This window comes from Pinus tabuliformis, chromosome 3_1, assembly GCF_031772625.1.
Source record: "Pinus tabuliformis cultivar Carrire ecotype Pingquan chromosome 3_1, CPIR1, whole genome shotgun sequence".
In the NCBI taxonomy this organism is placed as follows: domain Eukaryota; kingdom Viridiplantae; phylum Streptophyta; class Pinopsida; order Pinales; family Pinaceae; genus Pinus; species Pinus tabuliformis.
Window position 1 is genome coordinate 972,712,830 of NC_142301.1, and position 144,179 is coordinate 972,857,008.

At 35.7% G+C, this 144,179-nt stretch overlaps 2 protein-coding genes and 1 long non-coding RNA gene across 3 annotated transcripts; 2 read left to right on the top strand and 1 right to left on the bottom strand.

Moving 5' to 3' along the window:
* Window positions 1-6,016: 6,016 nt before the first annotated feature.
* LOC149191076 (uncharacterized) lies at window positions 6,017-6,325 on the top strand. Its single transcript, XM_089410659.1, has one exon. The coding sequence runs from the start codon at window positions 6,017-6,019 to the stop codon at window positions 6,323-6,325; it is 309 nt and encodes a 102-aa protein (XP_089266785.1).
* Window positions 6,326-22,241: 15,916 nt separating this feature from the next.
* LOC149191077 (uncharacterized) lies at window positions 22,242-92,161 on the top strand. The gene is made up of 2 exons (XR_016255626.1): window positions 22,242-22,630; window positions 92,110-92,161. It is a non-coding gene; the product is annotated as an uncharacterized LOC149191077 (long non-coding RNA).
* On the bottom strand, window positions 23,368-31,147 carry LOC149191078 (MLO protein homolog 1-like). Its single transcript, XM_089412399.1, has 11 exons — window positions 30,947-31,147; window positions 30,695-30,811; window positions 30,512-30,572; window positions 24,904-24,992; window positions 24,717-24,791; window positions 24,510-24,601; window positions 24,302-24,351; window positions 24,157-24,197; window positions 23,870-24,043; window positions 23,726-23,761; window positions 23,368-23,633 (listed from the first exon to the last, which is right to left on the bottom strand). Exons 1-11 carry the CDS (start codon window positions 31,145-31,147, stop codon window positions 23,562-23,564), a joined length of 1,008 nt encoding a protein of 335 aa, XP_089268525.1. The 3' UTR covers window positions 23,368-23,561.
* Window positions 92,162-144,179: the final 52,018 nt, after the last annotated feature.

A 144,179-nucleotide genomic window follows, 5' to 3' on the forward strand; every position in this document is an offset into this window, starting at 1 on the left:
ACAACTTGTGCTATCTTATCTCCTGACGCTTCTAGTCTGCGCACTAATTTGGGAGTCCACACTATTGGTTTGTTGAGCCTACACCTTCCCTGGCTGTCTGCTAACTTCGCGATCCACTCATATAGCTCAAAAGGAAAGGACACAAAGAAGATTTCATGGATTTCCGTATACAAGTAGCACTCCAACCATTGTTCCTTAAATACTTGTGGATTTCTGTTTTCCTGTGCCGCAAACTCATGAATCTTCTTGTCCAAACACTCTTCAATTTATTTCTTTGTTGGATTCTAGTGGCACGACATCAGACATCCCTTACGCAGATCCCGGTCCTAGCAACGGAACCATTTGTTGGCTTGTATGGGCCTGACCCAAGTTCAGAGGTGATTTAGCCAAGCAAACCCTGGTACTACTGGTCCTTTTGGAAACAGTCCGCGGAGCACGAACTAAGGTCTCACTCGAAGTAGTATGGGAGGGTGATAGAACCAGGTTTCCTCACCTTGGGGATGTCAGATGAGCTTCTAGAGGTCCACGGTTTGACCCTGCGCACACATCGCTACATGCACTTGCTATTCCTTCACAACCTGAGATGCTACTTCTACGCAGCCCGTATACTACCCAAGTTCCTTGCTTATTCAATCTGTTATTACCCGATTACTTAGCTTCTATGTGTAAGACTAATGATTAAGATAGCATATTCAGCAATCATATCTGTGTGTGCGATAAATAAAACAGTATAAATGTAAAGAAGGAAATGCACAACCAGATACATAGAAATAGGAATCAACTTCTCTTTATTATTCTTCGTTCAATATCACAAACTCGACATCGACCTGTGCACTCAGCTGCAGGGTTTCGCGCACTTACTAGGCCTTTGCGCACTCAGCTGCAGAGCCAATTCCTATTACTATGACCCAATACACTTAGACTCCTACTCTATGCTCGAAGCATTCGTATTCTTATCTCTAATTCCCTATCTTTACAACTTAGAGCCTCACTCTATTTATACAATCCCATGGTCCGCGAACCATGGGTAGGCCGACATGACTTTACATTACATTACAATACTTTAGGGTGTACAGCCCTATGACTTAACCTATACTTCACGCTCCGCGCCCGTAATTCCCAGAGTCTTACAAAACCTTTGACCAAAACTTGGGCTTTAAACCCCAAAACATGCTGTGGGGGGATTCCATGCCCAACACATAATTCATTTTTAACTCAAAAATAATTCTTTTTACATTGTTTGAAATCCCAAGAAGGGTCTCATAAAATATACAGTGATTATATTGACTCTTTATTAATCCTAGGAGTCCACATTGGGGTTTTTGACTAATAAAATGATGACCCAAGAATGAAACCCATGCTTTAATAAGTCATTGTAACAATAATAAAATTCTTTTGACAAATACATTTTATGTAGACTAAACCTAGTTACATTTTTCAACATATGGAAGCACATGGCGAGGAGACCATGAATATTTTTCAACTTTGTAGTATATGATATAAGAGCATTCAACCTCAAAGTAAAATACATTTGACTAGAGGAGAAGTTTTTTTTAATTTTGTGTATATATATTCATTAATAGAGGAAACACTCTGCTTTAAGCATTGAATGTGAGAAATTGAGCCTATGTACATTACTATGGATTTTTTATTATAATCGATTGTAGTCATATGTAATGAAAAATGAATGAAATTAAGCTCAAGAGGGATTTGAGCATGCAAGACACACATAAGAGTACACAAAGATCACATATATTGTGAATAACAAAAATCTTCCTTGAACAAAGCTATAGTTTGTAGAGGAGCATGGAGACTATAGAGGGCTAAAAGGAAGCCATAGAGAGGAGTGCATTGAAGTTTGGAGTGATTCCTATGTAGGAGTAGTGCAGTAGTGGCCAAGTGCATAAAAAATAAAGTAGTAGAAGACTTGGTCTTTTTAATATGGACGAGAGTACGTCAAATGACGAGTGCTAGGAAACAAACTCAAAGTTTACTCGAAACAAGTTCATAAAGAGATAGACGATGTCGAGGTGATATATACCAAGAGGTTATCCCCATAATAACAAATCAGAAGCACCTAAAGGAGCATCAAGATGATTAAATTCCATGTAGATGTGGAAATACGTTGACATGTAAAGCATCAAGATGATTTGGAACCATTCTATTGGATAACACGATGAAAAAGGATCCATGATGAGTAATAAATTCCCCCAGAAGCACAAGCCTTTACACACTAATGAAAAGAGCGAGATAACATGGAGGAAAACCAACGTGTCAAACGTCAAGGTGAGATGAATGTTTTTTAGACACCCAATTATCAAGTGACACGTGACGGCATTGACTCCTCCTAGAAGGTGAACACAATGAAGAGGTGAAAGGTTAGTGACAGTATTTATCAGAGATCAAGAGTGGTTGATGATAGAAAATATTCTTGTTTCTCAAGTTTTGTCTCCTTGGGAGGTTCAAAAAGTGTGTAACAAGAAGTGTCACGGTAACTCAATGCTGGGATGATGTGTAAAGGCTGGAAAATATAGAAAGTGCTAGGGTGACATGAAATCGATATACATGGAAGGGATGGAGTAAAGTGGAACCATCGAGTCACTGACTCTTCCAAGAGGAAAAAAGGACTTACACGCATTATTTAAAAAGTTTCAAGGATGACAATAGATGGAGGTTGTGGGAACAACCACTGATGGGAATAATTCTTTTTCCCTAGAGTTTATCTCTCGAAGGATTTGATTTCATGTACTATTGGATGGGCTTGGATGACGTGAGTCTAAGAAACATGTCCAGGGAAGATTAAGAGTTGTTCGCCAGAGTTGAAAAGGTAAGACTAGGTCATGAGACTCAGTCACATTGGGTGAAGCGAGAGGAAAGCTTAAGTGCCATGAGCTAATAAAGTGGTCACACCTATATGTGATGTATGATCATCTTTGTCTCTATTGGGTATTACTACAAGGAGTTCTTAGATCTAGTGGTTTTATAAAAAGGGTTTGGACTATATCCTTATGGCTCCTCCCACTTTGTTTTAAATGAAAATTAAAGGGGAATTATTTACCCTTAGTTGGGTTGAAGGAAGCATCTTTTCGGCTTAAGTTGGAACTTGTGGGATTTTTAAGTTAACATATTGGCACAACCAGTATTAGAAAAGCATGAAAAACAATTAATAAATTCATCTACGTTAGACATGTTCCACTCATTCTCCTCCTTTTGGAGTCTGTGATATTGATTTAAAACACACATGTCCTAACAATACTAAAATTGTACCTCGTATCTACATTACCAACTCCGTACACCATCAAAATCACAAGGTCAATACACATATCAATGTAAAATCCATGCCTATGGTTCCTCAACTATGACCATTATAATTTATTCATGACGTCAGCCGGCTACCCCATGTAGGGATCAAAATTTTAACCTAACATCATGTCCAGTAGAATTCCATAAAAATAGTTTTTCAAAAAAAAATAAAAAAATAAAAAACATACACCTAATGTTAACTCGACACCCCCACCCAAAAAAAATTGTATACGATAAGATAATATCGCAAAATGCATCATAGATGTCCCCTAGGGACAAAATAAAATAACCAAAGGATTTTACCCTTTTTCCCATCAATAAAAAATTCTAAAACATTGAATGGTGGTAGACCTATTGGTTTGAGATGGGGTTTAACTAGCACATTTTCTCTTGTACAAGAAAACATGGTACGTACCCATTGTTGTTGTGTAGGCGTTAACTTATTATTTCAGGTTGGCATTATTAATGACGCATAAGGATTGCAAAAATTGACTATTGTGCTTGAAGAAGCATGCACTCTTGTGTTTTTTGCAAATGCAAGAAGGTGTAAAAATTCGATCTGGAAGATTGAGGATGGTAATGGGGGTTTCTTTTACTCGCAGCATGACATATCGGTGGAGGCCACAAGATTCTTTCAGAATCAATACCAGCGACGGCGGAGTGAGATAAATGATATTTTCTAGGCGGTTGACCTGGTGCATGTTATGTTTGACGAAGATGCAAATGCAAAGTTTTTCAAGCCTATTACGGAAGAAGAACTACATGATGCTATCAAGAAATTCAAAAAGGACAAAATTCCTGGGCCAGATGGCTGGCCGATTGAGTTCTTTTCTCACTTGTATGATATGCTCAAAGAGGATTTGTTGGGGATGGTGGATGCTACCCGTATATCTGGGAATATAAATAACGCCCTCACTGCTACTTTCTTAGCTCTTATCCCCAAAAAGGATCATTCAGAATCGTTAGCGGATTACAGGCCTATTGCATTATGCAACATTCTTTCCAAAATCATCTCTAAAATTATAGCGGAGAGGATGAAACCTGTTCTCAATTCCTTCATATCCAGGGACCAGCATGCATTTTTAAAAGACAGGAACATTCTCGATGCAGTCGCCATGACACAAGAATGCTTATTTTTCAGTTTTATCAAAAAACATTGATGCGGCTATTCTAAAGATAGACCTGGAAAAGGCCTACGACTGTGTCGATTGGGGTTTCCTCAAAATCCTATTGGCCAAAATCGGCTTGAGGTCTCAAGGAATAAACTGGGTGATGGCATGTGTTGAAAATGTTAAATATTCAGTTATCATCAACGGTATCCCTTCATCTTTCTTTCAGGCGGAGAGAGGACTGCATCAGGGCTGTCCTCTCTCCCCTCTCCTCTTTATTCTTGTCATGAATACTCTCAGCACCCAGATCAATAAAGCAGTGGTCGATCAACGATGCATGCCGATCAAGATTTGCAAGAATATATACCTTTCTCATAATCTGTTTGTCGATGACATTCTTATCTTCGCTATGCTATGCAAATCAAGTTGGCTCTGCCTCAATGAGATCTTTCAAAAGTTTCAATCAGCTTCGGGCTTGGTCATAAACAGGATCAAATCCATGTTGTATCACAACGACTCTAATCAGGAGTTGGCTCAATGGATTGCCGCGTTGTTTGGCATCAATCTGGCAACAATAAAGGAAGGCTTTAAATACTTGTGTTTCTTTCTCAAAGCAAAAGGGAACCGTAAACAGGACTAGTTATGGCTGATTGATCGTTTCTATAACAAAATTTCAAGATGGGAGATGCGTTTCCTATCTCTGGGAGGCAGATTTATCCTGTTTCAGATTGTTCTATCACAACTTGCGGTCTATTGGGCCCATCTTTATTTTCTTCCCGCCTCTATTATTAGCAAAATGGTCTCTTTAGCTGCTAATTTTCTATGGGGAGGAAGATCTTATCATTCCAAGATCCACTTAGTTAAGATGGATTACATCTCAAGATCGAAGAAGGTGGCTGGATGGGGCCTTTTACATATGAGGTATTTTGGCAAGGCCCTCCTTTGCAAATCCCTCTATAGAGGTATCTTCGGTGAGGGCAAGTTGGAGCAACATTATCAACCAAAAATATCTGAAAGGAAGGAGCTTGGTGTATTGGCACAGGAGGAAAACTCTGGGTACAAAAAGGGGGTCAGCCATCTAGCTAAGCTTCAGAAAGATTCAGGCTTTCTTCTTGGGATTCTTAAGATGGTGAATCTCTACTGGCTCTAGCATCTATTTTGGTATTGATCCAACTGTGCACGGATTGGAATCGCTGCTCACTCCCGAATTGATTTTCTTCTTGCACTCAAAAGGTCTCTTCACTTGGAGCAAACTGATAAAATCCTAGTCCTCGTCTTCTCCAATATGGAAGGACGGAGATGATTTATGTCTGCCTCTTTCTCTTTGTCCCATTTGGTGTTCTGTTGTTAATATTCTTGCAGGTAAAGGTATCAAGCAAACAGGTACAAAAGATGAGCTGGTATGGTCTATGCGGAATTCAACTCAGCCTGTTCGCGTCAAGGATCTATATGCTGCTTGTTCTACTAGCCTTTCTCCGCTTCCCGCTCCCATCTTTCCTTCCAAATTCTGGAAAGCGTCGTGTCCACTCAAGACGATTTGATTTTCATGGTTAATCTTCACCAACAGGAACCTCACATGGGAGGTTCTTCAAAGGAAGGGATGGATGGGTCCGGGAAGATGCCCCATGTGTTGTCAGGCATCCGAAACAAATGCTCACATGTTCTTTCAGTGTGCTGCATCGTCTCAAATATGGTATGATCTGTCATTATCTCATGGTTTTCCTCATCGGGTTTTCACATCTGTACAGGAGGGCTTCAAATGGAGTGAACAGCGCCCAGCATGGCGATCGTTATTCATCCTCACATGCTGGTTTCTGTGGAAATGGAGGAATGCTCGCATCTTTCAGGAGTCCAAGACGCCCATTGCCACTGTTCTGGTCCATATATCTGCTATGCTCGAACCTGCTGGTTAACCTCCAGTCATGGTTTTGTCTATATTTCTCTTATCGTTTCCATTTTGGTGGATCCTTTTTCACATATGATCTTCCTCTCTATTTTTGGATGGTTTTTAAATATTGACTTATCAGGATATATCTGTAGATATCTGGACAGTTATTTTTGTTAGAGCTCAGAATTTTTTGTAGTATCACTCCTATCTGTTTTATCTCCAGTAGGAGATGGCCATATTATGTATCAGATCTTTATATTCTCTTAATATAATCCATGATGCTTTTCTCTCTGAAGGAATGGATTTATTGACCGATTTTCATCTTAGTTGTTAACTCTAAATTATGCACAGATGCTTCAAGTTAGGCACACCATTTTCGATTGGGGATAGAGGTAGATCCATTGGTGAAATATGAGGTGTACCTACCATATTTGTTTTTCCAATTTCAGTATAAATCACTAACTTTAAGTTTACCATTATTTTCCCTTTGACAGGGATAAGCTTCAACATGTTTTAAAGTATTTAGTATGGATTAATTGATTTGCAATTTTATCTTTTATTATCATGATAGGATTTTTGTATGGCCCAATATGAGAAAGATGTATAATTTTTCTTGTATAATTTTTAATGGATATTTTGAATTGGTAAATGGGCTTTGTTATAATATCATGGGCCAATGCCATGACTTCAATGTCAACTACTTATGAAATAAATATCAACCTTTAATCAGTGATTAATACTAAAAATATTCTATAATATTCCATAAAGGTTAATCATTACCATCCACCTTGTAATAATTCATAATTAAATTAAAATTACAAAAACCCTATTAAGTTTTATCCACAAACTATTTCACTAAAATTATTTTCACAAATTTCAATAGAAATTTTATTTCAATTTCCAATTAACACAAACCAAATAATAATTATAAATTTATTAAACACTATTTAAAATTATACATCTCCTTTATACTAAATATTAATCTTTAAAAATATTTCAAATATATTGTTTATATTAAATAATATATAATTAAATTATTTTAAATATACATGAATGCTTAACTTAAATAATATGTTTTGAATATAGAAAAATATTTGTCTTTAATATTTGGTATTCATCCACACAATCATATTAGAAATATAGAACATAGAACGATTTTTCACAACACAAATCTCATACTGTAATATTATTCATTTCAACAATTACGTATATAGGAAATTACAAACTAACTTTGACACCTCTAGATAATGACTCTAACTCATTACATATGAATCAACAGTTCCTAGAATGACACGTAGGAACTCATAATGAAAACTACACATGACATGGGAGCTTTACTTCCAACACCCTCCATTAATGCTTAAGTGGACAACATTGAAAACACATATTACAACAACAAAGGTAATATTTATTTGACTGGTCTTCATCAACACTCACATCTACTCTCAAATCTCGCAAAATCTGCTCTTTCACCACCACATCTTTGAGCTTCCACTTGACCTCCATTTAAACATAAACACCTCTGACCATCGTTGATGAACTTTCAAATATCAACAATATGGACACCTTAGCTTGTCAGGGCTTCCGCAATAAGAACCATCAATTAATGAACCATCCTATGGACCAACCACCATCTTTTGTAAGATGGAGGTCTGGATACTGAATGTGTTCAAAAATTGATTAAACAACTTGACCTTACAAGAATTGATGTTTCAGACACATGGGATTCCAATTTAAGAACCACCAAGCCTCTAAAAAAGAACACAACACCAAAACAATCTCACACTTTTTCTTTCTTTTAAAAATAAATAAGGCACGAAGATTACCCTTTACAAAGATGGTCACACTAGCACATTATTAGACTTCTAATTACCTTTTAGATATAAGGCTACACACTTTTGAACAATGTTGTTGGATCCCGCCATTAAAAATAATTTGTTCCGTACCCGACATAAAGTTGATCTGAAGCTCCAAACAACATTCTTTTAAGAGGGACAACAACAAACTCTGCAACCTATGATGAGAGCTGCACTCTGTAGCATTAAAGCTCATATTCCATTGAAGCACACAAATCTCTCACTCGAAGGATTAGGCCACAATTTGTCGTTCTGGAAGAATATAAATTCGTCTGTTAAAACGTCGCCTAATAGGTTGTTGACTTTTCTCTAATCATAAAGTTTGCTCGCTCGCCGAGATCTTCGTTACCAATGGCACCCCTATCTTTTCTCTGTAGATCAATGTGACTCGCAGCTCTCCAATGGCACCTCTGCACTAGACGATGGCTCCCTACGTAACATAGATCAGCAGGGGCATTGAAATTGAGCTTCGTTTCACAACAATCATGGTTGTTGAGTTTCTTGCAGTGCATTTACTCACATAGGCATCGCCACCAATACCAATATCCATTTGCGATGGAGAGTCATTTGATTGAATTCTTGGCCTGTGGTTCTCCCGTGACTTATCCCGCAAGAGCAAAACTGATTTTGAACCCTATTTCCCTCTTTATCGGCTCCATCATGGCCTGACGCTCTTCTGCTACGAATCCAGGTACAGAGGCAGGCCTAAAACCGTAATAACTTGCAGAGGCACAAATCATGGCGTATTTTCTTCCTACACGAATCCCTCCATTCGATCTGGCCATATGATTTCACAAATTTATTGGCCTCAGCATAATGACCCTCAACGACCGAGAATCCTTCCATGTGGCCACTGATCCTTAGACAGAGTTGAGGAGCGTATCTAAATAGCTCAATCTTCCTTGACTAAAGTCGTTGAAGAGAAGAGTACAAAGGGATAAATGGAAACCGAATCCAACAGTTTGAACATCATTGTCCTGAGCCGAAATCGTTGCAATTGAAAGGAAAATAGGTTTCTCTTTGTTTCTATGTTAAAACCGATCCAATCACATTGAAAATGACGATTGTCTTCTTGCAAGGAATTTTTTTCGTGAAATTGGCGACCCCTACAAATGAAAGCACAGAACGAATAGGTCTACAAACAAAAATAAAATTTACTCACATAAGATAATATATCTCACACTCTCTTACACTATCTATTTACATAGAAATAATCTCAAGGCCTTCTCACATTTTTCTGGGGCCTCCTATGAAGGAGTTAAGCGAGTACATATTCTGATACCATAGTATAAAAAATAGAACAGAAAGTGATTTTTGACAACACAAATCTCATAGTGTAATATTATTACATATATAGAAAATTACACTCTCATATTGTAATATTATTACATATATAGAGAATTACACACTGACTTCGACCCCTCTAGATAATGACTTTAATTCATTACATAAGAATCAATAGTTTCTATAATGACGCGTAAGGACTCACAATGACAACTACACATGACATGGAAGCATTACTTCCAACAAATAATTGCACCTTTCACCTTCCACATCTAAAACTCATTACCTAAGAATCAACAGTTTCTATAATAACGACTCGTAGGGACTCATGATGACAACTACACATGACATGGAAGCAGTGCTTCCAACAAATAATTACACCTTCCACATCCAAAAGAGAGATTGAGAAATGACATAACAAAACAAATAAAACTTGTTGAATATTATTAAATTGCTAATGCCTACATTAAGAATAGATAAGAGCATATATTATTGTTTCGTCAGCTCAAAACCACTGAGTTATATACCTAAAAATTTAAATCAAAATATTTTCCTTAAAATAGATATTGAAATATTCGTTAATATTTTTTATTTTATTCTTTCTTTACCTATTAAAATCAATATAAATTATTTTAAGTTAATATAAAATAACGAATATTTTTTATTTTATTTTTTCTTTACCTATTAAAATCAATATAAATTATTTTAAGTTAATATAAAATTAATTTAATTAAAGTAGATATTAAAATAGTTTATTATGACCCTTATTAAATTATTATTATTATAAAAATAAAAATAAAGTATTATCTCTATTCTATTATGGAAATTATTCATGTAAAAAATATTTATATGAATAATTTAACTATTTTAATGTTTTGAATCAGATGATACAATTTTTTGTTAGATTGTAATTTTTTATTATTTAAATTACAGTTTTAAATACATAAAATCAATTTAATTTCCTAAAAACCTTAAAGCATTAGAATTATATACACTACACATTAAAAAGTATATAAATATATATATATATATATATATATAACAATTAAACTATAGTTTATCACGGGGGCTTCACTCAATGAACCTCCAACATATCACGTGAGTTCGTGGCACATTAAACAATGCCCATAATTTGACTACATATTGGAAAATATCTCTAAAAATCACATTATTTAACCCCCTACCAATATGAACCCAATTTATCTTTCCAATTTAAAATACCTCTATTTTCACTAGATATTGTAAGTATCCATCTTTCCATTAACAATTTTTATACCCCTTTATATTTTTTCTTTAACTTTGAGCTTCATTCTTTATACTTGCCAATATAAAAACCCTTTATATCCTAATATTCTCAACATATTATGTCTTTTTTCCCTAATATATATTCCCCAATATAAATGCACGCGATACGTTATTGCTTCCCAAATAAAACTCCTAAATACTTTATTAATACATTGAAGAACTTTTGGCTTTATATTTATATAAAAAATGAATTTAATTTTTTTTGTTGTTTATAATTGATATCGAGATATATATGTATATTATTATTGTAAATCCATATTAAATGTGTTTACTTCTCAGTTTAAAGCTTGGGCGGTGCGGGTATCTGACGTTGATTTGGAACTTCACTTTTATTCTCGCAGGAGTTGTGTGACGTTGATATGGGTAAGGAAACGAGAGAGGACAAAGTCCTGATCTCATTAGCCCACAATAGAACAGGACATTATAATAAATTACCAAAGAAAAGAGTTCACATAGGTATGCATGATATACGTTTAAGGTATATTTTCTTCACAAACGTAAGTTCTTATATGAAAAATATTTTTATATCAGTTGCGTTTCATATACACTTTTATGTTAATTGCAGATTCATATTTTCAAGGGATATGGAGCACATTTTTATTAAAATTATATAATAAAATTAAGTCAATTGCAGATTCATATTTTTAATGAATATGAAGCAAAGTTGATTAAAAATGGCTAATATTTTTAATTTTACTCTTTTGATTTAATAAACTATTTGTAATTTATATAAATTCATATATTAATTGTATTTGTCCATTACGATGAGTGGCGATAGTTTGATATGGAATTGGTTTCTACCATATCACTTGGTTTATTTCTTTGGGTTTTTCATCCGTTTTTACAACAACCGGAATTTTGGATTGTGTTAATCATTTATATAGCTTAGGCATTCCAAATGTATTGAAGCTTCTGTGGTTAATAAGATTCCGCCTTACTCTTATTGTATTGTAATATTAATGTAATTTGTATGGAATGAGATATTTTTCTAAGAAGACGTCTCGGGAGATTAAGTGAGTTAGAGAAATATTGAGATAAGATCGATTTCTTGTGAGGATTTTGTGGATCTATAAGATTTTAAGGAGTTTATTAGCTGAGTGAATTGTGGATCTGAAGTGTTTCTAGTTCAAGATAGATCCCTTCATATATTGTAAGCACAAATCCATTAGAGAAATCGCAGAGAGCCAACACAAAGAGGAGAGAGAGGAGAGAGGATTAGAGGCTAAGTGTGGGAATGAAGCCAATAAGGGCCAATAGAATGTAAATTTAGCGAGAGGGGGGCTTTTTTAAATTATGTGTATATATATTCATTAATAGAGGAAGCACTCTACTTTGAGCATTGAATGTGTGAAATTGGGCCTATGTACATTACTATGAATGTTTTCCTGTAATCGATGTTAATAATATGTCATTCAAATTGAATGCAATTCAACTCATGAGGGGTTTGATCATGCAAGAAACACATAAGAGTATATAGAGATCAGAAATGTTGTGAAGAATAAAAATCTTCCTTGAACAAAGCTAGAGTTCACATAGGAACGACACAGAGGAAGCATGGAAGCTATAGAGGGATGAAAGGAAGCCATAGAGAAGAACGCATTGAAGTTTGGAGCGATTCCTATGGAGGAGTAGCATAGTAGTGGCCACGTGCATAAAGAGGAAAGGAGTTGAAGACTTGGTCTTTTTAATATGGATGAGAGTACGTCAAATGACGGGTGTCAGGGAAAAAAATCAAAGTTTGTCGAAACAAATACATAAAGAGACGATGTCGGGGTGACATGTCCCAAGAGGTCATCGTCAGAGGAACAAATGAGAAGCACATAGAGGAGCATCGGGATGATTAGATTGCAGGCATACGTGGAAGTACCTTGATGTGCAAAGCGTCGAGATGATTTGGAACCATTAAATTGGATAGCACGATGAACAAGAACCCATGATGAGTGCTAACTTCTCTAGAAGCACAAGCCTTTGTGCACCAATGAAAAGAGTGGGATAACCTTGAGGACAACCAATGTGTCAAATATTGCAGTGGCACAAAGGTTTTTTTAGACATGCAATTGTCAAGTGGGATGTGAGGGCATTGAATCCTCTTGGAATGTCAACATAATGAAAGAGGTCAAAGGTCAAGTACAGTATTTAATAGAGGTCAAGATTGATTGATGATAGAAAATATCCTTGTTTCTCAAGTTTTGTCTCCTTGAGAGGTTCAAAAAGTGTTCAACAAGAAGTGTCAGGGTGACTCAACGCTAGGATAACGTGTAAAGGCTAGCTAATACAGAAAATTTTAGGGTGACATTAAAGCCAAATACATGGAAGGGATGGAGTAAAGTGGTATCATTGAGTCACCGACTCTTCCAAGAGGAAAAAGGGACTTATGCACATTATTTAAAAAGTGACAAGGATGATAATAGATTGAGGTCAGGGGAACAATAACTTATGAGAATAATTCTTGTTCCCTATATTTTGTCTCTCGAAGGATTTGATTTCATGTACTATTAGATGTGCTCGAATGACGTAATGCTAAGAAACCTGTCCCAGGGATATTAAGAGTTGCTCACCAGAGTTTAAAAGGCAGGACCAGGTCACAAGACAATCACATTGCGTGAAGCGGGAGGAAAGATTAAGCCCTACGAGTTATTAAAGTGGCCACACCTATATCTGATATATGAACATCTTTGGCTCTATTGGCTATTTCTACAAGGAGTTCCTCGATCTAGTGGTTTTATAAAAAGGGTTCGGACTATACCCTTATGGCTCCTCCCACTTGGCTTTAAATGAAAATTAAAGGGGAATTATTATTTACCCTTAGATGGGTTGAAGGAAGCGCCTTTTTGACTTAAGTTGGACCTTGTGGGATTTTTAAGCTGACATATTGGCATAGTTGGTATTAGACAGACATAAAAAATAATGAATACATTCATCTATGTTACATATGCCTAACTCATTCTCCTCCTTATGGAGTGTGTGATATTGATTTAACACACATGTCCTAGTGATGCCAACACCGTACCTTGTATGTACATTACCAACACCATACACCATCAAAATCACAAGGTCAATGCACATATCAATGTAAAATCCATACCCACAGTTCATCACTTGTGACTATTATACTTTATTCATGACATGAGTCAACTACATTGAATATAAAGCTCAAACTTTTAACATAACATCATGTATAATAAATTTCCATAAAAATATTTTATTTAAAAATAAAATAAAATAAAAAGTTATAAATAAATAAAATCAATCTTACCTTAGAGTTAACTCAAATCCAAAAAAATAAAAAAACTATCTACAGTAAGATAATAGTGCAAAATCGATGATAGATGTCCCCAAAGAACATAATAAAATAACCAAAGGATTTTACCCTTTTTACTATCAATAAAAATTTCTAAAGCAATGGACGGTGATAGACCTTATTGGTTTGAGATGAGGTTCAACTAGCAAAGTTTATCTTGTACAACTAAATGTGGTAGTTACCGATTGTTGTTGAGTAGATCTTAACTTATTATTTCAGATTCGCATCATCAATTACGGCATAAGATTGTAAACATGGCCTATTGTGTTTGAAGAAGCATGTACTCTTGTGATTGAGGGGATGGATTTATTCACCGATTGTCGTATTAGTGGTGAACTCTAAATTGTGAACAAATGCTTCCAATTAGGCACACCACTTTCGATCCGGAATAGAGGTAGATGCATCGGTCCAAGATGAGGTGTAGCTATCATATTTCGTTTTTCAATTTTAGTATAAATCACTTACTTTAAGTTTACCATTCTTTCCTTTTTTGAGAGGGATAAGTTTCAACTTGTTTTCTAGTATTTAGTGGGGATTAATTGCTTTGCAATTATATTTGGGATTAATTATATTTATTATATTTGTAGGGATTAATTGGTTTGTAATTATATTTATTTTATTTTTTTATTATTATGAAAGGACTGTTATATGATTTAATATGTGCAAGAATATAATTTCTGAGTTTTTCTGTATAATTTTTAATGGAGATTTAATTTGGTAAATAAGTTTTGTAATTATATTTATTATATATTTTATTATTATTAGAGGAATGTTGTATGATCTAATATGAAAAAGATGTATAATTTCTGAGTTTTTCTGTATAATTTTTAATGGAAATTTTAAATTGGTAAATAAGTTTTGTAATAATATCATGGGCCAATGCCATAACTTCAATGTCAACTACTTATCAAATAAATATCAAACTTTAATATGTGACTGCTAAAAATAATCTATAATATTTCATAAAAATTAAATCAATATCATTCACCTTATAATGATTCATAATTAAATTAAAATTATAAAAAACCTTTTTAAATTTTATCCACAAATTATTTGACTAAAATTATTTTCACAAATTTTAATTAAAAAAAATCATTTAAATATCAAATTAAAACAAATCAAATAATAATTCTAAATTTATTAAACATTATTTAAAATTATACATCTCCTTTATAATCTTTAAAAATATTTTAAATATATATTTTATATTAAATAATATATAATTAAAATAAAATTATGCATTTCTTTTATACTAAATATTAATCTTTACAAATATTTTAAATATCTACTTTTATATTAAATAAAGAGTGCCTAACATAAATAATATGTTTTTAATAAAAAAAAAAAATAATTTCCTTCCTTTAATATGTCGAAGTCATCCACACACAATCAATACATTAAGACGTGTTGAAAATTGTTAAGTTGCTGATGGTTACATTAAGAAAATATCTTCTTTATATTAAATAATAAGTGTCTAACTTATATAATATGTTTTTAATATAAAAAATTTATTTTCCTTTAATATGTCGCAGTCATCCACACACAATTAAGACGTGTTGAAGATTGTTAAATTGCTAATGGTGACATTAAGAATCGATAGGAGTATATATTCTTGCCTCGTCCGCTCAAAACCACCCAGTTTTATACTGAAAAATTAAATTGAAATATTTTCCTTAAAATAGATGTTCAAATATTTTTTTATATTGATATATTTGTATATTATTAATATTGCCTAAAATGTTATAGGCCTGTTACACATTGTAATTTTCATTGAAACATTTTATTATTATTATTTTTATTTTAAAATTAAAAATATAATATTAGTTTTATTTGGTTTTGAACATTATTTACATATATATATAGATATATAATTTAATTATTTTAATGTTTTAATACTTTTCATGAAAATCACAAAATATATTTTTTGCTAAATTATAATTTTTCAGTTTTTAAATTATATTTTATACCTCTAAAATTTTGAAACATTAGAATTATATACTTTACACATTAAAAATATAAAAAAAAAAAACCAAAATCTAAAATTAATAGACTATACCTTATTAATATACCAAGAAATTTTTAACTTTCTATTTATATAGAAATTGAAATTAAAATATTTTATTTATAATTGATATTATATTATATATTTAACAATAAATTATTCTCATTTTAAGAATGATACGTGCAAATTTATATTAAAGGAAGAACAACTACATTTCATTCCCACAGTGAATTGTTAAAAGCATATAAATAAATTGAGTGTCATGTTAATGTCACCTACCAACTTCACTAAAAATGGAAAGCAGAACACATCATCATCATAATAAATTATTTTAAAAATCATTAAAATAAAAATTCCATTATCTAAATTTCTATTGATAATCTAATAAGCGTAGTTTTGGGCCTGGAGTATGCCCTAAAACTGCTTCTGCTTGGCTAAGAGTTCGTCTTCCTCGGACGTAAGGAAACAGGGTAACGGCCCAAGACCCAGAGGCATCTGGCAGGAGTGAAAGCCTGCTCCCTTATGGACCACCAGCGGGTTATTTCAGATGGCGTGGTTTTCCTTGATAACAGTGATGTGCCAACTGACATTCGCGGATAGCAGCCAGAGATAGCTGTCCTCACTGTTGGTTTGACAAACTGAATTTGATAGGTTTTTTCACCTTTTGAAGAAAAAAAAAAAAATAATAAATAAATAAAAATAAGCGTGGTCCGGTTTTTCGTGGCTGTCGTTTGTTTACTCCCAACTTCTGGTTTCATGACTTGCGGTCCTCCATTCGGTGGTTTCATGACTTGCGGTCCTCCATTCGGTACTTGTCATGTGTTTACTTCTGACTTTAAACCTTAGGCGGTACGGTTATCTGACGTTGAATTGGAACTTCACTTTTATTCTCGGAGGAGTTGTGTGGTGTTGAAATGGATAAGGAAAAGAGAGAGGACAAAGTCGTGGTCTCATTACCGCAAAACAATAGAACATCCCATTAGTATGAATGATCAAACAAAAGAGTTCACATAGGTATGCATGATATACATTTAAGGTATATTTTCTGCACAAGCATAAGTTATTATATAAATTTATTCTTATATCAGTTGCGTTCATATACACTTTTATGTGAATTGAAGATTCATATTTTCAATGGATATGGAGCAAAGTTTTATTAAGTATCAATTTTACTTATTTTATTCATATATTTATTTTTAATGAATATGAAGCAAAGTTTTTTAAAAAATAGTAAGTATCAATTTTATTTATTTTATTCACACATATATATATTTTTTAGTTAATAAAATTAAAGATTCATTTTATTTTGTTGATTTAATATAAAATTTTGTAATTGATATAAATTTATAATTTATATATTAATTGTATTTATTTATTATGATGAATGGAAATAATTTAATATAGAATTGTTTTAAATAAATGGTGATGGTGTGTTCTGTTAAAGTACTCTCTTTGATGTGAAGTTATCAACCAATTCTCTACCAGATTTAAATAATAGGTTGGACATGATAATAATATAATTCCATAGAAATTTACAGAAAAAATTAATATATAATTATTTTCTATCTATCACTTTGTTTCTTCATGTGAGACTCTCATCCCTTTTTACACCAAAATTTAAGGGAATTTTGGATTGTGTATATATCTTAGGCACTCCCGATTTATTGAGGCCTCCTGCTTAACAGTATTCCGCCTCACCCCTTTCACAGAAGGAAGCAAGAAGCGGTATATTAGTCAGGGATGGAGCTAGCTAATTTTCTTGATGTGGAACCAAACCAGGGAAAGGGCACCTTCATTTAGGTAACTCTGATAACTTGTTTATTTTTCTTCTGCTCTTTGAGGGGAAACAATATAAGGAGGGGAGAACCTAACCAACCTTCCTTGACAACTTATCTGGAAATCTGGAAGTATGCGTAAAGCATGGCTCGATCAAAGGGAAAGACTCGTGACATTAACGTCAAGAGTTTCAAGAATTTCTGGTTATTCCAAACAAAATACAGTGGAAAAATCCTATGTTTCCACTGTTGAAAATTTTCTGATAAATTCCGAAACAAAAAAATATGAACAGAGAGCAATACTTTGTTTTCTGATAATTCAAAAACACAAGAACAGAGCATAAAATAATACTCTACTTTGCCTCAGGATCAAAAACTGATCAAAATAATACTCTGTTTTTGACACAGAAAAATACTCTGTTTTTAACTCAGAAAAACAGAAAAATTTGTTCTCTGGAAATGTTGTTGCAGCAACACAGTTTTTTTTCAGTTGCTGTAACTTGTGTTGTAGCAACGCTGTTCGTGGTGTTGCAGCAACGTAAATTTTTGACGTCAAGTATTTTTTGAGTTACGGTGTAACAACAACAGGGATTTTTGACGTCAAGTATTTTTCGACTTACGGTGTAACAGCAACAGGCAAAAAGAAACTTCTATTTATGAACGATAAACTAACTGATAAAATAAGTCTTCCTCACGTAGAGGGATCTTCACAAAATATTATGCTAAAGAGCATCTTCCTCTTGACAGAGGGATTACAACAGGAACGCTTCAGTTCCACAAAACAACTATCTCAGAAAATTTCAGCACTGCTGTGCAATACAAAAAAAAACTCTCTTGTTCTACACTGCTGTGTGTTACAAAAGGACTTTCAATCTATGTCTGCATTCATTTAGCACATACGCGCTGCTGCGTATTGCCTTTGTTTTCTCAACAGAACAACTGCAAAACTTCACGCTGCTGCGTGCTCCCCTTTGCTCTCTATCTCTCTGTTTTCTACACTGCTGTGTCTACACATATATATAGTGCAGGAAGCGGTCATAACTTATCCATCAACCGCCTCAACTCTCTGACAGAGTCTCTGCTGCACATAATGAACAAATCTGATTTTTTGACATTCTGCTGTGCTTCTTGAGTTGGTTATGTGGAAACCCAAGACTGATAAATGCTGCGGCTGGCTCGAGGCTGGTATTTTCCTTCTCGGCCATGCTTCTTCTTTAATGCTATAGGTGAGAAGTTATTGCGCAGAGCCCGGATCTGATCTTCCTTCTCCTTTGGGAATACAAACAGGTAAAGGGTGAAAAGACACTTATGGCGGTGGCGTGAATAAGCCGAAACAAATAATACCCGTTGGAATAAAGACAGATGGACTGCTGGGATTGTTTGCTGGTGAAAATGTGATTTCTTTTCAACTGTTGCTGCAGTTGAAATTACATTCCAACACTCCCCTTTAATTTCAACTGCTGGGTTATCAGTCATACCCAGACACTTCATCAAAAATTCGAAATTTTTCTGATCCAATGGTTTGGTCAGAATATCAGTGACCTGCTCCTTCTGTGTTGTCATGGGAGATTTAATTCCATATCTCTTCCCTATAGGAAGATTCATATGATAGAGTTCTTCCAGGGTCATCATCAAATCTTCAATCTCTTCCTTTGTCATATTAACAAGGGTTTTGGCAGTGAAGCCCATCTCAGCCATCTTGGCAAGAGTTACATATCCAACTCCATATTCTTTAAATAGATCTTCAAGGAACTTCAATTCCTTTCTCCCATTCATAGGTTCTGTCCATTTCCTATCTTGAACTCCATCTTCTAAATAAACAAGGTCATCAACATGACTAGATAAAGCAAACAAAGAAGTTGTACCTTCATTTGTTGCTTCTTGTGGTGTGCTTGGAGAAGCACATTCATTTCTCCTCAAGGGTGTGACTTGCTGCCCTTGTGTTGGCGCCGTTATTTGGGGATGTACTTCAGCCATCTCCTCATCATCATCATGAGACAAACAGTTTTTAACATTAACTGTTTTCTCTTTGCTTTTATCACAAGCTTTCTCCTCAATGAATTGAGGTTTTGCTGTCTTCACTTTCTCCATGCCTTGATAGGCTGTCTTGAGAGTTTGCCATGCTTCTTTGGATGTCTTGGCTGCTGCTATCCGTGGAAAAACACTTTCATTCACTGCTCGATACAAGAAGTAGAGGGCCAAAGCATCTTTCTTCTTATAGTTCTTCAACAACTCTTTCTCTGCTTGAGTTAAGCTATTAAACTCATTTTCATTTGCTGGTTCTTCAAAACCATCTTCAACAAATTCCCATAAATCTTCTGAGAAAAGAAAAGCTCTCATAACTATTGCCCAATAGTCATAGTTTTTCCCATTGAACTGTGGGAGCTGGGTATTAAACATACACACGCTGGTGCTGGCCATTCTTTCAGTACTTGACTGTGTAAAAAAAATCACTGACTGTCTTCAACAGTAACACAGAAAAATTCTTGAGAAATACCTTAGATTCTTTCTTGGCTGAGTCTTCACGCTGCTGGAGAAGTTGCTACAGCGATGAATCCTTCCTTCAGCTTCTTTGATGTCTTCAAAGAGCCTGGACAAGCTCTGATACCATGTCGAGAATTTCTGGTTATTCCAAACAAAATACAGTGGAAAAATCCTCTGTTTCCACTGTTGAGAATTTTCTGATAAATTCCGAAACAAAAAAATATGAACAGAGAGCAATACTCTGTTTTCTGATAATTCAAAAACACAAGAACAGAGCATAAAATAATACTCTACTTTGCCTCAGGATCAAAAACTGATCAAAATAATACTTTGTTTTTGACACAGAAAAATACTCTGTTTTTAACTCAGAAAAACAGAAAAATTCGTTCTCTGGAAACGGTGTTGCAGCAACACAGTTTTTTTTCAGTTGTTGTAACTTGTGTTGCAGCAACGCTGTTCGTGGTGTTACAACAACGTAAATTTTTGATGTCAAGTACTTTTTGAGTTACGGTGTAACAACAACAGGGATTTTTGACGTCAAGTATTTTTCGACTTACGGTGTAACAGCAACAGGCAAAAAGAAACTTCTATTTATGAACGATAAACTAACTGATAAAATAGGTCTTCCTCACGTAGAGGGATCTTCACAAAATATTATGCTAAAGAGCATCTTCCTCTTGACAGAGGGATTACAACAGGAACGCTTCAGTTCCACAAAACAACTATCTCAGAAGATTTCAGCACTGCTGTGCAATACAAAAAAAAACTCTCTTGTTCTACACTGCTGTGTGTTACAAAAGGACTTTCAATCTATGTCTGCATTCATTTAGCACATACGCGCTGCTGCGTATTGCCTTTGTTTTCTCAACAGAACAACTGCAAAACTTCACGCTGCTGCGTGCTCCCCTTTGCTCTCTATCTCTCTGTTTTCTACATCGCTGTGTCTACACATATATATAGTGCAGAAAGCGGTCATAACTTATCCATCAACCGCCTCAACTCTCTGACAGAGTCTCTGCTGCACATAATGAACAAATCTGATCTTTTGACATTCTGCTGTGCTTCTTGAGTCGGTTATGTGGAAACCCAAGACTGATAAATGCTGCGGCTGGCTCGAGGCTGGTACTTTCCTTCTCGGCCATGCTTCTTCTTTAATGCTGTAGGTGAGCAGTTATTGCGCAGAGCCCGGATCTGATCTTCCTCCTCCTTTGGGAACACAAACAGGTAAAGGGTGAAAGGACACTTATGGCGGTGGCGTGAATAAGCCGAAACAAATAATACCCGTTGGAATAAAGACAGATGGACTGCTGGGATTGTTTGCTGGTGAAAATGCGATTTCTTTTCAACTGTTGCTGTAGTTGAAATTACATTCCAACAAAGAGGCACGAGGTGAGTAGGCCGGTGGGATAGAGGTCTAGAAGTTCTAGGGATTAAAAACTACTGAGCCCTGGGCTTCGTAAATGTGTTCTAAAATGTTAGTACAACGTTAAAAAAATTCTAAGTAAAACATATATTACATTTTTTATTATTGTCTTTAAGGACAGGCAAGAGAAAGTTCCCTACACTGTTTGAATATGCTTTCTAAGATGCAATATTCAAATATAAAATGTTTACCAATTCCAATTATGAATAAAACGACCAGAGAGTTTTTTACCCACTTTGAGTATGCTTTCTGAGATAAAATATTTAAATATAAAATGTTTACCAATTCCAATTATGAATAAAACGACCAATTCATAATATTCATGAAATACAAATTTAAGTAAATTGCTTCGAGAAGACATTGCTGAATGAATATCTAATACATTCTCTTATATTCATTCGGAAGGAAAATATTGAAAGAAAGTAACGGTTTGTTCTTTACCCACTTTGAATATGCTCTCTGAGATACAATATTTAAATATAAGATGTTTACCAATTCCAATTATGAATAAAACAATCAATTGATAATAGTCATGCAATACAAATTTAAGCAATTTGCTTCGGGAAGAACTTACTGAATAATGAATATCTAATACATTCTCTTATATTTATTCAGAAGGAAAATATTGGAAGAAAGTAACCGTTTGCGCAGTTTACAGGTCGTCCTCATTAAAGATCACACTGGTCAGCCGATAACTATGACTTGATATGAAACACACAATTAAGACATGACAAAGGAAAATCCATCTCTGCTATTTATGTTTATGTTCACATCTTCTGAAGTAGGTGGCTCTTTTGTATCCTCTTTGACACCCCAGGTTTCAGAAATCGAAGCAGTTCTAATAGGCTGCGGAACATATGAAGAAGATGCAACCATTTCGAGATTTGAGCTTTCTACTTGGTCTGAAATGGGATTTTGTGCTGTAACTTCTGAGTACTCGGGGGATTCGGTTGCTTCATAATCTGAGAGGTAATATCTTGGAGAGATGTCCGGAGTCTCAATGTCACCCATAGTACTATATCTGCGCATTAAGTGCAATGGAGAAGATCCATGGCTTGGAGTTGTTTCTACACTTGGAGTCCCCAGTCTGCTAGAAAATCCAGACTCTGAAAATGTGTAGTTTGAATTTCTTGGTTTCATATTTTTCTCAGCTCTCTGATGCCATTTTCTCAAGCCATTAGCTACCCCTTCTTCAAGGATTGTGTTCTGTGATGAATTTCTTTTTTTGATATTTTTCTTAGCTCTTTCATGCCATCTTATCAAGTAACTAACTACTTGTTCGTCAAATATTGTGTTCTTCATGTGAGAACCCATCTGCATAGAATATGTGTTAGTTTTGAACCAAAATAAAATCCCTATACTCAGGCTTTAAAGGACCACAGTTATCTGTACCCTTTGCAGAAATATTTACCCACAATTTACTGAACAGTAAGAATAGTGACGTTCAAAAAATGCAGATATTTTCCAATTTTCTATTAAGATAATGCAGTACGTTTAGAGAAGTTCAAATTCTCTTTCAAAATGGAAGTCCTTTTATTTTAAATGAAGCATAAAAAATTTCACCTGTGTGACAAGTGCGTAAAGCGGAAGTGTGACATAGCTACATATAAACTGCACAACTATCCTGGATAGAACCACAAACAAATCAATTCAGTTATGGTTTAAGTCAAAGCATAATCATGTTCAATGTTTTCATTATATTACAATTTACCAGCATATATCTATTTATATTAAAATATTTTATTCATAATCTGTATTAAATATTTTACAACTAACATAAAAAAATCTCTTCCAAAGCATTTGTTTAAATTAACCAAACAAAAGATCTGTTTTACAGGTATGTGCTTCGCAATATGATCGTATAAAGAGTATCGTGGAAACAGGAGTTCAAACCAAATTGCCACTGCAATAATTGTGAACGTATTGTTAACTGTGTAAATTCAATATCTCTGCTGATATTATAATTTATTATAATTACTAATGAAAATGGCCTACGCATGTCCACGACAGGAAGGCAAGCTGGAAAGCATTCTGCAGGAACCATCAAGGCTTTATGTCATTGTCATAAATATAATAATGAAATGAATATAATAGCCACAGTTAAAGGAAGTAAAATTTACAATGCAATTATTTCGATACCTGGAATAAAGTGAAATGGATCAGGAATAGAATAAGATCAGGGCGATTGAACCAAAATAACTTATCGGTTGGCTGCACCACTGGTATTCCTCTAACCACATCATGTCTCCCTTGAATTCCTAACGCCATCTCTAATAGTATAAGTTGCAGCTTCATTCCGACTATCAAAACAATCTGCACAAGTAACAGAGTAGCAATAAACACGCAGAAGTCAATAGCAGACAACTTTCCTAGATCATTAACTTATATCATCAATAATTCTAGTTCGAATATTTCCAGGGACTTACAGCTAAGGGAAGGAAAGAGAACCAAAAGTATGAATTCCACTCTGTTCACAAAGTAACACAGCCAATCCAAGAGAGAACGTCAGACTCGCTAGCAACGGAAATTAAACAAAACTTCGGAGTAAGACAGAGAGTTGTGAAGACTTACTATGCAAATTGATAAGTAAAAATCCCATGGCAAAAGCCCACAGGGGAAAACTGCAGATAACATAATAAATGTTCTAGTGTTAGGTGAAAAGCAGGGGTAGGTTTCCCAGACAAACAAAACCAATGCAGGACTGAGAAGCGTTGCAAGAGGGAAATCTACTATTATTGATAAACACCAAAGTTTTTACGCACAGAAAGTTGTTACGAACCTGCTTCCTATCACCCTCTTGAAGTCGTCATCCAATGATCTCTTTATATATTTATGAAAATTAAACTTCTTGTTATTCGCAGAGAAATGGGCCTATACGGTACCAAGAAATAAAATTTCAACACAAATCAGTTAAATCACGTGAATGAAATGGTTGTTTAAACAAAGACGAAATGGAAACGGGAGATTTGAATTAATGGAGACGTACCATGATGAAGCCATGGCGCAAGGTTAGGTAATCAACTTTCCTTATTGACCGAAAGAATTGTCTAAAGAAGCAAACCTGCAAATCTACATAGTGTTAAATTCTAAACCAGAAATTAATATTACTATTACATGTAAAATGGATTCAAGTACCATAAATCTCTAGAATATTTGGAGTATGAATTACTTACCACCCATTTAAGAATGGGTGTTCTGCTCCATAAATTCATATGACGCCTCACAAATGTAGTTTGTTCGGTTAATCTGAACCTTGAAGGATCTGCATGAAACAAAGAGCAAGCACGTAGCTGCTTGTACTTAGAAACTGTTGGAATATTAATTCCAACTGATGTGCAGTAGCAGCGAGCCGCAATAGAGGACTTATGAAGGAGTCGACTTATTCACGCCACCGCCATAAGTGTCTTTTCACCGTTTGCCTGTTTGTGTTCCCAAAGCAGGAAGAAGATCAAATCTGGGCTCTGCGTCATAACTGCTCACCAAAAGAGGAAGCATGGCTGAGAAGGAAAGTACCAGCCTCGAGCCAGCCGCAGCATTTATTAGTCTTGGGTTTCCACATAACCGACTCAAGCAGCACAACAGAATGTCAAAAGATCAGATCTGTTCATTATGAGCGGCAGATTGCAACAGAGTCTCTGTCAGCAAGTTGAGGCGGTTGATGGATAAGTTATGACCGCCTCCTGCACTATATATGTGTAGAGCCACAGCAGTGTTAATAACTCTGTAATGTAGCGCAACAGCGCTCAAATGTAATTTCTGTGTTTTTAAGAAAGAATGTGCAGCAGCATGAGCTCACATGAATGAAGCCCTTTTTGCACAGCAGTGCAGGGATTGAAAAGGTTAAAAGCAACAGCAGCAGCTGAAGAATCACACAGAGCAGAAGAAAGCACGCAGCAGCGTGAAGAGGAAGAAGAATAATTTCAGAATAGTGAAATGCACAGCAGTGCAGAAATTTGAATGTAATTTGTTTTTATGTTCATCTGTGTGGAACAGAATCATTCCTTAGTGAATTTCTGAAGTAGATGTTCAGCAATAGAAGTTTTGAAATTCCCTCTGTATGAGGAAGACAAATCTGTAACAGTTAGTTTATTTTGATAAATACAAGTTAAATTTTTCCTGTTGCTGTTACACCGTCACCGTTGCTGAAACACCTCGTAACTCAAAAATTACTTGACGTCAAAAGTTTACGTTGCTGAAACACGACGATCAGCGTTGCTGAAACACCTGTTTCAGCAACTGAAAAAAAACTGTGTTGCTGAAACACCGTTTCCAGCAAGCGAATTTTTCTGTTTTTCTGTGTAAAAACAGAGTGCAATTTTTGTCTGTTTGTTATGGGATTTATCAGAAAATTCCAACATGGTATCGGAGCTAGTCCAGGCTCTTTGAAGTGTCAAAGAAGCTGAAGGAAGATTTCTTGCAGCAGCAACTTCTCTAGCAGTGTGAAGACTCAGCCAAGAAAGAATCCAGGTATTTCTCAGATTAATTTTCTGTGTTGTTGTTGAAGAAACAGTCAGTGATTTTAAAAACACAGTCAGAGATTTTAAAGCCTAGATAAGAATGGCAAGGTCAAAGAAGAAAGCCTCCAGGGCTGTTAAAAATGTGTCTCCCCCCTCTACTAAACTAGAAGGCAACCCATTAGAATACATTCTATTTGAAGTTCCAAAGTTTGATGGAAACTTTGATGTATGGGAAATAAAGATGAGGGCTTTCCTAATGTTTGAAGGGATTGAAGTCTGGGAGTCAGTGATTGATGACAACAATATGGATAAAGAATCCATGGAGTATGATGCACAAGCAGCAAAGACTATCTTGGATGGTCTCCCTGATTCAGTGAAGAAGAATCTTGGAAAATATTCATCAGCAAAGGATATATGGGACAGATTGCATGACCTTCATGCAAAGGGAGCACTAACCATGACAATGAGTCAAGAAGAACCCATCATAGAAGCTGAGAATGAAAAGCTTGACCTCATCAAGCTTCAAGTAAAAAAAAGGGATGAAGAGTTAGCCAAGCTCAAGAAGGAGCTTGACCAATGCAAGAGGAAACATCATGAAGAAGTCATATCCATGACAAATCAGCTGAATGAAGTAAAGAAGCAGGCAGATGTCTTGTCAAGTCAACTTGAACAAAGACACAAGAAAGTGAACAAACTTGTAGAAGAGATTGGACAGTGCAAGGCAGAGGTCTCCTCCCTTAAGTCCGAACTACAAGAAGCAAGGAAGCAGGCAAAAGGAGCTGAAAAGAAAATGGAGAGCAGTCAAGCAGAAACCTCCAAAATGAAGTCTGATATTATCTCCTTTAAAATAGTAGCAGCTGAAGCTACTCGTAGCAAGGAAGATACTGAGGGACAGCTAGCAAAGAAAAATAATGAATGTGAAAAGTTAGAAGAAGAGATTGTCCTCCTCAGGAAGAAGGTTGAAGGGATGAACAAGATCATGAAGAGCTCTCAAGCCTTGGATGATATGCTCAGCTATCACAGATCTCCATATGATAAATCAGGACTTGGGTATGTAGGTGAACCCTCAAACAAGTATGAGGATGCCTTAAGCAAAGGAGATGTGAAGAAGCCAGAAAGAGAAGGTGATGCTCCCAGTTCCAGCAAAGGCAAGGAGAAAAATGAAGGCAGCAATAGAAGAAATCCTGCTCCAAGCATAAAACCAGCTCCAAGAAGAAATGTAGCTGATGGCAAAGAGGCAAGATGCAATGGTTGTCATCAAAGAATTTCAAGGCAGCAAGGCTTCAGAAGTGCATCAAGGAAACCTCCATCTCACAGGTACCAAAGTTCATTTTATGGTTATTGTTATGCCTGCTCAAACTTTGGTCATATGGCAAAAGATTGTAGAGCATTTCATGGAGATAGATGTTGTGGTCTACGACAACCTCCAAGAAACAATTTTAGAAGAAATCATGAAATGTTATTCATAAACAACGTTGAATGTTTCAAGTGTCATAACATTGGGCATATGGCACGTGACTGTAACTTAACATGGGATCTTACACAAGCTAGACCCATGCAAAAGAAGAAAGTTACACAAGTATGGAGAAGGAAGGAAAGGCAATCTGAAAACCCCTTGAACTCCCCAGTGGATCTAAATTTGTTTTGAGAAGAGTCTGCTAAAAAAAAGACAAGCACACATTAAAGGGGAGCTTGTAATTTTTTATTTGCTGAACTGTATTAACAGTCATTTGTTGATGATGGATGTATTGCAGCACAGCAGTTGCAAATGAAATCTTTGTTAATCCCTCTGAAAGGTAATATGCAGTAGTGATGAAATCAGCAATGTTTTTGCTTTGTTTTTATGCAATATGCACAGAAATGCATAAAGAAGAAAAGGAAGCAGCGCAATAAGATGTATGCAAGGCAAGGAAACCCTCACAGCAGTGGGAAGACAGAATACAAAACAGCAGTTTGGAAATTTTTTTATGGAGCACATGCAAAGAAATGCATAAAGAAAAACAGGGACAACAAATTTTTAATGCACACTGGATGTATAAGAATGTGTGTGGCAGCAGAAAGCCAAAGGAATTGCACAGTAGTGCATTGTGTAAAAAAAAATGAAGATTAAGATTGTGTGAAGCAAGGGTGCATGAGAAAAGGCAGCAGCCTGTGTTATTTTTTTTTGTGGAGAATGAAGTGCCAAGAGTATGGGCACACAGCAGTATGATGAAACAAAAGGCAGTGTCAATGCAAATTGCAGAGGCAATGCAGCAGCAAGAAGTTATGGACAGCAGCATGATGGCAAAAAGGAGAAGCACACAGCAATGCAAATGTGAAAAATGCAGCAGCAAGAAGTTTTGAACAGCAGCAATTGCAAAAGAAATTTTCCTTACAGCAGTAAAGGTAAATGTAATGAATTTGTTGTTCATTGAATTGATATGCAATATATGCAACAGCAGTGAGTGCAAGAAATGTTTACACACAACAGTGTAAATTTGTAAGTGGGGACAGTGTAATTGTTCCAGAAAAGACATAGTATTTGTCTTTGAAAAGTGCAGAAGCAGTGCAAGTATAGACACAGCAGTGTGGGATAGACACAGTAAAGAAGATGGCACAACAGTGCAGCAGAGAATATGCAGCAGCATAAAAGAACAATGTAATGAGTTTGCACACACAACAGTGCAATGATTGTTTGTTTTTGAAACTGCATGTAAAGCAGTGTCTGTTTGTAATCCCTCTGTTAATGAGGAAGGTGCTTTTCAGCACAGTCATTTGGTGAAGCCCTCTATGAAAGAGGAAGATGCTTTTCAGCATAGTGTGGTAAATCCCTCTATCAAGAGGATGATGCTTTTCAGCATAGTCACAGGTGAATCCCTCTGTCAAGAGGAAGGTGCTCTTCAGCACATTGTTATGGTGAATCCCTCTGTCATGAGGAAGGTGCTCTTAAGCACAGTTTCAGGTTAATCCCTCTATTAAGAGGAAGACAACTTTGTTGTTTGTGGAACTGCATCAGAAGCAGTTGGTGAATTCCTCTATGAGAGGAAATGTTTGGGTACGACAGAATGCCCAGCAGTTGAAATTAAGGGGGTGTGTTGGAATATTAATTCCAACTGCCGTGCAGTAGCAGCGAGCCGCAATAGAGGACTTACGAAGGAGTCGACTTATTCACGCCACCGCCATAAGTGTCTTTTCACCGTTTGCCTATTTGTGTTCCCAAAGCAGGAAGAAGATCAAATCTGGGCTCTGCGTCATAACTGCTCACCAAAAGAGGAAGCATGGCTGAGAAGGAAAGTACCAGCCTCGAGCCAGCCGCAGCATTTATTAGTCTTGGGTTTCCACATAACCAACTCAAGCAGCACAACAGAATGTCAAAAGATCAGATCTGTTCATTATGAGCGGCAGATTGCAACAGAGTCTCTGTCAGCAAATTGAGGCGGTTGATGGATAAGTTATGACCGCCTCCTGCACTATATATGTGTAGAGCCACAGCAGTGTTAATAACTCTGTAATGTAGCGCAGCAGCGCTCAAATGTAATTTCTGTGCTTTTAAGAAAGAATGTGCAACAGCATGAGCTCACATGAATGAAGCCCTTTTTGCACAGCAGTGCAGGGATTGAAAAGGTTAGAAGCAATAGCAACAGCTGAAGAATCACACAGAGCAGAAGAAAGCACACAGCAGCGTGAAGAGGAAGAAGAATAATTTCAGAACAGTGAAATGCACAGCAGTGCAGAAATTTGAATGTAATTTGTTTTTATGTTCATCTGTGTGGAACAGAATCATTCCTTAGTGAATTTCTGAAGTAGATGTTCAGCAATAGAAGTTTTGAAATTCCCTCTGTATGAGGAAGACAAATCTGTAACAGTTAGTTTATTTTGATAAATACAAGTTAAATTTTTCCTGTTGCTGTTACACCGTCACCGTTGCTGAAACACCTCGTAACTCAAAAATTACTTGACGTCAAAAGTTTACGTTGCTGAAACACGACGATCAGCGTTGCTGAAACACCTGTTTCAGCAACTGAAAAAAAACTGTTGCTGAAACACTGTTTCCAGCAAGCGAATTTTTCTGTTTTTCTGTGTAAAAACAGAGTGCGATTTTTGTCTGTTTGTTATGGGATTTATCAGAAAATTCCAACAGAAACAGCCTTTCTAACATTCCTCAAAACGTTATCCAATCCTAAATTTTCTTGATGTGCCCTTTTAATGTTTGAATTCAAAATCATATTACGGGGTGTCCCCGTTGAAATTTCCAGGTTCGTAGCTTGGTTTAGGTTGTCAATTTTCAAACATGACAGACTGCCAGACGAGGCCATTTAGAGAAAAAAAAATGAAAATACCTCACCATGTGAAAACTGATAATCCATTGTTACTATCTCCTTTTCCCATGCTTTCCAACGCCTCATCTAGGCACCAAAATGACTTGTATTTTCAGTTGAAGATGTTTCGAATGCTTAAAGATATGAAAGCAAATTCAAACAGAGAAAAAATTTAAACTGAATGATAGTTTGATTCCCGTTGCACTTACTTTTGCTCTTGCTAGGGCGATTGTTAGGACACTATATAACACATGGACTGTTGCCAACGTGAAGACGAGGTAGTGGAGCTGGTTCATGCCATTGAGGGAGACTAGAGGATACTTACCCTTGAATCAAGAGGGAAAGAATATTTATCAAACTATCATAAATATCTTGATTGATATCAAATGGACTAACACGATTTGAGTAACCTCTAATTGCATCGGGAAATTCGAATACGCAAGATAGAGTATGCTGTCTACCTGTTTGGAACAATGATCGGTACCAGCAGCAATCGATTCTTCCTTTTGACAGGGAAGCATACTATAAGCTATTCCTTCTGGTATACAAATCTTAGAAATGGGCTTCTGAAAAATGGTCAGTAGAAACGAGATGAAGCCCATAAGCATCAGTTCTGCATCCAAGAATGCCAATTTAAGATGTATTATATCGGTCGATGTCATGCGATGAATTCTCATTCAGAAGTTCTCAGAGCTACTAAAAATAGACTTGCAGCAACCATTTGTTTATTTTAAACTCTTACTTTGAAACCCAATTTAGAATTTTCAAATCAAGCCGCAATACAATCAAAGAGAGCAATTTAAAATGTTGAATGGTCAGATGTGTTGGAATATTAATTCCAACTGCAGGCAGTGTTGGCGGACGCGGACGTGGACAGCGACGGCAGCCAGTCAGTTGCCGACTCAGCCAGCACGCAGTAGGAAAAACCGCCTCAGCAAAACCTCTGACACATATCGGACCGCCACATATCGGATCGCCTTTTGCTGTGAAGCAGTTTTCGTACAAACTGATCCGATACAATAAGTTTTTGCAGCGCGTCCACCGTACCTTTCATCAAACCACCCTTCTATCTGAACATAACGTTCAGTCATGTAAGGCCTCCCGAAATCGCCGTCAACCGTCCGATTGAACGCAGTCTTGTCCACTGTTGATCAACGCCGAAGCTGCGTACAGGTCTGCAGGGTATGAACATTGCGTGAAGTTTCAGTTTGACCGCCGGTTCTGTCAACAAGGCCGACTAAATTAATTGACCGCCATGCTGAGAATTAAATGGCATTCGTAAATGGTTGGTGAAGATTTAATTTTAATATTTTGTATTTGTTTACGGAAGTATGGGCGTAGAAATGTATGTAAGTTTTTATTTGAATGCATATGAATTGTTTTCGATATGTTTTTATTATGGGTTGACTTTTGTAAAGAAATGGTGGAAAATATACAGCTTGTGCAAACAAAAATTGGACAGAGTCTATGGTTATTGAAGATGCACAGCAGTGTATAGATGATGCGTTGACTTTTGTAATAAAAAAAAGACAGTGAAACGCAGCAGCGTAGGAAGAATCCAAGGTTTTGGTATTGTGTGTGAGGTAAAGTATATAAGGCACAGCAGTGCGAGAAGAGAGGAACAGAGGGAGCACAGCAGTCCGAAGGCAGAACTTAGAAGAACAGGGGCAGCCTGAAAATTTTCGGTTGACTCAGTGAAATGAGATGTATTTACGCACATTAGTGCAGTGAATGCTTTGTTAGAACATGAAGAGCAAGAGAGGTACAGCAGCCCGACAGTGAAGGAGATTTTTTTTGTAATGAAATGTAAGGAATTACATTTACAGCCGTAAATGTAAGTAAATGTTTTTTTTATTACAACAGTATATGTAAAATTCTATTTTTACAGCAGTAAATGTAAATGAAATTTTTATACACAGCAGTGTAAAATCTCAGAAGAAAACAGAGTAAATTCTTGTTGGTTGAAATGTGTTTTTGGTGAATCTCTCTGTTAAAGAGGAAGGTGCTTTTCAGCACAGTCACTTGGTGAATCCCTCTGTTAAAGAGGAAGGTGCTCTTCAGCATAGTCTCTTTCGTGAATCCCTCTGTTAAGAGGAAGATGCTTTTCAGCATAGACTGGTGAATCCCTCGAGGAAGATGCTCTTCAGCATAATCTCTGGTGAATCCTTCTATGTGAGGAAGACTCTTTTATTGTTTGTGGAACTGCATCTGAAGCAGTGTTGGTGAATCCCTCTATGTGAGGAAGATATTCTTGTAACAGCAGTTGGAGAATCCCTCTCTCTGAGGAAGACCTTTATGTAACAGCAGTTTTGTAATCCCTCTGTTAAGAGGAAGACTTTTTTTTGTAACAGGCAGTCATATTGATGAATGCAAAGTTTTTTTTGGTGTGAAAAATTTCTGTTCTGAGAAAACAAATTAGCTTCCCTGTGCAAAAGATCCTGTGTCAAAGAAACGGAGCACTGTCTCTGTGTGGAGTTTATTTTGTTTGTTTTTGGGATTTTACCAGAAAGATCCCCACAGTAGTACCAGAGCATTGTTCTGCTCTGTTGAATTTTGTTCGGAATCATCAGAAATTCCCAACATGTTTTAGCAAATCTCAAAATTTTTGAATGAGATTTCATTACATTACATCGTTTGACATAATACATCTTAAATTGGCATTCTTGGATTGCTGAATTGATGCTTATGGGCTTCATTTCGTTTCTACTGACCGTTGGAGAGAAGTCCATTTCTAATATTTGTATACCAGAAGGAATAGCTTATAGCATGCTTCCATGTCAAAAGGAAGAATCAATGGCTGCTGGTAGCGATCATTGTTCCGAACAGATAGAAACCATACTCTATCTTGCGTATTCGTATTTCCCTATACAATTAGAGGTTACTTAGACCGCGTTAGTCCATTTGATATAAGTTTGATAAATGTTCTTTCCCTCTTGATTCAAGGGTAAGTTTCCTCTGGTCTCCCTCACTGACATGAACCAGCTCCACTACTTCATCTTACGTTGACATGAACCAGCTCCACTACTTCATCTTTACGTTGGCAACTCTGCATGTGTTATATAGTGTCATAACAATCGCACTAGCAAGAGCAAAAGTAAGTGCAACGGGAAATACATGACCACCTCACATTTCGTTCAGTTTAAATATTATCTCTGTTTGAATTTGCTTTCATATCTTCATGCATTCGAAACATCTTTAACTGAAAATACAAGTCCTTTTCGTGCCTAGATGAGCGTTGGAAAGGATGGGAAAAGGAGATAGTAACAATGGATTATCAATTTTCACATGGTGAGTTCTTTTCATTTTTCTTCTCTAAATGGTCTCGTCCAGAAGTCTCATGTTTGAAAAATGACGACCTAAACGAATGCATCCGAAAGTTTATGAATCTGAAAGTTTCAACTGGGACGCATTTAAACAAATAAGGATAACAGAGGATTCATCAAATGAGACATATTAATTCAGACACGTGTTTGCTCATATACAAATGCTTAACAATGTTCCATTATATAGTGATGGGATTAATTGACTCCAGAGACCTAACAACCCAGATGATAGGGATTCTAACTCAGCTACAACTCATATAGATAGGACAACAACAAATTCTGAAATAACACCTGGAAACTCACATAAAATTTAGAACATTCATTTCTATATTATCTCCAAATGACGCCTGTAAAATGGTCTCAAGTTAAAAACAATAAAATAGAACATCAAGAATATTTAGGATTAGATAACGTTTTTGAGTAATGTTAGAAAGGTTGTTTTTAAGTACAAGCAACTACGTGCTTGCTGTTTGTTTCATGCAGGTCCTTCGAGGTTCAGATTAGCCCAACAAACTACATTTGTAAGGAGTCATATGAATTTATGGAGCAGAACACCCATTATTAAATTGGTTGTAAGTAATTCATACTCCAAATTTTCCTTGATATTTATCTTCATATTCATCTTACCTGAATTCCATTTACATGTAATGGTAGTAATGGTAATATTCGTGTAGCATTTAACAGTGGTAGATGTGCTGGTTTGCTTCTTTAGACAATTCTTTGGGTCAATAAGGAAAGTTGATTACTTAACCTTGCGCCATGGCTTCATCATTGTACGTCTCCATTAATTCAAATCTTTCGTTTCCATTTCGTCTTTGTTTAAACAACCATTTCATTCACGTGATTTAACTTATTTGTGTTGAAATTTTCTTTCTTGGTACCGGATAGGACCATTTCTCTGCAAATAACAAGAAGTTTGATTTTCATGATGACTTCAAGAGGGTGATTGGAATCAGGTTCGTAATAACTTTGCGTAAAGACTTTGGTGTCTTGCCATAATAATGGATTTTCTTCCTGCAGCGCTTAGCAGTCCTCCTCCTGTTTTGTTTCTCTTGGAAAGCTCCCCTTCCTTTTTACGTAACGCTCCAGCAGTTGTTGCGTTATCTGCAGTGTTCCCTTGTGGATTTTTGCCATGGGTCTTTTGCTTATCGATTTGCATTGTAAGTCTTCACAACTCTTAGTCTTACTCCAAAGTTTAGTTTGGTTTCCGTTGCTATCGAATCTGACGTTCTCTCTCTGATTGGGTGTATTACTGTTTGAGCAGACTGGAATACATACTTTTGGATCTCTTTCGTCCCCTTAGCTGTGAATCCCTAGAAATGTTCGGAAGAAGAACTATTGATGATATAAGTTAACCATCTAGAAAAGTTGTTCACTATTGACATCTGCGTGTTTGTTGGCACTCCATTACTTTCACCTGCAGATAGTTTTGACAGTTGGATTGAAGCTGCAACTTATAATACTAGAGATGGCCTTAGAAATTCAAGGGAAACATGCTGTAGTTAAAGGAATTCCAGTGGTGCAGTCAACCGATAAGTTGTTTTGGTTGGATCGTCCTCAACTTATTATATTCTTGATCCATTTTACGTTGTTCCAGGTATCCAAATAATTGCACTGTAAAATTTAATTCCTTAATTGTGGCTATTATATTTATGACAATCACATAAAGCTTGATGGTTCCAGCAGAATGCTTTCCAGCTTGCTTTCCTTTTGTGGACATGCGTGAGCCATTTATATTAGTAATTATAATAAATTATAATATCAGCATGGGCATTGAATTTACAAACAATTGGATCACAATGATTGCAGTGGCAATTTGGTTTAAAGTCCTGTTTCCACGATAGGCTTTATACGATCATATTGCGGATCGCCATTGGGTAAGTGTGTAGATCATTATATAAAAGCACATTCCCATCAAACAGATCTTCCGTTCTGTTCATTTTAGTAATTGCCTTGTCAGAGGTTATTTTTTTTATTAATTGCCAAATCTGTGTATCTCATTGATACAGATCAAAATAAACTATAAACTGATAACTTTGTTTCATGTGAGTTGACTGTTAGAATTTATAATCAACGTAAAGATTAAATTCTAATGTGATGAGAGTATTGAACATAACTATGGTTTGAATTGAACAATAAATGAATTGACTTATTTGTGGTTATATCCAGGGTGGTTGTGCAGTTTATATGTAGCTATGTCACGCTTCCACTTTACGCACTTGTGACACAGGTAAATTTTTTGATCCTTCCTTTAAAATAAAAGGACTTGCTATTTTCATAGAGAATTTGAAATTATCCAAACGTACTGAATTATCTTCGTAGAAAATTGGAAAGTATCAGCGTGTTTTTAATGTTACTCCATTCTTATAAATCGTGGGTAAATATTTTCGGCTAATTGTACAAATAGCTTTAGACGTAGAGAATTTTGCTATCAAGACTAATACATATATTATGTAGATGGGTTCTCAAGTGAAGACCACAATATTTGATGAACTGATAGTTAGTTCCTTGAGAAGATGGCATCAAAGAGATAAGGGAAATATTGAAAGAAGAAATTCAACCCAAAACACAATACTTGAAAAACCGATAGCTACTGGCTTGAGAAGATGGCAGTAGAGAGCTTAAAAAAAATATGAAAAAAAAAAATTCAAACTATGTATTTGCAAACAGAGTCATAATTTCAGAGTCCGGATTTTTAAACAAAGAGAAAGTCCAAGTGCGGAAACAACTCCAAGCCAAGGATCTTCTCCATTACACTTAATGAGCAGGTTTACTACTATCTGAGACATTGAGACTCCAGACATCTCTCCAATATATTATCCCTCGTATTAGAGCTATGTTCTGCATATGTTCTGCAGCCTATCAGAACTATTTCGATATCTGAAACATGGGGTGTTAAAGAGGTCACGGAAGAGCAACCTATTTGAGAAGAAATAAATATAAATAGCAAAATATTTTTCCTTTGTCATGTCTTAATTGTATGTTTAATATCAAATCATAGATCTAAGTGTGATCTTAAATAGGATGACGATATAAAGTGCACATATATTTTCCTTGCTACTGAATATAAAAGAATGAATTTCCTATCAAATCATTGATCTAAGTGTGATCTTAAATAGGATGACGATATAAAGTGCACATATATTTTCCTTGCTACTTAATATAAAAGAATGAATTGGAAATTCATCTGTAATTTCATATTTTCTAATGTATTAGAAATTCAGTAACAATTTTATATTTTTCTTGAGAATGAATAGAATATATTTTCCTTCCTCATGAATATAAAACAATGTATTGGAAATTTATTAGTAATTTCATATTTTTTTTCCAAAATGAATATAAGAAAATATATTAGAAATTTATTCTATATTTTTTTCTCAAAATAAATAATTTAAATTGGAATTATGAGATCTAAATGAGTTACTTAAAGAAAATAATTAAATTAATAAAATAGGAGTTCTTAAAATGAATAGAAACCAATGTATTGGAAATTTATTAGTAATTTCATATTTTCTTTTAACATGAATAGAAGAGTATGTATTAGAAATTCTTTCTATAATTTCTTCTCAAAATAAATTATTTAAATTGGAATTATGAAATCTAAAATGACCCATTTAAAGAAAATAATTAAATTAATCAAATTAATAAAATAAGAGATGAATTTTTTATGAGAAAAAAAAAACTATTTAGTTTATTGCATTTTATGTTTATCTTTTTATAATTTTACTCAAATGTCAACTCAAATTAACCATTTTGCATATTTTGAATTAGATCCACATAGGAAAAAATGAAAAATGTGTTATTTAACATATTATTTTCATGCATTTTCATTTTTTTTATTGAAGATCTAAAAAATAATGCAACTGGAAAAAAAAATATCTACTACTTAGTTACCTTAAATAAATAATCTTAAATATTATTGTTCAATAAATAATCTTAAATATTATTGTTCTTTTAAAATATTTTATTAGATTTTTTTTTTCCTTAAAACTTATTTTTATCTCAAAATTTATAATTCAATTCATAATTTAAATGAAAAAACATTTTATATTTAAATATTATTTTGAATACAAAATATTATATCTCAAAAAATATTTTTTATCTCAAAATTTATAATTCAATTCATAACTTAAATGAAAAATATTTTATATTTAAATATTATTTTGAATATAAAATATTATATCAAAAATATATTCAAATATGGTAAACACCTTTCTCTAATCTCTTATTAAACACCTTTCTTTAATCTAAAAAATATAATATATATTTTAATCAGATTTTTTTCATAATATACTAGTATTTTCTAACAAAATTATGAGCTCCAAGGCTCAACCTTGTTGTATAAAGGAATGAGGGTTAGCCAATTCCAAATCAAACTATATACACTATCTATATTGCACAAATACAATCAATATACAAATTATTAATTTATATTGATTATTAATTTTTAAATAGAATAAAATAACATTCAATTTTAATTTTATTATTTTTTAATAAAACTTTGCTTCATATTCATTGAAAATATAAAACTACACTGAAGTAAAAGTAAGTAAAATTGATCTTTAGATTTACTATATATTTTTAAAGAAATTTTCCATCATATCTATTGAGCCTATGAATTTGCAACTGATGTAAAAATATTTTTATATAAATAACTTTTTGCTTCCGCACAATATATATATATAATTTTTCTCATTCATACCAATGGCATATTTTATCGTTAATGAGGTGAGGACTTTGTCCTCTTTCGTTCCCTCACCCATATCAAGATCACACAAGTCTCGTGAGGCGAGAATGAAAGTGAAGTGCCTAGTCAACGTGACGTGAGATACCTATACAGCCCAAGGGTTAAACTAAGTAAACACGTGACAACTCCCAAATGAAGGACCCGAGGGCTTGAAACCAGAAGTTGGAAAATAAACACATGAACAAAAGGGAGTGCCACACTTATTATGTCCCTACATGACATTTAGGATCAATTATGTGTGATTAGTCTTGATGATACATATATTTTTTTTACAAAAAATTTTGCGCCTACAAAATCAACTATAGGTTTAATTTTGGTGAGACGCTTACGTCAACGACACATCTGTTGGGCCGGTGCATTAGGGCTACAAAGCTCGAAACATTGGCATAATAGGTGTACAAGAGGTTAGGAAAACATTATAGTTGTGTACAACAATGTACAATTGCACAGTGGATTAAGGTTGCAGAAATAGTTCCAACTACCTATAGTGTTGGAGCAGTCAGCGCAGCTAAACAAAATATAAGCAATAGCAGAGCACAAACATCACAAAAAAGAGACACAGGGTTTAACGTGGTTCACCCAACCATTCTGGGCTACGTCCACCAAACATAGGCATCGGCAATCTTATTATCAAAATAGGAGATTACAAGAGAATTAATTTCCTCTCAAACGCTCACACTATCCACCCAATCCGTCTGGACACCTGTTTTATAGCTAAGAGGATCTAACTGCCTCATAAATCCTCCTACAACAAATATAGGATGCATTAACTCACTCCCAACAACCTGGAGCTAATCTAGCAACAAATTCCTATTGTTGTCACACATTAGAGATTTTTGCCTACTTTGTGAAACAGAAAAAATCTCAACAATCTCCACCTTGACAACAATTAGCCTGATACCCTGTTTGTTTATTATTTTTATCTTTTCTGCAAGCCAAGAGAAGCCAAACACCAACGCAGCTTCTCCAACAAAACTGGTTTCGTGAACATGTCTACATAGTTTTCCTTTGTATGCACCTTTTCAAGAGAGACTCCCCTTTCAGTGATTACCTGTCTTACAAAATGGTACTTAATTGGAATATGCTTTGATTTACTATGATAGGCCGGATTCTTAGCCAAATGTATTGCACTTTTACTATCACAAAGTAACCTCATGTTGTCTTGTAACCTACCAAACTCACCAAGCAAACCTTTCAACCAAACTGCCTCTTTGCAAGCATGCGAAGCAGCAATGTATTCTGCTTCAGTAGTGGATAAAGCAACAATGTTTTGTAGCTTTGACATCCAGCTAATAGCTCCACCTGCAAGAGTAAAGACGTACCCTGAAGTTGACCTTCTTCTATCCAAATCACCTGCAAAATCAAAATCAACATACCCGCAAACAGATTCACTATTCTTATTGTAAGTAATACAATAACTACTTGTGCCTCTCAAATACCGAAGCACCCATTTCACTGCTGACCAGTGTTCTTTACCCGGATTTGCCATATACCTGCTGACAACCCCAACTGCATGTGAAACATCTGGTCGCGTACAAACCATCGCATACATCAAACATCCTACTACATTGGCATATGGAATTTGAGACATAAAATCCTTTTCTTCATCTGTATTAGGACATAAACTGGAAGAAAGCTTAAAATGGGAAGCTAAAGGGACTAACACAGGCTTCACATTGTTCATACCAAACCTCACAAGTATTTTCTCAATATACTTTTGTTGTGATAGCCACAACTTAGCATTGCTCCTGTCTCTGAAAATCTCCATGCCCAAAATCTGTCTTGTTGCTCCTAGATCTTTCATATCAAATGTCCTTGCCATCTGAGTCTTCAACCTGTTGATTTCTTCAATGCTTTTGCTTGCTAAAAGCATATCGTCAACATACAACACTAAGATAATGAACATGCCATTACTTAACTGCTTAAAGTAAACACAATGATCATATTCACTTCTTATATATTTTTTACTCAACATGAAAGAATCAAATTTCTTGTACCACTGTCGAGGCGACTGCTTCAGACCATACAATGACTTCTTGAGCCTGCAGACAAATTTCTTATTGCGATGTTGAACAAACCCTTCCGGTTGTTCCATATAAATTTCCTCATCTAAATCACCATGTAAAAACGCAGTCTTAACATCTAGTTGCTGTAATTCTAAATCAAGCAAAGCAACTAATGCTAACACAATTCTAATTGAAACAATTTTAACAACTGGTGAAAATATCTCATGAAAGTCTATGCCAGCTTTCTGAGAAAATCCTTTTGCAACCAGCCTTGCTTTGTATCTGTCCTCTGAATCATTCACACCCCGTTTCACCTTGAAAACCCATTTACATCCCACAGTTTTCCTGCCTTTGGGAAGTTCAACCAGATCCCATGTGCCATTCTTACCTAAGGCCATCATTTCTTCCTTCATGGCTGCTTTCCATTTGTCACTCTTTGAACCTTCTACAGCTTCCTGATAACACAAAGGTTCATCATCGTTAGCGGTCAAAGCAACTGAAGTAACATAATCATCATACCTTCTCGGAGGACATTTGATCCTTATAGACCTCCTTAAGGATGTTTTTAGTGCTTCCACAATTGGCTGTCTACCATCTGTAGGAACTTCTTCATGATCGCCATATGAGACCTGTTCATGACCTCCATTTGAACATTGTTCATAATCTGACTCTGAAACCTGTTCATGACTAGAATCTGAACTATGGTCATCATGACTATCATCAGAAGTGCTGTCAAACTGAATGTGCTGAAAATCAGATACATCATCCTGTTTCAATTTATTATCTACATCTAACTGTACAAGAGAGGATTCATCAAACTTTACATCTCTGTTGATGATGATTTTGCGGGTAGTAGGATCCCACAATCTAAATCCCTTTGTTCCATCACCATACCCAACAAAGACATACCTTTTCGATTTCGGATCTAATTTAGTTCGCTGATGTTTAGGCACTAGAGCATATGCATCACAACCAAACACTCTGAGTTTAGAATAATCACAAGGGTGTCCTTTCCATACCTCTTGAGGAATCTTGCAACCTATCACTGTCGATGGCGATCGATTTATCACATAACGAGCTGTAGCCACCACTTCTGTCCACAACTCCTTCTGCAAACCAGCGTTACTCAGCATACTCCTTGCTCTCTCCAAAAGAGTCCTGTTCATGCGTTCAACAACTCCATTTTGTTGAGGAGTATACACAGTAGTATTATGTCTCTCGATCCCTGCATCCTTGCAATAGTTGTCAAACTCCTTGGAAGTAAACTCACGACCATTGTTAGTTCTTAAACATTTTATAGTTCTACCAGTGATGTTTTCTACCAATGCTCTAAACTGCTTGAAAACTGTAAAAACATCAGACTTCCTTTTCAACATGTAGACCCACACTTTCCTAGAAAAGTCTTCAATAAACGAGACAAAATACGATGAGCCACCATACGAGGTTGTAGATGCTGGACCCCAAACATCTGAATGGATATAATCAAGTATTCCTTTACTAGTATGTTTTCCTGTTTTAAACTTTTGTTTACTTTGTTTGCCAAACAGACAATGTTTACAGAAATCTAACTTTCCAGACCTTAGATTAGGAAGTAACTTGCGATTAGCCAAAATCTTTAACCCTCTTTCGCTCAGATGGCCCAACCTCTGATGCCATAGGCAAATGGAACTACTGTCATGTTCAGACACGGTAGACACATGAACTAACCCTGTTCTTCCTTCTAACTGAAACATATTTCCTACTTTCTTAGCTTTCATTACTAGTAAAATACCTTTGTAGATTTTTCTGACTCCACCTTGATTGACAGTTTTATATCCATTTGTATCAAGTGCCCCCAGTGAAATTAGATTTTTTCTTAAATCTGGTACATGTCTTACATCAATTAACATTTTGGTTGTCCCATCAAACATTTGCAGCTGTATACTCCCTATTCCCACGATATTAGATGTGACATCATTACCCATGTACATGACTCCATCATTAACTGATCTATATGTCTTAAACCAGTCTCTATGAATACACATGTGGTTTGATGCACCGGAATCTAACAACCAATGTTGTTCATGATTTGACAAATTAACTGATAAGACTTCGTTGCTCATACCTGAACTAGATGCTGAACCTGTATCAGTTGTGTTTGCTTCCTTCTTTTCTGTCGATGAAGCTTCTTTAGAAGTTTGTTGTCGCTTCCAGCAATCCTTCTTCAAATGCCCTGATTTGCCACAGAACCAGCACTTTACTTTACTCTTCTTCCCCTTGGACTTTGAACGCGAATCGTTGCGCTTACCAGAGCGTCTTTCTCTAGAACGACCTCTAGCCATCATTTCCTCCGATGTAGAGGTGTCAGCATTCAACCGCTTCCTGGTCTCCTCGGACAACAAAGCTTCGACGACATCATCAAATTCAATGGTTTTGGATGAACTAAGACTTATAGACGTCACAAAATGATCCCACGACTCAGGAAACGAGCACAATAAAGTTATGGCTTTATCCTCGGCTTCAATTTTTACTTCTATGCTTTCTAATTGCACCATTAAAGTATTAAAAACATTTAAATGATCAGTAATGGAAGTACCTTACTTCATTCGCAAACTGTATAGCTTTCGCTTCAGGAGAATCTGATTTGTCAAAGATTTCGTCATATACAACTTCTCCAACTTCGTCCACAAACCAGCCGCAGTCTTCTCTGACACGATGTTAAATAAAACATCATCAACCAAACACAATCGAATTCTGCTCAAGGCTCTTCCATCCAATTCATTCCACTCATCATCTGTCATGGGGTAAGGCAGTTTGGATCTGCCCAACAACGCCTTTGCCACGCCCTGCTGTACCAGCAGATCATGCATCTTTACCTTCCAGATCTCGAAATTATTTTTGCCATTAAATTTCTCGATTTCAAATCGGGCACTCTGAGTTTTCGCCATCTCGTCTAAAACAAAGAATCTCCAATTTCAAAGAAGTTAATAAATAACACACTGCCTATGCCTTATTGTACAATTGCCTTTGCTGTTTGTATTTCAAATTACAATTGACACACAGTGTAATCGGACTGGCGCGCAACAAAAAACATAAAATAAACTTGGCGCTTGTAGATCAACTGACGATCCGCGCCAATAAAAAATCGGTGTAAGGCAAAAAACTTGGCGCGATTTTCACCTTCGGATCCGCGCTAATGATGAAATGGGCGCATTGGCGCACTTAATAAATTCGTTTCCGCGCCATGTCAGTTGGTTGGCGCTACTGTTTTGGAATAACCCGCGCCAATTAAAAAAACTTCGAACAAAAAAATAAAACGCACTCATCAATTTTTCGGCGCGTTCTGTGCATTACACGTATCCGCAGCAGTACTCAATCAATACGCAGCTGCACCCAATCAATATGCAGCTGCAGCTGTTCGGTATAGGTTAGAATTAGTCCATTGAAATCCACTGCGAAATTCGAACAGTGCTGACAGTGTAGAGATGTATAGTGCGAACAGAGATCGATATTTGATATGGACTACACGTGATGAAAAAATTGAATTCATCAATGGGCATTGCCTTTTCTTATATTATATCTACAATACAAGCAGCCCAACAATTTCAGATGGTACACCCCATAGCCACGCATACGCAGCCATACGCATATTAATTGCAGGCTCCACGCAGGTAATACCAGCTCAAACACACGATCCACCAGCAGCGATCCTCTCCACGCAACTTCTCTGGTCAGCGCATGATATGTAATACCTCCACGCAGCAATACCAATACGCAGGTTCACACAGCTCTGATATGTTACACCTCCACGCAGGCTCAATCACGCATCAGCATTAACACGCACTAGCAGCTAACATGTACCAGCAGCCAATTAACCAGCGATACGCACCACCAGCAAACAGTCAATATGCATCTGCGCCACCCCTACAACTGCGCCGCTCCTCCAACATGCTCTGATACCAACTGTTGGAGCACCCAATGTAGCTAAACAAAATATAAGCAACAGTAGAGCACAAACATCACAAAAAAGAGACACAGGGTTTAACATGGTTCACCCAACCATTCTGGGCTACGTCCACCAAACATAGGCATCGGCAATCTTATTATCAAAATAGGAGATTACAAGAGAATTAATTTCCTCTCAAACGCTCACACTATGCACCCAATCCGTCTGGACACCTATTTTATAGCTAAGAGGATCTAACTGCCTCATAAATCCTCCTATAGCAAATATAGGATGCATTAACTCACTCCCAACAACCTGGAGCTAATCTAGCAACAAATTCCTATTGTTGTCACACATTAGAGATTTTTGCCTACTTTGTGAAACAGAAAAAATCTCAACATATAGGTGATAAAGAAGCTCAACCCATCCAATGTAGCTCAAGGGTTTGTGAGGGCTTCATTGCATTGATTTCAATGTGATTATTGAGGAGGTGTGGTGGTTCTATATCCATTATGCTTTGAATTCCCACCTAATTCCTTTCCAGATTTTCACCTACTCACTACATTCGAATCCTATATTGGTTGAGATAAAAATAGGATGTCATATTTGAAGGTATTTACTCTGTGCCTAGAAAATTCTTTTGTATTGAGCAAAGGTGATTTTAAAGAAGCTTACAGTTTTCTTGTAATTTGTTTTGCTAAAAGTAGTTATTGATTCGGTGGCTTTCTTGTTTGGTTTTGTTGATTTCATAGGTGTGTCTATTGTACTTAGATAAATATGATGTAAATCTTTATCGATTTTGTAATCTTTAGCTTATTATTAGATTTAATTTGACAGATTGCACGTTGTTTTGTCTTGATAGTAACCAATAGTTATCTTCAATGTGCTCTAATTTAAAGTTAGGAATTTTCTTCTTCTTTCTTAGCAGACCCATACTATCTTTGTCTAACAACAACAATAAGATCTAAATTGAAAGTGATGAGAATTTAATTTATATGTTTTCGTTTATAATATTAATGGTTTTTGTAGATGTGCGACATTTTGAGTAGTTCATAGTTACATGGTTTTAAAATGAACTAGAATTATGTTAATTGAGTTGTGGATGTGCATGATCTAGATCTGTCTATGAATTTTAGTGTTATTATGTACATGTTTTTTATCTTTGAAAAACTCATTTATACGACATTATGAACTCAGGGAATTGACAAGTATTTTTTTTATAACCTCACAAGCTGTAATGTCATTGATTCCCTCTATTTCTTAATCCTTTTGTTGTCTCTCTTGACTCAACATCTTCTTATCTTTGTTTTATCAACCATGAAGCTCATATAGCGTATGATTATTGTAATTCCAAATACCCGAATAAGTTCATATTCAAGGTTTAACTAGTCACACCCATTTAAAGGCTAACGTATCGATTCTTTCTTTTTGGGCACCTAGCAAGTGTATCTGTTATGCCTAAAAAATAAAACATCTTAGCTAATTTCTTCTCTACCGTTATCTATGTGGGGTCCTTTTGTTACCATAATGGTCATTGTAATAGCAAGCACTATTCAAATGTCTAGTAACTTGAGATGTAGTGGGCATTATTTTTGCATATGGCGATTGGGTGATTTTGTTTTCATAGCTCCAACTTTGTTGATAGTTCAGGCCAAAATTGTATGAACTATACATTTGATTATAGTGACAAATTAGCATTTCGGAAATATTTTGGGCACCATATTTTTGGTAGTTGCAACTTAAGGGTGATTTAAGTGATGATAATTTCTATATAAATCTTAATGCAATAGGAAAATTGTTATGTTAGCCAAAAATGCTTTCAAATTGAATGATTAGGACATTTTATTTTTATGCATTATTAAAATACCTTTGACATTTTTAATTATTTGAGATGATTTATACACTAGAAATATTTTGGATTATTTGTTAGTATATTTGTACTTTGGCAATGAACAAAAATGTGTTGTAAGATTACTATTAAGGTGGGTTTTACTTTTCGGTTATCTAACATGAAGTCCTTCACCATTTTGCATTAGTTTTTTATTTATGAATCTTTAAGGATATAAGTCATCTATTGTATATAGCTTGCTAATAAATATTAATTTTAGTTGAATTTTTATTCTTGTAGTTGGGATTGTTTTGAAATGTTTTATTACTTTTCATATAACCTTTTGTTAATCCCATTTATGCATGGAAAACATTCAATCTACCTACCATTTATATACCTATGGACTACAATGTGTGACCTCTTGACACCATATACAACAATTTCATAGATGCTCTTCTTATCGTAAGTATTGTTACTCATAGACTATATCAATTATTGCATGTATTTTCTCCTTTTTAGGTTCGCTACTACTAAAAAAAAAGAAGGGTTTGATTCACCTTCCACCTGTGAAGTCTATGTAAAGACAATTAGCAACTTTCTCCCAAAATTTAGTCCTATATGATAGGAACATGTATTTTTATACCCCATCCTTATATTGGGATGCGTTCATGTGATTTAGATTAAGATACAGTTAGATATTGCATACAATGTATGCTTTGAATACTCATGTGGTGCATCTATTTAAAACCCATCTTATGCCAAGAATGATTATCTCTATTACATGAACATCTAAGTTATTGTCTCTTAACTTCTAGCAACTAATGTCATTTTGGTAATTTTTTTGGATTATTCTCACTCAATCAATTCATACGTATTATTATCCTATAGCAGTAAATACAATAATTATGAGTTACTTTCTAATCTCCTTTCATGGGTGGATTATTTTACTAGGCTAACCTACTGGTAGGACAAATTATAGCTCTTATGGTTACCCATGGCACAATGCCAAATAGACTAACATGGGTAGCTTTAAGTAACATTAGGGAACTTCAGGTCTTTTTACCTTCTTGTGGGTTGGGATAATGCAGGTTCTTTTGGTTTTGATTCCTTTGGTGGCAACTTCCATTGCAGCACATACTTAGAATGGAGATTCTTGTAGTGACTCTTAGCATTGTGTTGCTACATTTTTTTCTTGGGGGATTTTAATTGACATGATACTTAATTTGGTAATAGGATCTTAACTTCTATTTCCTTAAAAATAACCAATTGAAAAATTGTTGCGCTAAACTTGAATCCTTTTGTGTGAGAGCTATATATAGACAAAAGATTGAAATTTTTTTGTTTTTATTTTTATTTTTAAATATATTTTAAATATTTTGCCAATGGTTTGTGTAAAATAAAAAATAAAAAAATCTTAGGCCAAGAATACCTCTAATTTTGTATGTATCCTATAGGCAACGTTTTAAAAAAAGAAATTAAGAAATCTCATTTCAATGATTTTTTTAATGTATCTATACTCATTATGTCTAAAAAAAATAGGCTTTACTTTTGTATAATTATTGTTGTCCTATAGCATGAGAGTGTCTTACAGGTAAAGTTTTTAAAAACATTATGGAAAATTTTAATAAATTTTTTCTCATTATAATTTCCTAATTAAAAAAAATAAAAGGATAAGTTATCTTCTCATTATTCCATTTCAATGATTGTGATTCTTGTATCTATAGTGCTTATATCTAAAAATACAGGCTTCTTTTTTTGTATAGGCTATATTTTATATCAAAGTGCCTTATAGACAGTTTTTAAAAAAAAATAGGGAATCTTGTTTCAATAATTTTTGTACCTATAGTCCATAAGTTTTAAAAATTAGGATTTACTTTTGTATAATTATTGTATTCCTCTAGTATTAGAGTGTTTTATATGCAACCAAAAGCCAATTTGTTGTGCCAAATTTGAAATTTAAATCTTTTTTGTGTAAGAGTTATATATAGACACAAAAGCTTCACAAAGTATCTCAGGGATTAGGATCTTGAATTGTGAATATCACAAGTGGATTTGTTGGTAAATGTAAGCATTTCCCTATAAAACATCAAATTAGGCTTTATTTTTGTAGTAGATTGTCTTATAAATAGTTTTTAAAAATAATTAGTTAAAATTTTGATAGTTTTTTTAATTATAATTTCTTCATTAAAAATAAAAATAGAAACAAGAGTTATTTTCTCTTTATTTTTATTTTCTTTTTTAAATTATATTTTAAATCTTTTTCCAACTGTTTGTGTAAATAAAGGAAAATTCTCATACAAAAAATAATTATATTTATTGTTTTCCTCCAAATTGTGAGTGTTTTTATGAAAGTGTATTAACTTATTCATTTCAAGCTTTTGTGGATGGTCCTTATGTGTGAAAATGCTAGGCTTTATTTTTGTATGAGTATATGATAGGAAAAGTTTAAAAAAAACCTAGCGAATCTTATTTCAATTATTTTGATTAATGTATTTATTTTGACCAAGAACCCAAAGGGATCAAACCTCTTGAAGTGAAAATCTTTCCTCAAGTTCAGTCTTTAAACCTCTTTTTTGAATGAAAAACTTGAGGAATGGTTTTCACCTCTAGAGATTTGATCCCTCTAGTTCTATTATCAATTTTCAATCATTTATCCACCATTGTTACTTGAAACTCTAATTATTTGTTTAATAAATTTTCACATTAAAAAAACATAACTCATAGCTAAAAGATAGATCAGGTATGCAATGTGGGATCCATTTACTAATTGTGTCTCATTATATGGCAAAAGCAAAAAAGTACTGAAATGAAAAAAGATAAAATAATAATATAAAAATATCAATTAAATAAGTTGAGTTTCATACTTGTTAATTATAAAAAATAAATGCTAAATTTGTAACAAAGTTAACTCACAATAAATTTTAGTGAAAGCTATAGTGAACCTATTTAATGGGTTTAGAAAATATAAATAATGTTATAAAAAGTAAATACTAAATTTGCAAATAAGTCAACTGATAGTAAATATTAGTAAAAACTATGGTTAATCACTCACAAAATATAAATAACTTTATCTAAAGTTAAATGAAATGCTAAAACTCTTTAACAATATATATAAAGATAGAATTAGAATTTATAAACAAATAATTTTATATATTATATTTTGAAAAATATAAAATATGTTATTATAATCATAATTAAAAATTTTATTATAAAAAATTTAAAATATATTTTAAAAATTTTCAAAAAATAATTTTAACACTTTTCTATATGTTATTTTAAAATTTCTATTAAAAAAAATTGATTTTATAAACTTGAAAGGGTAGTTTCTTGGGTTGTGGTTTTATATATACAAAAAGATGATCTTTTTTACTAGTATTTTAATAATAATTAAAAAATATGCTTACTTTTTATTTTTAAATTTGTTTAGCAATCTTCAGAATGTTTACAACACATCTCTTAAAGAAATTGGAATTGAAAAACATAAATCAATTGAGAAATGGGGGGTCGCAGTTTTTTCACTACTTAAAAATTTATGTAAAATATTAATGATATCTTTTAAAGAAAATGAATAAATTAGATAAAAATATATATATTAAATTTTAGAAAAAATATGACATGAAATTGAATTTAAATTGACATGTTTTTTCTTCTTTTACCACCACCTAATTTTTGATGATTTTGTAAATTTAAGAGTAAACTTTCCAACTCCATTTATTTTTATAAAACTTCTTTGCCACAAAAAGGGAAAAGTGATACACATTAACATGATTTTACCCAATAACCATAACCATTATCGTGACCGTCGGATTGTAAGTTACAAAAGTACATGGTAAAGAAACACACTCTACGTAACTCTACACTAGACCAAGTTATACTTAACTATTTCCTATGTGTCGGAATATCCTAACACCAAAAGCATTGGAAATGATCATAAAAGCATGGGTTATGCGAAACATGTTAAATAAGAAAAAAATACACACACGCACACACACATATTTATATAAGGATAAACATAATAGTTGTTTTAGCAAATGTTTTAGAACTTGTTCCTGCATCAATTATTCGAATTCTCCATGCAATTGTTTGTACTTTTCTTCTTCTTATAATTAGGTAATTTTTTTCTTACCTCTCCATTTTTGTTTATCTCTCCCCCTTTGACATCAATGGAAAATAAAAAAGACATGCTCCCCCTACAACCAATCCCCCCTGTCTTGCTGATTCCACAGAGCAACTTCATTTTCATATGTTGAGTGCTTGTTTTTCGCCTTTCTTCCTCTTAGGGAAGATTTAGCGGAGAGAGGTATGAGGAACTACTCCCAATATTTTCCTTAAGTATTAAAATTCATCTCTTGGGAGATGTTTGGTGAGTATATTAGCTACTTAATCTTCGGTAGATACATACTCCAACTTTACACTTTGAGTTGCTACTTGATCTCATAGGAAATGGTACTTAATTCCAATATGAGTGAAAAATAGGGTTCTTGGACATGATGATTGCACTTGTGTTATTACAACTGATTAGTATTAGCTTATCATATATTAATTTCACATATTGTAAATTTTTCTTCATCCATAGTAGTTGAGTAAAACAAGAAGTTGTTTTTATATATTTTACTTCAATAGTAGAGAGAGATATTGAACCTTTTTTCTTGCTCAACAATCAGAAACAAGACATTTTCCAAGAAAGAAAGAACCACCACTAGTTCCTTTTTATTTATCTACATCACCTACCCGTAACCCAATCAACATTAGTAAAAATAGTTAGTGAAATTTTTTTACCTTTTAGGGTACCAAAGTCTGTAGGCCATTGTCGCTCTTAAATATGCAAGAATCCTTTTGGTTGCTAGGACATGACTCTATTTTTGTGCTACTTGATATCTTCCAACAATACCAGTTTCCTACATAATGTTTGGTCTAGATGATGTCCATTATAAGAGGCTTATAATAACATATCTATATAAGCATTGATCCACCTCTGGTGTTTCATCAGTCTTCTTGAGTTTGCAACCTGTACCATTGGAGTGGTTACCAAATAAAATTCATCCATGTTGAATTTCTTCAAAACTTCCTTGAGATATTTTCTTTGTGAGATAAAATTTCTGTTTGATGATTGTGTACTCTACAAACCAAGGAAATAAGAAAGTTCTCCAAGCATAGAAATCTCAAATTTTTCCTTCATATTAGCTGCCAACTGACAAGTTAGATGAACTGAATCACTTGAAAAAATAATATCATGAACATAGACAATCAATACTAATAATTTGTCATCATTTGATTTCACATACAAATTACTATCAGTTGCACCACTTTTAAGACCAGACATCAACAAATAACTATCAAAATTGGAGTTCCAAGCCCTTTGGGTTTGCTTAAAACCTTATAAGGCCTCTTTCAACCTACAAACATAATCAGTTTTATTTGACAATTAATAATCATCAGGTTTCTCAATGTAGACATTCCAGCAATTCTCCATTTAAAATGGCATATTTGACATCCATATGATATATTTTAAATTTATTCAAACTAACAAAAGCCAAGAACATGTGACCTACTTCTAATCGTGCAACAAGAGAAAAAATCGCATCAAAATACAAACCTTCAATTTGTGCATAACCTTTGCAGACTAACCTTGCTTTGTTTCTTACCACATCACCATTTTCATTCAATTTATTTTTGAAGACCCACTTCATGCTAATATATTTCTAATTTGTTTGTCTTGGATCAAGCTCACATGTCTAATTTTTATTGATCTTATCAAGCTCTTCATTCATGGCCTTTAACTAATTTTCATCCTGGCTAGCCTAAGAAAAATCCATTTTTTTCATCGTATATAATAGAGCTACATACACATGACTAGGGGGATTAATTAGCCTTCTTCTTTTATAAATACATGCATTGAAGTCACCATTAATTTGGTCAGCTTGGTGGTTTTTTTAAACACACCTTGTAGATTATTTAGATTGTGGACTAAAGGTTTCTTCAGTTCCTTCATCTATAAATGGCTCGTCAACCTTCTCATCATTGTTGACTTGATCATTAGTATTAACATTTTCTAGATTTTTGTCTTCAAAATCAATGTGTTTGTCAACTTTAACATCAATGATTATTTTTCTTATATTTTTATTATAGCATCTATAACCCTTTCTATTCTAAGAGTACCCAAGAAAAATACCTTCATCATCTCTTGCAGCGAACTTGTCAAGCTTCTCATCATTATTCTTGATATAACACTTGCTTCTAAATACTCTTAAATGCTTGAATGTAGTAGCTCCACCATACTAGAGCTCATATGGATTTTTATCATTGTTTGGTTAAGAATAAAGCCTTGTTTAAGATTACCATTTTTTTGTGAATGGATTCATCTCAAAATATCTGTAGTATACTTCTTTCCCCCATCATGGCTCTAGCCAACTATTGGATAGATCTGTTAGCTCTCTTTGCTACTCCATTCTACAATGAAGTCTTTGGTATGGTAAACTATATTTTGATGCCTTATTCCTTGCAAAAATCATCAAACTATACGGTGGTAAACTAACCACCATTATCAGACCTTATGCATTTTATTTTACAATATGTTTCATTCTCAGCCATGGCCTTAAAGGTTTTGAAGTTTTCAAATGCCTCTATTTTTTCTCCTAAAACTGTCACCCAAGTCATTCTGCTAGAATCATTAATGATAATAATGAAGAACAATTTTACAAAGGGTTTCTGAGTTTTTTAAGGACCAAAGAATTCCATATGTACCAATTTCAATGGTCTGGTTATTGATTTCTTCTTGGATTTGAATGGTACTCACACTTGTTTTATAATATGACAAGACTTTCAAATAGTGTTCTTTGGTTTTGAAATCTTTGGAAGATCTCTAATAGTATTCTTGTTGGCCAATTTGATGATTTGATCAAGGTTAACATGTCTTATCCTTCGATGCAACAATTATCTCTCATTAATCCTTGTCGAACAACACTTCTGTGTCTTCTCTTTTAAAACATATACATTATTGTATGTTCTAACAACTTCAACTACTATCTCTCTTATGCCTACAAACATGATTTGATAAATTTTAGATTTCAACAACACATCATAGCCTTGGTCACATATATGAGACACACTATGTAAGTTGTGCTTCAGGAAATCAACAAACAACATATCCTTGGCCTTACCTCTGCCATTTCCCAAACTAACTATTCCTTTACCCATAATCTTACTAGGTACATTATTTCTTAAGGTTAGATTTCCTTTGATGACATGTTCTCATGAAAGAAACATGTTTTTGTCTCCTTACATGTACTTGGAGAAACCACTGTCCACATACCAATAAATAACACCAATCTAATCATATAAAACCAAATTGTAGTTTTCTTCATTTGCATTTTTCTTCTATACATTGGTTTGTTGGATTAATTGTTTAAATTAAGGAGTCGGCCCCTTATTTGAGTTTATAAACAACTTATATGTGACCATAATAATGACAAATATAACATTGTATAAAATTATTCAAATGATAGAATCAATTGTTGAGACTAGTTTTTCTTCTCCTCTATTTGGCAAATTGATCATTAGACATATAATTTCTTCTTTGCGGAGATTTTTTCTTGAACATTAGTTTAGCCCTAAAATATGCATCCTTATGCCCATAATTAGTAAAATTAATGTAATAACATGGTAATATATCCTCATACTTGGGAGAAAAATGATTTTTGAAGGGTTGAGTTACTCTTTGTGGCAGTTGTATTTTTCTAGAGAAAAAGGTTACTTTTCTCAGGAATATGATTGGGATTATTCATGTTATTTACAACTTGCTAGGTCGAATACACTTTTCTTTTATTATCTTGGAATGGATGATTTTCATGAGAGTTTCATCTGCTAGTTGCTTTGTTCAAAGTTTGAACAAAGGCAATAACCTTCTCACCTTTCACATCAGTTACTGAGCTTGAATCAACCTCATATCCAAGACCTTTTCAGTCATTACATACTTTTTGTTTTAAGAAGTTCATTTAAACTTTTAGTCCCTTTTCCAAAATTTTCATTAAATATCAACTAGGTTTTAGCCTTTTCAAGTTATTTCCTTAAAGAAATAATTACTACTTTAAGCCTTTCACATGGTTCATTTTTATTATTGAGTTGTTGATTCAAAGATTATTGGATCCCTTTACCTTCTTCAATTTGAAAGAGCATAGTTTCAATAGGTTCAATTCCTTTTGTGTTTTATTTTTATTTGTCATTCTTTGAATTTCCTCAAGATCACTAATAAACTCTCCTTATAAGCCAACTTCAGCCTCTTCTCCATCAGAATCAACAACTTCTACTTTCATATTTTCTATGGCCATGAGAATAAATTATTTTAAGATTTCATAAGCTTTGACCTCATTTGAAGATTCATTTTATTCACTTTCATCAGAATTAGAGTCTTTGGTGTAGAATATTTTCTTATTAGACTTACTTTTGTCTTTTTGCATTTTTCTAAACTTCTCTCTAGGGTCATATTCATTCTTCTTCTTTTCTAGACATTTAGAAGCATAATGACCTACTTTACCACAATTAAAGCACTTAAAAGGTAGCTTACATTTGTAATTATATGAGCCTCTCTTAAGCTTTCTCACGAACATAACATCTTTTTCATCTAATTCACAACATGAGTCATTATGTTCTTCCTTGGGCTTCTTATCTACTTTGAAGGCTAACTCCTTTGTTGTAGACTTGCCATTAGAAATCCTCATCTCTTAGGTAGTAAGAGTGCAAAGTAATTGATCCAATGTGAGAAACTTGAGATCATGCATCTCCTCAATGGCTGAATTTTTTGGATTAAATCACTAATATAAATATTTTAGCACCTTTTTAACTACTTCTCGCTCTTTTAGATCTTCATCAAGGCCTCTTATTGTATTCAAAACTTCATAAACTATAAGAAAGTATTTAGAAATATATTCACCATCATGAATCTTGTTAGACTCAAATTTCATTCTAAAACCCTAAAGCTTGGTTTTCTTTACCTTGCTCTCACCTTTATACTAGTTTCTCATCATGTGTCATATTTCTTTTGCAGTAGTGAAATCCATGACCTTGACTAGTTCTGATTCAAGTAGACTAGCAAGTAGAGAATTCATAGCCTTGTAATTACATGTAAATTCTATCTTCTAGTCTCTAGTAATCATGGTTGGAGGACTTTGATATTCTACTTCCACTGTGTCCCATACATCAACACCAAGATATTGAATATAGGTTTTCATCCTCACCTTCCAAAAAAAAAAGTTTGTTTCATTGAACATAGGTGCCCTATTGATGAATGATCCTTCCTGGTTTCCCATAGTCCATGACCTTTCTTCCAGAAGTTAAACAAATCTTGAAGTAACCTTGTGCTCTGATACCAATTGTTAGAAACCAAGACAATACTTGCGGGGGGTGAATCAATATTGTGAGAATTTCAAACTTTATTTGACAAATTAAAGAATACTACAACGCCAACAATCTCTTTAACAACAATTCAAGTAACCATAAACACAAGAAACATATATGTAACATAGAAATAAATTAATATTCTTCTCGATTGCTTTTACATAGGCAAGCTTCAACATGGTGTTGCATCAATTTGTAGGCTTCAACCTACACGATATCTACAATCCTCAATCTATTTGTTTCTGAGTCTCCAACCTAAAGGAAGTTACTACTCCTTATTCTATCATTTTCTACTAAAAAGATTTACAACCCATGATTTTATCAACTGCCATTGAAAGGAGATGCTACCCCTAATTTTATCAGCTACCACTGAAAGGAGCTACTATCCTTGAGTTATCAGCTACTACTAAAAGGAGATCCAAACCCTGATTGTTTACCAACCACTACTGGAAGGAGATCCAACCCTTGAAATGCAAGATCCAAATTTCTATCCATGTTAATCCATCTTTCATACAATTTTCAAACTTAGATCAATATAAATTTTACATATAATAATACCACTTCATCTCTTCTTGCAAATCAATGCCTACCTTTCATATATAAGTTCTTTTCTTTCTCTCTTAACCACCTTGCTGCTTGCATATCTCAACCACCTCAAATGGCCAATATCACCATTGAAACACCTTCAACAGTTCCTTTGATCTATGATCCTCTTATCAATTCAACCACAACAACATCAACAACAACCATCTTTTCTTTCCAATTCAATTATGCTTATAAATAATTTGAGTCGATATTTTTAGGATTTATCTTTAGTTATTTTCAATTAATAACATACACTTATGTGAGGTTTGATCTTGACTTATTCTTACCTTTACACTTCATTTAAGTCATATTTATGTGTAGTGATAGTCTTCAATATCCAATCCGTTGCCCCAATCTGAAACTTTGAGTTAATCTGCTTATTATCACAATTTTGGAACTTTACAGGATTTAATAAAGGTTTTGTTTATAGTTCTAATTTTGGAGAACTATTATACTTGGTCAAAATGCCAAATATGCAACTAAATATGTCCATGCCACCAAATAGCTTCCAACTCATTAATGCGTGTTATTTCAACTTTAGCACACTACTAGTTTAGTGGACTAGCACCAAATATGGCACATAGCGTCAAAGATGCCGACCCTTTCATATCAATTAATCTTATACATGTGCTCTCAGTCATATGAAACCACACGTACAACTGATTCTTAGAAAATCTTTATCCCCTAGCATTTTAATCAAGACTATAGATTGGCCTAGCCCTCGGTTATAAAACCTTACATACATTGTGTCCTAGAGCACACATTTAGCTCCCAACATTTTTTAGTGGAGCACATTCATTAATTGTCAGGATGCAGATGTTGGAGTTATGTGTCAAGGTGGGACCACCTTCTGATTGGTCTGTCACTCCACATCATTTACTAGCTTATACATCAGCTCCTCCTCACACGTTGTCACCCCAAAGTTTCAAACTCGAACTCCAAAGGAAACTTTGAGCAATTAATCCTCGGGGTGATGTGTCCCTATTGGACCACCTTCTGCAATCATGGGCCAATAACAAAAACTTATGGGATGTTAAACACAGATTTCATGCTAACATCCTATGATGCTATGTGGCATCTCAGGATTACTCCACATGTCACTTGTAAATGGTCCATTTGGTCACTTGAAGCCTCTGGAAATGTGTTCCAGGTGTCTTTTGCTCAGTTAGCTTCCCGTGTTGTCCTCCATGTTAGCTGCAATTATCTCCTACTTCACGCACGTTAGCCAATCCACATGCACCTTTTGTCTTCCATTTGTCCTCTTTGTTGGCTCACACTATCTGCTATAGCCACTTCATAATACCATATCGCCCTTTGGATGTTGGAAACTTGTTAAGCCCTGTGAATGTTTGTCACTTGAATTGATCCTTGTCATCAATTCAATTCATCCTCAATCATTGGATCCCTTAGGGTGCAATAGAATGCATTAACCATCATGCAATTATCCACCCAATAACCATTGATATATTATTTTTTGTACGATGTGCCTATGGACTAGGCCACCATTTAACTATCGACCTTTGCCAACAAGTCCTCCAATCTTGGCAGAATGCCAAAACATCACCATGTCTAGAGATAGATAACCCCACGACCAGATTTGGTTATGCATCTTTGAATTTTAACTTGTAACGTTGATTGGCCATATCTTTTGATCCAAAAAGCATTTCTTAGACTTCGATGTACCATTGGAAATCTCTTTCCAATCACCATCCATCTATGCCATTTCCATGTGCATCTGATCTAATCTGCTATACTAAAAATGGATCTAAAGTATCAGCTCCAAAACGCTTGTTTACAACTGATCTTGATCCATACATGACTTCCTTTGACTTCCTTTGACATTAAAAACATTTCCTTTGACATCAATGGCAATATATTTCTAACACCTCTCTGATGCATATCTCTCTAACCCAACATCTTCTTTTGATGTTGGTTCTCTTTTTGTAACCATTCTATGTCTTCTAACTATTTTTATCCTCATCCCGTGGGTTCACTCCATCTTTCATTGCATTCCAATTTTTCATTTCCTTCCTCACTATGTCCCTAATCCCAAATCTTTTTGCATGTCACTCTTACCATATTATTTTCTATTGATTTTTATACATTCTTGACATACCATGCCTCTTCCCCTTTCCCTTCATAACCTCTGTTGTGGGGGTTTTACATTGCCATCTTGTAGGCATCCATGTGCATTATCCCTTTCTCAACAAACAATATCTTTGATCAAATTAAGTGGAATTTTTTCCAACAATCTTCCTCTTGGGCATAACTCAAATTCTCATTCACCACTACTAAAAGATTCACTACATTTAATGGCAAAATTTAACCACATATAGGTTTTTAATTCTTTGAAAGTAGAAGTCGATTGATCTTGTGTACGGTTTTCAACCTAGTCGTGCCTTCTTCCTCCTACTAGTTCACGAGCTCACTAGACAATATTAATTTATGTTGCTCTATTTATCCACTCACTCAATACACAAGGAAAATCAACAAAGAAAATTCCACACACATTTGAGTAAATATATTTGCTTCCATCTTTCTAGGTTGAACTATAAACTTTTTGTATCATGTTGTGCAAACTATTCTTCTTTCTCTAATATCTAGTCCTCTACTATTTTCATCATGTCCCGATAAACTAATTCAATTGATGAATTTTAATTTACACTATAAATGTAAAGCATTTTACTTTTATTTTATATGAATTTATTTAGTTATTTACACAATAAAAATTTTATATAAAATTTTTTAATATTAATTATATTTATTTTAAATAGATTTTGGAACATCTAATTTAAAAAAAATAGATTTTAAAAAATATTGATTAATTTTTTTTATTAAAATCAATTAAGAATTTTTAAATTTTCCTTATTCATAAATATCTATTTAAATGATCATTGAAGCAAAAAATTGTAATTATTTAATAATATTATATTAAAATTTTAAAATTTTTATTAACTATATATATATAAAAATAATAAATTCATAATAATATTCCATATTTTATATAAGAAAATAAAAAATTTATATAAATACAAAATGATAAATAAATGAAATTCTCTTTAATGAGAAAGAATAAAATTACATTATAATATTTAAATGAACATAAAAAAGTTAAGTAGGCAACCATACATCGCATAGCACATTTCTTAGTTAACCAGTTAAATTCGAATTTTATTTTAATTTATTTATGTATAAATTAAGTGTTTTTTTGTTTTGTTGGCATATGCAATTTTGCCTGCCCTCTTTATTTGTTTATACATAATCAAACATGTCTTTCTAATTATTCAACTTACTATGTTTATAGTCTTTAAAGTGATGTTTTTTTAAAATTCTATAATTAATAAATTTATAATAATAAAATTGAAATTTTCTCTCTAATAAAAGAACAAAATTATATTATAATGTGTAGATGAAGATAAAAAAGTTACATAGACACCAACACATCCCATAACACATTTTTTAACTATCAAGTTTGCTTAGTAAAGTTTGAATTTTATAATACATTTCTTAACTATCATGATTACTTAGTAAAATTTGAATTTTCTTAAATATATTTATACGTATAAATTAAACACTGTTTTGTTGGCATATGCAATTTTACTTTTTTCTTTATTTGTTTATGCAAAATCAAATACTTCTATCTCATTGTTCAACCTAACCTACTACATAGGAACCTAACCTACTACATAGGTTTATGGTATTTAAAGTGTATATTTTTATTTTAAAATATTTAATAAAATAATTTTTCACCGCAAAATTATTAAAAAAATAAAATAAAAAATTTAATTTAATATTTTTTAGAAAACTATTCATCTGGTTTATTTTTCTTTTAGAATATAAACCAAAAATAGTATCTATCTGAAAGTAAAGAACCTTGTTCCAAAGAGAGATAATTCTCAAAACGATAGAACACTTTGCACAAAATTTTAAAAATAATAACTATTCATTAAAAAAAATGTCAAGTTACCATGTTGAATTGAGCTCACACACGTTCCGTGTTTGAATGAACGAGATTTGAACCAAAAGAAAAGAGGCCCAAATTCCAGTCTTTGTGTAATTTAATCCAATTTTACGGTGCACTTTGCACAAAATTTTAGCAAAAATAGTAATTATTCATTAAAAAAAATTCAACGTCACATGTTGAATTCATTACACACGTTTCATGTTTGAATAAGAAAAGAGGTGTAATTTAAGGAGTTGTGTGTCATATTTTGGATTTTTTGGTATGGGAATTTGGTGGAAATTTTTGAGGTGAAATTTTGATTTGTGTTATTTAAACTGGTTTCCTAACTGTATATTTAGATTGAACCTCTAGGAAACCCTTGGACACTTTGATTGTGTAGAGATTATCCATCAAGCTTGTGATTTCAATAAATTGCAACCAAATTTTAGATTTCAATCAATTGTTACCAAATTTTGAAGAAATTTAACTTAAAAAAGTTCCCAAAAAATCTCACTAAAACAACTCCTTAATTTAATATTAATTTTACGGAAAAAACTTAACAATTCAAATGGTTCTTCCTTGGTGACGCCAGTGCGAAAGTTTCGCTGTCTTGGAAACGTAACTCGCTGTTTGTTCATCGAATGGCTAAATTTTCGGATTATGTACATTGACTTTGTAACTGGGTCCTGTAGTGTCCCCACTCTCCAACTGGACAAAACGTTCGTAGTAATACGAAGTTCACACGGTGAACTGTAAATATTTGTACGCAGAATTGCATATAACTGGTCCTTCAAGGTGGGGACTCCACAATTGGAATAAGAGTTTCACCAACTACTGTACGCAGAATTGACTCTGTTCCTGGTTATCAAGGTACGGACTCCACAATTGGAATAAGCGTTTAAGCAATTACTATTAATAAGAGTTTTTTGCAGGGTAGAAATAGATTGAAACCAAAAAAAAAGACAATTTAGGTGCTTAAAATGTTTACAGTTGTAATTTAAATTTTTCAAAATTTTTACTAAATTTTAACAAATATTATGTGGAAATTTCTTTGTTAATTTGTGAACTCATCAGGTTATTTTAATAAAAAATTATCACTTTACAACTGAGGGTTAGAAAGCAAATAATTTAAGTATATTGCATGAGACTAAGGAATTTCTCTCAACGAAAGATTACATGCTCATCCAATGAATCGGAAGTGATTGGATATAGCGATTCAGATTTTGCTGGATGCATCGATATTAGAAAATCGACTGTTGGTTACCTGTTTATGTTTGCTCAAGGTGCCATATCATGGAAAAGTGCGAAACAGACTATCGTTGCTTCATCCACTATGGAGGCAGAATTTGTGGCATATTTTGAAGCCACAATTCATGCATTATGGTTGCGGAACTTTATTTCAGGACTTGCGGTTGTCGACACCATTAGCAAGCCGCTGAAAATTTATTGTGATAACTCTGCAGCAGTATTTTTCTCAAAGAACGACAAGTACTCTAAAGGTGCCAAACATATGGAACTGAAGTATCTTGTTGTGAAATATGAGGTTCAGAAACAAAGAATGTCAATCATGCACATCAGGACAGAACTTATGATTACAGACCCTTTGACGAAAGGGTTACAACCAAGACAATTTAAGGAACATGTTCAAAGAATGGGTCTTGGTTGTATTAATGATAATTGATGTGTGACATTCTGAGCTCTTTTATGTGTTTCTGATATACAATCATGTGTTTCTTGTTTTAATGTAGTAATACGTATTTTATGTAATTTTAAACAAGAAAGAGTCTTATAAAGATATTATGTTTAATCATTATGATATAAGACATTATGTGGACCATTATGCTGTTTTATATAAATTATGAGTATGAATTGATGGATTGCTGGTATTGTAGTATATGGAAGGGAATGCATTGAATTAATAGTGCACAACCGCCATAACTCTCAGCAATTTATCATAGTATGATGTTCAACACTTAATATTATGAATAGTCGGGTCAAGTGGGAGAATGTTAGAAACTGCTATTAGAAACAGCAAAAGGCTCATTGCTTTTTAACGTTAAAGCAGTTTCTAATCTTAATGTGACCCGATCTAATCTTAAAGCATTTAGATTTTATCCTAAAGCAGTTTCTAATCTAAAGCATTAGATCTTAAGCGTTGAATTGGTATATGATGGACGTACCAGATTAGAGTTAAATAATATATAAAGGATTGGGTCCTCTCTCTCCCACACACAAGAGTTGCATTCTTCTCCATCAAGAAGCACATAAAGAAAGTGAGGGCAAGAGGAGAGAAACCGAATTCTGAAGAAGAGGAACAGTCAGGAGTCAGATAAAAGTAGATGGCAGCCATTACATCTTCCGCTGTTGATCAAGGTATGTCATCTCATATAAAGTTCTATTTGTGAAATATTCGGTATTGAAGTTCTTAACTTACAGCCCAAAGATCATCAATACCGAATATTTCACAAACAGAACTTTATATGAGATGACATACCTTGATCAACAGCGGAAGATGTAATGGCTGCCATCTACTTTGATCTGACTCCTGACTGTTCCTCTTGATCTGACTCCTGACTGTTCCTCTTCTTCAGAATTCGGTTTCTCTCCTCTTGCCCTCACTTCCTTTATGTGCTTCTTGATGGAGAAGAATGCAACTCTTGTGTGTGGGAGAGAGAGGACCCAATCCTTTATATATATCATTTAACTCTTAATCTGGTACGTCCATCATATACCAATTCAACGCTTTAATGCTTTAATGCATGCTTTAATGCTTTAATGCTTTTAACGCTTTAATGCTTCAATTATAGAATGATTTATTTATGACTTAATTAATCGGGTCACATTAAGATTTAGAAACTACAGATTTCTAACATTCTCCCACTCGACCCGACTATTCATAATATTAAGCGTTGAACATCATACTATGATAAATTGCTGAGAGTTATGGCGGTTGTGCACTATTAATTCAGTGCATTCCCTTCCATATACTACAATACCAGCAATCCATCAATTCATATTCATAATTTATATAAAACAGCATAATGGTCCACATAATGTCTTATATCATAATGATTAAACATAATATCTTTATAAGATTATTTCTTGTTTAAAATTACATAAAATACGTATTACTACATTAAAACAAGAAACACATGATTGTATATCAGAAACACATAAGAGAGCTCAGAATGTCACACATCAATTATCATTAATACAACCAAGACCCATTCTTTGAACATGTTCCTTAAATTGTCTTGGTTGTAACCCTTTCGTCAAAGGGTCTGTAATCATAAGTTCTGTCCTGATGTGCATGATTGACATTCTTTGTTTCTGAACCTCATCTTTCACAACAAGATACTTCAGTTCCATATGTTTGGCACCTTTAGAGTACTTGTCGTTCTTTGAGAAAAATACTGCTGCAGAGTTATCACAATAAATTTTCAGCGGCTTGCTAATGGTGTCGACAACCGCAAGTCCTGAAATAAAGTTCCGCAACCATAATGCATGAATTGTGGCTTCAAAACATGCCACAAATTCTGCCTCCATAGTGGATGAAGCAACGATAGTCTGTTTCGCACTTTTCCATGATATGGCACCTTGAGCAAACATAAACAGGTAACCAAAAGTCGATTTTCTAGTATCGATGCATCCAGCAAAATCTGAATCGCTATATCCAATCACTTCCGATTCATTGGATGAGCATGTAATCTTTCGTTGAGAGAAATTCCTTAGTCTCATGCAATATACTTAAATTATTTGCAGCAAGCAAGACGTCATCAACATAAAGGACCAGATAAATAAACTTGCTCCCACTGATCTTTCGGTATATACAGTGATCAACCGTATTTTCCTTAAAACCAAAAGATGTAATAATGGTATTGAACTTAATATACCACTGTCGGGATGCTTGTTTAAGCCCATATATTGACTTCTTAAGTTTACACACCAATTGTTCTTTACTTTCTACAGAAAAACCCTCAGGTTGATCCATATAAACATCCTCATCAAGATCTCCATTCAGAAAAGCTGTTTTCACATCCATTTGATGCAACTCCAAATCATAATGAGCTACTAATGTCATTATTATTCTTAGTGAGTCCTTTTTCGAAATAGGAGAAAATGTCTCCTTGTAATCAACACCATCTTTCTGAGTGTAACCCTTAGCAACAAGTCTAGCTTTATACCGTTCGATATTACCACTAGAGTCGTGTTTGGTTTTAAAATCCCATTTGCTTCCGACTCTTTTACAGCCATGTGGTAACTCAACGAGATCCCAAACTTCATTTTGTTGCATGGATTTCAGTTCTTCTTTCATGGCATTAATCCATTCCTTTGACTCTTTACTTTCTACAGCATGTGAAAACGAAACTGGATCCTTATCGATTCCAATATCATAATCTGATTCTTGCATATAAACCACATAATCATTAGAAATAACTGACCTACGATTTCTTTGAGGTCTTCTTAATGCTACTTGTTGTGGTTCATGCATATCAGCATTATGTAAGTCATTTCCTTCAGGAAGTACTTCTTCATTTATATGTTGTTCATTATCATCATGCTGTTATACAACAGCTGGAACAACATTTGGAGTAATAGTAGATGGAGGAACTGTTCTAGGTAATGTAACATTTACCCTTGTTTCCTTTATTTCTACTATTTCTCTTCTAGTACTCCCACTGACTTCACCATTCTCAATGAATCTTGCATTACCAGTTTCTAATTGCCTCTCAACTTCATTTACAAACGTCTCAAGGACATTCACAAATATCAGTGTGTATTAGTTCAAGAAGCTGGCTGCTTCTAGTGGCTCCTTTCTTATTATGTTATTATGTTTGGTTTGTTTACCTTTAATACAATCTACACATGATTCTAGATCACTAAGGTCCAAATTTGACAAAATTTCATTACTTACTAATCTCATCATTCTTTCTTTGGATATATGACCTAGTCGTTTATGCCACAAGAAAGCAAAATTTTCATTCAACATGCTACGTTTTCATCCAACATTATTTACTACATTCAACAAGGAATTCGCATAAGTGTCATTCAGTTTCAATTTATATAAACTATCAATTAGAATACCAGAACCAACATTATCAACATTCTTATATAAATCAAAACAACCAGATCCAATCATACATCTAAAACTAGAAATATCCAATTTACTTGCGGAAATAAGGTTTCTAGATAATGAAGGTACATAAAGGGTACTGTATAAGTTTAATACATATCCACTTTCTAGAATTAGATGATAAGTCTCTTTTTACAGATACGACATTGAACACTCTTTAGTTCCTTCTTTTCCTCATCCTGCCCATTCTTAGCAGGTGCCTTTTTCTTCTTGAAATGACTTGATTTTCCTTTCTTTTCTTCACCAGCTTTATTACTCACAAAACTTACTGAGTGATTCACTTGATTTTTCAAACGTCCTTCTTCCTGAACAAGACTACTGGCCAATTCATTAACATTCCACTTATCCTTTATAGTGTTATAGTTAATCTGAAAAGGTCCATATTCAGAAGGTAGCGAGTTCAGGATGAACTGGACAAGAAAAGAATCCTCTACTATAAGTCCCAGGGAGTTTAACCTTGCTGCAATATTAGTCATCTCTATAATGTGCTCTTGCATAGTTCGCGACCCATCAAACTTCATGGTCGTGAGTTCTGCCATAAGAGTACCAGCGAGTGACTTATCAGCTGAACGAAAACGCTCTTCCACAGACTGCATATATTCCTTAGCACTTTCTGTTTCTGGAATTGTTGACTTGGTGTTGTTAGCAACAGTCATCTTAATAAACATAAGGCTCAATCTGTTACTGCGTTCCCATGCTTTATGGTGTGATTTTTCTGCCTCAGTACTATCTCTTGTAAGAGCAGCAGGCTTATCCACAAGGAGTGTCAAGTCAAGATCCTGTATACCTAAATGGAAATTGACTTGTTCTTTCCATTCAGAAAAATTAGCACCAGTGAACAATGTAACAGATGAAGCATGTGTATTCATGGTAACTCCTTGATTAAAAATGAAATCACTATAAGCTGATAACTAACGCGATTCAGATGTAGACATAATAGTATAATATAGCACTCCTTTGGGTAGATACTATCTTATACTTAACATAATTAAATACCAAAACATAAGCAGGTAATAAATATATTCAATCAAATAGAACTGACATCTTTGGATGATCAATATTTATTTAATCAAAATATCTATTAAACCTCATCATGTCAACTAGTTATAGAACAAGACTTTCCTTTGGGTAAGTTCTCAGGTTCTATCATTAGTGACGCCAGCGTTAATTGGTATTTTTATAACTGGCAATTTCTTTCAATAATCGTTATGTCAATTATGCACTAAATGATTATTCTGATTTTGACAACTTTGGTGATTAACAAAATCATAAATCTCATGTGCATAAATGATTTATAACACATACTTGATGCGAAACAACATTCTGATTTTGACCACTTTGGTGATCATAAATCTCATGTGCATAAATAATTTATGCAAAACAATCAGTCATAGAGCAATTACTTTTATGCCCAAATTTCAAACAATTATTTTGCACCAGTAAACTTTAATCGTGCAAAGCCAAAACAATAAATGATGCACGAAAAGACCCTAAAAACTCTGATTATTGATCAAAATATATACACACCCTTCTTAATGTGTAAATTGATTTTCTATAAAATATCAAAATATATATTTTCCCTCTTAAAAATATATATGCACAGAGTATATGTGATAAAGCTACATCACGGGTTTCTTTACATGCTGTGTTACGTTATTTATGTGGTACATTGAAACTTTATTAATAGCTTTATTTACACATTAAAATGTAAATCTATTTCGTTTAACAAAGATTTACACTAAAATCTTAATCTTCCCATCAAACACTTACGCGTTGATCTCATGTCTCAACAACATCCTTTTAAACATGTGTTGCAAATGCGGAAGCATAGACGATGCATGCAATGTGTTTGACAAAATTCCGCAACGAAATGTACGAAATGTAGTGTCATGGACTACGCGGATTGCAGCGATATATGGACTGAACATACCGTCCTCTATATCTAACATAGAAATAATGACTTTATAATAGCATTTGTGGACGGCTATTGAAGGTCTCCTTCTGTGACTGAGATTTCGTCATAAAATCTAAACCCATGACATAAGTCACCGTAACAATCATAAAATCTAAACCCATGACATAAGTCACCGTAACAATCATATTAAATGCGATTGCTATATGTGTCATGAACGTCCTCTTAACTAGGCCATCTTAAAATAAACCTGTTCAACAGTCTACAATGCCCGAAAATAAAAAGGAAATGGAACCTATATTATACTTTGGAAGCTATAGTTTATACCAAATGTAAAATTTCTTGATTTTCATCGTGGAGGGGCTTATCGTGCACAGAACGGGGACAAATACACCACGCGCAACTAAGCGGGGTTTTATCATAAACTGGGGCATTAATGGCTTATCCCTCGAGTTTTTAACATCAACGCTTGGTAGCGCCGTTACGGTGGTGATGGAGGGCTGTGCCGCGCGAACAGTTCTCGCTGGTTCAGCAGTGTTCTCGTCGGCGATGGGTTTCAGATCGAAAGTTTATAACAATCCAATCGTCAAACATTGATGGGCCGAAGCTTGATTAAAAAAGGCCGACACGCAAATATGGGGTTTATGTGTCACCATAGAGGACAACGTATTTTCGTCATCAAGCCATGAACAGATCAATTGCAATCATAGGAAATATTCAGTTATTGATTGGAGCTCATAAAAAAATACTGCTGCAGAGTTATCACAATAAATTTTCAGCGGCTTGCTAATGGTGTCGACAACCGCAAGTCCTGAAATAAAGTTCCGCAACCATAATGCATGAATTGTGGCTTCAAAATATGCCACAAATTCTGCCTCCATAGTGGATGAAGCAACGATAGTCTGTTTCGCACTTTTCCATGATATGGCACCTTGAGCAAACATAAACAGGTAACCAAAAGTCGATTTTCTAGTATCGATGCATCCAGCAAAATCTGAATCGCTATATCCAATCACTTACGATTCATTGGATGAGCATGTAATCTTTCGTTGAGAGAAATTCCTTAGTCTCATGCAATATACTTAAATTATTTGCAGCAAGCAAGTCGTCATCAACATAAAGGACCAGATAAATAAACTTGCTCCCACTGATCTTTCGGTATATACAGTGATCAATCGTATTTTCCTTAAAACCAAAAGATGTAATAATGGTATTGAACTTAATATACCACTGCCGGGATGCTTGTTTAAGCCCATACATTGACTTCTTAAGTTTACACACCAATTGTTCTTTACTTTCTACAGAAAAACCCTCAGGTTGATCCATATAAACATCCTCATCAAGATCTCCATTCAGAAAAGCTATTTTCACATCCATTTGATGCAACTCTAAATCATAATGAGCTACTAATGTCATTATTATTCTTAGTGAGTCCTTTTTCGAAACAGGAGAAAATGTCTCCTTGTAATCAACACCATCTTTCTGAGTGTAACCCTTAGCAACAAGTCTAGCTTTATACCGTTTGATATTACCACTAGAGTCGTGTTTGGTTTTAAAAACCCATTTGCATCCGACTCTTTTACAGCCATGTGGTAACTCAACGAGATCCCAAACTTCATTCTGTTGCATGGATTTCAGTTCTTCTTTCATGGCATTAATCCATTCCTTTGACTCTTTACTTTCTATAGCATGTGAAAACGAAACTGGATCCTTATTGATTCCAATATCATAATCTGATTCTTGCATATAAACCACATAATCATTAGAAATAGCTGACCTATGATTTCTTTGAGGTCTTCTTAATGCTACTTGTTGTGGTTCATGCATATCAGCATCATGTAAGTCATTTCCTTCAGGAAGTACTTCTTCATTTATATGTTGTTCATTATCATCATGCTGTTATACAACAGCTGGAACAACATTTGGAGTAATAGTAGATGGAGGAACTATTCTAGGTAATGTAACGTTTACCCTTGTTTCCTTTATTTCTACTATTTCTCTTCTAGTACTCCCACTGACTTCACCATTCTCAATGAATCTTGCATTACCAGTTTCTAATTGCCTCTCAACTTCATTTACAAACGTCTCAAGGACATTCACAAATATCAGTGTGTATTAGTTCAAGAAGCTGGCTGCTTCTAGTGGCTCCTTTCTTATTATGTTATTATGTTTGGTTTGTTTACCTTTAATACAATCCACACATAATTCTAGATCACTAAAGTCCAAATTTGACAAAATTTCATTACTTACTAATCTCATCATTCTTTCTTTGGATATATGACCTAGTCGCTTATGCCACAAGAAAGCATAATTTTCATTCAACATGCTACGTTTTCATCCAACATTATTTACTACATTCAACAAGGAATTCGCATAAGTGTCATTCAGTTTCAATTTATATAAACCATCAATTAGAATACCAGAACCAACATTATCAGCATTCTTATATAAATCGAAACAACCAGATCCAATCATACATCTAAAACCAGAAATATCCAATTTACTTGCGGAAATAAGGTTTCTAGATAATGAAGGTACATAAAGGGTACTGTATAAGTTTAATACATATCCACTTTCTAGAATTAGACGATAAGTCTCTTTTTACAGATACGACATTGAACACTCCTTAGTTCCTTCTTTTCCTCATCCTGCCCATTCTTAGCAGGTGCCTTTTTCTTCTTGAAATAACTTGATTTTCCTTTCTTTTCTTTACCAGCTTTATTACTCACAAAACTTACTGAGTGATTCACTTGATTTTTCAAACGTCCTTCTTCCTGAACAAGACTACTGGCCAATTCATTAACATTCCACTTATCCTTTATAGTGTTATAGTTAATTTGAAAAGGTCCATATTCAGAAGGTAGCAAGTTCAGAATGAACTGGACAAGAAAAGAATCCTCTACTGTAAGTCCCAGGGAGTTTAACCTTGCTACAATATTAGTCATCTCTATAATGTGCTCTTGCATAGTTCGCAACCCATCAAACTTCATGGTCGTGAGTTCTGCCATAAGAGTACCAGCGAGTGACTTATCAGCTGAACGAAAACGCTCTTCCACATACTGCATATATTCCTTAGCACTTTCTGTTTGTGGAATTGTTGACTTGATGTTGTTAGCAACAGTCATCTTAATAAACATAAGGCTCAATCTGTTACTGTGTTCCCATGCTTTATGGTGTGATTTTTCTGCCTCAGTACTATCTCTTGTAAGAGCAGCAGGCTTATCCACAAGGAGTGCCAAGTCAAGATCCTGAATACCTAAATGGAAATTGACTTGTTCTTTCCATTCAGAAAAATTAACACCAGTGAACAATGTAACAGATGAAGCATGTGTATTCATGGTAACTCCTGCAAATTAAAATTGAAATCACTATAAGCTCATAACTAACGCGATTCAGATGTATACATAATAGTATAATATAGCACTCCTTTGGGTAGATACTATCTTATACTTAACATAATTAAATACCAAAACATAAGCAGGTAATAAATATATTCAATCAAATAGAACTGACATCTTTGGATGATCAATATTTATTTAATCAAAATATCTATTAAACCTCATCATGTCAACTAGTTATAGAACAAGACTTTCCTTTGGGTAAGTTCTCAGGTTCTATCATTAGTGACACCAGCTTTAATTGGTATTTTTTATGACTGGCAATTTCTATCAATAATCGTTATGTCAATTATGCACTAAATGATTATTCTGATTTTGACCACTTTGGTGATTAACAAAATCATAAATCTCATGTGCATAAATGATTTATAACACATACTTGATGCGAAACAACATTCTGATTTTGACCACTTTGGTGATCATAAATCTCATGTGCATAAATAATTTATAGCACATACCTTATGCAAAACAATCAGTCATAGAGCAATTACTTTTATGCCCAAATTTCAAATTCAATCGAAACTGTAACTTTCCTACAGGAGTTCTACTCAACTCTGTACAAAAATGATTGCTTTGTTAGTCTTCTTACAGTGCACAAATTTGACTATCTACCAGGATTCAATAACTTATATTCACCGCATATTCATTCCAACATACACAGCGAACACACAATGATGCGACAATTTTCTAGGTGACCTGGATCCATCATTATATGGCATCTCGAAAATACAAAGAGCATTGAAACCCAAGGATCACCGCGGAGCATAATTCAGAGTTCTAGTCCAAGCAAGAATTTGTGCAATGTATGGAAGCTAAAGCCTCCGACGTTATGGTTATGTGACATGCAATAGGGTTGTGACAACCGAACAATGATACAGTTCCAAGGATGAGTTTTCCTTCGAGGCGATGATTGTCGAATTAAATTGAGCGTGCTCCGGGCTATCAAATGAATTACAATGGAGAAGCTCAAGGCAATGACCACCTTAGTGACATGATAAGAGACAATAACACGCGCACTGATCTATTCAACAGAGCACGGTGTATGGCGACCTCTGTAGCGAACAAATGACTGGCGCAACGGCTGTTCTCAAGCTAATCCTTATTGAACTTGGATGGGAGCTCATAAACAAATACTGCAAGGAATATCCTCATCGAATGGTCATACACGCACTCGTATGCAGAAGATAACTATAAAAATTCAAGTCATTTCCTTGATGGGTGAATGTCGAAACATACATTAGCGATACGCTGCTGTTGCCAGGCAAAACTCTTTGGAATCGACTTTAGCCGTTACTATGAATGGGAGAATACCGGGTGGACGCAAGAAGGCATGAATTCTCAAAGCCATTTGGAAAACAGAAATGAGGAAGCAACCAGTTGATGAGAAATCCTTTCCTCAAACATGAAAATTCATAGTGTTAAAATCAAACGAAGGAAACCCATTGTTGGGAACAATCAAAAAGCCGTTTAGGGTTTGGCGTGCTCTTGTACATACAGAACAACATTGATACCATTCATGAAACCCCACAATTTCCCGAAGGCTCAATCACATGAGTAAAGCACAAAACAGATCAATTGCAATCATAGGAAACATTCAGTTATTGATTGGTGGCTCCACAAGGAGTGCCGAGTCAAGATCCTGAATACCTAAATGGAGATTGACTTGTTCTTTCCATTCAGAAAAATTAACACCAGTTAACAATGTAACAGATGAAGCATGTGTATTCATGGTAACTCCTGCAAATTAAAAATGAAATCACTATAAGCTCATAACTAACGCGATTCAGATGTAGACATAATAGTATAATATAGCACCCCTTTGGGTAGATACTATCTTATACTTAACATAATTAAATACCAAAACATAAGCAGGTAATAAATATATTCAATCAAATAGAACTGACATCTTTGGATGATCAATATTTATTTAATCAAAATATCTATTAAACCTCATCATGTCAACTAGTTATAGAACAAGACTTTCCTTTGGGTAAGTTCTCAGGTTCTATCATTAGTGACGCTAGCTTTAATTGGTATTTTTTATAACTGGCAATTTCTATCAATAATCGTTATGTCAATTATGCACTAAATGATTATTCTGATTTTGACCACTTTGGTGATCATAAATCTCATGTGCATAAATAATTTATAGCACATACCTTATGCAAAACAATCAGTCATAGAGCAATTACTTTTATGCCCAAATTTCAAATTCAATCGAAACTGTAACTTTCCTACAGGAGTTCTACTCAACTCTGTACAAAAATGATTGCTTTGTTAGTCTTCTTACAGTGCACAAATTTGACTATCTACCAGGATTCAATAACTTATATTCACCGCATATTCATTCCAACATACACAGCGAACACACAATGATGCGACAATTTTCTAGGTGACCTGGATCCATCATTATATGGCATCTCGAAAATACAAAGAGCATTGAAACCCAAGGATCACCGCGGAGCATAATTCAGAGTTCTAGTCCAAGCAAGAATTTGTGCAATGTATGGAAGCTAAAGCCTCCGACGTTATGGTTATGTGACATGCAATAGGGTTGTGACAACCGAACAATGATACAGTTCCAAGGATGAGTTTTCCTTCGAGGCGATGATTGTCGAATTAAATTGAGCGTGCTCCGGGCTATCAAATGAATTACAATGGAGAAGCTTAAGGCAATGACCACCTTAGTGACATGATAAGAGACAGTAACACGCGCACTGATCTATTCAACAGAGCACGGTGTATGGCGACCTCTGTAGCGAACAAATGACTGGCGCAACGGCTGTTCTCAAGCTAATCCTTATTGAACTTGGATGGGAGCTCATAAACAAATACTGCAAGGAATATCCTCATCGAATGGTCATACACGCACTCGTATGCAGAAGATAACTATAAAAATTCAAGTCATTTCCTTGATGGGTGAATGTCGAAACATACATTAGCGATACGCTGCTGTTACCAGGCAAGACTCTTTGGAATCGACTTTAGCCGTTACTATGAATGGGAGAATACCGGGTGGACACAAGAAGGCATGAATTCTCAAAGCCATTTGGAAAACAGAAATGAGGAAGCAACCAGTTGATGAGAAATCGTTTCCTCAAACATGAAAATTCATAGTGTTAAAATCAAACGAAGGAAACCCATTGTTGGGAACAATCAAAAAGCCGTTTAGGGTTTGGCGTGCTCTTGTACATACAGAACAACATTGATACCATTCATGAAACCCCACAATTTCCCGAAGGCTCAATCGCATGAGTAAAGCACAAAACAGATCAATTGCAATCATAGGAAACATTCAGTTATTGATTGGTGGCTCCACAAGGAGTGCCAAGTCAAGATCCTGAATACCTAAATAGAGATTGACTTGTTCTTTCCATTCAGAAAAATTAACACCAGTTAACAGTGTAACAGATGAAGCATGTGTATTCATGGTAACTCCTGCAAATTAAAAATGAAATCACTATAAGCTCATAACTAACGCGATTCAGATGTAGACATAATAGTATAATATAGCACCCCTTTGGGTAGATACTATCTTATACTTAACATAATTAAATACCAAAACATAAGCAGGTAATAAATATATTCAATCAAATAGAACTGACATCTTTGGATGATCAATATTTATTTAATCAAAATATCTATTAAACCTCATCATGTCAACTAGTTATAGAACAAGACTTTCCTTTGGGTAAGTTCTCAGGTTCTATCATTAGTGACGCTAGCTTTAATTGGTATTTTTTATAACTGGCAATTTCTATCAATAATCGTTATGTCAATTATGCACTAAATGATTATTCTGATTTTGACCACTTTGGTGATTAACAAAATCATAAATCTCATGTGCATGAATGATTTATAACACATACTTGATGCGAAACAACATTCTGATTTTCGTTGACCACTTTGGTGATTAACAAAATCATAAATCTCATGTGCACAAATAACTTATAACGCATACCTTATGCAAAACAACATTCTGATTTTGACCACTTTGGTGATTAACAAAATCATAAATCTCATGTGCATAAACAATCATTAATGTATGCAAAACAATCATTCATAGAGCAATTACTTTTATCCCCAATTTCAAACAATTATTTTGTACCAGTAAACTTTAATCGTGCAAAGCCAAAACAGTAAATGATGCACTGTGAGATCGACAGCCTTATTAGACTCACACATAACGCTGCTGATGACTCGAGTCAAAATTTTTTTTTATGGTAACACTAACAGTTTGGTGTCTTAACTTACAGCCCAAAAATCATCAATACCGAATATTTCACAAACAGAACTTTATGTGAGATGACATACCTTGATCAACAGCGGAAGATGTAATGGCTGCCATCTACTTTGATCTGACTCCTGACTATTCCTCTTCTTCAGAATTCGGTTTCTCTCCTCTTGCCCTCACTTTCTTTATGTGCTTCTTGATGGAGAAGAATGCAACTCTTGTGTGTGGGAGAGAGAGGACCCAATCCTTTATATATTATTTAATTCTAATCTGGTACGTCCATCATATACCAATTCAACGCTTAAGATCTAATGCTTTAGATTAGAAACTGCTTTAGGATAAAATCTAAATGCTTTAAGATTAGATCGGGTCACATTAAGATTAGAAACTGCTTTAACGTTAAAAAGCAATGAGCCTTTTGCTGTTTCTAATAGCAGTTTCTAACATTCTCCCACTTGACCCAACTATTCATAATATTAAGTGTTGAACATCATACTATGATAAATTGCTGAGAGTTATGGCGGTTGTGCACTATTAATTCAATGCATTCCCTTCCATATACTACAATACCAGCAATCCATCAATTCATACTCATAATTTATATAAAACAGCATAATGGTCCACATAATGTCTTATATCATAATGATTAAACATAATATCTTTATAAGACTCTTTCTTGTTTAAAATTACATAAAATACGTATTACTACATTAAAACAAGAAACACATGATTGTATATCAGAAACACATAAAAGAGCTCAGAATGTCACACATCAATTATCATTAATACAACCAAGACCCATTCTTTGAACATGTTCCTTAAATTGTCTTGGTTGTAACCCTTTCGTCAAAGGGTCTGTAATCATAAGTTCTGTCCTGATGTGCATGATTGACATTCTTTGTTTCTGAACGTCATCTTTCAGAACAAGATACTTCAGTTCCATATGTTTGGCACCTTTAGAGTACTTGTCGTTCTTTGAGAAAAATACTGCTGCAGAGTTATCACTATAAATTTTTAGCGGCTTGCTAATGGTGTCGACAACCGCAAGTCCTGAAATAAAGTTCCGCAACCATAATGCATGAATTGTGGCTTCAAAATATGCCACAAATTCTGCCTCCATAGTGGATGAAGCAACGATAGTCTGTTTCGCACTTTTCCATGATATGGCACCTTGAGCAAACATAAACAGGTAACCAAAAGTCGATTTTTTAGTATCGATGCATCCAGCAAAATCTGAATCGCTATATCCAATCACTTCCGATTCATTGGATGAGCATGTAATCTTTCGTTGAGAGAAATTCCTTAGTCTCATGCAATATACTTAAATTATTTGCAGCAAGCAAGACGTCATCAACATAAAGGACCAGATAAATAAACTTGCTCCCACTGATCTTTCGGTATATACAGTGATCAACCGTATTTTCCTTAAAACCAAAAGATGTAATAATGGTATTGAACTTAATATACCACTGCCGGGATGCTTGTTTAAGCCCATACATTGACTTCTTAAGTTTACACACCAATTGTTCTTTACTTTCTACAGAAAAACCCTCAGGTTGATCCATATAAACATCCTCATCAAGATCTCCATTCAGAAAAGCTGTTTTCACATCCATTTGATGCAACTCCAAATCATAATGAGCTACTAATGTCATTATTATTCTTAGTGAGTCCTTTTTCGAAACAGGAGAAAATGTCTCCTTGTAATCAACACCATCTTTCTGAGTGTAACCCTTAGCAACAAGTCTAGCTTTATACCGTTTGATATTACCACTAGAGTCGTGTTTGGTTTTAAAAACCCATTTGCATCCGACTCTTTTACAGCCATGTGGTAACTCAACGAGATCCCAAACTTCATTCTGTTGCATGGATTTCAGTTCTTCTTTCATGGCATTAATCCATTCCTTTGACTCTTTACTTTCTACAGCATGTGAAAACGAAACTGGATCCTTATTGATTCCAATATCATAATCTGATTCTTGCATATAAACCACATAATCATTAGAAATAGCTGACCTACGATTTCTTTGAGGTCTTCTTAATGCTACTTGTTGTGGTTCATGCATATCAACATTATGTAAGTAATTTCCTTCAGGAAGTACTTCTTCATTTATATGTTGTTCATTATCATCATGCTGTTATACAACAGCTGGAACAACATTTGGAGTAATAGTAGATGGAGGAACTATTCTAGGTAATGTAACATTTACCCTTGTTTCCTTTATTTCTACTATTTCTCTTCTAGTACTCCCACTGACTTCACCATTCTCAATGAATCTTGCATTACCAGTTTCTAATTGCCTCTCAACTTCATTTACAAACGTCTCAAGGACATTCACAAATATCAATGTGTATTAGTTCAAGAAGCTGGCTGCTTCTAGTGGCTCCTTTCTTATTATGTTATTATGTTTGGTTTGTTTACCTTTAATACAATCCACACATAATTCTAGATCACTAAAGTCCAAATTTGACAAAATTTCATTTCTTACTAATCTCATCATTCTTTCTTTGGATATATGACCTAGTCGTTTATGCCACAAGAAAGCAGAATTTTCATTCAACATGCTACGTTTTCATCCAACATTATTTACTACAATCAACAAGGAATTCGCATAAGTGTCATTCAGTTTCAATTTATATAAACCATCAATTAGAATACCAGAACCAACATTATCAGCGTTCTTATATAAATCGAAACAACCAGATCCAATCATACATCTAAAACCAGAAATATCCAATTTACTTGCGGAAATAAGGTTTCTAGATAATGAAGGTACATAAAGGGTACTGTATAAGTTTAATACATATCCACTTTCTAGAATTAGACGATAAGTCTCTTTTTACAGATATGACATTGAACACTCTTTAGTTCCTTCTTTTCCTGATCCTGCCCATTCTTAGCAGGTGCCTTTTTCTTCTTGAAATGACTTGATTTTCCTTTCTTTTCTTTACCAGCTTTATTACTCACAAAACTTACTGAGTGATTCACTTGATTTTTCAAACGTCCTTCTTCCTGAACAAGACTACCGGCCAATTCATTAACATTCCACTTATCCTTTATAGTTTTATAGTTAATCTGAAAAGGTCCATATTCAGAAGGTAGCGAGTTCAGAATGAACTGGACAAGAAAAGAATCCTCTACTGTAAGTCCCAGGGAGTTTAACCTTGCTGCAATATTAGTCATCTCTATAATGTGCTCTTGCATAGTTCGCGACCCATCAAACTTCATGGTCGTGAGTTCTGCCATAAGAGTACCAGCGAGTGACTTATCAGCTGAACGAAAACGCTCTTCCACAGACTGCATATATTCCTTAGCACTTTCTGTTTGTGGAATTGTTGACTTGATGTTGTTAGCAACAGTCATCTTAATAAACATAAGGCTCAATCTGTTACTGTGTTCCCATGCTTTATGGTGTGATTTTTCTGCCTCAGTACTATCTCTTGTAAGAGCAGCAGGCTTATCCACAAGGAGTGCCAAGTCAAGATCCTGAATACCTAAATGGAAATTGACTTGTTCTTTCCATTCAGAAAAATTAACACCAGTGAACAATGTAACAGATGAAGCATGTGTATTCATGGTAACTCCTGCAAATTAAAAATGAAATCACTATAAGCTCATAACTAACGCGATTCAGATGTAGACATAATAGTATAATATAGCACTCCCTTGGGTAGATACTATCTTATACTTAACATAATTAAATACCAAAACATAAGCAGGTAATAAATATATTCAATCAAATAGAACTGACATCTTTGGATGATCAATATTTATTTAATCAAAATATCTATTAAACCTCATCATGTCAACTAGTTATAGAACAAGACTTTCCTTTGGGTAAGTTCTCAGGTTCTATCATTAGTGACGCCAGCTTTAATTGGTATTTTTTATAACAGGCAATTTCTATCAATAATCGTTATGTCAATTATGCACTAAATGATTATTCTGATTTTGACCACTTTGGTGATTAACAAAATCATAAATCTCATGTGCATGAATGATTTATAACACATACTTGATGTGAAACAACATTCTGATTTTGACCACATTGGTGATCATAAATCTCATGTGCATAAATAATTTATAGCACATACCTTATGCAAAACAATCAGTCATAGAGCAATTACTTTTATGCCCAAATTTCAAATTCAATCGAAACTGTAACTTTCCTACAGGAGTTCTACTCAACTCTGTACAAAATGATTGCTTTGTTAGTCTTCTTACAGTGCACAAATTTGACTATCTACCAGGATTCAATAACTTATATTCACCGCATATTCATTCCAACATACACAGCGAACACATAATGATGCGGCAATTTTCTAGGTGACCTGGATCCATCATTATATGGCATCTCGAAAATACAAAGAGCATCGAAACCCAAGGATCACCGCGGAGCATAATTCAGAGTTCTAGTCCAAGCAAGAATTTGTGCAATGTATGGAAGCTAAAGCCTCCGACGTTATGGTTATGTGACATGCAATAGGGTTGTGACAACCGAACAATGATACAGTTCCAAGGATGAGTTTTCCTTCGAGGCGATGATTGTCGAATTAAATTGAGCGTGCTCCGGGCTATCAAACGAATTACAATGGAGAAGCTCAAGGCAATGACCACCTTAGTGACATGATAAGAGACAGTAACACGCGCACTGATTTATTCAACAGAGCACGGTGTATGGAGACCTCTGTAGCGAACAAATGACTGGCGCAACAGCTGTTCTCAAGCTAATCCTTATTGAACTCGGATGGGAGCTCATAAACAAATACTGCAAGGACTATCCTCATCGAATGGTCATACACGCACTCGTATGCAGAAGATAACTATAAAAATTCAAGTCATTTCCTTGATGGGTGAATGTCGAAACATACATTAGCGATACGCTGCTGCTTCCAGGCAAGACTCTTTGGAATCGACTTTAGCCGTTACTATGAATGGTAGAATACCGGGTGGACACAAGAAGGCGTGAATTCTCAAAGCCATTTGGAAAACAGAAATGAGGAAGCAACCAGTTGATGAGAAATCCTTTCCTCAAACATGAAAATTCAAAGTATTAAAATCAAACGAAGGAAACCCATTGTTGGGAACAATCAAAAAGCCGTTTAGGGTTTGGCGTGCTCTGGTACATACAGAACAACATTGATACCATTTATGAAACCCCACAATTTCCCGAAGGCTCAATCACATGAGTAAAGCACAAAACAGATCAATTGCAATAATAGGAAATATTCAGTTATTGATTGGCTCTGATACCAAATGTAAAAGTCTTAACTTACAGCCGAAAGAACATCAATACCGAATATTTCACAAACAGAACTTTATGTGAGATTACATACCTTGATCAATAGCGGAAGATGTAATGGCTGCCATCTACTTTGATCTGACTCCTTACTGTTCCTCTTCTTCAGAATTCGGTTTCTCTCCTCTTGCCCTCACTTTCTTTATGTGCTTCTTGATGGAGAAGAATGCAACTCTTGTGTGTGGGAGAGAGAGGACCCAATCCTTTATATATTATTTAACTCTAATCTGGTACGTCCATCATATACCAATTCAACGCTTAAGATCTAATGCTTTAGATTAGAAACTGCTTTAGGATAAAATCTAAATGCTTTAAGATTAGATCGGGTCACATTAAGATTAGAAACTGCTTTAACGTTAAAAAGCAATGAGCCTTTTGCTGTTTCTAATAGCAGTTTCTAACACTTCTCCCACTTGACCCGACTATTCATAATATTAAGTGTTGAACATCATACTATGATAAATTGCTGAGAGTTATGGCGGTTGTGCACTATTAATTCAATGCATTCCCTTCCATATACTACAACACCACCAATCCATCAATTCATACTCATAATTTATATAAAACAGCATAATGGTCCATATAATGTCTTATATCATAATGATTAAACATAATATCTTTATAAGACTCTTTCTTGTTTAAAATTACATAAAATACGTATTACTACATTAAAACAAGAAACACATGATTGTATATCAGAAACACATAAAAGAGCTCAGAATGTCACACATCAATTATCATTAATACAACCAAGACCCATTCTTTGAACATGTTCCTTAAATTGTCTTGGTTGTAACCCTTTCGTCAAAGGGTCTGTAATCATAAGTTCTGTCCTGATGTGCATGATTGACATTCTTTGTTTCTGAACCTCATATTTCACAACAAGATACTTCAGTTCCATATGTTTGGCACCTTTAGAGTACTTGTCGTTCTTTGAGAAAAATACTGCTGCAGAGTTATCACAATAAATTTTCAGCGGCTTGCTAATGGTGTCGACAACCGCAAGTCCTGAAATAAAGTTCCGCAACCATAATGCATGAATTGTGGCTTCAAAATATGCCACAAATTCTGCCTCCATAGTGGATGAAGCAACGATAGTCTGTTTCGCACTTTTCCATGATATGGCACCTTGAGCAAACATAAACAGGTAACCAAAAGTCAATTTTCTAGTATCGATGCATCCAGCAAAATCTGAATCGCTATATCCAATCACTTCCGATTCATTGGATGAGCATGTAATCTTTCGTTGAGAGAAATTCCTTAGTCTCATGCAATATACTTAAATTATTTGCAGCAAGCAAGACGTCATCAACATAAAGGACCAGATAAATAAACTTGCTCCCACTGATCTTTCGGTATATACAGTGATCAACCATATTTTCCTTAAAACCAAAAGATGTAATAATGGTATTGAACTTAATATACCACTGTCGGGATGCTTGTTTAAGCCCATACATTGACTTCTTAAGTTTACACACCAATTGTTCTTTACTTTCTACAGAAAAACCCTCAGGTTGATCCATATAAACATCCTCATCAAGATCTCCATTCAGAAAAGCTGTTTTCACATCATTGATGCAACTCCAAATCATAATGAGCTACTAATGTCATTATTATTCTTAGTGAGTCCTTTTTCGAAATAGGAGAAAATGTCTCCTTGTAATCAACACCATCTTTTTGAGTGTAACCCTTAGCAACAAGTCTAGCTTTATACCGTTTGATATTACCACTAGAGTCGTGTTTGGTTTTAAAAACCCATTTGCATCCGACTCTTTTACAGCCATGTGGTAACTCAACGAGATCCCAAACTTCATTCTGTTGCATGGATTTCAGTTCTTCTTTCATGGCATTAATCCATTCCTTTGACTCTTTACTTTCTACAACATGTGAAAACGAAACTGGATCCTTATTGATTCCAAAATCATAATCTGATTCTTGGATATAAACCACATAATCATTAGAAATAGCTGACCTACGATTTGTTTGAGGTCTTCTTAATGCTACTTGTTGTGGTTCATGCATATCAGCATTATGTAAGTCATTTCCTTCAGGAAGTACTTCTTCATTTATATGTTGTTCATTATCGTCATGCTATTATACAACAGCCGGAACAACATTTGGAGTAATAGTAGATGGAGGAACTATTCTAGGTAATGTAACATTTACCCTTGTTTCCTTTATTTCTACTATTTCTCTTCTAGTACTCCCACTGACTTCACCATTCTCAATGAATCTTGCATTACCAGTTTCTAATTGCCTCTCAACTTCATTTACAAACATCTCAAGGACATTCACAAATATCAGTGTGTATTAGTTCAAGAAGCTGGCTGCTTCTAGTGGCTCCTTTCTTATTATGTTATTATGTTTGGTTTGTTTACCTTTAATACAATCCACACATAATTCTAGATCACTAAAGTCCAAATTTGACAAAATTTCATTACTTACTAATCTCATCATTCTTTCTTTGGATATATGACCTAGTCGTTTATGCCACAAGAAAGCAGAATTTTCATTCAACATGCTACGTTTTCATCCAACATTATTTACTACATTCAACAAGGAATTCACATAAGTGTCATTCAGTTTCAATTTATATAAACCATCAATTAGAATACCAGAACCAACATTATCAGCATTCTTATATAAATCGAAACAACCAGATCCAATCATACATCTAAAACCAGAAATATCCAATTTACTTGCGGAAATAAGGTTTCTAGATAATGAAGGTACATAAAGGGTATTGTATAAGTTTAATACATATCCACTTTCTAGAATTAGACGATAAGTCTCTTTTTACAGATACGACATTGAACACTGTTTAGTTCCTTCTTTTCCTCATCCTGCCCATTCTTAGCAGGTGCCTTTTTCTTCTTGAAATGACTTGATTTTCCTTTCTTTTCTTTACCAGCTTTATTACTCACAAAACTTACTGAGTGATTCACTTGATTTTTCAAATGTCCTTCTTCCTGAACAAGACTATTGACCAATTCATTAACATTCCACTTATCCTTTATAGTGTTATAGTTAATCTGAAAAGGTCCATATTCAGAAGGTAGCGAGTTCAGAATGAACTGGACAAGAAAAGAATCCTCTACTATCCCAGGGAGTTTATCCTTGCTGCAATATTAGTCATCTCTATAACGTGCTCTTGCATAGTTCGCGACCCATCAAACTTCATGGTCGTGAGTTCTGCCATAAGAGTACCAGCGAGTGACTTATCAGCTGAACGAAAATGCTCTTCCACAGACTGCATATATTCCTTAGCACTTTCTGTTTGCGGAATTGTTGACTTGATGTTGTTAGCAACAGTCATCTTAATAAACATAAGGCTCAATCTGTTACTGCGTTCCCATGCTTTATGGTGTGATTTTTCTGCCTCAGTACTATCTCTTGTAAGAGCAGCAGGCTTATCCACAAGGAGTGCCAAGTCAAGATCCTGAATACCTAAATGGAAATTGACTTGTTCTTTCCATTCAGAAAAATTAACACCAGTGAACAATGTAACAGATGAAGCATGTGTATTCATGGTAACTCCTGCAAATTAAAATTGAAATCACTATAAGCTCATAACTAACGTGATTCAGATGTAGACATAATAGTATAATATAGCACTCCTTTGGGTAGATACTATCTTATACTTAACATAATTAAATACCAAAACATAAGCAGGTAATAAATATATTCAATCAAATAGAACTGACATCTTTGGATGATCAATATTTATTTAATCAAAATATCTATTAAACCTCATCATGTCAACTAGTTATAGAACAAGACTTTCCTTTGGGTAAGTTCTCAGGTTCTATCATTAGTGACGCCAGCTTTAATTGGTATTTTTTATAACTAGCAATTTCTATCAATAATCGTTATGTCAATTATGCACTAAATGATTATTCTGATTTTGACCACTTTGGTGATTAACAAAATCATAAATCTCATGTGCATAAATGATTTATAACACATACTTGATGCGAAACAACATTCTGATTTTGACCACTTTGGTGATCATAAATCTCATGTGCATCAATAATTTATAGCACATACCTTATGCAAAACAATCAGTCATAGAGCAATTACTTTTATGCCCAAATTTCAAATTCAATCGAAACTGTAACTTTCCTACAGGAGTTCTAGTCAACTCTGTACAAAAATGATTGCTTTGTTAGTCTTCTTACAGTGCACAAATTTGACTATCTACCAGGATTCAATAACTTATATTCACCGCATATTCATTCCAACATACACAGCGAACACACAATGATGCGGAAATTTTCTAGGTGACCTGGATCCATCATTATATGGCATCTCGAAAATACAAAGAGCATCGAAACCCAAGGATCACCGCGGAGCATAATTCAGAGTTCTAGTCCAAGCAAGAATTTGTGCAATGTATGGAAGCTAAAGGCTCCGACGTTATGGTTATGTGACATGCAATAGGGTTGTGACAACCGAACAATGATACAGTTCCAAGGATGATTGTCGAATTAAATTGAGCATGCTCCGGGCTATCAAACGAATTACAATGGAGAAGCTCAAGGCAATGACCACCTTAGTGACATGATAAGAGACAGTAACACGCGCACTGATCTATTCAACAGAGCATGGTGTATGGCGACCTTTGTAGCGAACAAATGACTGGCGCAATGACTGTTCTCAAGCTAATCCTTATTGAACTCGGATGGGAGCTCATAAACAAATACTGCAAGGACTATCCTCATCCAATGGTCATACACGCACTCATATGCAGAAGATAACTATAAAAATTCAAGTCATTTCCTTGATGGGTGAATGTCGAAACATACATTAGCGATACGCTGCTGTTACCAGGCAAGACTCTTTGGAATCGACTTTAGCCGTTACTATGAATGGGAGAATACCGGGTGGACACAAGAAAGCGTGAATTCTCAAAGCCATTTGGAAAACAGAAATGAGGAAGCAACCAGTTGATGAGAAATCCTTTCCTCAAACATGAAAATTCATAGTGTTAAAATCAAACGAAGGAAACCCATTGTTGGGAACAATCAAAAAGCCGTTTAGGGTTTGGCGTGCTCTGGTACATACAGAACAACATTGATACCATTCATGAAACCCCACAATTTCCCGAAGGCTTAATCAAATGAGTAAAGCACAAAACAGATCAATTGCAATCATAGGAAATATTCAGTTATTGATTGGCTTTGATACCAAATGTAAAAGTCTTAACTTACAGCCCAAAGATCATCAATACCGAATATTTCACAATCAGAACTTTATATGAGATGACATACCTTGATCAACAGCGGAAGATGTAATGGCTTCCATCTACTTTGATCTGACTCCTGACTGTTCCTCTTCTTCAGAATTCGGTTTCTCTCCTCTTGCCCTCACTTTCTTTATGTGCTTCTTGATGGAGAAGAATGCAACTCTTGTGTGTGGGAGAGAGAGGACCCAATCCTTTATATATTATTTAACTCTAATCTGGTACGTCCATCATATACCAATTCAACGCTTAAGATCTAATGCTTTAGATTAGAAACTGCTTTAGGATAAAATCTAAATGCTTTAAGATTAGATCGGGTCACATTAAGATTAGAAACTGCTTTAACGTTAAAAAGCAATGAGCCTTTTGCTGTTTCTAATAGCAGTTTCTAATATTTTTCTGGTGGGTTCTTCAGGTTTAATTTTTTTAAAATCCGGCAGAATTTATTAAAATCATAAATGTGATGGGTAACCTCTGCCCAATCCAAATACCCTAAAGGCTTTTTGGGGTCTTGAATCCATATATACAATCAAAAAACCAGTTTAAATAATCCAAATCAAAATTTCACCTCAAATTTATCTACTAATTCCAATTCTGAAAATGTAAAAAATCACCCCCAAAATGGCACGACAAGTCCGAAATAAATGGATGGAGTTTTCATATAATCGGGACGAGTGCATGACGAGTTTTGGCCTTTCTGTGCACAATGGAAGCGCATGCATTGGTATTATACACGTGTTTTAACAACTGTCCTAACACCATGAATTGCGTATATTTAAAGCCATTTAGAGTTCTCCTCCATTCATGCTCTGTGCTGTGAGAGATTTCATTATTTAGAAGGCAGTATTCTAGTTTATCACCATTGCAATTGTTTCAAAATACCGAAATTTCGTTTCAAGGTTATTACAAGGAAGTTATTGTTAGTTGCTTGAGAAGGATATGGCAGTGTGCAGTGGTGGTGATGGTGGTGATGGGCATTCTTTAGAGAAAACTCCCATTTGGGCAGTCACAGTTGTTTGTTTGGCCTTTGTTATCATCTCCTTACTTACTGAACAAGCGATCCACCACGTTGGAATTGTAATGTTTTGCCAACATATTCTCCAATTTAATATCTTACTTCTATTTTGCACCGGATTTGGTTTAATTGTATTCGGTATTCAACTATAGATTCACGCTCTATGCACTGGATTTGGTCACACGAACATATTTCCTGATTGTAAATGTGTTAGAAAACTTGCACAGATGAATCTAGCTAGTAAAGGTTGAACACACAACTTTGCAGAGCAAAAACACTAAAAGAAAATCGAAAGAAGAAAAGAATGATTCATTAGAAAATAGGCTACAATGCTCATGATATAGCATTACTGGGTGAAGATCCCAAGGTAATGCACCATAGTGGTGATCAATGAGAAGACTCAACACCTACAACAAGTTCCGGAGATAACTAGCTAGTTACGGAGTGAAAGAAGGAGCAAATCAGGGAGTAAATCATGCAGAAGAACTAACCAGTTGCAGAGTTAAAGAAGGAGCAAATCAAGGAGTAAATCATGCAAAAGGAATCTTGCATGTAGTCCCATGCTCTAACTAAGAGTCCGAATATAGGTGTGTAGTAGTTCCAACACTCCCCCTGAACACCACTATGGGGAAAAATAGAAAATGGGCCCTGGAAACTAAGGCCAAAGGTCACCCAAAATACAGTGCAACTTGTACTAAAATTGAGAAAAGAGGGAAAACCTCGTGGGAAAAACCCCCCCTCAAAATACAATGTAATCAAAAGAAAAGAGAAAGAAAAGACAGTTGCTAAGCAACTGTGTCCTTCACTACAAGACGATCATGCAGAGAGCGAAACATCTGCTCAATGAATGTCTTGGTGAAGACGTCTGCAGTCTGTTCTGCTGAGGGACAGAACTGCAAATCAATGACCCGATCATGTACTAAGTCTCTGATGTAGTGCATATGGATCTCTATGTGCTTCGTCCGCTACCACTGTACTGAATCCCTGCAAAATTTAGGAGTGCTCTGGTTGTCACACCAAATGGAAATGGGTTGGTGGAACTGGACGCCCAACTCAGTGAGGAAGTGTTGTAGCCACAGAGCCTGAATGGTGATGTTGACTACTCCTCTGTACTCGGCCTCAGCTGAAGAGAGAGCAATAACAGTCTGCTTCTTACTCGACCAACAGATAGGGCTAGATCCTAGACCGAGTGAATATCTGGAGGTGGACTTGCAATCAATGTTGTCTCCCACCCTATTAGAATTTGTGAAGCCAAGGAGATTCAATGCAGTGCCTGCTGCATAGTGAATCTCGAAGGTGATGGTGCCCTACACATATCAGAGGATGCGCTTGGCAACATTCCAGTGTAGCTCATGCGGCTCCTGCATGTATCTGGAAACTGCCCCTACTGCATATGAGAGATCTGGTCTGGAGTGGGTGAGGTACAATAAGCTCCCCACTAGCTGTCGGTAGAAAGTGATGTCAACTAATTGAGTGTCACCTCCATCCTCAAGGCGGACCCCAGATAGAAAAGGAGTCGGTGCTGGCTTGCAGTCAGTCATGCGAAATCTCTCGAGGAGATCCTGTGCATACTTAGCCTGAGAGAGTTTGATGCCTGTGGCATCCTGGCTAATCTCAAGACCAAGAAAGAAGTGTAATGGACCCATGTCCATCATCAAAAACCTATCATGCAAAGCCCTCTTGACTGTAGCAATGGCTGAAGCCGAGCTGCCAGTGATCAGGAGATCATCCACATACAAAATTAAGATAAGAAGAGAATCATGTGTCCTGAGCATGTAAACATTTGGATCAGAGTTACATCTTTCAAAGTTTTGTGATAAGAGAAAAGAATCCATCTTCGCATACCAAGCTCTCGGGACCTACTTAAGTCCGTAGAGAGATTTCTTCAGTCTGCAAACCAAAGATGAATCCTGAATGAAACCATGTGGCTGCTCCATGTAAATCTCCTCTGATAGGTCTTCATGAATAAAGGAATTCTTCACATCCATCTGATGTACTTCCCATCCCTGGGCAGCCACAATGGAAAGTGTAAGGCATATGGAATCCATCTTTGCTACTGGAGCAAAGGTCTCGTCATAATCAATGCCATGCATTTGTTGGAAGCCTTTAGCTACTAGCCTCACTTTCCATCTGGTGATTTGCCCATCTGTAGCACTCTTGGTCCTGTAGACCATTTGCATCAGACAAGTTTCCTTCCTGAAGGAAGGGGGACCAGATCCCAAGTCTGGTTCTCGAGGAGGGAGTTATATTCCTCCTCCATGGTGGACTCCCAAGATGGATGCCCAGCAGCCTCAACATAAAACTGTGGACCAGAAGACTGAACCAAATGACAATGCCAGGATGGCGATGGTTCAGTGGTAGTGAGGACAAGAGGAGGCTCAATAAACTTTGAGCTAGTCCTCTGTAGATCAAAATTATCCCCCACAAGACCATTTCTAGCAGCTGGGTGGTCTTGTGCATATATCTCATGTAAGCTCCTTGTTCTTTGATTTATCACAGGGGAATATGATTCACTACTAGAAGCCCGATCGGGACGTGGATGTGGATCATCATTTGCATGCACTAGATTTGTATCTAAAGACTCTGTCTCTGCATCTGCATGCTCTACCTCGGCATCCGCATGGTCTTTATTTGCATCTGAGCGTACTGAGTCATCATCTCGAACATGATGTAGATAAGAGGTGTCTACATGTGGCAATTGAGGTGCATGCGAGAGACTTTCCTCAAATTTGACACTTCGCTCAATGATGAGCTTCTCCGTAGAGGAAATCAGGAGCCGGTATCCCTTCACACCATCAGGGTATCCAACAAAGATGCACTCAATGCTTTGTGGATCAAGAGCTTTCCTCTTTTCAGAGGGGATCCTTGCCCATGCTCTGGAGCCGAAAACACGGAAGTGGGTGACCTCTGGTTGAGTGCCGCTCCAAGCCTCAAAGGGGGTCTGATCCTTGACAAACTTATGAGAAGATCTGTTTTGGATGTAATTAGCACAATTAAGTGCTTCAGCCCATAGCTTATGAGGCAATGACTTAGCATGCAACATGCAGGAAGCCATCTCTTTGAGAGATCGATTATTTCTCTTAGCAACTCCGTTCTACTGCGGAGTGTATGGAACTGTGTACTGTAACTGTATGCCGGACTAAAGGCAAAGGTTCCGAAGTGCTGTGTTAACATATTCCCCCCCATTGTCTGTATGGAGGGCTTTGATCTTTCTCTCTGACTGTGTCTCAACTAGTGCTTTGAAATCTTCAAAGTGCGCAAAAACTTCAGATTTGGCCCTGAGAAGATACACCCAAGTATACCGTGAGAAATCATCAATAAATGTAAGCACATACCTTGCTTTGTTGATGGAAGGATGAGGAAAAGGCCCCATGAGATCACTATGGATCAAATCTAGAGGAGAGGATGCTCTGTGAGTCTTGCCGGTGTCAAACTTTTCTCTGGGATGTTTGCCAAGGACACACCCTTCACAAACTCCTTTGGAGAAACTGATATTTGGCAAGCCTTCCACCATCTCATTCTTGCTTAGCTGCTGCATATACCTATAATTTAAGTGACCAAAGCTCTCGTGCCAAAGCCTACTACTATCATCAGCATGTGTAAGCAATAAGGAGGATTCAGATTCAATAAATTTAGAAAATGCATACAGTCTGGTTCCATTGTTTACCTCACCAGTTGCAATTTTGGAGCTGCTATGTAGATCATATATGTTCACTGCATCTGGAGTGAATTCCACTCTCTTTCTAGTGCCAGAATGAGTGATCTGATAAACTAAAAGCATGTTTACCAAATGTTTTGGAACATGAAGCACATCTTGAAAGCTTCCGTGTAAAAGTTCCACTCTACCTTTTCCGGTGACCTCAATAGGTGAGTCATCTCCCATGAGGATGGGAGGTCCTTTGCATGCATCCAAAGAGGAATAGACTTCCTTTGTAGTAGCCATATGATGTGATGCACTAGAATCTATAATCCATGCGTTAGGAGAAGAATTAATTGCAACTAAAGCATGAAAATTATTACCTTTCCCATGTGGCGGATCCTTAGTTTTCTTCTTGGCGCCTTGAGGGATGTGGTCCCCAAGGTTGTGCTTCTGAAGGATTTCTGCCATTTGGTCAATTTGTTTCTTCATGCAAGAGGATTCTGGATGGAATCCTCTTTGACAATAGGTGCATCTTTTTCCTTTCTTCCCTTTCTCATTTCTCGAGCCGAAGGAGTCATTGAAGGGCTTGGTGTACCCTTCCTTCTTTGGATGGGAATGCGCTTTTCCCTTGTCTTTTTGCTGCTAATTTTTCTGATTTGAATAAGATCTGTGATTCTTATTGTGGCTGCTATCATGCACAGCAAGTGCATGCACTTTTGGAGGTTTGATTTTCCCCATGCCAATGGGTTTATCTTGCTAAAAAATAAGGAACTCCATAAATTCTTTGAGAGAAGGCATAGTGTAGGATTTACCTGTTATGAGCCTTACTGAATGAAATGTAGACACAAAGATGGAGTATTCCAGTCCGAGCTTTGACATAATAGAGAGAACTTGGCGACTCTCCTCCTTGGATTTGTCAATTCCACAACCCTTGAGTTGTAGCAATAGATCATTATATTTGGTGAAGAAATCTTGAACTCTATCATAGTTCCGTGGATCCAATGAGAGCAGCTCCACCTCGAGCAGATGTCCTTTCACCTCATCCTGTTTCCCGTAGAGATCTTCAACCTTTTTCCAAATCTCATTGGGAGTATTGCAGGTAGATAGATGAAACTGCAACTCTGGAGAGATGCACATGCATATGGATCCGTGGGCCTCATCCATACGGTTGAGGTACTTGGATTTCTCTATGGCTGAAGTGGGTTCCACTTCTGTAGCCATGGTAATCCTGTACAACCCTTTATGACGAAGGTATCGAGCCATTTGGTCCTTCCATTCGTGATAGTTGTACGGTGTTAGGATCGATGCTTTGGGAAACTCCATTTTTCTGTCAATCTTCGATCTCTAAGCTATAATACCTGCAAAATAAAGTACTGGTGCATCTTTTATCTAGCAACCTGTGGGCTCTGATACCATGCAAATGTGTTAGAAAACCTGCACAGATGAATCTAACTAGTAAAGGTTGAACACACAGCTTTGCAGAGAAAAAACACTAAAAGAAAATCGAAATAAGAAAAAAATGATTCATTAGAAAATAGGTTACAATGCTCATGATATAGCATTACTGGGTGAAGATCGCAAGGTAATGCACCATAGTGGTGATCAATGAGAAGACTCAACACCTACAACAAGTTCCGGAGATAACTAGCTAGTTGCGGAGTGAAAGAAGGAGCAAATCAGGGAGTAAATCATGCAGAAGAACTAACCAGTTGCGGAGTTAAAGAAGGAGCAAATCAAGGAGTAAATCATGCAAAAGGAATCTTTCATGTAGTCCCATGCTCTAACTAAGAGTCTGCATGTAGGTGTGTAGTAGTTCCAACACTGATCAGTAGGCCAATACCAATAATCAGCAACCAAAATTTTCATTATGATCAGCATTTTTTTTATATAGATGGATATTCCACATGCAGAATGATCAGTTATTTTATATATGCAGAATGATCAAGATTTGAACTTAACGTCTATCTGTAATAGTAATCTTTCTGTGATTATATTGCAGTGGCTCTCCAGGCGAAATAAGAAGGCCTTATCTGACGCACTTGAAAAGGTGAAAGGAGGTAGGCTTCTTGTAATGGTCTCCGTAGATATCGAAATAATATTGTTTGATGCTAGTTTTTTAGTGGTATAAAATTTAAATGCATTAGGAAATGGCCATTTTCCAAATTTTGTTGGAATTATATTAAAGATATAACATCATAAATACAAAATTCTACTTATAATTATTTAACTAAATTCCACGTGTTTAAAATATTCTAAACTTAAACTTTGAACTAATATTTCAGACAGTTTTGATTGTGCAATTCTAAATTGAATTTAATATAAATACGTTTTTTTCTCATAAATCAATAGACCTGAAAGGGTTGCGGTATCAAAAGCATATCCACCAAGTTTGGATGAATGACCAGATGAAAACGAGGCCCCCACACTGATCAATTAGTTTAACTAATATTGTGGTTTAAGCCTATATATCAAAGCTTACTCCGCTACTCTCCTAAATTGTTCTATGGCTTGATTTGACCATTAAATATTCTAAATTGCTCTGTTCGATTGTATCGTGGCTTGATCTGACAGTTCTAATTTGGGTTTCAAAGTAAGAGTTTAAAAGAAACACATGGCTGTAGCAAGTCTATCTTTTAGCAAATCTCAGAATTTTTGAATGAGATTTCATTACATTACATCGTCTGACATCATACATCTTAAATTGGCATTCTTGGATTTTAGAACTGATGCTTATGGGCTTCATTTTGTTTCTACTGACCGTTGGAGAGAAGCCCATTTCTAATATTTGTGTACTAGAAGGAATAGCTTATAGCATGCTTCCATGTCAAAAGGAAAAATCAATGGCTGCTGGGAGCGATCATTGTTCCGAACAGGTAGAAACCATACTCTATCTTGTGTATTCGAATTTCCCCATACAATTAGACGTTACTTAGACTGTGTTAGTCCATCTGATATAATTTTGATAAATGTTATTTCCCTTTTGATTCAAGGGTAAGTTTTCTCTGGTCTCCCTCACTGGCATGAACCAGCTCCACTACTTCATCTTTACGTTGGCAACTCTCCATGTGTTATATAGTGTCCTAACAATCGCACTAGCAAGAGCAAAAGTAAGTGCAACGGGAAATACATGACCTTCTCACATTTCATTCAATTTAAATATTGTCTCAGTTTGAATTTACTTTCATATCTTCATGCATTCTAAACATCTTTAACTGAAAATACAAGTCCTTTTCGTGCCTAGATAAGGCGTTGGAAAGGATGGGAAAAGGAGATAGTAACAATGGATTATCAATTTTCACATGGTGAGTTCTTTTCATTTTTCTTCTCTAAATGGTCTCGTCCAGCAGTCCCGTGTTTGAAAAATGACGACCTAAACAAATGAATCTGAAAGTTTATGAATTTGAAAGTAGTTTCAACGGGGACACATTTAAACAAATAAGGATAATAGAGAATTGATCAAATGAGACATATTAATTCAGACTTGTGTTTGCTCATATACAAATGCTTAACAATGTTCCATTATATAGTGATGGGATTAATTGACTCCAGAGACATAACAAGCCAGATGATAGGGATTCTAACTCAGCTACAACTCATATAGATAGGACAACAAATTCTAAAGTAACACCTGGAAACTCACATAAAATTTAGAACATTCATCTCCATATTATCTCCAAATGACACCTGTAAAATGGTATCAAGTTAAAAACATTAAAATAGAACCTAAAGAATATCTAGGATTAGATAACGTTTTTGAGGAATGTTAGAAAGGTTGTTTTTAAGTACAAGAAACTATTTGCTTGCTATTTGTTTCATGCAGATCCTTCGAGGTTCAGATTAGCCCAACAAACTACATTTTTAAGGAGTCATATGAATTTATGGAGCAGAACACACGTTATTAAATGGGTGGTAAGTAATTCATACTCCAAATTTTCCTTGATATTTATCTTACCTGAATCCCATTTACCTGTAGTGGTAGTAATGGTAATATTCGTTTAGCATTTAACAGTGGTAGATTTGCAGGTTTGCTTCTTTAGATAATTCTTTCGGTCAATAAGGAAAGTTGATTACCTAACCTTGCGCCATGGCTTCATCATTGTACGTCTCCATTAATTCAAATCTTTTGTTTCCATTTCGTCTTTGTTTAAACTTTAAACAACCATTTCATTCACGCGATTTAACTGATTTGTGTTGAAATTTTATTTCTTGGTATCGTATAGGCCCATTTCTCCGCAAATAACAAGAAGTTTGATTTTCATAAATATATAAAGAGGTCATTGGATGATGACTTCAAGAGGGTGATTGGAATCAGGCTCCTAATAACTTTTTGTGTGTAAAGACTTTGGGTGTTTTGCCATAATAATGGATTTTCTTCCTGTGGTGCTTAGCAGTCCTCCTTTTGTTTTGTTTCTCTTGGAAACCTCCCCTTTCTTTCTACGTAATGCTCCAGCAGTTGTTGCGTTATCTGCAGTGTTCCCTTGTGGATATTTGCCATGGGTTTTTTGCTTATCAATTTGCATAGTAAGTCTTCACAACTCTTTGTCTTACTCCAAAGTTTAGTTTGGTTTCCATTGTTATCGAATCTGACTCTCTTTTTGATTGGGTGTATTACTGTGTGAGCAGACTGGAATTCATACTTTTGGTTCTCTTTCGTTCCCTTAGCTGTGAGTCCTTGGAAATGTTTGGAAGAAGAATTATTGATGATATAAGTTAACCATCCAGAAAAGTTGTTCACTATTGACATCTGCGTGTTTGTTGGCATTCCATTACTTTCATCTGCAGATAGTTTTGATAGTTGGATTGAAGCTGAAACTTATAATACTAGAGATGGCCTTACAAATTCAAGGGAAACATGTTGTAGTTAAAGGAATTCCAGTGGTGCAGCCAACCGATAAGTTGTTTTGGTTCGATCGTCCTCAACTTATTATATTCTTGATCCATTTTACGTTGTTCCAAGTATCCAAATAATTGCACTGTAAAATTTAATTCCTTAATTGTGGCTATTATATTTATGACAATCACATAAAGCTTGATGGTTCCTACAGAATGCTTTCCAGCTTGCTTTCCTTTTGTGGACATGGGTGAGCCATTTATATTAGTAATTATAATAAATTATAATATCAGCATGGACATTGAATTTACAAACAATTGGATCACAATGATTGCAGTGGAAATTTGGCTTAAACTCCTGTTTCCAAAATAGGCTTTATATGATCATATTGCGAATCGCCAATGGGTAAGTGTGTCGATCATTATATAAAAGGACATTCCCATCAAGCATATCTTCCATTCTGTTCATTTTAGTAATTGCCTTGGCAGAGGTTATTTTTTTATTAATTGCCATATCTGTGTATCTCATTGATACAGATCAAAATAAACTATAAATTGATAACTTTGTTTCATGTGAGTTGACTGTTAGAATTTATAATCAACATAAAGATCAAATTCAACATAATATTTTAAATTCTAATGGAATGAGAGTATTGAACATAACTATGGTTTGAATTCTCCACCAAAGCGCTCTCGTTCTCCAAACGCTGGCGCTTCTATTGACGACACCATGATGCCGCTCTCTGGAGGGGCGGGCATGGCCCCCTCTCCCCCTTACAATCCAAATCCTGACAAGTCAACCAGCGCAGAGGAAAATGCCAGCCCCGGTTCTGAACCGCTGGCAGAGCAGGAAAATGATCAAGTCACAAATGATGAAGGCGACTTCGATACCAGCCCATCTACAGCTAAAGACAAAGGCTCTGACCAGAACAAATCCACGGCAAGACCTAGAGCTTCCTCTGCTACATGCATCCCCAAAATGGCAGAAAGAATCAAAATAGATCTCCCCAGTCAGCGCATCAACAACGAGATTCAATACATGCAGGATCATGCCCTCGTAGGCAAGTTTCTAGGCTTATGGCCTACTGAAAAAGCCTTGCAAGGCTGGATTGCTTCCAAGTGGAAGCCGAAAGGTCAAGTTACTCTGCACCTTGGACCTAAAGGCTTTTTTACCGCTACTTTCAACTGTCTGGAGGATAAAAGGTGTATCTTCAAAGGTGGTCCGTATTTCTTTAACTCTGCCGGCCTGTACCTGCGTGATTGGGTTCAATCCAGAAAAGGAAGACTTTAACTGGGCTCCAGTATGGATCCGAATGTACTCTCTTCCATTGGAATACTGGAATGAGGTTACCCTGCAGAACATCGGCAACAGCTTAGGGGGCTTCATCAAAGTGGCAGAGGAAACAAAAAGCTGAAGATACACCTCATACGCCAGGATCTGTGTCCACATGCATCTAGCCAAAGCTCTGACTGACTCGGTAAGCTTATTTCACGATGATTATGAATGGGTTCAAACTATAGACTACAAGCATATTCCCTTTCGCTGTAGGAAGTGCCATGAACATGGCCATCTCTTTAGGGATTGCCCTCTGAATCTGCAGTCCAAAAATACTGTCATGGAAGCAAGTAAAGATGCTGAGGGTTTTACAAAAGTCCCAAATAGAAGAAGGCATGCTAAGAGACCCCCTATGGACCCTGAAAATCTCAAGAAACCTACAACCCGAAATAGTTTTGATATCCTGACTGCCTCGGATAGCATGGAGGACAACCCCTCAATCCCCCTTGCAGATCCATCTCCCTCATCGCCCCCTCATTCGCCCAAGTCTTCAGATCCCCTCCAGAACTCCAAAGCCATCATCACCCCAGCCTCCACATCCAATTCTATTAAAGACAAAGATACAGATCCACCATCCTCCAACATGGAGTTAGACGCAGCCTTGGCACTAAGCATGCAACAACATTCAAAGGAGGAAGAACAGAACACTCCGATCCATATGGAGGAGGAACCAGAAAGTGTGGATCTGGTAGGTCTGGACATACTTAAGCTGGAAGCAGCATGCAGACAAAAGGAATACAACAATATACATACTCGTGAGATAGAAAGGCTAGAAGAAGTGTTAACCAGAGCAAAGCAGAACAAATATCTAGGCATTCAAGCAGGCAGTCATTGGGATGGGAAAAAAATCTTGAAAGAGACAAAGAAGCACGGACGCAAGACAGATCTGCAGAGGACTATCATCCTTGGAGAAATGTTGGTGGATTCTGGTAGATTCCCCAAGCTGACCAAGTTCTACAAAGCTCTTCCCCATAGTTCCCCATGAAGTTAGTCTCATGGAATGTGCGAGGGCTCAATAGCCCTACAAAACACAGGATGATCAAAAACATGATTCAGCAAGACAGGCCTTCTATAATCTACCTTCAAGAAACAAAATGCAATAGCACAGTTTTGGAAAAAATACTAAATAAAGCCTGGCCAGGATGCAGGTCAGTCTCTGTAGATGCCTCTGGAGCTTCTGGAGGACTCACAATTATATGGAATCCTCAAGAACTCTACCTTCATGACTTTCATGCCTCCCATTTCTTCATACAATCCACCTTCCACCTTATTGGAACAAATAGCCATGGTCATCTATCCAATGTGTATTTTCCACAAGAACTACAGAAAAAATTGGATCTGCTTGAAACTATTTCTAAACTCAATGCTAACAGATGCTTTCCCTTCTGGATATGTGGGGGTGATTTTAATATCATTACCTCTCTGGAGGAAAAGTCTGGTGGACACTCGAGACTGGATGAAGATAGTAACAGCCTCAAAGACTTCATTCACTGGAATCAATTGATGGACCTTCAGACATCCAACGACATTTTTACATGGACCAATAAAAGACGGGGTTCACAGCAAATTGCTTCCAGACTGGACCGATTTCTCATGACAGACAACGCTATTCACATGGGAGGAGACTTTCACGCCTCCATCTTGCCTCAGGCAGGCTCCGATCACTAGCCCATCTTATTACAATGGTCGCGACCGGGTGTCAGGAGCAATAGACCATTTCACTTTGAAGCATTTTGGTTTTCACATCCTAATTTTAAAGATGTGGTACTCGATGCCTGGAAATCATTCAATCCCCCAGAAGGAGCCAAAATGTACCAGTTTTAGCAGAAGATAAAATTTCTCAAATAAGTGATCAAATCTTGGAATCGTACCCAGTTTGGAAATATTTTCGATCATCAGAAGTTGTTGGAGGAGTAAATGAATACTCTGCAGCAGCGCATTATCTATGAGGGCAGAACTGAAAACTATGCGCTATAGGAGAAGTCACTCCTAGCTAAGATTGAAACTCGATGGAAGCAAGAAAAGATGTTGTGGCGCCAAAAATCCAGGGTCAAATGGCTCAAGGATGGAGAGAAAAACACCAAATTCTTCCATAGAACCATAGTTCAAAGGAGAATGCACAATCACATCGCCTTCATCAACAATAAGCAAGGAGAACGACTGGAAGCGCATGAAGAAATGGAACAAGAATTCAAAGAGTACTTTCAGGACATCTTGAAAGAGCCCCAGGTAGCAGAACACAGGCAATACAATCTATCACGCAACATATACCAAAGATCATCACGGAGGACCACAACAAAACGTTGCTCCTGCCAATATCAATGCAGGAGGTGGAGGAGGCACTAGCCCAATTAAAAGATGGCAAAGCGCCAGGACCTGATGGCTTTACAGCCAATTTTTTCCACGCCTTTTGGGAGCACATTAAAACAGAGGTATGGGAACTTGTAGAAGAGGCAAGATCGATGCACTAGATCCTCCCCTCTCTCAATTCCACCTTCATAGCGCTTGTGCCTAAGGTGGAAGATTCCAGCACTCCAGATAAATACAGGCCTATTGCCCTCTGTAACGTAATCTACAAACTCATCTCAAAAATACTGGCAAACAGGCTAAAACCTCTCCTCCCTCTCCTCATCTCTCCAGAGCAGACAGGGTATGTTGAAGGGCGCCAGATTCTGGATGGCATCATACTTTCACATGAAGTGATTCATTCGCTCAAGGTTCTAAAAAAGCCAGGTATGATTCTCAAGCTTGATCTTTCCAAAGCATTCGATAAACTCAGTTGGTCCTACATCAATCAAATGCTTTTAGCTTTTGGCTTCAGCGCTACCTGGACGCGTTGGCTCATGAATCTGATTTCCTCCCCCAGTTATTCCATCCTTCTGAATGGTTCCCCCTCCTCGCCTTTCCGTCCCTCCCGCGACATTCACCAAGGTGACCCTCTCTCTCCGTTCCTCTTTGTGCTTATGGCTGAAGGTCTCAGTCGTCTCCTTCACTCTGCTATCTCCTCTCACTCTCTAAAGGGCATTTCTCTCCATGGACTTTCTCCCCTCTCTCACCAACAGTTTGTTGATGATACAATGCTCTTTGGCCATCCTTCTGTTCATGAGGCCTCTGTCCTCCTTGACCTTCTTAATCTATTCTCCGAAGCCTCAGGCACCTCCATCAATGCTGCCAAATCCCAGCTCTTCTTCTTCAATACTCCCAGTCTTTCTCAAAAGAATATAGCCAGGATCTTGGGGTACCCCATAGCTACGCTTCCCTCAAAATACCTTGGTGCTCCCCTGATAATCTCTGCCATAAAGCATGCCTCCTGGAGAACTCTCCTTGACAAGCTAGAATCCAGGCTTTCCTCCTGGACCTTCCGCTCTCTCAATATCGCCAGCAGGCTCATTCTCATAAAATCCGTTCTTCAAGCCATGCCCTTGTATTTATTCTCCATATTGGCAGCTCCCAAATGGGTTCTGAAGAGAATTCGTAATCTCCAAAGGAATTTTTTATGGGGCTCCTCAGGTCTCAACAGAAAATGGGCGCTTGTCAAATGGACTGAGGTCTGCTTACCGAAATCAGCTAGTGGAATTGGTCTGAGGGATCCCCTCCACAGCAACAACACTATGGGCGCCAGAATCTGGTGGAAATGGGTCTCCAATCCGCACTCTCCTTGGGCTCGCATATGGCACGCCAAGTATGCCCCAGGAAGGCCCCCGGAGGAGCTCATTCGCATAAACATCACCATCCCGGGCTCTTTAATTTGGAACGCTGCCAGAAAACACAATGTCTTCATTCAAGCGCACATTTTTTGGGAAATACACTCTGGTACCACAACAAGATTTTGGGAAGACTCCTGGCAGCAGCTCCCCAAACTTGCTGCTCTTTTCCACAAACCCAAATGGCAAGATACCATGCAACATAGTGATCAAACCCAAGTTTATCAATTCTGGCAGCAGCACTCCCTTCAAGGCTATCAACAATGGAGATCAACAAACACATGGCAAGTCAACTGGAAAGAGGAAACCTTTGAAGAGATTGATCAGGAGCTCAACCTGAGGAAAATCAAGCTCTCGGATCAAAGGGACAAAATCCGATGGGGATATACACCAAAAGGGACATTCAAAACCAGGGAGGCATACCAAATTCTCTATCATCCAGAGCAGATAGTGAAAGATCAGCTTTGGGACAGGATCTTGCAACCAAGTATTTGGCCAAAAGTCTCCACGTTCCTATGGCTATTAAGCAAACAACGGATCCTCACCTGGGATAATCTTCAAAAGCGAGGTTTCATCGGGCCTTCCAGATGCCCCAATTGCAATAGCCACCCAGAAACCATCGTGCACCTTTTGGATACCTGTCCGCTAGCTGCAGATCTATGGGAGAGAATTTCTCTATGCAACAGAAGATCAGGAAGACAAGTAGGAAATATCACAAATACTATCAGGAATTGGCCTCCGCAACCCTTCCAAAGTCCAGTCCTCAACTCCCTATGGATCCTTATTCCAGGTTTTGTCTATTGGACCTTATGGAAGGAGAGGAACAACAGGATCTTTAAAAATCTCCATTCGCCCCTGGACTCCCTCTGGCTTCTCCTTAAACAGCATATTCAAGAAACGCTGGCTCTGAAACATTGGCAAAACTCGGATCTGCCATCCACGCCTCAGGAATGCCTAGTACTGGATAATTGGAATCTGAATCTCACCTTCTCTGCTCAAGCCTCCCTAAATCCCTCCATTCATTCTGAATCCCCCCATCATTGGTCTCCTCCTGTCTTTCAGACCATAAAATTAAACTTCGATGGTGCTGCCAAGGGCAATCCGGGGCCGGCAGGATATGGAGGTATTTTTAGAAATGCTGAGGGCACGGCTCTCCACATTTATCATGGCTCGATAGGAAGAGATACCAACAATGCTGCTGAGCTGGAGGGCTTATGGAAGGGCATCTGCACAGCTGTAACTGAAAATCTCTTTCCTCTAGTGATAGAAGGGGACTCACAAATCCTCATTGAAGTGATTTCTCGGATCCAATCAGGCACATCAGCTAGAAAGATCGCCTCCAGTTGGAGGCTCCTAAGCAGACTAGAGCAAATTGAAGATTGGCTAAGGTCTCCTCGCAGTGTTACTTTCCAACATGTTCGACGATCTGCAAACAAAGTAGCGGATAGACTGGCTAACCAGGGATCTGATCAACAACTCCCTTTCTTCTCTGGTCCTCTAAGCAGATCTAATGATGAGCAACTCAAACACGAATGCACTCTTCTGGTGCAACAAGATCTATCCCTCCCGGATGCGGGTGATCGGGACAGCTAACAGGACGATGGCGGCGGGAGCAGTCGGCGCGTGGAGTACTTCCTGCGCCATCTGGCTTCATCTGCGGCTGGCATTCAATATTCCGGAGAGCTCATTCAAAGCAGAGTTAATGAGGCCCGACGTTTTACACAGGCTCCCCTGCTCAAATCAGATGGCGCATATCCATTTCAGCTCCGTTCCATTCTCTCGCATTTTAGGCCTCCTCGCAGGTGCTATGCTCTGTTTGGTGGAGGTTTCAGGCTTCCATGGTATTCAGGCTAGTGGAGCAACTACGTTTATGGTTTTCTTGGTTCGCTACTGCCCCTACAACATTCTCCTCAGCTGTATGCCTTCCCGCTCTCTTAATTCTCCGTCCATCTTGTTAAATCGCCCTCTTCCCATCTCCCCTGTTCACCTTAGCATTGTTGTTCCTGCGCTTTACTCTTGGGGCAACATGACTATCCTGCGACAAAGAATGGGTTGCCGCAGGGGTGGAGTTCGTGGTCGTCCTTTGCGCCATGCCTCATTCTCTTCAGCTGATACATTCACTGGCTCTTCCTCTGAGAGTCATCCTGCTCCCAGACGTGGGCGAGGTCGAGGCAGGGGAAAATGGGTGGCAACTTCGAGCTCCCATCACACTCATGAGCACTCGGCCCGCTTTCAAATTCCCTGCACGCTAAGCAATCATTCTTTCATAGCCACAGTTACAATTCAGTTAAGTGAGGGCGCAACAGGCATGGTTTCAGCTTCTCCTCACGCTCCACCGAAGCCGGGGGTTGAAGACTTTCCAAGCACCTCTCAGAATCAGTGCCAGCAGTGTGAAATCCCAAAGAATTCTGCATTCCAGGTCCAGCCTACTGCGGCGCGTTCAAATCCTCCAGGCGATGGGAGTCCACCAAAAGAAAAGGGCCTTCCCTCTGATGAGGACGACCTCTCAAGTTTCGGCTGTCCAATTGTGGAAGAATCGCCCTCCAATGCTCATGATGCCTGAACAGGTTGTCATTCTTTTTGAAATTATCGTGTCTGTTCAAAGGAAATGCTCTGTTGTTTTCTGTCTCAGTTCAGTTGGTCTCTGTCTATGTCAACAGTTCGAGTCAATAGTATCACCCCTGTTAAGCAGTTTTGGGATTCCATACAGTCTTCATTTTGTCAAAGCGGTTCCGGTTTAAAGGCTCTGGTAATAGTTCTAGATCTAGGCGGTCTGATGCTTGCTTCAGTGGATTATTTTCCAAATTTGTCATGCGAGAAAGCCATTTTCCATGCTAGACCTCTTGAGGCTGCCGCCTCGTTGTAAAATTTTTGTATCAATAATAGAAGTAGACTTATTTAGAAAAAAAAAAAAACAAAAAACCAAAAACTATGGTTTGAATTGAACAATAACTGAATTGACTTGTTTGTGCTTATATCGAGGGTGGTTGTGCAGTTTATATGTAGCTATGTCACGCTTCAACTTTACTCGCTTGTGACACACGTGAATCTTTTATCCTTCATTTAAAATAAAAGGACTTGCTATTTTCAAAGAGAATTTGAAATTATCCAAACGTACCGAATTATCTTAATAGAAAATTGGAAAGTATCAGCGTTTTTTTAATGTCACTCCATTCTTATGGAGCGTGGGTAAATATTTTCGGCAAATTGTACAAATAGCTTTAGTGCTAGAGAATTTTGCTATCAAGACTAATACATATATTATGTATATGGGTTCTCACGTGAAGACCACAATATTTGATGCACTGATAGTTAGTTACTTGAGAAGATGGCATCAAAGAGATAAGGGAAATATTGATAGAAAAAATTCAACCCAAAACACAATATTTGAAGAACCGATAGCTACTGGCTTGATAAGATGGCTTGAGAAGATGGCAAGAGAGAGATAAGAAAAATATGAAAAAACAAAAATTCAAACTATGTATTTACAAGCAGAATCAGAATTTCAGAGTCTGGATTTTTAAACAAAGGAGGAAGTCCAAGTGCGGAAACAACTCCCAGCCAAGGATCTTCTCCATTACACTTAATGAGCAGGTATACTACTATCGGAGACATTGAGACTCCGGACATCTCCCCAATATATTATCCCTCGGATTAGAACTATGTTCTGCATATGTTCTGCCGCCTATATGAACTATTTCGATATCTGAAACATGGGGTGTTAACGAGGTCAAAGAAGAGCAACCTATTTGAGAAGAAATAAATATAAATAGCAAAATATTTTTCTTTTGTCGTGTCTTAATTGTATGTTTAATATCAAATCATAGATCTAAGTGTGATCTTAAATAGGATGAGGATATAAAGTGCACATATATTTTCCTTCTTAATGAATATAAAAAAATGTATGTTTAATATCCAATCATAGATCTAAGTTTGATCTTAAATAAGATGACGATATAAAGTCCACATATATTTTCCTTCTTAATGAATATAAAAAAATGTATGGAAATTCATTTGTAATTTCATATTTTTTTTCAAAATGAATATAGGAGAATGTATTAGAAATTTATTAACAATTTTATATTTTTCTTAAGAATAAATAGAATATATTTTCCTTTTTAATGAATACAAAACAATGTATTGGAAATTTATTAGTAATTTCATATTTGTTTTCAAAATGAATATAAAAAAATATATTAGAAATTTATTTATTAATTTTTTCTCAAAATAAATTATTTAAATTGGAATTATGAGATCTAAATGAGTTACTTAAAGAAAATAATTAAATAATAATTAAATTAATAAAATAAGAGTTCTAAAAATGAATATAAAACAATGTATTGGAAATTTATTAGTAATTTCATATTTTCTTTTAAAGTGAATAGAAGAGAATGTATTAAAAATTCATTCTATAATTTCTTCTCAAAATAAATTATTTAAATTGGAATTATGAAATCTAAAATAACCTATTTAAAGAAAATAATTAAATAATAATTAAATTAATCAAATTAATAAAATAAGAGATAATTTTTTTATGAGAAAAAACAAAACTACTCAGTTTATTGTATTTTGTGCTTTTCTTTTTATAAGTTTACTCTAATGTCAACTCAAATTAACCATTTTGCATATTTTGAATTAGATCCACAAGGAAAAAAAATGAAAAATGTGTTATTGAACATATTATTTTCATGCATTTTCATTTTTTTTTTATTGTAGATCTACAAAAAAAAATACAACTAAAAAAATTATCTACTACTTAGTTACATTGAATAAATAATCTTAAATATTATTGTTCTTTTAAAATATTTTATTAGATTTTTTTTTCTATGATTTATTTTTTATCTCAAAATTTATAATTGAATTCATAAATTAAATGGAAAAACATTTTATATTTAAATATTATTTTGAATATAAAATATTATATCTCAAAAAGTATATTCAAACATGATAAACACCTTTCTCTAATCTCTTATTAAACACCTTTCTTTAGCCTCTTATTAAAAATAATAAGAAAAAATATAATATATATTTTAATCAGATTTTTTTAATAATATACTAGTATTTTGCTCCAAGGCTCAACATTGTTGTATAAAGAATGAGGGTTAGTCAATTCCAAATCAAACTGCATACACTAACTATATTGCACAAAGACAATCAATATACAAATTATTAATTTATATTGATTATTAATTTTTAAATGAAATAAAATAACATTTAATTTTAATTTTATTAATTTTTAATAAAACTTTGCTTCATATTCATTGAAAATGTAAATCTACACGGAAATAAAAGTAAGTAAAATTGATCCTTAAATTTACTATATATTTTTAATGAAATTTTCCATCGTATCTATTGAACATGTGAATCTACAACTGATGGGCTTGGTGTGGTATTCAACAACGCCACTACAGCAGTGAAAGTCCAGAGCCTGAATGTATGGCGGATGGAAACTATGTTCGTGCATCCTTACCAGCAAGTTGAAGAGGAGCATTCGATGGTCAAATGGTGGGTGGTCGTGTGATTGATCCCCAGGGTGTGTCTGTGTCTTGTATGGCTTGTATCTTTCCTGTTTCGTACTCTTAGATTTGTTTCAGATGGATGGTAGATAGGTAGAAGTTAATTCACAGTTTTTGTCGGTGCGCACTGGAAGTTTTATGAACGTTCTCATGTTTTTGCGTTTTCCCTGGCATAAAGGAAAATGAGATCATATACATTCTATATCTCTGGTGTTAACAATATGGTCTTGGAGTGACTCTCTATGGTTTTTTGTAGTTTTAGAGTATATTATCCTCCAATGAGATGGTCTTTCCTTTCTAAGTGGACTTGCACTCCTATGAACAATCTATGGAATTATATTTCTATTTCTAAGCCTTGTTCTGACTATCGTTTTAACCTTGGACCTTGGTGGTGCATTTTTGAAGTCTACTGTTGCTGTTTCATTTGCCCAGGGGGAACCTCATAGAATCGCTTCATATCCTCCATTGCCGGTGTTTCTGTATTACGTTACCGCACTGGTTTTTCCGACCTTTTTCTGGCTGATCATTTGGGGTTACTCCCATTCAGGTCATTCATGTCATAAATCCTCCCCTGTCCTTCTTTCCTACTCCTGGCCATGACCACAATTTTTCCTTAATTGGGATTTATGTCTCTGACTCCTTTCGTACACTCTTGTACCGTCTAATAATCCTCCCTATTGTCTATTTTTGGCTTGTTTATCATATCCACACTATCTTCTATATTCTCCGGGATTTCCTGTCAGACATTTTATCCCCTCGTTCTGGACGATCTGACTTTTTATATACTTATCTTGGCATGACGGCTGAATCCTGAGGTGGATTGAATATCTAACTCTTTGATTATCTGTCCTTTTCCCTGCGGAGTCATTTACTCCTCAGCCGGCCTCCCTCCAGCTGATGTGATGGACTTGCTCCACGCGGACTTTGACTCGACTGCATTGGTTAATGCTGCCATGGAGGCTGAGGCTTTACACTTTGGCACGATTAAATCGTCCTGCTGGCACTCCAAGCTAGCAGCTCATCTCCAGGATTCTATACAGGTGCCAGAAATGGAGACTGCTTCCTCCCCTATCTCACGCCGCAAAACCAACCAGCGGCCTGCCAAGGTCACTCCCTCCCCGGCCGCAATCTGTTTAGATGGGATCGGATTGAAGGATCGTATCGAGAGTTTACAGTCCCAAGCTCTTATTGGGAAATGGCATTTCCCTGAAATGGATAACGCCATGATTAGAAAATGGCTGGGTTCAAAATGGCGGTCTCTCATTGGGTATACTCCTACCATTGTCCGGTTAATGAAAGACTGGTACAACTTTCATTTTTTGAAAGTGAAGGACCTCTATACTATTTGGAAGATTCCATGGGTATATGGTCAAAGCTTTCCTACTCTCTATAGATGGTATATAGGCTTTGATCCGCTCAGGAATACACCTCAGAATAATTTCATATGGGTGAAGTTGCCAGCTCTCCCGATTGAATTGTGGAACAGGGAATCTTTAGAAAGTATTGGTAATGCTATCGGGAAGTTTGTCTTCATTGACCCTGGATGTCTGGGTGCTAAAGATAAAAGGGTCGCCTGGATCCTAGTTGAGAAGGATTATAGGGGGGGTTTTCCGAAGCACCTTGATCTGTTCTGGGGTACTCTATCGACCTGTCAAAGGCTTGATTACTGGGGTGTACCCTTCAGGTGCTCCCTCTATCATAAAACGGGACATCTCAAGCATAACTGTCCGTGGCAAAAAAAGGAAGAGATGGGACAAACGAACCACAGGATGGCCCAGAAGGTCCGGGAAAAGGTTTCGCTGACGGGATCCGATGATGAAGAAATGCCTTTTTTTAATATGCATTCCCCTATTGCAATGATCTCCCTGCCTCACACTCGCCATTTTTCCTCCCCCGTGAACCGACCGGGGGCGACCCTCTTTCGGCCTTTTCTTTCTCCCAGGGCGCAAAAATCTTCTTTCCATTATATACAGAGATCGAACTCAATGGGTTTGCTATCCTCCTCTGATAACAACATCATTTCCTCTCAACCACCACCAGTTAAACCGTCTCTAGATATCCCCATTATATCGCCTCGCCCCATCATGAAGGAATCCATAAACTTGATCAATATCCCGTCGACATCGTCTTCTCCTCCGTGCTCGGGCCGCGCTCCAGACAAACTTTCCTCACCTCTCATCTCTCAACAGACCCTGATCATCTCCTTGATATCTAAAGGAAAGACCCCCATGACCTCCCACTCTTCCCCGCCTTATCCTATCTCATCCCCCACAAACTCCCTGGATGAAGATTTGGATTTACTCTTACAGAGGGAGTCTATTCATCTGGTGCCTCTCACCATTGATAAGCCTCGTAAACCAACTTCCCCCATCATTAGCCCAAATTCGGCAAAAAACATCACTGTCCGTCGAACTAACAATAGGGGAAGTCGGCATTTCAAGGGGCGAAAGGGTATTTCAAATATAAACATCATGGACTCCTCCTTGGTTGATATCCCTATTACAGATCTTCCGGAATGCGGGCCTCTTAGAGCATGCTTGCCCGAAAAAATTTAAAGATGATGAACATCCTATCTTTCAATATAAGGGGTCTTGGAGCTGGCCCAAAATTCCTTGCTCTAAAAGATTTTTTTCTATCTTCTTCTTTTAGGATGATCTTAATACATGAGACAATGCACGACAGACAGGATTCCCTCACCTTTTTTAGGTGCATGTTGCCAACCTGGTATGTGGTAGCAACTGAAGTGAATGGCCTCTCGGGAGGCTTGGCGGTATTATGGGATCCGGCATGGATATCTGCTGCCACGTTCCGCTGCCTTGGAGGAATATTGGTTTCAGCTAAACAGAGAGGCAGTGTTGAATATTTCCACATTTTAAATGTATATGCTCCCTATAAAGAGAGAACATCTTTCTGGAATGTTTTCCTTGCATCAGGCATTATGGAGATCGAATCACTTATTATAGCGGGTGATCTTAACTGTACCATGGGACCTGATGAGGTTTGGGGCAGGAGGAATAAGGCTGACCGGATTGGTGAGAACATTCGAGAGACTATGTTACAACATAATCTGGTTGATGTGTGTCCAAAAACTATTTCTCCTACATGGGATAACAGAAGATCGGGAGATGCTTACATAGCAAAAATATTGGATATGTTTATCATGCATGAAAATCTCATTGGAAAATATGGATCCCCGTGCTCCCTTATCCATCCTGTTTTTATCTCGGATCACTGTCCGATTTCTCTCATATTGAATGCACAACAACTGGGGATGCATTACCCTTTTAAATTCAATAGAATATGGCTTGAGGACGAAACATTCAATAACATGATCCAGGAAACGTGGCATGCCACTGATGTAAGCTACAGGATTTCTCCGGCGGAGAAATTAATTGATAAGATGAACCGTCTCCGGACAAAAGTCAAAAAATGGCAGTATCAGAAAAAAGTATCAAATCACCAGGAAATACAAGAGATCAAAAAAGAACAAGAAGACATTGCAAAATGTATGGTGTCTCATCCCTTAACTTGGAGTATGCGGTCTCAATTATGGAATCTAGAGAAAAAAAAACAGCAGCTGCTCTCCATTGAAGAACGTACCTGGCGATTAAAGAGCCGTGCAACTTGGCTTATGGAAGGTGACAAAAACACTAAGTTTTTTCACTGGTTCGCGAACAAAAGGAGGGCTACAAATGCTATTTGGAATATAAAATGCGAGGATGGCAGTACTGCTCATTCACAGGAGGCAATATTTAAAGAAGCAGTAAAACATTTTAAAACAACATATAAAAAAGAGGACACCAGAGAGATTGCCGACATCATGTGGGGTATCGATCCATTTCCTGTGATGTTTGACGAAGAAGAAAACAATAGAATTTTTGCAGCTGTTACGGAGGATGAATTGTTAGCAGTCTTGAAGTCTTTCAAGAAAGACAAGTGTCCTGGTCCAGACGGTTGGACCATTGACATTTTCATCTACTTTTTTGACATGATGAAAGATGATATTTTAGGAATGGTGGAAGAATCAAGGATAAAGGGCAAGATAAATCATATCCTCACATCTACCTACATTGCATTGATTCCTAAAAAAATGGATTCTCAATCATTTGCTGATTTCCGGCCTATATCTTTATGCAACACCCTATACAAAATCATCTCTAAGCTAATTGCTGAAAGAATCCGTGGAAAGCTTTCACATTATCTCACAAAAGAACAACATGGTTTTCTGAATGGTAGAAATATTATTGACGCGGTGGCTATTGCTCAAGAAGCTTTACACTCTATGCACACAAAAAAGCTTGCTACGGCCATCCTAAAAATACATCTCAGGAAACCCTACGATTGCATTGATTGGGGCTACCTGAGGTGCCTCCTCATAAATATTGGTCTAAATGATCAATGTACGAGATGGATAATGGCATGCGTGGAAGGCGTGAACTTTTCTATTCTCATCAATGGATGCCCATCTCCTTTTTTCGCCGCTGGAAGAGGTCTTCGTTAGGGATGCGCCTTGTCTCCCTTGTTATTCATTTTGGTTATGGATACACTAAGTCTCCACCTGAAAAATGCTGTGGATATGGGGCGTATTGGCCCGTTGTCTATCTCAAGGGGATGTTTCATTTCCCACAATCTCTTCGTGGACGACATCCTCCTATTTTCTATGCTCTGTCGAAGATATTGGGACTGTCTGCACGGGATTTTGCACTCTTTTCAAAAAGCAACTAGCTTATGCATAAACAAAGGAAAATCTATTTTACGTTATGGAAATGTGGATTTGAATGATATGGAATGTGTATCACAGATGTTCGCGATTCAGGCTGCTCCCATAATGGAGGGTATGAAATATCTAGGCTTCAACCTTAAACCCTCGGCATATTCCATTAACGAATGGACTTGGATCACAAACAAATTCTATAAGCTGATTTCGGGATGGGAATATAGATGTTTATCAATGGCGGGCAGAGTGATCCTTACACAGTCGGTGCTCAGCCAATTATCAGTCTATTGGACGCAGCTTTATTATTTGCCTTCGGCTATCATAAACATATTAAACAGACTGATGGCCCATTTTATATGGGGAGGGAATAAAGAAAAGTGCAAATTCCATCTCACAAACTTAAGATACTTAACCCTTCCAAAGAAAATGGGGGGTTGGGGCATCATGCAGCTACGAATTTTTGGTATGGCCCTTCTTTGCAAATCCTTGTGGAGAGCTGTCTTTGGGGACAATCTATGGAGCGCTGTGGTGAAAAAAAAATATCTCCGGAACAAAGACATTCTATATTGGTACAAGACCAAAAGTTTTGGGAAAAATCAAGGATCGGTCATATGGAGAAGTCTTACAAAGATAACACAATTCTTCTTTAAGAGAATGCTATGGAAATTTCAATTTGGCAATCACATTTTAATTGGTATTGATCCTATTTCGGGAGTACAATCAGACTCTCCATTTCCTCAAAAGCTCCTTATAGCCCTTCATCAGAAAGGAATGTTATTTTGGGCACAGGTAATCAAAGGATGGCAGGGATCTATTCCCACGTGGAAAATAGCAATTGAGCTGGGGCTGGAGGCTTCTCTAACCGATAGTTGGAATAAGATAATCTGGGATATGAAATTAGCAGGTTTATACAGGTCTGAAGTGAATGATAGCATCGTTCTACAGATAAGGGAAGGGAATTCAAATGTACAGGTAAAGGATATTTATCTTACCATGATTGCAAATCATATGGATGCCTCCCTTTGTATTTTCTCGGTGTCCTTCTGGAAAACTGGTGTACCTCTCAAGATCACGTTATTTGCATGGTTAGTTTTCCATGATAAGAACCTCACTTGGAATAATTTGCAAAAAAGAAACTGGCAGGGACTAGCTATATGCTCTATTTGTTTTGCAAATACAGAAGACAATTATCATATGTTCCTAAATTGTCATATCACCCGGAATCTTTGGAATCGTTTGGCTCTTCATTTCGGTTTTGCTATCTTCTATCCCGCCACTATAACGGAGGCCTTTCACTTCTGGAGCACCCAGAAAAACAAGTGGAGACCTATTCCTCTACTAATTTTCTAGTTCGTCTGGAAATGGAGAAATAATTTTTTTTTTGAAAATGGGAGAGAGGATTTCGGTCTCATATTCGACAAAATCATTCCTGTTTATTCTTCTATCCTACCGGCTTCTCCCATGCAGCCAAAATATCAGCAAATAATAAAAACAAAAATTCTCTCCACTCCTCGGGCGCACTTCGACGGAGCATCAAAGAATGGAATATGCGGCTATGGAGTATATATACACTTAGCAAAGGAACAAAGCTACTATATCTACTGGAATGGATGAATGGGAACGAACAACCGAGCCGAGGCAATGGCCCTCCATGGACTGCTCATCTTCTGTACCTCTTTGGGAATTGGCTCAATTCAATTATATGGTGACTCAAAAGTCATTATAGAGCAGGTTACTGGAAAACTATCTATAAATAGTGACTCTCTTATGGGGTGGATGAACAGAATTGCTGATCTTTGGGAACCAACTCGTTTTCCTATATCCCATATCTAGCGCTCGAAAAATTTGGAGGTCGATGATCTTTCAAAAAAAGGTTTGCTATCCTCTCTAGGTATGTGGCACATGAGCATCACTGTGGATTCCTTTACTTACTGCCCACATCGTTTCAAAATGCCTCGCATTTAGTAGCTTCTCATCTTGCAGGTTTGTTTATTTTGATCACTTGCCTTCAATCCGTTTTTATCCTGTAAAAAGGACTAGCTCCCTTCTTTTCTTCAGCTGTCTTAGAATATAAATGAGACTCTAAATCCAATTTTTTTGTCCAGAACTTCATAAGTAAAACAATATTGTTTTCTGATATTTCTATGTTGTTTTCACTAGCTGGAATGTATCATTTGTTCTGTTATGTACTCAATCACAGCATGTACAGAATCTTTTGACTTATATAATACAAATATTCAGCTTTTTCTCCTGAAAAAAAAATGAATCTGCAACTGATGTAAAAATATTTTTATATAAATAACTTTTTGCTTCTCCAAAAAAGACAAGTTATATATATATAGATATAGATATAAATATAATTAATTTTTCTCACTCATACCCATGGCTGGCATATTTTATCGTTAATGAGGTTGTCCTCTTTCATTCGCTCACCCATATCAACATCACACAAGTATCGTGAGGCGAGAATGAAAGTGAAGTGCCTAGTCAACGTGATGTGAGATACCTATATAGCCCAAGGGTTAAACACGTGACAACTCCCAAATGCGGGACCCGAGGACTTGAAACCAGAAGTTGGAAAATAAACACATGAACAAAAGGGAGAACCACACTTATTATGTCCCTACATGACATTTAGGATAAATTATGTGCGATTAGTCTGGATGATACATATATTTTTTTTACAAAAAAATTTGTGCCTACAAAATTAACTGTAGGTTTAATTTTAGTGAGACGCTTACGTCAACAACGCATCTGTTGGGCCACTGCATTAGGGCTACAAAGCTCGAAACATCGGCGTAATAGGTGTACAAGAGGTTAGGAAAACATTATAGTTGTGTACAACAATGTACAGTTGCACAGTGGACTACAACAATGTACAGTTGCACAGTGGACTAAGGTTGCAAAACAGTTCCAACTGCCTATAGGTGATAAGAAGCTCAACCCATCCAACATAGCTGAAGGGTTTGTGAGGGCTTCATTTCATTGATTTCAATGTGATTATTGAGGAGGTGTGGTGGTTCTATATCCATTCTGCTTTGAATTCCCACCTAATTCCTTTCTAGATTTTCACCTACTCAGTACATTCGAATCCTATATTGGTTGAGAGGAAAATAGGATGTCATATTTGAAGGTATTTTCTGTGTGTCCAGAAAATTCCTTTGTATTGAGCAAAGGCGTTTCTAAAGAATCTTACAGTTTTTTTGTAATTTATTTTGCTAAAAATAGCTATTGATGTGGTGGATTTCTTGTTTGATTTTGTTGATTTCATAGGTGTTTCTATTGTACTTAGATAAATATGAAGTAAATCTTTATCTATTTTGTAATCTTTAGCTTATTATTAGATTTAATTCGACGGATAGCAAGTTGTTTTTTCATGATAGTAAACCAATAGTTATCTTGAATGTGCTCTAATTTAAAGTTAGGATTTTTCTTCTTCTTTCTTAGCAGACCCATACTACCTTTGTCTAGCAACAACAATAAGATCTAAATTGAAAGTGATGAGAATTTAATTTATATGTTTCCATTTATAATATTAATGGTTTTTGTAGATGTGTGACATTTTGAGTAGTTCATAGTTACATGGTTTTAAAATGAACTAGAATTATGTTAATTTAGTTGTGGATGTGCATGATCTAGATCTGTCTATGAATTTTAGTGTTATTATGTACATGTTTTTTCTCTTTGAAAAACTCATTTATATGACATTATGAACTCAGGGAATTGACAAGTAGTTATTTTTTATAACCTCACAAGCTGTAATGTCATTGATTCCCTCTGTTTCTTAATCCTTCTGTTGTCTCTCTTGACTCAACAACTTCTTATCTTTGTTTTATCAACCATGAAGCTCATATAGCTTATGATTATTGTAATTCCAAATAATTGAATAAGTTGATATTCAAGGTTTAACTAGTCACACCCATTTAAAGGCTAATGTATCGATTCTTTCTTTTTGGGCACTTTGGAAGTGTATCTATTATGACTAAAAAAATAACATCTTAACTAATTTCTTCTCTGCCATTATCTATGTGGGGTACTTTTGTTACCATAATGGTCATTGTAATAGCAAGCACTATTCAAATGTCTAGTAACTTGAGATGTAGTAGGCATTACTTTTGCATATGGCGATTGGGTGATTTTGTTTTCGTAGCTGCCACTTTGTTGATAGTTCAGGCCAAAATTGTATGAACTATACATCTCATTATAGTGACAAATTAGCATTTCGGAAATATTTTGGGCACCATATTTTTGGTAGTTGCAACTTAAGGGTGATTTTAGGGGCGATAATTTCTATATAAATCTGAGTGCAATAGGAAAATTGTTATGTTTGTAAAAAATGCTTTCAAATTGAATGATTAGGACATTTTATTTTTTTTCATTATTAAGACACCTTTGACATTTTTAATTATTTGAGATGATTTATACACTAGAAATATTTTGGATTATTTGTTAGTATATTTGTACTTTGGAAATGAACAAAAATGTGTTGTAAGATTACTATTAAGGTGGTTTTTAATTTTCGGTTATCTAACATGAAGTCCTTCACCATTTTGCATTAGTTTTTTATTTATGAATCTTTAAGGATATAAGTCATCTATTGTATACATCTTGCTAATAAATATTAATTTTAGTTGATTTTTTATTTTCGTAGTTGGGATTGTTTTGAAATGTTGTATTACTTTTCATGTAACCTTTTGTTAATCCCATTTATGCATGGAAAACAATCAATCTAGCTACCATTTATATACCTATGGACTACAACATGCGACCTCTTGACACCATATACAACAATTTCATAGATGCTCTTCTTATCATAAGTATTGTTACTCATAGACTATATCAATTATTGCATGTATTTTCTCCTTTTTAGGTTCGCTACTACTAAAAAAAAGGAAGGGTTTGATTCACCTTCCACCTGTGAAGTCTATGGAAAGAAAATTAGCAACTTTCTCCCAAAGGCTAGTCCTGTATGATAGGAACATGTATTTTTATACCCCATCTTATTTTGGGATGTGTTCATGTGATTTAGATTCAGATACAGTTAGATATTGCATACAATGTATGCTTTGAATACTCATGTGGTGCATCTATTTAAAACCCATCTTATGCCAAGAATGATTATCTCTATTACATGAACATCTAAGTTATTGTCTCTTAACTTCTAGAAACTAATGTCATTTTGGTAATTTTTTTGGATTATTCTCACTCAATCAATGCATACATATTATTATCCTATAGCAGTAAATACAATAATTATGAGTTACTGTCTAATCTCCTTTTGTGGGATGGATTATTTTACTAGGTTAACCTACTGGTAGAACAAATTATAGCTCTTATGGTTACCCATGGCACAATGTCAAATAGACTAACATGGGTAGATTTAAGTAACATTAGGGAACTTCAGGTCTTTTTGCCTTCTTGTGGGTTAGGATAATGCAGGTTCTTTTTGTTTTGATTCCTTTGGTGGCAACTTCCATTGTAGCACATACTTAGAATGGAGATTCTTGTAGTGACTCTTAGCATTGTGTTGCTACATTTTTTTCTTGGGGGATTTTAATTGACATGATACTTAATTTGGTAATAGGATCTTACCTTCTATTTCCTCAAAAATAACCAATTGACAAATTGTTGTGCTAAACTTGAATCCTTTTGTGTGAGAGCTATATATAGACAAATAATTGAGTTTTTTTGTTTTTATTTTTATTTTTAAATATATTTTAAATATTTTGCGAATGGTTTGTGTAAATAAAAAAAAAAATCTTAGGCCAAGAATACCTCTAATTTTGTATGTATCTTATAGGAAACGTTTTAAAAAAAATTTAGAAATCTAATTTCAATGATTTTGTTTATGTATCTATACTCATTATGTCTAAAAAAAGTAGGCTTTACTTTTGTATAATTATTGTTGTCCTATAGCATGAGAGTGTCTTATAGGTAAAGTTTTTAAAAAACATTATGGAAAATTTTGATAATTTTTTCTCATTATTTTCCTAATTAAAAAAAAATAAAAGGATAAGTTATTTTCTCATTATTCCATTTCAATGAGTGTGATTCTTGTATATATAGTCCTTATATCTAAAAATATAGGCTTTATTTTTGTATAGGCTATATTTTATATCAGAGTGCCTTATAGACAGTTTTTAAAAAAAATTAGGGAATCTTGGTTCAATAAGTTTTGTACCTATAGTCCATAAGTTTGAAAAATTAGGATTTACTTTTGTATAATTATTGTATTCCTCTAGCATTAGAGTGTTTTATATGCAACCAAAAGCCAATTTGTTGTGCCAAATTTGAAATTTAAATACTTTTTGTGTAAGAGTTATATATAGACACAAAAGCTTCACAAAGTGTCTCAGGGATTAGGATCTTGAGTTGTGAATCTCACAAGTGGATTTGTTGGTAAATGTCAGCATTTCCCTATAAAACACTTAATTAGGCTATATTTTTGTAGTAGATTGTCTTATAAATAGTTTTTAAAAATAATTAGTTCAAATTTTGAGAGTTTTTTTCATTATAATCTCTTCATTAAAAATAAAAATAAAAACAAGAGTTATTTTCTCTTTATTTTTATTTTCTTTTTCAAATTATATTTAAAATCTTTTTCCAACGGTTTGTGTAAATAAAGGAAAATTCTCATACAAAAAATAATTATATTTATTGTTTTCCTCGAAATTGTGTGTGTTTTTATGAAAGTGTATTACCTTATTCATTTCAAGCTGTTGTTGATGGTCCTTATGTGTGAAAATGTTAGGCTTTATTTTTGTATGAGTGTATGATAGGCAAAGTTTTAAAAAAACCTAGCTAATCTTATTTCAATTATTTTGATTAATGTATTTATTTTGACCGAGCACCCAAAGGGATCAAACCTCTTCAAGTGCAAATCTTTCCTCAAGTTCAGTCTTTAAACCTCTTTTTTGAATGAAAAACTTGAGGAATGGTTTTCACCTCTAGAGATTTGATCCCTCTAGTTCTACTATCATTTTGCAATCATTTATCCACCATTGTTACTTGAAAGTCTAATTATTTGTTTAATAAATTTTCACATTAAAAAAACATAATTCATAGCTAAAAGATAGATCAGGTATGCAATGTGGGATCCATTTACTAATTTATACAATAACCATAACCATTATTGTGATCGTCGGATTGTAAGTTACAAAAGTACATAGTAAAGAAACACACTCTACCTAACTCTACACTAGACCAAGTTATACTTATCTACTTCCTATGTGTCGGAATATCCTAACACCAAAAGCATTGGAAATGATCATAAAATCATGGGTTATATGAAACATGTTAAATAAGAAAAACACACACACACACACACACACATTTATATAAGGATAAACATACTAGTTGTTTTAGCAAATGTTTTAGAACTTGTTCCTGCATCAATTATTCGAATTCTCCATGCAATTGTTTGTACTTTTCTTCTTCTCATAATTAGGTAATGTTTTTCTTACCTCTCCATTTTTGTTTATCTCTCCCCCTTTGACATCAATGGAAAATAACAAAAAAATCCTCCCCCTGCAACCAATCCCCCCTATCTTGCTGATTCCACATACCAACTTCATCTTCATATGTTGAGTGCTTGTTTTTCACCTTTCTTCCTCTTAGGGAAGATTTAGCGGAGAGAGGTATGAGGAACTACTCCCAATATTTTCCTTAAGTATTAAAATTCATCTCTTGGGAGACGTTTGGTGAGTATATTAGCTACTTAATCTTTGGTAGATACATACTCCAACTTTACACTTTGAGTTGCTACTTGATCTCATAGGAAATGGTACTTGATTCCAATATGAGTGAAAAATAGGGTTCTTGGACATGATGATTGCACTTGTGTTATTACAACTGATTAGTATTAACTTATCACATATTAATTTCACATATTGTAAATTTTTCTTCATCCATAGTAGTTGAGTAAAACAAGAAGTTGTTTTTATATATTTTACTTCAATAGTAGAGAGAGATATTGAGCCTTTCTTCTTGCTCAACAATCGGAAACAAGACATTTTCCAAGAAAGAAAGAACCACCACTAGTTCCTTTTTATTTATCTGCATCACCTACCCAATCAACATTAGTAAAAATAGTTAGTGAACAAATTTTACCTTTAGGGTACCAAAGTCTGTAGGCCATTGTCGCTCTTAAATATATGAGAATCCTTTTGGTTGCTAGGACATGACTCTATTTTTGGGTTGCTTGATATCTTCCAACAATACCAATTTCCTACATAATGTTTGGTCTAGATGATGTCCATTATAAGAGGCTTATAATAACATATCTATATAAACATTGATCCACCTCTGGTGATTCATCAATCTTCTTGAGTTTGCAACCTGTACCATTGGAGTGGTTACCAAATAAAATTCCTCCATGTTGAATTTCTTCAAAACTTCCTTGAGATATTTTCTTTGTGAGATAAAATTTATGTTTGATGATTGTGTATTCTACAAACCAAGGAAATAATAAAGTTCTCCAAGCATAGAAATCTCAAATTTTTTCTTCATATTAGCTGCCAATTGACAAGTTAGATGAACTGAATCACTTGCAAAAATAATATCATGAACATAGACAATCAATACTAACAATTTGTCATCATTTGATTTCACATACAAATTACTATTAGTTGCACCACTTTTAAGACCAGACATCAACAAATAACTATCAAAATTGGAGTTCCAAGCCCTTTGAGCTTGCTTAAAACCTTATAAGGCCTCTTTCAACCTACAAACATAATCAGTTTTATTTGACAATTAATAATCATCAGGTTTCTCAATGTAGACATTGTCTCAGTTCTCCATTTAAAATGGCATATTTGACATCCATATGATATATTTTAACAAAAGCCAAGAACATGTGACCTACTTCTAATCGTGCAACAAGAGAAAAAATCTCATCAAAATACAAACCTTCAATTTGTGCATAACCTTTGCAGACTAACCTTGCTTTGTTTCTTACCACATCACCATTTTCATTCAATTTATTTTTGAAGACCCACTTCATGCTAATATATTTCTGAATTGTTTGTCTTGGTTGAAGCTCACATGTCTTTTTTATTGATCTTATCGAGCTCTTCATTCATGGCCTTTAACTAATTTTCATCATGGCTAGCCTAAGAAAAATGTTTTTTTTTCATTGTATATAATAGAGCTACATACACATGACTAGGGGGGTTAATTAGCCTTCTTCTTTTATAAGTACATACATTGAAGTCACCATTAATTTGGTTAGCTTGGTGGTTTTTTCAAACTCACCTTGTAGACTATTTAGATTGTGGACTAAAGGTTGCTTCAGTTTCTTCATCTATAAATGGCTCATCAACCTTCTCATCATTGTTGACTTGATCATTAGTACTAACATTTGCTAGATTTTTGTCTTCAAAATCAATGTGTTTGTCAACTTTAACATCAATGATTATTTTTCTTATATTTTTATTATAGCATCTATAACCCTTTCTATTCTAAGAGTACCTAAGAAAAATACCTTCATCATCTCTTGCATCGAACTTATCAAGCTTTTCATCATTATTCTTGATATAACACTTGCTTCTAAATACTCTTAAATGCTTGAATGTAGTAGCTCCACCATACTAGAGCTCATATGGAGTTTTATCATTGTTTTGTATGAAGAAAGCCTTGTTTAAGATTACCATTTTTGTGTGAATGGATTCATCTCAAAATATCTGTAGTATACTTCTTTCCCCCATTATGGCTCTAGCCAACTATTGGATAGATCTGTTAGCTCTCTTTGATACTCCATTCTACCATGGAGTCTTTGGTATGGTAAACTATATTTTGATGCCTTTTTCCTTGCAAAAATCATCAAACTATATGGTGGTAAACTAACTACCATTATCAGACCTTATGCATTTTATTTTACAATATGTTTCATTCTCAGCGATGGCCTTAAAGGTTTTGAAGTTTTCAAATGCCTCTATTTTTTCTCCTAAAATTGTCACCCATGTTAATCTGCTAGAGTCATTAATGATAATAATGAAGAACAATTTTACAAATGGTTTCTAAGTTTTTTAAGGACCAAAGAAGTCCATATGTACCAATTTCAATGGTCTGGTTATTGAATGGTACTCACACTTGTTTTATAATATGACAAGACTTTCAAATAGTGTTCTTTGGTTTTGAAATCTTTGGAAGATCTCTAATAGTATTCTTGTTGGCCAATTTGATGATTTGATCAAGGTTCACATGCCTTATCCTTTGATGCAACAATTATCTCTCATTAATCTTTGTCGAACAACACTTCTGTGTCTTCTCTTTTAAAACATATACATTATTGTATGTTCTAACAACTTCAACTACTATCTCTCTTATGCCTACAAACTTGATTTGATAAATTTTAGATTTCAACAACACATCATAGCCTTGGTCACATATATGAGACACACTATGTAAATTGTGATTCAGGAAATCAACAAACAACACATCCTTGGCCTTACCTCTACCATTTTCCAAAATAACTACTCCTTTACCCATAATCTTACCAGGTACATTATTTCTTAAGGTTACATTTCCTTTGATGACATGTTTTCATTAAAGAAACATGTTTTTGTCTCCTTACATGTACTTGGAGAAACCACTGTCCACATACCAATAAATAACACCAATCTAATCATATAAAACCAAATTGTAGTTTTCTTCATTTGCATTTTTCTTCCATACCTTGGTTTGTTGGATTAATTGTTTAAATTTAGGAGTCGGCCCCTTATTTGAGTTTATAAACAACTTCTATGTGACCAAAATAATGACAAATATAACATTGTATAAAATTATTCAAATGATAGAATGAATTGTTGAGACTAGTTTTTCTTCTCCTCTATTTGGCAAATTGATCATTAGACTTATAATTTCTTCTTTGTGGAGATTTTTTCTTGAACATTAGTTTAACCCTAAAATATGCATCCTTATGCCCGTAATTAGTAAAATTAATGTAATAACATGGTAATATATCCTCATACTTCGGAGAAAAATGATTTTTGAAGGGTCGAGTTACTCTTTGTGGCAGTTGTATTTTTCTAGAGAAAAAGGTTACTTTTCTCAGGAATATGATTGGGATTATCCACGTTGTTTACACCTTGCTAGGTCGAATACACTTTTCTCTTATTATCTTGGAATGGATGATTTTCATGAGAGTTTCATGTGCTAGTTGCTTTGTTCAAATTTTGAACAAAGGAAATAACCTTCTCACCTTTCCCATTAGTTACTGAGCTTGAATCAACCTCATATCCAATACCTTTTCAGCCATTACATACTTTGTGCTTTAAGAAGTTCATTTAAACTTTTAGTCCCTTTTCAAAATTTATCATTGAATATCAACTAGGTTTACCCTTTTCAAGTTATTTCCTCAAAGAAATAATTACTACTTTAAGCCCTTCACAGGTTCATTTTTATTATTGAGTTGTTGATTCAAAGATTCTTGGATCCTTTTACCTTCTTCAATTTGAAAGAGCATAGTTTCAATAGGTTCAATTCCTTTTGTGTTTTATTTTTATTTCTCATTCTTTGGATTTCCTCAAGATCACTGATAATCTCTCCTTATAAGTCAACTTCAGCCTCTTCTCCATCAGAGTCAACAACTTCTACTTTCATATTTTCTATGGCCACGAGCATAAATTATTTTAAGATTTCATAAGCTTTGACCTCATTTGAAGATTCATTTTATTCACTTTCATCAGAATTAGAGTCTTGGGTGTAGAATATTTTCTTCTTAGACTTATTTTTGTCTTTTTGCATTTTTCTAAACTTCTCTCTAGGGTCATATTCATTCTTCTTCTTTTCTAGACATTTAGAAGCATAGTAACCTACTTTGCCACAGTTAAAGCACTTAAAAGGTAGCTTACATTTGTAATTATATGAGCCTCTCTTAAGCTTTCTCACGAACATAGCATCTTTTTCATCTGATTCCCAACATGAGTCATTATGTTCTTTCTTGGGCTTCTTATCTACTTTGAAGGCTAACTCCTTTGTTGTAGACCTTCCATTAAAAATCCTCATCTCTTAGGTAGTAAGAGTGCAAAGTAATTGATCCAATGTGAGATACTTGAGATCATGCATCTCGTCAATGGTTGAAATTTTTGGATTAAATCACTAAGATAAAGATTTTAGCACCTTTTTAACTACTTCTAGCTCTATTAGATCTTCATCAAGGCCTCTTATTGTATTCAAAACTTCATAAACTATAAGAAAGTATTTAGAAATATATTCACCATCATGCATCTTGTCAGACTCAAATTTCATTCTAAAACCCTAAAGCTTGGTTTTCTTTACCTTGCTCTCACCTTTATACTAGTTTCTCATCATGTGTCATATTTCTTTTGCAGTAGTGAAATCCATGACCTTGACTAGTTCTGATTCAAGTAGACTAGAAAGTAGAGAATTCATATTCTTGTAATTACATGTAAATTCCATCTTCTAGTCTCTAGTAATCATGGTTGGAGGCTTTTGATATTCTACTTCCACTGTGTCCCATCCATCAACACCAAGATATTGAATATAGGTTTTCATCTTCACATTCCAAAAAACATAGTTTGTTTCATTGAACATAGGTGCCCTATTGATGAATCCTCCTTCCTGGTTTCCCATAGTCCATGACCCTTCTTCCAGATGTTAAACAAATCTTGAAGTAACCTTGTGCTCTGATACCAATTGTTAGAAACCAAGACAATATTGGTGGGGCGGGGGTGTGAATCAATATTGTGAGAATTTAAAACTTTATTTGACAAATTAAAGAATACTACAACACCAACAATCTCTTTAACGAAAATTCAAGTAAGCATAAACACAAGAAACATATATGTAACATAGGAATAAATTAATATTCTTCTTGATTACTTTTACATAGGCAAGCTTCAACATGGTGTTGCATCAATTTGTAGGCTTCAACCTACGCGAGATCTACAATCCTCAATCTATTTGTTTCTGAATCTCCAACCTAAATGAAGTTACTACTCCTTATTCTATCATTTTCTACTAAAAAGATTTACAACCCATGATTTTATCAAGTTCCATTGAAAGGAGATTCTACCCCTAATTTTATCAGCTACCACTGAAAGGAGCTACTATCCTTGAGTTATCAGCTACTACTAAAAGGAGATCCAAACCCTGATTGTTTACCAACCACTACTGGAAGGAGATCCAACCCTTGAAATGAAAGATCCAAATTTCTATCCATGTTAATCCATCTTTCATACAATTTTCAAACTCAGATCAATATAAATTCTACATATAATAATACCACTTCATCTCTTCTTGCAAATCAATGCCTACCCTTCATATATAAGCTCTTTTTTTTCTCTCTTATCAACCTTGCTGCTTGCACATCTCAACCACCTCAAATGGCCAATATCACCATTGAAACACCTTCAACACTTCCTTTGATCTATGATCCTCTTATCAATTCAACCACAACAACCATCTTTTCTTTCCAATTCAATTATGCTTATAAATAATTTGAGTCGATATTTTTAGGATTTATCTTTAGTTATTTTCAATTAATAACTTACACTTACATGAGGTTTGATCTTGACTTATTCTTACTTTTACACTTCATTTAAGTCATATTTATGTGTACTAATAGTCTTCAATATCCAATCCATTTCCCCAATCTCAAACTTTTAGTTAATCTACTTATTATCACAATTTTGGAACTTTTACAGGATTTAATAAAGGTTTTATTTATAGTTCTAATTTTGGAAAACTACTATACTTGGTCAAAATGCCAAATATGCAACTAAATATGTCCATGCCACCAAATAGCTTCCAACTCGTTAATGTGTGTTATTTCAAATTTAGCACACTACTAGTTTAGTGGACTAGCACCAAATATGGCACATAGCGTCAAAGATGCCGACCCTTTCATATCAATTAAACTTATACGTGTGCTCTCAGTCATATGAAACCACGCGTACAATTGATTCTTAGAGAATCTTTATCCCCTAGCATTTTAATCAAGACTATAGATTGGCCTAGCCCTCGGTCATAAAACCTTACATACAATTGTGTCCTAGAGCACACATTTAGCTCCCAACATTTTTTAGTAGAGCACATTCATTAATTGTCGAGATGCAGATGTTGGGGTTATGTGTCAAGGTGGGACCACCTTCTGATTGGTCTGTCACTCAACATCATTTACTAGCCTATACATCACCTCCTCCTCACACGTCGTCACCCCAAAGTTTCAAACTCGAACTCCAAAGGAAACTTCGAGGAATTAATCCTTAGGGTGATGTGTCCCTATTGGACCACCTGCTGCAATCATGGGCCAATAAGAAAAACTTATGGGATGTTAAACATGGATTTCTTGCTAACATCCTATGATGCTATGTGGCATATAAGGATTAGTCCACATGTCACTTGTAAAGGGTCCATTTGGTCACTTGAAACCTTTGGAAATGTGTTCCACGTGTCTTTTGCTCAGTTAGCTTCCCGTGTTGTCCTCCATGTTAGCTACAATTATCTCCTACTTCACGCACATTAGCCAATCCATATGCATCATTTGTCTTCCATTTGTCCTCTTTGTTGGCTCACACTATCTGTTGTAGCCACATCATAATACCATATCACCCTTTGGATGTTGGAAACTTGTTAAGCCCTGTGAACGTTTGTCACCTGAATTGATCCTCGTCATCAATTTAATTCATCCTCAATCATTGGATCCCTTAGGGTGCAATAGAATGCATTAACCATCACGCAATTATCCACCCAATAACCATTGATCTATTATTTTTTGTACGATGTGCCTATGGACTAGGCCACCATTTAACTATTGACCTTTGCCAACAAGTCCTCCAATCATGGGAGAATGCCAAAACATTGCCAAGTCTAGAGATAGATAACCCCACCACAAAATTTGGTTATGCACCTTTGAATTTTAACTTGCAACTTTGACTGGCCATATCTTTTGATCCAAGAAACATTTTTTAGACTTCGATGTACCATTGGAAATCTCTTTCCAATCACCATCCATCTATGTCATTTCCAAGTGCATCTGATCTAATATGTTGTACTGAAAATGGATCTAAAGTATCAGCTCCAGAAATCTTGTTTACAATTGATCTTGACCCATCCATGACTTCCTTTGACTTCCTTTGACATTAACAACATTTCTTTTGACATCAATGGCAACATATTTCTAACACCTCTCTGATGCATATCTCTCTAACCCAACATGTTCTTTTGACGTTGGTTCTCTTTTTGTAACCATTCTATATCTTCTACCTATTTTTATCCTCATCCCGTGGGTTCACTCCATCTTTCATTACATTCCAATTTTTCATTTTCTTCCTCAATATGTCCCTAATCTCAAATCTTTTTGCATGTCACTCTTCCCATATTATTTTCTATTGTTTTTTATACATTCTTGACATACCATGTCTCTTCACCTTCCCCTTCCTAACCTATGTTGTGGGGGTTTTACATTGCCATCTTGTAGGCATCCATGTGCATTATCCCTTTCTCAACAAACAATATCTTTGATCAAATTATGTGGATTTTTTTCCAACAATCTTCCTTTTGGGCATAACTCAAATTCTCATTCACTACTAAAAGATTCACTACATTTAATGGCAAAATTTAACCACATATAGGTTTTTAATTCCTTTTAAAGCAGAAGTCGGTTGATCTTGTGTACGCTTTTCAACCTAGTTGTGCCTTCTTCCTTCTACTAGTTCACCAGCTCACTAGGCAATATTAATTTATGTTTCTCTATTTATCCGCTCACTCAATACACAAGGAAAATCAACAAAGAAAATTCCACACACATTTGAGTAAATATATTTGCTTCCATCTTTCTAGGTTAAACTATAAACTTCTTGTATCATGTTGTGCAAACTCTTCTTCTTTCTTTAATATCTAGTCCTCTACTATTTTCATCATGTCCCCTTTATATATATATATATATATATATATATATATATATATAACAAACAAATTCAATTGATGAATTTTAATTTACACTATGAAGTATTTTACTTTTATTTTATATGAATTTATTTTAGTTATTTACACAATAAAAATTTTATATCAATATTTTTAATATTAATTATATTTATTTTAAATAGATTTTGGAACATCTAATTTAAAAAATTAGATTTTAAAAAATATTAATTAATTTTTTTGGTTAAAATCAATTAAGAATTTTTAAATTTTCTTTATTCATAAATATCTATTTAAATGATTATTGAAGCAAAAAAAATGTAATTGTTTAATAATATTATATTAAAATTTTAAAATTATTTATTTTATATATATATATATATATAAGAAAATAAAAAATTTATATAAATAGAAAATGATAAATAAATGAAATTATCTCTTTAATAAGAAAGAATAAAATTACATTATAATATGTAAATGAAGATAGAAAAAGTTACGTAGCAACCACACATCCCATAGCACATTTCTTAGTTAACCAGTTTGCTTAGTAAATTTGAATTTTATTTTAATTTATTTATGTATAAATTAAGTAGTTTTTTGTTTTGTTGGCATATGCAATTTTACCTCTTTCTTTATTTGTTTATACATAATCAAAAATGTCTTTCTAATTATTCAACTTACTATATACATAGTCAAACATGTCTTTCTAATTGTTCAACTTACTATATACATAATCAAACATTTCTTTCTAATTATTCAACTTACTATGTTTATAGTATTTAAAGTGATGTTATTTTAAAATTCTATAATTAATAAATTTATAATAATAAAATTGAAAATTTATAAATTTATATAGCGATAAATGAATGAAATTTTCTCTTTAATAAAGAACAAAATTATATTATAATATTTAGATGGAGATAAAAAAGTTACATAGACAACAACACATCCCATAACACATTTTTAAACTATCAAGTTTGCTTAGTAAAGTTTGAGTTTTATAATACATTTCTTAACTATCATGTTTACTCAGTAAAATTTGAATTTTCTTTTAATATATTTACATGTATAAATTAAATATAAATTAAACATTGTATTGTCGGCATATGCAATTTTACTTTTTCCTTTATTTGTTTATGCAAAATCAAATACTTCTATCTCATTGTTCAACCTAACCTAGTACATAGGTTTGTGGTATTTAAAGTGTATATTTTTATTTTAAAATATTTATTCAAATAAATTTTCACTTAAAATTATTAAAAAATTTAATTTAAAAAATATTTTTTAGAAAACCATTCATCTGGTTTATTTTTCTTTTAGAATATAAACCAAAAATAGTATCTATCTCAAAGTAAAGAACCTTGTTCCAAAGAGAGGTAATTCTCAAAACGATAGAACACTTTGCACAAAATTTTAAAAATAATAACTATTCATAAAAAGAAAAATGTCAACTTACCATGTTGAATTGAGTTCACGCACGTTCCGTGTTTGAATGAACGGGATTCGAACGAAAAGAAAAGAGGCCCAAATTCCCGTCTTTGTGTAATTTAATCCAATTTTACGTTGCACTTTGCACAAAATTTTAGCAAAAATAGTAATTATTCGTTAAAAAAAATTCAACGTCACATGTTGAATTCATTGCACACGTTTCCTGTTTGAATAAGAAAAGAGGTGATGGGGCCAGCCCACGTGATCCCATCGTCAATGCGTTCTGCGTTCCACTTGATGGGTGTATAGACAGATAATAATGTTTAATAGAGATTTTTTTGATATATGCAAATTGTTTAATCGCGTTGAATTACATGAGGGTTATGTTGATTAGTACGAAGGTTTTTGTGTGTTGGACATCTGTCCCTCCTTGGGATTCCACGAGTCCGTATTGGTATAGGGTTTCACCACCTTCGCGCTCATTCGGTTCATTCGTTATTCTCTCGGTCGTTTGTGCTGTGTGCTCTCAGCGGCCTTTACGTCTTCAATGTGGGTTTTGTTTTTGCTATCTTGCTTTACTGGTTCGGGACTTGACCTGGAAGTTTTTCCATTCGTCCGGCAAGGTTTGAAACCCTGGTAAGGTTTGCTCCCTTTGTGGTCTTCTTCTCGAATGTCGACTGTTATGGTATGCTTGGTATCCAACTTGGTATGTCTCCGTCTCTGTGCGTCCTTGTCTCGCTCCATTATCTGTGCTTTCCACGAGTCTCACTGTCGGTTGTTGGTTGCGTTGTTCCTGGTGATGTTTCTCTAGCTCCGAGTTCAATTCCTCTACGAGCCCGACAGAACTGAGGTGGCGAATTTCTTCGGTTCCTCCGCCAATTAAACTGGGTAAGTCCCCTGTTCTATGTTGGATATATGTGCTCCTTTTTTCTCAGTTGTCTAACGTCTTCGGCTCCTCATGAGCAGGGAAAAACCTGGAGGAGTGGTTGCAATTATGGCTTGCCTCCATCAGGTAACCAGATATGTATTGATTGTTTTCTTCAACTTTCGATTCCCCTTTGTTCCATTTCACAAGAACTCATTTCATTTGTCGTTTCTCTTTGCAGGTAGAGCCACCCGAGGGTTTCGGCGCATGGAAACTCGGCCGTTCCAATTGACCACGGGTAGTGTCGTTCTGTTCGTTAGTTGTTTTCGCTTGGCTTTAGTGTTACAACTGTAGGGTCGGTATATCTTTGGCCTTCGAGCTGCTGTCTGTATTTGATTCTTCTGTAGTTTGTCACTGTCGTTGGGTTATGGTAATGAGTTGAGGACTATGGGGTTTGGCTTCCGCTTGTTATAAGTATGAGTCATATATTTATGAACTGGGTTCGTTCCTTTGTTTCGAACAGAATGTAAATGAACAAAGAATGGGATGAATGTATTTATGTTTTCTATGAATTCAACTCTGGAACTGATTTGGACTATATTTATAAATTCACATACCTGGTGTTTATAGAATTTGTTTGCTTATCTGGACTTGCAATTTCCAAGTTCGTATCGTTTGTTCACATAAATGATTTTATGTTTGATTGTTTGGTTGAGTCTGCTTGTAATCTAGGCGCTGTCACTTCTCCTCTGGTTTCGGTTATCTCCTCTTTCGTTTTATAACCTGTAGTGGTATAACAACAATCTCCATGAAGTAATTTTACACAAATTATTATACACAATGTTTGGGATGCTGTACGGATGAATGTGCACAGAAAATTTATATCTTTCTCCTTTTTATTTCTTTGTGAGTCGAACCCTTACATTGTGCTTTGTCCCTCTTTTTAATATCAGTGTTCTCAAACTGTCACTAACTGCTGTTAGTTATGTTCAATTGGTTACATCAGTTATTCCTCATACGAAACTTTTCATGGTCGTCTAGCATATTTTCTTTTCATGTTTTTATAACAGTAAATTAACTGTCTGGAAACAATGACTCTAACTAATTCCTACTATTCCTAATTACAATTTATTACATTAACTTATGCAACTAAATAAAAGAAGGAAAAAAAAAAAAAACAAGTACGCTATCCATTCAGTGAATTAACTCCTTCGTCCCCTTCAAAGACCATATCACCTTCACTGTTGTCTTTGCCCTGTCAGCCAGATGCTCCTGCATCAGGCTCCCAGCGTAAAAGAAAATCATGGCTCCGTTCCATGAGCTCCTCCACCGAATAGCCATCCTTCTGTATCTGCACCGTGTCGAGCCACGAACTGTCCTCCATTGGACGGTCTCTCCACTTGACGAGATATCGTAGATATTCCTTCCTACGTGTTTTCTTGGCTATCTGGGTACCGAGAATCCCTTCAATCTCATGGGATTGAGCCGAAGGCATATGCCTCATCCAAGAACTGTCTCCAACTTGGGTGTCTCGTTCTGGTTGTACCACACTGTCTTCCTCTACTTGGGCAGTATATGGGAATAGGTCTGCCACATTGAAAATAGGTGATATGCCTATATCAGGTGGCAGCTGAATTTCGTAGGCGTTGGCTGAGAATTTACGCAAGATCTTGCAGGGACTAATTTTTTTAAATTTAAATTTATTATATGAGCCCTTAGGAAATCGTTCTTTGCGCAAGTGTGTGAGGACCTCGTCTCCAACATTAAATTGTACTTCTCTCCGCCTTGAATCTGCTTGCTTCTTATATTTCTGCACGCTATCATGCAATTTTAATTTTACCTGTTCATGTAGTTCGCTCATTGCTTCGGCAAAATCTTCTCCAGGGAAAATTTTAAGAAGCCCCCCTAAATTTACATGTATAATAAATTGGCGAATCTCAATGGTATATAGGAAAAATGGAAGCGATTTTATCAATAATATGATATGTATATATAATTTTTTGGCGAATCTCTCACTAGGCATGGCGAATATTTTACTCAATTATAAAATCTTGTGTTTATTGAATACACAAATGAAATCATTACATTTCTTTAAAATATCTTTTGAAATCAATATTACCGATATTTGATACCTTTCGGGGGTTAGTAGATCCAGAGTAAAGATGGATCTATGCTGGTTTAATTCCCCCATTTAAATAGGCTACATTCCAGGTGAATACCATGGGTCAATACCATGTGCCATTTTGGTGAATACCATGGGTCAATACTATGTGCCATTTTTATTTTTATTAATACTAATATTAGGGTTAATAATGTTTTTTTGCATGGTATTAATAACAATCTAGTCCATGGTATTTGTCCCATAGTATTTTGCCCATAGGTTTCACCTAAATATAACGCATTTTTTGAGTGTTCGTAAATATAAGGTGACTTATGGAGTAAATATAAAAAAATGTTTTATTTATTTACCATACCTATCGTTTATTTATATTTTTATTAATTTACCATACCTCTTTTACAAATATGGTATTTGGCCCATAGGATTCACTTAAATAAAACCTCTTTCTTGAGCCTTCATAAATAGAACGAGGGTTATGGACTAAATATAAAAAGAGGTTTTATTTACTTACCATGCGCCTAGTTTATTTATATTTTTAGTTATTTACCATACCTCCACTTTACTTATATTTTTATTTGTTTACACCCTTGCATGTATATGAGGTGACTTATGGAGTAAATATAATTTTTTTTTTTTATTATTTACCATACTTCTCATTTATTTATATTTTTATTAATTTACCATACCTCTTTTATAAATATGGTATTTGGGCCTTTGGCCCATAGGATTCACTTAAATAAAACCTATTCTTGAAAATGGGCTAATGGATTCACTTAAATAAAACCTATTCTTGAAAATGGGCGAATGGAAGGTTGTAATTCCTAATTTCAAGGGCTAAATTTACCTTTTTTACCCTCTCCCTTAAAAGAAGGTGGGCTATTTGAGGTGATTTGTAAAAGTGTACTATGATACAAAATAATCGCCCACGAAAAATTTAAAACCCCTTAATTTCGCCAAAGGGCGAACATTCGCCCCTAAAATCACCCCTAATCTTTTCCATCCGCGCTTCTCCACTCCAATTTTCCCAAATCTCGCAGTTCATGTATTCCCCGAGGATGCATGCCGTACAAGATTTGGAATGGGCTGTGTCCGGTGCTACGATTTGGTGAATCGTTATAAGCGAATTCCACCTGAGCGAGAGCACGATCCCATAACCGTGAATTTTCCCCAGTCAGACTCCGTAATAAATTCCCCAAACTCCTGTTCACCACTTCCGTTTGTCCATCAGTCTACGGATGATACGCAGAGCTGAAATTCAATTGCGTGCCCAACTTTTTCCACAGGGTGCGCCAAAAGTGTCCTGTGAATTTTACATCCCTGTCAGAAACGATAGATCTGGGTAGGTCGTGTAATCTAACAACCTCCATGAAAAACAGGTGAGCTACATACGTGGCATCACTAGTTTTTCGGCAAGGGATAAAATGCACCATTTTTGAAAATCTGTTTACCACCACCATCAATGAGTCATACCCCCGCTGCGTTCTAGGCAGTCCCAAGAAAAAGTCAATGCTGACTGAGTCCCATGGCCTGCTCGGAACAGGTAGTGGCGTGTAAAGTCCAGTATTCTGACTATGTCCTTTCGCCAGTTGGCAGACTTTACACCTGTTCACATATCGCTGTACATCCCTGCGCATTCTGGGCCAGTGATAAAAGTGTCCGAGCTGCTCCAAAGTTTTGTCTATGCCAAAATGACCGGCTAGACCACCACTATGTTTCTCCCGTACAATATTTTCCCTCATCGAACAGTCCGGGATACATAACTGTCCACCTCTGAACAATAGTCCTTCCTGCAAATTGTAGTCCAACCATGGACTTGTATTCCTCAACACGGGATTTTGGCAGGCTTCAAAGGCTTCTTTGAAGTCTGTGTCGGTCTGGTACAAATCCTTTAGATGTTCGAATCCCATCACCTGTATTCTACTTTCCTGTAAGAGCAAAGCTCTCCTGCTCAAGGCATCTGCCACTTTATTGGCTTGCCCGCTAATGTGTTTTAACATGAAAGTGAAACTCTGCAAGTATTCTACCCATTTGGCATGCTTATGGTTTAATTTGTGCTGTTGCATCACATACTGCAGTGCTGAATTATCACAAAATAATACAAACTCGTTGCCCAGCAGGTAGTGTCTCCAATGCTTTAAAGCTTGGACCACGGCATAAAATTCCTTGTCATACGAGGAGTATTTCTGCCTGCTTTCGTTGAGTTTCTCACTAAAGAATGCCACCAGTCTATATTCCTGACTGAGCACAGTGCCAATAGCTGTCCCACTTGCATCACTTCGAACCTGAAAAAGTTTGTTAAAGTCAGGTAGCCTTAAGATTGGCCTCTCTGTGATCTTCCGCTTCAAAAGTTGAAAGCTGTCCTCTGCTGCTCTGGTCCAACAAAAAGGCTGACTGGCCTTTTTGATGGTGTCTAGCATCGGCGCACAGATTTCACTGAAGTTCATAATAAACTTCCGATAAAAACTTGCGAGTCCGTGAAAACTACGTACCTCAAATAAGCTCTTTGGTGACGACCAATTCATGATTGCCGTAATCTTTTCTAGGTCTATCTTCAATTCATTTTCTGCAATTACAAATCCAAAATAGACTAGTTCCTTCTGCAGGAAAGTACATTTTTTAAGTTTATCAGCAGTTTGTTCTGTTGTAACTTCTCAAGCACCCTTCGAACATGTTGAAGATGTTCTCCATTTGTTCTGCTGAAAATAAAAATATCGTCAAGATAAACTATCACAAACTTACCAATAAATTATTTTAACATCTCATTCATCAATCTCATAAAAGTACTAGGAGCGTTGTTCAATCTGAATGGCATGACTAGCCACTCGTACAACTCTTCATTGGTCTTGAAGGCTGTCTTCCACTCATCTCCTTCTCTAATCCTGATTTGATGATATCCACTCTTCAGATCAATTTTCATGAAATAAGTTATCGCGCTAAGACAATCCATCATGTCATGTATTCTGGGTAGGGGAAATCTGTATCGAATAGTGATTTTATTGATAGCTCGTGAATCCGTATACATCTCCCATTCTCCACCCTTCTTTGGTGCGAGTACTATTGGTACCGCACAAGGGCTTAAGCTTTCTCTGATCAGTCCCTTATCTAGCAACTCTTGCACCTGTTTACGAATCTCTTCATTATCTTTCATGGTCATTCTATATGTTCGCTTGTTTGGTAGGCTTGCTCCAGGTATGAAATCGATATGATGGCTAATGCTCCTCTTGGAAGGCAACTTATCTGGTAAGTTGTCGACTACAATGTCCTTAAATTCTTTTAACAGCTCTTGAATCTCTGTAGGAAATTCTGACTTTTCTGTGTTCAGCAACATTGTCTTAGTCCTCTTTACAATTGCATAATTCACCTCGTTTTCCTCGATCTGCTTAACAAACTGTTTTCCTCCCATTAACAATGCTTTTGTTCCACTTGCTTCTACTGTATCCTCCTCTTTGATGGGTACAAGCGTATGCTTGACTCCATCTTTCACAAATTTGTAACAATTCGTCTTCCCATCGTGCATCACCTTCCGATCATACTGCCACGGTCTCCCTAGCAGTATATGGCACACATCCATTGGCATGATATCGCAGACAACCTTGTCCTGGTATTTGCCAATGTGAAATTCAGCCTTGCATTTTTCATCAACTAATAGTTGGTGGCCTTTCTATAGCCACGACACCTTGTAAGGTGTGGGATGCTTAAGTCGCTTCAATCCCAGCTTTTCCACCATCTCGGTGGCAACTAAATTATTTGTACTTCCGCTGTCTATGATCAATTTACAACACTTTCCATGTGATTTGCAAACTGTTCAGAACAGTGACTTCCGTTGGGTCTGCTCAGCCGTCTCCTTGGCTAGCTTCAATAGTGCTTTATTTAAAACTAAAGCCTCTCCTGTTTCTGCCACATTTTCTACCTCTCGGGGCTGTGCTTCAGCTTCCTCAGGCTACGCAACAAATGCTCCCCTCTGGCCAACGTGCTCGGCTTCCGGGAATTCGAAGGATCTGTGCCCCCACCTATGGCACCTGTAGCACTGGACATTAGTCCCCCTTTCGTGACCATTTCCTCTTCCCCGCTGATATGGCCGACCTCCGCTGGTGCTATCTCCCTTCGCTGCTGTCCTTGAAGCTCTGGAGTTGCTGCCTTCTTCACTGTTAGTGGTAGTTCTCCCTCTGCCGTAGGACTATCCTCGTCCTCTGCTATTTCCTCGTCCTCTCCTGTTATTCTGTTTCCTGTTAATCTTCTCTTCAGCCTTTACAGCACTCTGAAAGGCTTCTTCTATATTCCGTGGAGAGAGAATACTGATCTCATCTAGTATTTCCAGCCTCAAGCCATTCACGTATCTCGTTGTCTTCTCTGGAGTATCATTAGTATAACCAGCACGCAAGTTTACACAATAAAACTCCTCTTTGTATTCCTTTATGGTCATACCTTTCTGTCTTAAATTCTGCACCCGTCAATAAAGATCAACCTGATAGTCTTTAGGCAAAAATCTGCCTTTCAGTTTTGCCACCATCCATGGCCACTTCCTTATCGGTAGCTTGTTCATCCTCTTCCTGTCCGCTTGAACACTATCCCACCATAAAGCAGCGTGTCCTTTTAACTTGGTTGCAGCAAATCTGACTCTTTTTTCCTCACTGATCTCTTCATTTTCAAAATACTTATCTAACTCACTTACGCAATCCAGCAGAACATCTGCAGATAGACTGCCATCATGGTTAGGGATCTCAGGTTTGGGTTTGATACTGGCTAACAGTACCGATCTCAACAGTCTTAACTTTGGGGCTTCTTCTTCTGATTCATCCGTAGCAGTTACTGCCTCCTCTTCATTGTCATCCCCGAGTTTTGGGTCTCTTCTCCTTCTTTCCTCCACTGCTTCCAAGCGAGTAGTAAGGGCCCTCAATTCTTCCCTCAAGCCCTCGTCTACGACTCTGCGCACACCTCTTCCACATCCTCGTCTTTGAACCTCCATCTCCCTATTTTTTTCAACTTCCTGCTTTGATACCACTTGATGGGGCCAGCCCACGTGATCCCACCATCAACGCGTTCCACTTGATGGGTGTACAAATAGATAATAATGTTTAACAGAGATTTTTTTTGATATATGCAAATTGTTTAACCGCGTTGAATTAAATGAGGGTTATGGTGATTAGTACGAAGGTTTTTGTGTGTTGGACATCTATCCCTCCTTGGGATTCCACGAGCCTGCCTCGGTATAGGGTTTCACCACCTTCGCGCTCATTCGTTATTCTCTCGGTCATTTGTGCTGTGTGCTCTCGGCGGCCTTCGCAGCTTCAATGTGGGTTTCGTTTTTGTTGTCTTGCTTTACTAGTTCGGGACTTGACCTGGAAGTTTTTCCATTCATCCGGCAAGGTTTGAAACCTTGGTAAGGTTTGCTCCCTTCGTGGTCTCCTTCTCGAATGTCGACTGTTATGGTATGCTTGGTGTCCAACTTGGTATGTCTCCATCTCTGTGCGTCCTTGTCTCGGTTCGTTATCTGTGCTTTCCTTGAGTCTTACAGTCGGTTGTTGGTTACGCTATTCCGGGTGATGTTTCTTCAGCTCCGAGTTCAATTCCTCTACGAGCCCGGTAGAACTGAGGTGGCGAATTCCTTCGGTTCCTCCGCCAATTAAACTGGGTAAGTCCCCTATTCTATGCTGGATATATGTGCTCCTTTTTTCTCGGTTGTCTAATGTCTTCGGCTCCTCGTGAGCAGGGAAAAACCTAGAGGAGTGGTTGCAATTATGGCTTGCCTCCATCAGGTAACCAGATATGTATTGATTGTTTTCTTCAACTTTCAATTCCCCTTTGTTCCATTTCACAAGAACTCATTTCATTTGTCGTTTCTCTTTGCAGGTAGAGCCACCCGAGGGTTTCAGCGCATGGAAACTCGGCCATTCCAATTGACCACAGGTAGTGTCGTTTTGTTCGTTAGTTTTTTTCGCTTAGCTTTAGTGTTACAACTGTAGGGTCGGTATATCTTTGGCCTTTGAGCCACTGTCTGTATTTGATTCTTCTGTAGTTTTTCACTGTCGTTGGGTTATGGTAATGAGTTGAGGACTATGGGGTTTGGCTTCCACTTGTTATAAGTATGAGTCATATATTTATGAACTAGGTTCGTTCCTTTGTTTCGAACAGAATGTAAATGAGCAAAGAATGGGATGATTGTATTTATGTTTTCTATGAATTCAACTCTGGAACTGATTTGGACTATATTTATAAATTCGCATACCTGGTGTTTACAGAATTTGTTTGCTTATCTGGACTTGCAATTTCTGACCTCATATCGTTTGTTCACATAAATGATTTTATGTCTGATTGTTTGGTTGAGTTTGCCTGTAATCTGGGCGCTGTCACTTCTCCTCTGGTTTCAGTTATCTCCTCTTTCGTTTTATAACCTGTAGTGGTATAACAACAATCTCCACGAAGTAATTTTACACAAATTATTATACACAGTGTTTGGGACGCTGTAGGGATGAATGTGCATAGAAAATTTATATTTTTCTCCTTTTTATTTCTTTGTCAGTCGAACCCTTACATTGTGCTTTGTCCCTCTTTTTAATATCAGTGTTCTCAAACTGTCACTAACTGCTGTTAGTTATGTTCAATTGGTTACATTAGTTATTCCTCATACGGAACTTTTCATGTTCGTCTAGCATATTTTCTTTTCATGTTTTTATAACAGTAAATTAACTGTCTGGAAACAAGGACTCTAACTAATTCCTACTGTTCCTAATTACAATTTACTACATTAACTTAGGCAACTAAATAAAAGAAGGAAATAATTAAAAAAAACAAGTACGCTATCCATTCAGTGAATTAACTCCTTTGTCGCCTTCAGAGACCATATCACCTTCACTGTTGTCTTTGCCCTGTCAGCCAGATGCTCCTGCATCAAGAGGTGTCATTTAAGGAATTGCGTGTCATATTTTGGATTCTTTTGGTATCAGAATTTGGTGGAAATTTTTGAGGTGAAATCTTGATTTGTGTTATTTAAACTCATTTCTTAACTGTATATTTGGATTGAACAGCTTGGAAAACCCCTCAAGCTTGTGATTTCAATCAATTGCTACCATATTTTAGATTTCAATAAGTTGCTACCAAATTTTAGAGAAATTTAACTAGAAAAACTTCCCAAAAAATCTCACTAAAAACAACTCCTTAATTTAATATTAATTTTATGGAAAAAACGTAACAATTCAAATGGTTCTTCCTTCGTGACGCCAGTGCGAAAGTTTCGCTGTCTTGGAAACGTAACTCGTTGTTTGTTCATCGAATGGCTAAATTTTCCGATTATGTACATTGACTTTGTAACTGGGTCTTGTAGTGTCCCCACACTCCAATTGGACAAAACGTACGTAGTAATACGAAGTTCACACGGTGAACTGTGAAAAATTTGTACGCAGAATTGCATATAACTGGTCCTTCAAGGTACGGACTCCACAATTGGAATAAGAGTTTCACCAACTATTGTACACAGAATTGACTCTGTTCCTAGTTTTCAAGGTACAGACTCCACAATTGAAATAAGCATTTCAGCAATTATTAAAGAATTTTTTTTGTAGGGTAGAAATAGATTGAAAAAAAAAAACAAACAATTTAGGCCCTTAAAATATTGACAGTTGTAATTTAAATTTTTCAAAATTTCTACTAAATTTTAACAAATATCATGTGGAAATTTCTTTGCTAATTTGTGAACTCATCAGATTACTTTAACAAAAAATGATCACTTCACAACTGAAGGTCAGTGCTACTTTTTGGAAGTTTTTCTGGTGGTTTCTTCATGTCTATTTTTTCTAAAATCTGGCAGAATTTATTGAAATCATAAACTTGATGGGTAACCTCTGCCCAATCCAAGTGCCCTAGGAACTTTTCGGGGTCTTGAATCCATATACACTATCAAAAAACCAGTGTACATAATACAAATCAAAATTTCACCTCAAATTTATCTACTAATTCTAATACTAAAAATGTAAAAAATCACCCCAAAATGGCACAAGTCTGAAAATTCCAATACTAAAAATGTAAAAAATCACCCCAAAATGGCACGACAAGTCTGAAATAAATTGATGGAGATTTCATATAATCAGAACGAGTACATGACGAGTTTTGGCCTTTCTGTGCACAATGGAAGTGCGTGCGTTGGCATTATACACGTGTTTTAACAACCATCCTAACACCATGAATTGAGTATATTTAAAGCCATTTAGAGTTCTCCTCCTTTCATGTTCTGTGCTGTGAGAGATTTCATTATTTAGAAGGTGGTATTCTAGTTGATCACCATTGCAATTGTATCAAAATACCGAAATTTCGTTTCAAGGTTATTACAAGGAAGTTATTGTTAGTTGCTTGAGAAGGATATGGCAGTAGGCAGTGGTGGTGATGGGTGTTCCTTAGAGCAAACTCCCACTTGGGCAGTCACAGTTGTTTGTTCGGCCTTTGTTATCATCTCCTTACTTACTAAACAAGCAATCCACCATGTTGGAACTGTAATGTTTTGCGAACATACTCTCCAATTTAATATCTTACTTCGATTTTGCACCGGATTTGGTTTAATTGTATTCGGTATTCAGCCATAGATTCACGCTCTATGCACTGGCTTTGGTCACACGAACATATTCCCTGATCAGTAGGCCAATACCAATAATCAGCGACCAAAGTTTTCATTATGATCAGCATTTTTTTTTATATAGATGGATATTCCACATGCAGAATGATCAATTATTTTATCTATGCAGAATGATCGGGATTTGAACTTAATGTCTATCTGTAGTGTTGAAACATTAATTTCACCTGCGCCCGCATTTATTCCATCAAAACTGCCAGTTTATATCTCACCACCTATTGGCAAAAGCGGTATTTGTCAGAGGGCCTCCGAACACCCCGACCAAATGACACGCGTCCTCTGTACGATTCCAAAACTACCCATTTCCTGGCCGGTAAACATCATTTGGTTTGTGTGAGTTAAGCATGCGATATGCGTCCGATCAAGTCAACGGATCAGGATCTATTTTCAAGCTGCCTGAACCTTTTTTAATTTAACCGTTGGTTCTAACTTTAATGTATTAAATGAATGTGTCATAGTTTTAGGTAAAAACTTTATGTTTTCATACGGCATGTATTAACACATAAAAAAAAACATATGCGATATAGTTTTGCTTTGGGTGTTGACCTTTTGTTTTTAGCACATGCGATGAAAAGTGAAAGGGTTCCCGGCAGCGAATAAAAAACCAGGGGAATAGCACAGTAGTGTGAAAAAGAAGAAGAAAGACTTGCAGCAAATGAACATTTGGAATTCCTTTTTACAGGTGCTTGTAGTTTGTTGAAACGAATGGGAATGCAAATGTAATTTTTTTTTATTGAATATGTAATGTAAAACCCAGTAGCTTGAATGTAATGAAAAATTTCACACAGGAGTGAATGTGAAAGTTTTTTTTTACAGCAGTAAACCTATGTAAGAATTTTTATTTTACAGCAGTGAATGTAAAATTTTTTCACATAGCAGTGAATGAAAATTTTACACAACAGTGTAAAATTATTTGTAAAAGAGGCAGAGTAATTTTGTTTTTGGTGAAAGTTCTTGGTGAATCCCTCTGAGAGAGAGGAAGAAATTTGTATCAGGCAGATTATGAATTAATACAAGTTTATTTTGGTTGAGAAACTCTGCTTTGCTCAGAAATTTTTATTTGCTTCCCTGTGTTAAAGATCCTGTGGCAGAAACAGAGCATTTTCTCTGTTCTTTTGTGTTTGAAATTACCAGAAATTTCCAACATGGTATCAGAGCAGATCCAGGCTCTTTGAAGGTGTCAAAGAAGCTGAAGGAAGGAGTTTTTTGCTGCAACAACTTCTCCAGCAGAGTGAAGTCTCAGGCAAAAGAATCCAGGTATTCCTCAAAGTTTTTTGTTACTGCTGAAGAAACAATCAGTATTTTAAATACACAGTCCAATATTTGAAGCATAGCTGAGAATGCAAGGAATGGCCAGCACAAGCACTAGCATGGGTATGTTTAATACCCAGCTCCCACAGTTTAATGGGAAAAACTATGACTATTGGGCAATAACCATGAGAGCCCTGTTTGCCTCACAAGATTTATGGGAATTAGTTGAAGATGGTTTTGAAGAACCAGCAGATGAAAATGAGTTTAATAGGTTAACTCAGGCAGGGAAAGATCTATTGAAGAGTAATAGGAAGAAGGATTCAAAAGCCCTCGTATTTTTGTATCAGTCAGTGCATGAGAGTGTGTTTCCAAGGATAGCAGCAGCCAAGACATCCAAAGAAGCATGGCAAACTCTCAAGACAGCCTATCAAGGCATGGAGAAAGTGAAGACAACAAAACTACAATTGCTAAGGAAAGATTTTGAGAATCTGTGCATGAAGGAGTCAGACAATATTGACTCATTCTTCACACATGTGATTGGTCTGGTCACACAAATAAGGACTCATGGAGAGACTCTTGAAGAAAGGAGGATTGTGGAGAAAATATTGAGGGTCCTACCCTCAAAGTTTGATGTGATTGTCACCACCATAGAAGAGACAAATGATCTATCAAACTTTTCAGTTGATGAACTTCATGCATCACTGATAACACATGAGCAGAGGTTGAGTATAAAGGAAAAATCATCTCTAGAACAAGCTTTCAAGACCTAGATGTCCTTTGGAAGAGGAAGAGGTCAAGGCAGAGGAAATAAGAGAGGAAGAGGCAGAAGCCAAAACAGAGGTGGAAGAAACAGCCCAGCGAATGCTCAAGGAAGAGGCAGCAATCCAAATCAGAACCAAGGCCAAGGTAATAGCCAACAAAGTGGATAGCATCATGCTCAAGGACAAAGGTATGGAAAATCCAATGTCCAATGTTATTACTGTAGAAAATATGGGCATTATGCCAATGAATGTAGGAAGAAGCAGCATGATATGAATAATAGATCAAATGCAAATATCACTAGAGAAAATATCAGCCAAGATAATGTGTTGTTAGCTTGTAATATGGCTGAAACAAACAGTGATGATATATGGTTTCTAGATTCCGGTTGTAGTAACCATATGACAGGAAACATAGCCCTGCTTTCTGCTTTAGAGCAGAGTGTGAAATCGCAAGTCACAGTTGGAACTGATAGCAAAATTTCTGTTATGGGAAAATGAGAAGTTAAAATATTTACAGAGAAAGTTGAAAGGAAAACCATAGCAGATGTCTATTATGTTCCTGGAATGAGATGTAAGCTCTTAAGTATTGGACAACTTGTTCAAAAAGGTTACAATGTTTTCTTTGAGAATGATGTATGCACCATCATGGATAGAGCACCCAACAAATGATGTATTGTTGAAGTGAAGATGACAAGGAATAGGATGTTCCCTCTCAGAATAAGGGCAGATTTGAAAAACAAAGAAGTAATTGCAGTAGTTACCCAAGAGGCTTTCCAAAGCGTACCAAAGGATGAAAATTGGTTGTGGCACTTGAGATTTGGACATCTCAACTTTGGAGGTCTTAATTTGTTGAGTAGAAAATGAATGGTATGAGGATTACTATTGATAGAGAAACCGGACAACTTTTGTGAAGGTTGTATTTTCGGGAAACAACACAGATAAAGTTTTCCATCAGGGAAAAGCATAAGGGAAAAAGCACCCTTAGAGATTGTCCACTCAGACTTATGTGGACCGATGCAAACTCCATCACTAGCAGGCAGCCAATATTTTCTAACATTCATTGATGATTTCACCAGAAAGACTTGGGTTTATTTCCTAAAGAACAAAAGTGAAGTGTTTGAAAAATTCTGAAATTTCAAAGCACTTGTAGAAAATCAAAGCAGGCTGCATATCAAAGTCCTAAGAACTGATAGAGGAGGTGAGTATATCTCGAAGGAATTCCTACAGTTTTGTAGAGAAAATGGAATTCATAAGCAATTTACAGCTAGGTACACCCCGCAGCAAAATGGAGTTGCTGAAAGAAAGAACAGGACCATCATGGATATGGCGAGGAGCATGTTGAAGGCAAAGAATTTGCCAAATGATTATTGGGCTAAAGCTGTACACTGTACAGTATATATTTTGAATAGATGCCCTACAAAAGCTGTGATGAACAAAGTGCTGGAAGAAACATGGAGTGGGAGAAAGCAAGGAGTCACCCACATGAAAGTCTTTGGATGTGTGGCCTATGCACACATTCCAAATCAGCTAAGGAGGAAGTTGGACAGCAAAGAGGAGAAATGTATTTTTATTGGATACAGTGAGGAATCCAAGGCTTACAGATTGTATATCCCATCTACCAAGAAGTTTTTTGTGAGTAGAGATGTTCAGTTCATTGAGGAGGAAGCTTGGGATGGAAGCATAGAGAAAACAATGAATGTTAAAAACTGTTTGTCTCATGATGAAGATGATGAAGAGATGGTTGAAATACATCCCCAAACAGCAGCGCCAACATAAGGACAGCAAGAGACACCCTTGAGGAGAAATGAAAGTGCTTCTCCAAGCACACCACAAGAAGGAAATTCAAGTGCTTCTTCAAGTACTTGCACACCAAATGAAAGAGGTAAAAAATTCAGAAACTTAAGTGATATTTATGATGAAGGAATGAATTCCTTGTTTGCCTTGTATTGTCATGTTGATGACCCTATTCATTTCGAAGATGCAATTAAAGATAACAAATGGGTAGAAGCTATGGATGAGAAGATGAATGCCATAGAAAGAAACAAGACATGGGATTTGGTTGAGCTTCCAAAAGGTAAAGAAGTCATTGGAGTCAAATGGGTCTACAAGACCAAGAGTAATGCTGAAGGCAAGATAGAAAGACACAAGGCAAGGCTGGTTGTCAAAGGATACAAGCAACATTATGGGAGAGATTATGAGGAAACTTTCGCACCGGTTGCAAGAATGGAAATCATGAGAACAGTGTTGTCCATAGCAGCACAAAACAAGTGGAAAGTTTACCAAATGGACGTTAAGTCAGCATTTCTGAATGGAGTGTTAATGGAAGAGGTTTACATTGAACAACCTCTAGGCTATGAAAAGAAAGGCCAAGAACACAAAGTATGCAGATTGAAGAAAGCTCTTTATGGGCTGAAGCAAGTACCAAGAGCGTGGTACAGTAGGATAGATTCCTATCTACTGGAAAATGGATTTGAGAAGTGTGAGGGAGAACCCACCGTCTATATCAAAGAAAATGATGGTAAATTGCTAATTATTGTGTTGTATGTTGATGATGTTATTTTCACAGGCAATGATGTTTATCTCATTGAAAATTTCAAATCAGTCATGAAAGAGGAATTTGAAATGACTGACATGGGTTTGCTGAGATACTTCTTAGGAATAGAAGTAGATCAAAATGAAAATGGAATTTTTATCTCACAGGCAAAAAATGTAAATGAAGTGTTGGGCAGATTTAATATGCAAGAGTGCAAGGTAGCAATCACTCCCACAATGATGGGATTAAAACTCAGCAAAGAGGACAACAATAAGGATTTTGACCCTAGCTTGTACAAGAGCATAGTTGGCAGACTTATGTATTTAACTGCAACTAGGCCAGACATAATGTTTGCTGTTAGTTTAATTTCCAGATTCATGGAGAGGCCAAAGGAAGCACATTGGCAGGCAGCAAAAAGAATTCTGAGGTATGTTAAAGGTACTAAAATATTTGGGATTTTATATACTACTTCAGAATGTTTAGATTTGGTTGGATACACTG

Coding starts and splice junctions, on each gene's coding strand:
- LOC149191076 (XM_089410659.1), top strand. CDS start 6,017: ATGGGTCCGGGAAGATGCCCCATGTGTTGTCAGGCATCCGAAACAAAT.
- LOC149191078 (XM_089412399.1), bottom strand. CDS start 31,147: ATGACATCGACCGATATAATACATCTTAAATTGGCATTCTTGGATGCA. Junction 24,792..24,903: donor CACCCATTCTTAAATGGGTG/GTAAGTAATTCA, acceptor GTAGATTTGCAG/GTTTGCTTCTTTAGACAATT. Junction 24,352..24,509: donor AAGAGGGTGATAGGAAGCAG/GTTCGTAACAAC, acceptor TGTTATCTGCAG/TTTTCCCCTGTGGGCTTTTG.